Genomic DNA, 144,179 nt, shown 5'->3' with positions numbered 1-144,179 from the left:
TAACTGCCCGACTTATGTCAACAGCTATGCCTTAACATCCGCGCTGTGTTGACGGATACACTGATATTATCAGGGAAAATCAACAACGTTTACGTTATGGTTACTCAGGGGCTGTAGTTAAGAACGTTGTCCAAACGAACCAGTCCTCATGATGGCTAAAATCTATATAAATCAGTCTATTCCTTCACCAGGGTTTTGTCTCAGAGTCATTTATACTTTTACGATTTTAACAACGTAGCAACATCACAGGAAATAGCTCTTTTTCCAAAAACTACATTTCACGTCAAATAATAATTTCTGTGAGCAATTTACGCTTTGATGATTGCAAGGAAAAAATTCAATCGACAACAGACAAAAACCCACATATTTTGCAGGGTGTTATTGAGATACATAACTCAGAGTTATTTTAAAAAATATATTTTTATTAATATTGTTGGTAATTTTGACGGTCGGTAAATGTGGGTTCTCTCTCTGTGGGTCAACAGTAAGTATAAGAACTTACAACCACAAAGATTTGCAATGATAAACAGTAACAAACAACATTCAAAAGCCACGTGATTAAACTAGCTCTAGAAAATGTAAAATATGAAGCGATGTTTATTTTCTAAACTTATATCTAGCTTCTTGATCACGAGAAACCCACTTGAAATAAAAATGTATCTCAGGACGCTGGTATGGGTATTAATACTTTTATTGATAAGGAGAGAACAACGTTTCGACCTTCCTAGGTCATCTTAAAGGCGAAACGTTGTTCTCTTCTTATGAATAAAAGTGTTAATACCGATACCAGCCGTTCTGAGATACATTTTTATATCTGACTTACTGTAAAAATCACTTAAGGGTACCAACTACTGTCTCACAATCGTATTAAAACCAATCAAAGCAAGTTTGAGTTTTCTCGTGTAAAATACTTCATAAATAGTTTATAAATACTTCATAAATAGTTTATAAATACTTCATAAATATTTTATAAATACTTCATAAATAGTTTATAAATACTTCATAAATAGTTTATAAATACTTCATAAATACTTTATAAATAGTTTATAAATAGTGTACAAAATTTCAAAATGTATTCCTTAATTCCAATATGCACCTCATATTATTACTATTACTATTATTATTGTTATACATCTGACTTGGTTTTCTCAACTTAGCATTGATTGTACGGTATATTAGTTACACATTTATTTTGGCATGTTCAACGTGTCACGTATACTACATATTAATATACATTTGATTTATCATATTGAACGTGTACTACATATTAATATACATTTGATTTATCATATTGAACGTGTACTACATATTAATATACATTTGATTTATCATATTGAACGTGTACTACATATTAATATACATTTGATTTATCATATTGAACGTGTACTACATATTAATATACATTTGATTTATCATATTGAACGTGTACTACATATTAATATACATTTGATTTATCATATTGAACGTATACTACATATTAATATACATTTGATTTATCATATTGAACGTGTACTACATATTAATATACATTTGATTTATCATATTGAACGTGTACTACATATTAATATACATTTGATTTATCATATTGAACGTGTACTACATATTAATATACATTTGATTTATCATAATGAACGTGTACTACATATTAATATACATTTGATTTATCATATTCAACGTGTACTACATATTAATATACATTTGATTTATCATATTGAACGTGTACTACATATTAATATACATTTGATTTATCATATTCAGCGTATACTACATATTAATATACATTTGATTTATCATATTGAACGTGTACTACATATTAATATACATTTGATTTATCATATTCAACGTGTACTACATATTAATATACATTTGATTTATCATATTCAGCGTATACTACATATTAATATACATTTGATTTATCATATTGAACGTGTACTACATATTAATATACATTTGATTTATCATAATGAACGTGTACTACATATTAATATACATTTGATTTATCATATTGAACGTGTACTACATATTAATATACATTTGATTTATCATATTCAACGTGTACTACATATTAATATACATTTGATTTATCATATTCAACGTGTACTACATATTAATATACATTTGATTTATCATATTGAACGTGTACTACATATTAATATACATTTGATTTATCATATTGAACGTGTACTACATATTAATATACATTTGATTTATCATATTGAACGTGTACTACATATTAATATACATTTGATTTATCATATTCAACGTGTACTACATATTAATATACATTTTTCTTTTAAACTTTGTGTCATAACGTGGCAAACTTTCGTTTATTGTTTAAGAAATTTTCGCCCAAAAAGAGTTTTGTTTGTTTTTGAATTCCACGCAAAACTACACAAAGGCTATCTTCGCTTGTCGTCTCTAATTTAGCAGTGTAAAACTAAAAGGAAAGTATCTAGTCGTCATCACCCATAGCCAACTCTTGGGCTACACTTTTATCAACGAATAATGGGATTGACGGTCACATTATAATGCACTTCCGACTGAAAGGGGAACACGTTTGGTGGGACGGGATTCGAACCCGCGACCCTCACGTTGCGCGTTAAGTGTTTAAACCACCTAGTAATTCCAGGCAAAGACTTATAATCATAAGCCTTCATAATTTTTATTGATAGAATAGGGGAAAGCAGTTAGTAAACACCAGGCACCGCCAACTTATGTCTATTTGTCTGTTCCAATAGAAGAATACTATCACTCTCACAGTGCACCCAAAGATCTGAAGTTTGAAACGCTTTTTATGGTCAAAGAGGCTACAAGAGTTACCATATAGCTACGCTGAGAACTAGGCCACATCCGAGCCTTTGTTTTGTCTTTGTATTAATCTTCAGCTATTGTCTTAGAATGGCATAATCTTAAAACTATTATCCTGTAGAAATCGATTAACCAATCATTTCCAGAATCGCATAATCACGAGTATATATGCTAGCACGTAGTTGCCGAAAAGAAATGATATAGCTTTCGACATGCGCGGTTATTTTACTTTTGAATAACTAAATCTGACAGTTAGCAACATATTAAACGTAAAATCCATGCTTGTTACTAAGCGACTTAACTTGGAACAACCCTGTCACCTAGCAACGTAATTGTGGAAAAATGACTCTTTCTTATGTTGTGTATTGAAAGACTAGAAAATTGTTTGCAAAATTGGATTAAAATTCCCGGATGTTGACTTTTTTTAATGAGAAACAGTCTTAATTAGCCAATAAAAGCTTTTAATTATGCGACTAGAAATTAATTAGTTGTACAATTCGATCACTTTTTTGAGCGGCAAATTATATACCTAGCTTGTTGAGAGCCCGACAGATTCAGTGAACGTCTGAAAGGAAAAGTGAACTTTCTATGGACCATAATGGTTTAAAAAAAAACCTATCGTAATACACTTTTAATGTTTAATGTCTTAATTTAAAAGTTTCGCAGGCAATTTTAAATAGGCTTCATTCATCTGGTTGTTTTTTTTCTTTTGAAAACGGCGAAAACTCACACACGTTGGTTCTAAAGAAGCAAAATGTTTTTGTGGATCCTCAGTTGTGTTCGTTTTCCACAAAAATTGTTATAAAGGAAAGAAGTGAGTAGGTTCAGCAGCCGAGACGAGAACACTTTTATATGAAATGGCAAAGAAGCTGCGTCACTTCTTGTTAAAAGCAATCCATTTCACAGTAGAGACGTGGTTAAGATTTCTACTATCTTAATTCGGGGTATGTAATGCATGAAATATAATAATAATTTAATTTAATAATAATATTCTACTTCAAGAAGTAAACAATATCCTACAAAATATTTCAACTACGAAATACCTCTCTAATTTAGGCTTAAGCACTTATTCTAACCCTAGCATAAACCAGAAGTTAAATGGCGTGAATCAGAAAAGAGCGGGAACGTAAACAGGAGCAACATGTTTGTCCTCTACATTATAACTAAACATTTTATCACTGTATGTTTGGGTTATTATAACAAAGAGGCCAAAATGCTGAAAATGTTATTCATAACACTTGACTTGTACAATTTTATTGTGGCGCGAGTTTTGTTCAAACTCACGTATTTACAATAACTACTGCAATTATAATATACATGTTACTGTATGATTAAAAAAAAATTCAATACATGGGAATAGTTAATACGAATTTAGTTTGCACTTTGACTAATACTTTAACATGTCAAGTTTGGTCTGGATCGCTCACTTTGACTAATACTTTAACATGACAAGTTTGGTCTGGATCGCTCACTTTGACTAATACTTTAACATGTCAAGTTTGGTCTTGATCGCTCACTTTGACTAATACTTTAACATGTCAAGTTTGGTCTTGATCGCTCACTTTGACTAATACTTTAACATGCCAAGTTTGGTCTGGATCGCTCAGCTTAGTTAGAAGGAGACACATCCATAGATAGACATAAATACTTCCTCAATAATTGATACTTACAGTATCGGTATGGCTTAATATGTGTAGTGCTAACAATAAGAAGGTAAATACTCAATTTTTATATAGTTAGCTTAATGAGAGAGAACTTCACAAATTAACAGTTGTATGGATTTGTCTTATTACGTTACGAAGTGTGAAATTCGTCAGTCAAACAGCAAATTAATCCATTAAACTCGTACAGAAGTTTGCCCTTTAACTAGTTTCAATAAGCGTTTTCATTAAGTTTACTGTGCAGTTTCTTCAAACGTTTAAACGTTTTATGGTTTTCAACACGATTTGTTTATTTTAGTATTAGTTTTGGGAATTGAACATTCTAACAATTTCATTCATTATTATTTTTTCTTGAAGATTATTTGCAGCAAAATGCACGGCATGTCTACAGCCGATAGCACCAAGCGAGCTGGTGATGCGGGCCCTGGACTATGTATACCACATCCCTTGTTTCACTTGTGTTGGCTGCGGACGCCAGTTACAGAAAGGCGACCAGTTTGTCATCAGAAATGGTCGACTTTATTGTAGACCGGACTTCGAGAAAGAAATAGCAATTATTCAACTTGTACAGAGAAGTAAGTTTCAGGTTTAACTGTTTATATAATAAAAAAAGTATATCAGCTGGATGGTGGGTTTCTATCATACGTAAACATTTAATACAAATACTGAATTCTTACAAACTTGTTTTCCATCATTGAATCCCAACAGAACATTCGTAATAAACAAGTTGGTCAGAAACTGGCAAACCATTTGGTCGACTCACTATTAAAATAAAAAAATAATATAGTTTAGAATCTAATTAGTGTTAAAATAATATAGTTTAGAATCTAATCAGTGTTAAAATAATATAGTTTAGAATCTAATCACTGTTAAAATAATATAGTTTAGAATCTAATTAGTGTTAAAATAATATAGTTTAAAATCTAATCAGTGTTAGAATAATATAGTTTAGAATCTAATCAGTGTTAAAATAATATAGTTTAGAATCTAATCTAATCAGTGTTAAAATAATATAGTTTAAAATCTAATCAGTGTTAAAATAATATAGTTTAGAATCTAATCAGTGTTAAAATAATATAGTTTAGAATCTAATCAGTGTTAAAATAATATAGTTTAGAATCTAATCAGTGTTAAAATAATATAGTTTAGAATCTAATCAGTGTTAAAATAATATAGTTTAAAATCTAATCAGTGTTAAAATAATATAGTTTAGAATCTAATCAGTGTTAAAATAATATAGTTTAGAATCTAATCAGTGTTAAAATAATATAGTTTAGAATCTAATCAGTGTTAAAATAATATAGTTTAGAATCTAATCAGTGTTAAAATAATATAGTTTAGAATCTAATCAGTGTTAAAATAATATAGTTTAGAATCCAATCAGTGTTAAAATAATATAGTTTAGAATCTAAAGAGTGTTAAAATAATATAGTTTAAAATCTAATCAGTGTTAAAATAATATAGTTTAGAATCTAATCAGTGTTAAAATAATATAGTTTAGAATCTAATCATTGTTAAAATAATATAGTTTAGAATCCAATCAGTGTTAAAATAATATAGTTTAGAATCTAATTAGTGTTAAAATAATATAGTTTAAAATCTAATCAGTGTTAAAATAATATAGCTTAGAATCTAATCAGTGTTAAAATAATATAGTTTAGAATCTAATCATTGTTAAAATAATATAGTTTAGAATCCAATCAGTGTTAAAAGAATATAGTTTAGAATCTAATTAGTGTTAAAATAATATAGTTTAGAATCTAATCAGTGTTAAAATAATATAGTTTAGAATCTAATCAGTGTTAAAATCTATTCTAAAGTCGTTTGTTCTTTCATGTTTAAGTCTTCATGACTATTCACTGTCATTTTTAGTATATTAGCTTGAGGTGGTTCTTTTATTTTTTGTTATACAATTAAAATATAATTAATCGAATCTTTTTATGCGTCTTATTTAATTAGTATTTTTATTTAATATATTCAACATAAGTTATAGACATTTTGAAATATTCACAAATATGACAAACCAATAATCCCAAGCCTAAGTGCGTGTAAAATTTCCGAAAAGTAAAACTCGTAATAGGGTTTACTATATTGCATGTTGCTAGTAGTGGAGCTGCTAACAATGACCCTTTACAATATGTTATTAGTAGTGGAGCTCGTAACAATAACCCTTTACAATATGTTATTAGTAGTGGAGCTGGTAACAATAACCCTTTACAATATGTTGTTAGTAGTAAAGCTGGTAACAATAACCCTTTACAAGATGTTATTAGTAGTAGAGCTGGTAACAATAACCCTTTACAATATGTTATTAGTACTAGAGCTGGTAACAATAACCCTTTACAATATGTTATTAGTAGTGGAGCTGGTAACAATAACCCTTTACAATATGTTATTAGTAGTGGAGCTGGTAACAATAACCCTTTACAATATGTTATTAGTAGTGGAGCTGGTAACAATGACCCTTTACAATATGTTATTAGTAGTGGAGCTGGTAACAATAACCCTTTACAATATGTTGTTAGTAGTGGAGCTGGTAACAATAACCCTTTACAATATGTTATTAGCAGTGGAGCTGGTAACAATAACCCTTTACAATATGTTATTAGTAGTGGAGCTGGTAACAATAACCCTTTACAATATGTTATTAGTAGTGGAGCTGGTAACAATAACCCTTTACAATATGTTATTAGTAGTGGAGCTGGTAACAATAACCCTTTACAATATGTTATTAGTAGTGGAGCTGGTAACAATAACCCTTTACAATATGTTATTAGTAGTGGTGCTGGTAACAATAACCCTTTACAATATGTTATTAGTAGTGGAGCTGGTAACAATAACCCTCTACAATATGTTATTAGTAGTGGAGCTGGTAACAATAACCCTTTACAATATGTTATTAGTAGTGGAGCTGGTAACAATAACCCTTTACAATATGTTATTAGTAGTGGAGCTGGTAACAATAACCCTTTACAATATGTTATTAGTAGTGGAGCTGGTAACAATAACCCTTTACAATATGTTATTAGTAGTGGAGCTGGTAACAATAACCCTTTACAATATGTTATTAGTAGTGGAGCTGGTAACAATAACCCCTTTACAATAACCCTTTACAATATGTTATTAGTAGTGGAGCTGGTAACAATAACCCTTTACAATATGTTATTAGTAGTGGAGCTGGTAACAATAACCCTTTACAATATGTTATTAGTTATTAGTGGAGCTGGTAACAATAACCCTTTACAATATGTTATTAGTAGTGGAGCTGGTAACAATAACCCTTTACAATATGTTATTAGTAGTGGAGCTGGTAACAATAACCCTTTACAATATGTTATTAGTAGTGGAGCTGGTAACAATAACCCTTTACAATATGTTATTAGTAGTGGAGCTGGTAACAATAACCCTTTACAATATGTTATTAGTAGTGGAGCTGGTAACAATGACCCTTTACAATATGTTATTAGCAGTGGAGCTGGTAACAATAACCCTTTACAATATGTTATTAGTAGTGGAGCTGGTAACAATAACCCTTTACAATATGTTATTAGTAGTGGAGCTGGTAACAATAACCCTTTACAATATGTTATTAGTAGTGGAGCTGGTAACAATAACCCTTTACAATATGTTATTAGTAGTGGAGCTGGTAACAATAACCCTTTGCAGCATGTTGTTAGTAGTGGAGCTGGTAACAATAACCCTTTACAATATGTTATTAGCAGTGGAGCTGGTAACAATAACCCTTTACAATATGTTATTAGTAGTGGAGCTGGTAACAATAACCCTTTACAATATGTTATTAGTAGTGGAGCTGGTAACAATAACCCTTTACAATATGTTATTAGTAGTGGAGCTGGTAACAATAACCCTTTACAATATGTTATTAGTAGTGGAGCTGGTAACAATAACCCTTTACAATATGTTATTAGTAGTGGAGCTGGTAACAATAACCCTTTGCAGCATGTTGTTAGTAGTGGAGCTGGTAACAATAACCCTTTACAATATGTTATTAGCAGTGGAGCTGGTAACAATAACCCTTTACAATATGTTATTAGTAGTGGAGCTGGTAACAATAACCCTTTACAATATGTTATTAGTAGTGGAGCTGGTAACAATAACCCTTTACAATATGTTATTAGTAGTGGAGCTGGTAACAATAACCCTTTACAATATGTTATTAGCAGTGGAGCTGGTAACAATAACCCTTTACAATATGTTATTAGTAGTGGAGCTGGTAACAATGACCCTTTACAATATGTTATTAGCAGTGGAGCTGGTAACAATAACCCTTTACAATATGTTATTAGTAGTGGAGCTGGTAACAATAACCCTTTACAATATGTTGTTAGTAGTGGAGCTGGTAACAATGACCCTTTACAATATGTTATTAGCAGTGGAGCTGGTAACAATAACCCTTTACAATATGTTATTAGTAGTGGAGCTGGTAACAATAACCCTTTGCAGCATGTTGTTAGTAGTGGAGCTGGTAACAATAACCCTTTACAATATGTTATTAGCAGTGGAGCTGGTAACAATAACCCTTTACAATATGTTATTAGTAGTGGAGCTGGTAACAATGACCCTTTACAATATGTTATTAGCAGTGGAGCTGGTAACAATAACCCTTTACAATATGTTATTAGTAGTGGAGCTGGTAACAATAACCCTTTACAATATGTTATTAGTAGTGGAGCTGGTAACAATAACCCTTTACAATATGTTGTTAGTAGTGGAGCTGGTAACAATAACCCTTTACAATATGTTGTTAGTAGTGGAGCTGGTAACAATAACCCTTTACAATATGTTGTTAGTAGTGGAGCTGGTAACAATAACCCTTTACAATATGTTATTAGTAGTGGAGCTGGTAACAATAACCCTTTACAATATGTTATTAGTAGTGGAGCTGGTAACAATAACCCTTTACAATATGTTATTAGCAGTGGAGCTGGTAACAATAACCCTTTACAATATGTTATTAGCAGTGGAGCTGGTAACAATAACCCTTTACAATATGTTATTAGTAGTGGAGCTGGTAACAATAACCCTTTACAATATGTTATTAGTAGTGGAGCTGCTAACAATGACCCTTTACAATATGTTATTAGTAGTGGAGCTGCTAACAATAACCCTTTACAATATGTTGTTAGTAGTGGAGCTGGTAACAATGACCCTTTACAATATGTTATTAGTAGTGGAGCTGGTAACAATAACCCTTTACAATATGTTATTAGTAGTGGAGCTGGTAACAATAACCCTTTGCAGCATGTTGTTAGTAGTGGAGCTGGTAACAATAACCCTTTGCAGCATGTTGTTAGTAGTGGAGCTGCTAACAATGACCCTTTACAATATGTTATTAGTAGTGGAGCTGGTAATAATAACCCTTTGCAGCATGTTGTTAGTAGTGGAGCTGGTAATAATAACCCTTTGCAGCATGTTGTTAGTAGTGGAGCTGGTAATATATATTTTTCTTTGCAATATGGCAGAATTGAATTTGAGTTTTTTAAAAACACATAATGCGTTTTCTATAGAAATGCTGACACTTCTTTCGTACTAAAACCTGTCTCCTCTGTGGTTAATATCTCTCCAAAGTTGTCTAAGGGCCAAGTAGGAAGTCTCCAACAATAACGTGCTGTCACAGTAATACAAATATCGATAATCTTGACATCGAACCAGTAGCGAAACCAAACATAATTCGAGAGAGAGGAACAGAATACAAGTGTACATTTTTTATCAAAAGTACAAACTTACATGTAGCATGGTAATATATTATATCCTTATTAGGCCTAGCTGTCGAGATTTGTAAACTAAAAGTGAGAAAAGTTTTGAATTATACTTATTGAAGGAGATCGTTGAAACCTGACGTACCTTATAAACTGTAAAGGTTATGGCATTGAACAAGTAAAGCATTTTATTTTATGTTTTAGATATACAATATACTCTATACTAAATACGGTGCAATACAGCGAGTTTCGGAGTTTCTAAAGAACACTCTAACTTTACACAGACGACAATTACAAGAACGTTATAAGCTACTCCATTCCCCATGTTATATCTGAAGCTTCCATCCCTTCGCTCTGATTTCTCTGAGTTTTTGATATATAAACGACTTTCTAATGTTTTCATCTTGAGATTTTCTTTATGAGCTGTTTTACTTCGTGGAAACTTTTCAGGTAACGAAAACAAAATATATTCATATACTGAGGAAATTTCTTTAATATTAGAAACCCATTTGAAGTAAAAATGCATCTCAAGACGGCTGGTATGGGTATTAAAACTTTATTTAAAATAAAGTACAGAACAAAGTTTCGACACTTACTTAGGCCATCTTCAGGTTAACAAAAAGGGTTTGCAACTGACCGTCCCTAAGACACGTGTTTCAATACCAGTCGTCTTGAGAATACTTATTGAATGAAACCTGCATAATTATTCTTTCTGCACTGTTGAAACGTGTTCCAAAATCTAAATATAAGCTATTATAACAGAGTTTAGAAAGTTAATCCGAAACTCGTTCGGTTAGGAACAGATCATCGAAGGTTGAATACGGCGGAGATCCTGAACGTAGTTAATGTGAGATTAAACTTTCAGCAATAGTTATATCACTCATAGACCTTTTGTACAAGGGATGTTGTAAGGTTACATCAAATAAAGAATAAAATGGTTCATCCATTAACTTGTGAAATTTTACCCATTCACAGTTTCTATAGGAAAGGTTGTAAGGTCAAACGAAAAGAGTGAGGTACTAGACCATCCCTAAATTCGACAGTTTTATATACTGAAATGGTTCTACAAAAGAAGTTGTAAGGTCAAACGAAAAGAGTGAGGCACTAGACCATCCCTTAATTCGACAGTTTTATATACTGAAATGGTTCTACAAAAGAGGTTGTAAGGTCAAACGAAAAGAGTGAGGTACTAGACCATCCCTTAATTCGACAGTTTTATATACTGAAATGGTTCTACAAAAGAAGTTGTAAGGTCAAACGAAAAGAGTGAGGTACTAGACCATCCCTTAATTCGACAGTTTTATATACTGAAATGGTTCTACAAAAGAGGTTGTAAGGTCAAACGAAAAGAGTGAGGTACTAGACCATCCCTTAATTCGACAGTTTTATATACTGAAATGGTTCTACAAAAGAAGTTGTAAGGTCAAACGAAAAGAGTGAGGTAGTAGACCATCCCTTAATTCGACAGTTTTATATACTGAAATGGTTCTACAAAAGAGGTTGTAAGGTCAAACGAAAAGAGTGAGGTAGTAGACCATCCCTTAATTCGACAGTTTTATATACTGAAATGGTTCTACAAAAGAGGTTGTAAGGTCAAACGAAAAGAGTGAGATAGTAGACCATTCCTTAATTCGACAGTTTTATATACTGAAATGGTTCTACAAAAGAGGTTGTAAGGTCAAACGAAAGCTGGCTCACTCGTCATCTTCAGCAACTAACCACACTGAAATGGTTCTACAAAAGAGGTTGTAAGAGTCACACACAAAAAAGGCAGTCTTAACGTATTTTACATTAAAACGGTTTCAAGAAACCGGTTTTTAATTTATGATTAGACCATAAATGCCATCAAAATGACACGGTTGCGCAGAAACGTAAACGTAAAGTGTTTCACGTGCTAATTTTAAAAGAAAGTAATACACGCTGTAAGTGGGACCGTAGTCTCCATAAGTTTAACAGTTTGTTTGTAGACTATAATTTATTGTGGTGTTTGTAGCTTCGTTGTTTTTAAGGTCTTACGAAAACTATTTATACACAGATGAAACCGCCCAGCTTCAAGAGCAGCATCAAAACGGTCAGCAGCGTCAAGACGGACGACGAGGTCCCAAACGACCTAGGACCATCCTGACCACAGCTCAAAGAAGGGCCTTTAAGGCTTCGTTTGAAATCAGCCAGAAACCTTGTCGAAAGGTACTGAAACGTTTAATTACATACGTTAATATAATTGTTGTGTCAGGAATAACCCCGACGTCTTCTGAGGTTGTTGCTGATTTTGACATTCAATAGAAGCTGGTTTAACCTAGTGGTTGACGTGTCGTGCTGTGCTAGGGAAGTTCTTTGCTCCTTTTAGGTTGACAGCCAATCCCGTTGTTCGATGTATGGTTTGGTCTGTCTAGTGAGACGGTAGGTGTTGCTAACTCGCTTTCTTCTCTCTGACCATTAATTAAAAACGTAGACGGCTATGCCTGTATACTAAAGGTTTGTTTGTTTTGAATTTCGCGCAAATCTACACGAGGGCTATCTGTGCTAGCCGTTCCTAATTTAGCAGTGTAAGACTAGAGGGAAGGCAGCCAGTCATCAGTACCCGCCTCCAACTCTTGGGCTACTCTTTTATCAACAAATAGTGGGATTGACCGTCACATTATAACGCCCCCACGGCTGAGAGGGCGAGCATGTTTGGTGTGGCCGGTACTCGAACATTGCACTTAGAAGTCAAGTACTAACTCTTCCCTATATCATAGAAAACACTAAGTTTAGTGAAAGTCCTGTTTATTATTTGATGTTATCAATGTTTCAACTTTGTTTATATTAGGCGGATTTATCTGACCAAAAGCAGGAGTGAAATTCCACTGCTCTTCCCGACCCAGAACAGGAGTATATCAGTCAGATTCCACTGCTCTTCCCGACCCAGAGCAGGAGTATATCAGTCAAATTCTACTGCTTTTCCATATTTCTATTGCTCTGGACAGTAATATAGATCTTTATTTTTGTGATAAAAAATATTTTTATAGTAAAAAAAAGTCGATACTCGGGTCCGTAGGCGTGGTAATTTTTGGGTTTTAGTATAATGTATCTCACAACGACTGGTATGGGTATTAACACTTTTATTGACAAGGAGAGAGCAACGTTTCGACCTTCCTAGGTCATCTTCAGGTTTTATATTCTTATTGTTCAAGTCACCAACTGAGGGTTTGGAGCACGGATACCTAATGCCTAGTGACACCTCTAAGTGTAAAACACAGTAATGGAAACACTTAAGACTGTGCCGGCTGATATTAAAGGACACGTATTGATTTCATTCGCTGTTGATTTCACAGTAATATTCAGACCCTAAACACAAAATATTCTGTATCATATGATACAGTATTCACTTCCGTTTTGTGCAAGTAATAATAAATTAATATCTACTTTCAGTAAGGTTGCGTAGTAATGTGTTCACGATTTCTAAATAAATTACGTCCACCACATAGACGCTGTTGTGAATTTTCTGTTATGAGGTTATGTTATATTTTTATAAAGATTTTCAAAGTTTCTGGTATGAGCAGCATTATTCTTATAAAAACCACGTGTCAGTGATGTTAATTATAAAACAGCTAAAGATTTCTGTTTGTGATTTAAAAAACTGATTTTGTGTGAATTGTCAGAGAAGAAAACCGTTTGTCTTTATTCTGTGTTAACTTGGTAAGAGATACTGAGTATATTTGTTAATTAAATTCACAGATATATATGTGTATATATATAATGCCACAGTTGACGATATGTGGATTTACTTAGGGTGTAAAGCGTTATTTGTTTGCTTTTATGTGTATCCACGTGACTTATTCGTCTATATTCTCGTTAGGTCCGAGAATCACTTGCCAAAGAGACCGGTTTGAGTGTGCGAATTGTGCAGGTGTGGTTCCAAAATCAACGGGCAAAGGTACTTTTGTCAAATATTGTTTTCTACTTGAAGTTTTATGGTGAAATTTTGGATACTAATGGACACTGAATTTTGTCTTTTGTATCGAATATAACTGTGTAAAGTTCTCAGACACTTTTCTGTGTAATAATATTTAGATTGATTGAATCAACAGTGAATCATAAAGAAAACGTTTGACTAACAACTCTCAACACGAAGTTAGAGCAAATTGATTTAGATTATTAGTAGGAAAACAAAATAAATCATTTCGGTTAATAACTGTTTTATTGCTGAGTTACTTGTGTAAAGAAAGACCGATCGTATATTAATAAGCTGTGTCAAAGACAAATCTGAATTATATGCTTATACCACAACTTTATATTTCCCCATCACATTGTACTGTTATCTTATAACACAACTTTTTATTTCCCCATCACATTGTACTGTTATCTTATCCCATCACATTGTACTGTTATCTTATAACACAAATTTTTATTTCCCCATCACATTGTACTGTTATTTTATAACACAACTTTTTATTTCCCCATCACATTGTACTGTTATCTTATAACACAACTTTATATTTCCCCATCACATTGTACTGTTATCTTATAACACAAATTTTTATTTCCCCATCACATTGTACTGTTATCTTATAACACAAATTTTTATTTCCCCATCACATTGTACTGTTATTTTATAACACAACTTTTTATTTCCCCATCACATTGTACTGTTATCTTATAACACAACTTTTTATTTCCCCATCACATTGTACTGTTATCTTATAACACAACTTTTTATTTCCCCATCACATTGTACTGTTATCTTATAACACAACTTTTTATTTCCCCATCACATTGTACTGTTATCTTATAACACAACTTTTTATTTCCCCATCACATTGTACTGTTATCTTATAACACAACTTTTTATCTCCCCATCACATTGTACTGTTATCTTATAACACAACTTTTTATCTCCCCATCACATTGTACTGTTATCTTATAACACAACTTTTTATTTCCCCATCACATTGTACTGTTATCTTATAACACAACTTTTTATTTCCCCATCACATTATACTGTTACCTTATACCACAAATTTTTACTTCCATTGGTACTGTTACCTTATAACACAAATTTTTCCTTCCATTTGTACTGTTAACTTATAACACAGATTTTTACTTCCACTGGTTCTGTAACGTTGGAAAACAATCTTTTTTTCTACTTATGTTCTGTAACTTTATAGACACAATAAGTTTTTACAGCGTACTACTGCAAAAACAAAAGTACTGTAAATGTCTGTCATATTTATAATGATCTATCTGTAAAAATATTAGTCTGTTAAACTATTATAAGTTGGCACTTGCTGTTGATTAGGCTGAACGATCAATAAAACACTGTGATATGATGTATCAGTATAAGTACATTTGGCCGGACATGGCCGAAGGTCACGGGTTCTAATCCCAGTCGCACCAAACATGCTCGCCCTTTCAGCAGTGGGGGGTGTTATAATGTGACGGTCAATCCCACTATTCGTTGGTAAAAGAGTAGCTCAAGAGTTGGCGGTGGGTGGTGATGACTAGTTGCCTTCCCTCTAGTCTTACACTACGAAATTAGGGACGGCTAGCGCAGATAGCCTTCGGATAGCTTTGCGCGAGATTTAAAAAAAAGAAAAACAATATAGGTACATTTACCTATATGTCGAATACAACAGGCGTGGTAATGTATTTTATACATTAGAACTGGTACTCGCTGGTTTTATACTTTTACACCACTTTTGGAAACCCGTTATGAAATACAGTTGATGTGACACAAAACAAAGCTGTGTTTTTCCTTTAGAGATAACGCGATTTAGAGAACATGCCACACAGTACTCCATAGTTCATTCTGTTCATGTCTCCTAGTTGCACAGTGGCATGACTGAGGAATTGCAACTCTGATAAACCTGGTGGGCAAAATACAGCCACACGTACAGTATTGTACTTCACTACAAGCGAAGAAACAAAATCAATATTACGAGTTACAAAGTACTGCTATACAAACACTTAAAGCTCAACAGATATATTATTAATATGATGTTGTAACTATTACAGTCAAGTAGAACACTTCAAGTGACCTTAATACGTGTATTATTAATACAACCTGTGTGGTACTGTTACAGTCACGTAGAACACTTCAAGTGACCTTAATACGTGTATTATTAATACAACCTGTGAGGAACTGTTACAATCAAGTAGAACACCTTAAGTGACCTTAATACGTGTATTATTAATACAACCTGTGTGGAACTGTTACAGTAAAGTAAAACACTTCAAGTGACCTTAATACGTGTATTATTAATACAACCTGTGTGGAACTGTTACAGTCAAGTAGAACACTTCAAGTGACCTTAATACGTGTATTATTAATACAACCTGTGAGAAACTGTTACAGTCAAGTAGAACACTTCAAGTGCCTTAATACGTGTATTATTAATACAACCTGTGTGGTACAGTTACAGTCAAGTAGAACAATTCAAGTGACCTTAATACGTGTATTATTAATACAACCTGTGTGGTACAGTTACAGTCAAGTAGAACAATTCAAGTGACCTTAATACGTGTATTATTAATACAACCTGTGTGGTACAGTTACAGTCACGTAGAACACTTCAAGTGACCTTAATACGTGTATTATTAATACAACCTGTGTGGTACAGTTACAGTCACGTAGAACACCTAAAGTGACCTTAATACGTGTATTATTAATACAACCTGTGAGGAACTGTTACAGTCAAGTAGAACACTTCAAGTGACCTTAATACGTGTATTATTAATACAACCTGTGTGGTACAGTTACAGTCACGTAGAACACTTCAAGTGACCTTAATACGTGTATTATTAATACAACCTGTGTGGTACTGTTACAGTCAAGTAGAACACTTCAAGTGACCTTAATACGTGTATTATTAATACAACCTGTGTGGAACTGTTACAGTCAAGTAGAACACTTCAAGTGACCTTAATACGTGTATTATTAATACAACCTGTGAGGAACTGTTACAGTCAAGTAGAACACTTCAAGTGACCTTAATACGTGTATTATTAATACAACCTGTGAGGAACTGTTACAGTCAAGTAGAACACTTCAAGTGACCTTAATACGTGTATTATTAATACAACCTGTGTGGAACTGTTACAGTCACGTAGAACACTTCAAGTGACCTTAATACGTGTATTATTAATACAACCTGTGTGGTACTGTTACAGTCACGTAGAACACTTCAAGTGACCTTAATACGTGTATTATTAATACAACCTGTGTGGAACTGTTACAGTCAAGTAGAACACTTCAAGTGACCTTAATACGTGTATTATTAATACAACCTGTGTGGAACTGTTACAGTCACGTAGAACACTTAAAGTGACCTTAATACGTGTATTATTAATACAACCTGTGTGGTACTGTTACAGTCACGTAGAACACTTCAAGTGACCTTAATACGTGTATTATTAATACAACCTGTGTGGAACTGTTACAGTCAAGTAGAACACTTCAAGTGACCTTAATACGTGTATTATTAATACAACCTGTGAGGAACTGTTACAGTCAAGTAGAACACTTCAAGTGACCTTAATACTTGTATTATTAATACAACCTGTGTGGTACTGTTACAGTCACGTAGAACACTTCAAGTGACCTTAATACGTGTATTATTAATACAACCTATGTGGTACTGTTACAGTCACGTAGAACACTTCAAGTGACCTTAATACGTGTACTATTAATACAACCTGTGTGAAACTGTTACAGTCAAGTAGAATAATTAAAATCAAAAGTTTCATACCTACTTCTACTCTCTAACGTAGATAACTCTCTCTCTCTCTCGGTGTTTGGGTATGATATGTTCATACCCTGGAGGGTCAGTTTCCCTTTGACCTCTTCCTCCTCCCCGTGGTCTTGCAGTATAGATACTTGTAATTATTTTATTTTTAGGTCAGAGTAAGCTGAATATTATTCTGATCCTTTTCAGGACAATATCCATGTATTGTAATAGATATATAATTGTTATTTTTCAAGACAATGTCCATGTATTGTGGTACATATATCGTTGTTATTTTTCAAGACAATGTCCATGTATTGTGGTACATATATGGTTGTTATTTTTCAGGGCAATGTCCATGTATTGTGGTACATAGATGGTTGTTATTTTTCAAGACAATGTACATGTATTGTGGTACATATATAGTTGTTATTTTGTTATATCATCAGAATGTCAAGTTTGTTGATGATACAATTTTTAAAATTAATTTTTATTATTTTTATTTGTTTTTATGTTTAAAATATAAGTTGATTGGGGAGAGATATCTAGTCCTAGCTTTATCATGTATGAGGTACCTATCTAATTCGCATAGTAATTCGTTTTTCATCCAATTTTTATCGAAGTACATTATTGTACTATGTAAGAGTCTATCTGGTACGGTTAGTATTTTCGAATATTTGTGTATGAAGTGAGATGATATAGTTCTTGGAACTCTGTATGCTGTTGTGAGGAGTGTGTTTTGAATTGTTAGTAGTTTGGTTGTAATTATTTTATTGCTTACAGTATTTCTGACGTAGATCGGTTGTCAATGGTGCCAGATTGAAATTTGCACTTTACACTGTGTGGCCGTAATACCTTATGACCATGACGTTCAAATCCGTCCTTTTCGGTCTAAGAGTCGGCATTGGGTGGTGTTCAGTAGTCGCCTTCCCTTTCACATATTAGTTTTTTCGCAATATTCAATAAAGAAACAGACAAACAAAGAAATTTCCTGAGAGCGAGAGTATTCGAATCACAGATGAACACGTTTTATTTTACGTCGACATCAAATCACACATGATCACATGTTTTGTCTTACACAAACAGCTGAAGAAAATGCAACGTAAACAGCAACAACAGCAGCAAAAACAAGAACAGCACAATTCTCAGAAGCAACAAAGAACTAATCAGTCAAACGGTGGCGCTGTCATCGAAGCCAGTAATTCTGTGAAAGAAGGTAAGTTCTAGTAATTCTGTGAAAGAAGGTAAGTTCCAGTAATACTGTGGAAGTAGGTAAGTTCCAGTAATTCTGTGGAAGTAGGTAAATTCCAGTAATTCTGTGGAAGTAGGTATGTTCCAGTAATTCTGTGAAAGAAGGTAAGTTCCAGTAATTCTGTGAAAGAAGGTAAGTTCCAGTAATTCTGTGAAAGAAGGTAAGTTCCAGTAATTCTGTGAAAGTAGGTAAGTTCCAGTAATTCTGTGAAAGTAGGTAAGTTCCAGTAATTCTGTGAAAGAAGGTAAGTTCCAGTAATTCTGTGAAAGTAGGTAAGTTCCAGTAATTCTGTGAAAGAAGGTAAGTTCCAGTAATTCTGTGAAAGAAGGTATGTTCCAGTAATCCTGTGAAAGTAGGTATGTTCCAGTAATTCTGTGAAAGAAGATAAGTTCCAGTAATTCTGTGAAAGAAGGTAAGTTCCAGTAATTCTGTGAAAGTAGGTAAGTTCCAGTAATTCTGTGAAAATAGGTAAGTTCCAGTAATTCTGTGAAAGTAGGTAAGTTCCAGTAATTCTGTGAAAGTAGGTATGTTCCAGTAATTCTGTGAAAGAAGGTAAGTTCCAGTAATTCTGTGGAAGTAGGTAAGTTCCAGTAATTCTGTGGAAGTAGGTATGTTCCAGTAATTCTGTGAAAGAAGGTAAGTTCCAGTAATTCTGTGAAAGAAGGTAAGTTCCAGTAATTCTGTGAAAGAAGGTAAGTTACAGTAATTCTGTGAAAGTAGGTAAGTTCCAGTAATTCTGTGAAAGAAGATAAGTTCCAGTAATTCTGTGAAAGAAGGTAAGTTCCAGTAATTCTGTGAAAGAAGATAAGTTCCAGTAATTCTGTGAAAGAAGATAAGTTCCAGTAATTCTGTGAGAAGAAGGTAAGTTCCAGTAATTCTGTGAAAGAAGGTAAGTTCCAGTAATTCTGTGAAAGAAGATAAGTTCCAGTAATTCTGTGAAAGAAGATAAGTTCCAGTAATTCTGTGAAAGAAGATAAGTTCCAGTAATTCTGTGAAAGAAGATAAGTTCCAGTAATTCTGTGAAAGAAGGTAAGTTCCAGTAATTCTGTGAAAGAAGGTAAGTTCCAGTAATTCTGTGAAAGAAGATAAGTTCCAGTAATTCTGTGAAAGAAGATAAGTTCAGTAATTCTGTGAAAGAAGGTAAGTTCCAGTAATTCTGTGAAAGAAGATAAGTTCCAGTAATTCTGTGAAAGAAGATAAGTTCCAGTAATTCTGTGAAAGAAGATAAGTTCCAGTAATTCTGTGAAAGAAGGTAAGTTCCAGTAATTCTGTGAAAGAAGGTAAGTTCCAGTAATTCTGTGAAAGAAGGTAAGTTCCAGTAATTCTGTGAAAGAAGGTAAGTTCCAGTAATTCTGTGAAAGAAGGTAAGTTCCAGTAATTCTGTGAAAGAAGATAAGTTCCAGTAATTCTGTGAAAGAAGGTAAGTTCCAGTAATTCTGTGAAAGAAGGTAAGTTCCAGTAATTCTGTGAAAGAAGGTAAGTTCCAGTAATTCTGTGAAAGAAGATAAGTTCCAGTAATTCTGTGAAAGAAGGTAAGTTCCAGTAATTCTGTGAAAGAAGATAAGTTCCAGTAATTCTGTGAAAGAAAGAAGGTAAGTTCCAGTAATTCTGTGAAAGAAGGTAAGTTCCAGTAATTCTGTGAAAGAAGTCCAGTAAGTTCCAGTAATTCTGTGAAAGAAGATAAGTTCCAGTAATTCTGTGAAAGAAGGTAAGTTCCAGTAATTCTGTGAAAGAAGATAAGTTCCAGTAATTCTGTGAAAGAAGATAAGTTCCAGTAATTCTGTGAAAGAAGATAAGTTCCAGTAATTCTGTGAAAGAAGGTAAGTTCCAGTAATTCTGTGAAAGAAGGTAAGTTCCAGTAATTCTGTGAAAGAAGGTAAGTTCAGTAATTCTGTGAAAGAAGGTAAGTTCCAGTAATTCTGTGAAAGAAGATAAGTTCCAGTAATTCTGTGAAAGAAGATAAGTTCCAGTAATTCTGTGAAAGAAGATAAGTTCCAGTAATTCTGTGAAAGAAGGTAAGTTCCAGTAATTCTGTGAAAGAAGGTAAGTTCCAGTAATTCTGTGAAAGAAGGTAAGTTCCAGTAATTCTGTGAAAGAAGATAAGTTCCAGTAATTCTGTGAGAAGTGTAAGTTCCAGTAATTCTGTGAAAGAAGGTAAGTTCCAGTAATTCTGTGAAAGAAGATAAGTTCCAGTAATTCTGTGAAAGAAGGTAAGTTCCAGTAATTCTGTGAAAGAAGGTAAGTTCCAGTAATTCTGTGAAAGAAGGTAAGTTCCAGTAATTCCTGTGAAAGAAGATAAGTTCAGTTCCAGTAATTCTGTGAAAGAAGGTAAGTTCCAGTAATTCTGTGAAAGAAGGTAAGTTCCAGTAATTCTGTGAAAGAAGGTAAGTTCCAGTAATTCTGTGAAAGGTAAGGTAAGTTCCAGTAATTCTGTGAAAGAAGGTAAGTTCCAGTAATTCTGTGAAAGAAGGTAAGTTCCAGTAATTCTGTGAAAGAAGGTAAGTTCCAGTAATTCTGTGAAAGAAGGTAAGTTCCAGTAATTCTGTGAAAGAAGGTAAGTTCCAGTAATTCTGTGAAAGAAGGTAAGTTCCAGTAATTCTGTGAAAGAAGGTAAGTTCCAGTAATTCTGTGAAAGAAGGTAAGTTCCAGTAATTCTGTGAAAGAAGGTAAGTTCCAGTAATTCTGTGAAAGAAGGTAAGTTCCAGTAATTCTGTGAAAGAAGATAAGTTCCAGTAATTCTGTGAAAGAAGGTAAGTTCCAGTAATTCTGTGAAAGATAAGTTCCAGTAATTCTGTGAGAAGAAGGTAAGTTCCAGTAATTCTGTGAAAGAAGAAGTTCAAGTTAATAAGTTCCAGTAATTCTGTGAAAGAAGGTAAGTAATCCAGAATTCTGCAAGTCCAGTAAAAGAAAGTAAGTTCCAGTAATTCTGTGAGAAGAAGGTAAGTTCCAGTAATTCTGTGAAAGAAGGTAAGTTCCAGTAATTCTGTGAAAGTAGGTAAGTTCCAGTAATTCTGTGAAAGTAGGTAAGTTCCAGTAATTCTGTGAAAGATAAGTTCCAGTAATTCTGTGAAAGAAGGTAAGTTCAGTAATTCTGTGAAAGAAGATAAGTTCCAGTAATTCTGTGAAAGAAGATAAGTTCCAGTAATTCTGTGAAAGTAGGTAAGTTCCAGTAATTCTGTGAAAGTAGGTAAGTTCCAGTAATTCTGTGAAAGAAGATAAGTTCCAGTAATTCTGTGAAAGAAGATAAGTTCCAGTAATTCTGTGAAAGAAGGTAAGTTCCAGTAATTCTGTGAAAGAAGGTAAGTTCCAGTAATTCTGTGAAAGAAGATAAGTTCCAGTAATTCTGTGAAAGAAGGTAAGTTCCAGTAATTCTGTGAAAGAAGATAAGTTCCAGTAATTCTGTGAAAGAAGATAAGTTCCAGTAATTCTGTGTGAAAGAAGGTAAGTTCCAGTAATTCTGTGAAAGAAGATAAGTTCCAGTAATTCTGTGAAAGAAGATAAGTTCCAGTAATTCTGTGAAAGAAGATAAGTTCCAGTAATTCTGTGAAAGAAGATAAGTTCCAGTAATTCTGTGAAAGTAGGTATGTTCCAGTAATTCTGTGAAAGAAGGTAAGTTCCAGTAATTCTGTGAAAGAAGGTAAGTTCCAGTAATTCTGTGAAAGAAGATAAGTTCCAGTAATTCTGTGAAAGAAGATAAGTTCCAGTAATTCTGTGAAAGAAGATAAGTTCCAGTAATTCTGTGAAAGAAGGTAAGTTCCAGTAATTCTGTGAAAGAAGGTAAGTTCCAGTAATTCTGTGAAAGAAGATAAGTTCCAGTAATTCTGTGAAAGAAGGTAAGTTCCAGTAATTCTGTGAAAGTAGGTAAGTTCCAGTAATTCTGTGAAAGAAGGTAAGTTCCAGTAATTCTGTGAAAGAAGGTAAGTTCCAGTAATTCTGTGAAAGAAGATAAGTTCCAGTAATTCTGTGAAAGAAGTAAGTTCCAGTAATTCTGTGAAAGAAGATAAGTTCCAGTAATTCTGTGAAAGAAGATAAGTTCCAGTAATTCTGTGAAAGAAGGTAAGTTCCAGTAATTCTGTGAAAGAAGATAAGTTCCAGTAATTCTGTGAAAGAAGATAAGTTCCAGTAATTCTGTGAAAGAAGGTAAGTTCCAATTAATTCTGCAGAAAGAAGGTAAGTTCCAGTAATTCTGTGAAAGTAGGTATGTTCCAGTAATTCTGTGAAAGAAGGTAAGTTCCAGTAATTCTGTGAAAGAAGGTAAGTTCCAGTAATTCTGTGGAAGTAGGTAAGTTCCAGTAATTCTGTGAAAGTAGGTAAGTTCCAGTAATTCTGTGAAAGAAGGTAAGTTCCAGTAATTCTGTGAAAGTAGGTAAGTTCCAGTAATTCTGTGAAAGAAGATAAGTTCCAGTAATTCTGTGAAAGAAGATAAGTTCCAGTAATTCTGTGAAAGAAGATAAGTTCCAGTAATTCTGTGAAAGAAGGTAAGTTCCAGTAATTCTGTGAAAGAAGATAAGTTCCAGTAATTCTGTGAAAGAAGGTAAGTTCCAGTAATTCTGTGAAAGAAGATATGTTCCAGTAATTCTGTGAAAGAAGATAAGTTCCAGTAATTCTGTGAAAGAAGGTAAGTTCCAGTAATTCTGTTAAAGAAGATAAGTTCCAGTAATTCTGTGAAAGAAGGTAAGTTCCAGTAATTCTGTGAAAGAAGGTAAGTTCCAGTAATTCTGTGAAAGAAGGTAAGTTCCAGTAATTCTGTGAAAGAAGATAAGTTCCAGTAATTCTGTGAAAGAAGATAAGTTCCAGTAATTCTGTGAAAGAAGGTAAGTTCCAGTAATTCTGTGAAAGAAGATAAGTTCCAGTAATTCTGTGAAAGTAGGTATGTTCCAGTAATTCTGTGAAAGAAGGTAAGTTCCAGTAATTCTGTGAAAGAAGATAAGTTCCAGTAATTCTGTGAAAGAAGATAAGTTCCAGTAATTCTGTGAAAGAAGATAAGTTCCAGTAATTCTGTGAAAGAAGGTAAGTTCCAGTAATTCTGTGAAAGAAGGTAAGTTCCAGTAATTCTGTGAAAGAAGGTAAGTTCCTGACCGCATTGTTTACGTCAATCAATTAGGAGACACGTTTCGTTTTCCTGGAGTCGTTCAGCTGGTAATGAAACATTATTGAGCTGTGTTTAATGAAATATATGGGGTTAAATATCTACTTCTTATCACAGGATTTCGGGACATTTTATAAACAGTTTTAAAAAACGTAGAGTTCCGAAAGTAAAAAAAATTCTCATGAATTAGCATAAATAATTTTTCGTTTAGTTAACGTTGCTATGGTGTCGGCAATCAATGCTGCCTTGAACTGAAATAAAATGTTGTTTATGTTGAATTCAAGTTGCGTAAAAATGTCTTGTTTTTTTTTTCTGGATTTAATCCATAGAGGTTTATAAGTACTTTGATTTAAAAATATCTCGTATAGTTGAATAGCGTCTTATGAATATCCAGCTTCGTTGATAGCTTGTTTATGCAGAGTATTCATGATGAAACTTTGTAAAATGGACGGCAAAAGTCTTCCGCTTTTCATATTTAGGTCAGTGGAAGATTTAGAAACGTCGTCCTCTACACTTGTGTCTCCACAATAGGCAGTTGCCGTTCATTCTACAAAGTTTCATCAATACCCAATTTGTTAATAATGAATACACATTTTTGAAAACATTGTTTGTCTTTATATCTTTGTTACTTTTCTTTTAAATAATTTTTTTTTCTACCAGAACGACTAATGAAGAATTTTTTTTCAATTTTTAGTAAAGGTACAACATTTGCCTTGTTTACATAGGTTCTCCATATTCTCGTCTTGGCTCTCTAACTGACTCTCCGCCAGATGGCTCTCAGTTTTCACTTCCTCCAGTAGGCTATCATGCCACAGGAAATGAAGGTACGTTGCTAGTGGATTTGAAAGAAAAAAAACTTTATTTTGTATCTACATTTGGAGTCTCAGTTTTGTTCATTGAATACATTCAGATGAAGGGCGAATACAGGATTGAATAAGGATAAATGTTTAGTTTGAACTACTGAAACTAAATGTTCCTATTTTAAACCAAATAATTAATAACTAACAACTTGTCCATGAAGTAGTTAAACTGGTTGGTAATATTCTGTGGTATATTATAACGACTGGACTTTAGAAACTATCTTTTAAACCATAGTCCGGTTTAGGATTTACGGATTGAGTTTCTCTGCTTTTATTTCTAGGTCAGTATTTTCAAGGCACAGCTGAAACGTACATGAAATCTGAAATAAGTTTAGAGAACGAGGCTAGTCTCAGCGGGCTGGAAGAGGTCCTCATTGGTCAAAACCAGCCGCCATCTTTGAACGATTCATCCCAACTTTACCCTGCCTCCATTAATCCAATTGATAAATTATATTCCATGCATTCCTCATATTTCAGCGCCACTGACTGTGAGTGCCTTGGAACGAACAGCTAAATCGTTCAGTATCGCAAAGAACAAAGCAGAAAACAGGAATTATTTTAAATCCCTCAGAGTCCTTGCTGTCTATTCAAGATTACAGATCGAGCAACACCGCCCTCTATCGAGCTTTCGAGATTTTTTGACCATAAGTTAATCAAACAACAGAACTGTTTCAATTCTGTCTAAACAGAAAAAAACACGAGAAGACAAAGTGAGAGAAATATCTGGACCAAATTAAAATCCATTCAGAACTAGTAGATTTTTATAAGGCTAAAGTTCGTGACTCGATCCCCACGACGGACACAGTGCAGATAGTCTATTGTGTTGAAGGTTACGTCAGTTTTTTACTCTTTTTTTCGCCTGAGAAGATGTCGTTTCTCCATTCGATATCTCTTTCACGTCAAATATAAAAATAAATTTTTACAGCGTCACGTTTCGGTATTTATGTCGGATATCTTTGAAATGTTTCTCTTTCTGTTTTATTTTTCTCTAAAAATAATGCTATTTATTTAAACATACTGTTCACTTTGCTATATTTTTACTATGTTTGTAAAATGTTATTCTAGTCATGGGAGTTGTTTTTATGACTTTTCTATTGAAAGTGCTTGCATTCCTTTTTTTGTCACTGTTGTAGTTTATTTTGTTTTTAAACAATACTTGCAAAATGATCTGTTTACGTATGTTTTAATTTTGATTCTTAGGAAAATCTACAATCTCAGTTCTGGTGAATCAATAACAAGTAACAAGAATATATTTTGACACAAATTTGAACGTCTATCAAGAACTTATTAACAAAATGATAAACGCAGGTTACACATAAGTGCTAACGCTGAGTACTGTTGGCTGTCTGTTTTACTAGTTCAAAATAATGTTTGATGTTTTAACACCGTAACAAAATGCCCGGCATGGAAAGGTTGTTATAGTGCTCGACAAGTAATCTAGTATCGCGGGTTCGAATCCTCGTCACACCAACCATGCTCTCTCTTTCTAATGTGGGGCGTTGCAATGTTACTGTCAATCGTACTATTTGGTAGTAAAAGAGTAATCCAAGAGTTGGCGGTGGGTAGTGGTGACTAGCTGCTAAATTAGGGACGGCTAGCGCAGATAGCCTTCGTGTAGCTTTACGCGAAATTAAAAACAAACAAACAAATCTTAACAACACAGACTCCAGTGCAGATGATACATTTTTCATACCAAAACCTTAGCCGTGAAATCATAGTTAAAAGAATAGTACTCCGCTCTTTAACAAACTAATGACCAGAAAAACTGAGTCGGTTAAGAAATTGCACGTGGTACTTTGTGTCGGAGAAAAGCGAGCAGCAATAACTTGAGGATAACTCGTTAAATTGTCACTAAGGAATAGAAAAGCATCCGGGTCCTGTACAAATAAGTAGTTTCCATCAAAGTACTCATAACACAACAGAAGTGACTTCCATCAAAGTACTCATAACACAACAGAAGTGATTTCCATCAAGGTACCCATTACACAACAGAAGTGATTTCCATCAAAGTATTCATTACCCAACAGAAGTGATTTCCATCAAGGTATTCATTACCCAACAGAAGTGATTTCCATCAAGGTATTCATTACCCAACAGAAGTGACTTCCATCAAAGTACCCATTACACAACAGAAGTGATTTCATCAAAGTACCCATTACACAACAGAAGTGATTTCCATCAAAGTACCCATTACACAACAGAAGTGATTTCCATCAAAGTACCCATTACACAACAGAAGTGATTTCCATCAAGGTATTCATTACACAACAGAAGTGATTTCCATCAAAGTATTCATTACCCAACAGAAGTGATTTCCATCAAGGTACCCATTACACAACAGAAGTGATTTCCATCAAAGTATTCATTACCCAACAGAAGTGATTTCCATCAAGGTATTCATTACCCAACAGAAGTGATTTCCATCAAAGTAACCATTACACAACAGAATTGACTTCCATCAAAGTACCCATTACCCAACAGAAGTGACTTCCATCAAAGTACCCATTACCCAACAGAAGTGATTTCCATCAAAGTACCCATTACACAACAGAAGTGATTTCCATCAAAGTACCCATTACCCAACAGAAGTGATTCCCATCAAAGTACACCTTACACAACAGAAGTGATTTCCATCAAAGTACCCATTGCCCAACAGAAGTGATTTCCATCAAGGTACCCATTACACAACAGAAGTGACTTCCATCAAAGTACCCATTACACAACAGAAGTGATTTCCATCAAAGTACCCATTACACAACAGAAGTGACTTCCATCAAAGTACCCATTACACAACAGAAGTGATTTCCATCAAAGTACCCATGACCCAAAGAAAGAAAAATAAATAACGTTTGTTACGCTTACTAATTAAACCCTAACAAATTGCGTGCGCCTGTAATTTATATCTTAAAGAATACATGTTCACCTTAAGATTGATCTGAACATTTATCAGTTCACGAAATATAAACATTTCCAAACTTCTTTGCGCTAATCGACTTGTTTTGTACTACATACCGTAGCTCACGAGTGAATATTGTTCCCCCTATTTATAATTATCGGTGCTACTAATACGGTCTCGCCTCACCTTCATGTGTGCCTCAGAAAGTTCAGAATTTAAATTAAAGCGACATTAAAAACACGTTAAATTAGCATGCTCCGTGGTCGAGGGTTATGTTGCCCGCTGACTGACGACACGTGGTACTGTATATACTCTCGTTCTCTTTACCAGATGTTTAGTGAACTCATACACTCTGGCCACAATGCTGTATTCTATAAAGATATTTTAAAAAGTGCACCTTTATAATTCCGTGTTAAACACCAAAGGGAACTAAAAAGTGTAAAGACAGTGGTTGTCATTAACATTTATCACAATAAAGCTGACTTCTGTCTTTTGTCAGAATAAAATCGTACAAAGCACATAACGCAATGTTTTCGACATTACAAATGTTTCTAAGTTAATAGTCATAACCCGAAGACTAATAATAACTAATAACAAATGTTTTGAAAAAGGTTTAGAAATGAAAGCTGTTAGCAACACAATATTATACACCAATAAACTGGTCACAGTCTAGAAGTGAAGGTTGTTTAGCAACACAATATTACACCCTAATAAACTGGATAAAGTTTAGAATTGAGGGGTGTTAGCAACACAATATTAAACACCAATAAACTGGACAAAGTGTAGAAGTGAAGGTTGTTAGCAACACAATATTATACACTAAAAAGTGTACAAAGTCTAATAATGAAGGGTGTTAGCAACACAATATTACACCCCAATAAACTGAACAAAGTCTAGACGTGAAGGTTGTTGGCAACACAATATTACAGACTAATAAACTGGATAAAGTTTAGAATTGAGGGGTGTTAGCAACACAATATTAAACACCAATAAACTGGACAAAGTGTAGAAGTGAAGGTTGTTAGCAAAACAATATTACACACCAATAAACTGGACAAAGTCTAGAAATGAAGATTGTTAGCAACACAATACTACACACTAATAAACTGGAGAAAGTCTAGTAGTGAAGGATCTTAGCAACACAATATTACACACCAATAAACTGGACAAAGTCTAGAAGTGAGGTTGTTAGCAACACAATATTACACACTAATAAACTGGATAAAGTCTAGAAATGAAGGTTGTTAGCAACACAATATTATACACAAAAAGTGTACAAAGTCTAATAATGAAGGGTGTTAGCAACACAATATTACACCCCAATAAACTGAACAAAGTCTAGAAGTGAAGGTTCAGCAACACAATAATACACACTAATAAAGTAAACAAAGTCTACAATTGAAGGGTGTTAGCAACACAATATTATACATTAATAAACTAAACAAAATGTAGAAATGAAGGGTGTAAGCAACACAATATTACACCCCAATAAACTGGACAAAGTCTAGAAATGAAGGGTGATAGCAACAAAATATTACACACTAATTAACTGGATAAAGTCTAGACGTGAAGGTTGTTGGCAACACAATATTACAGACTAATAAACTGGATAAAGTTTAGAATTGAGGGGTGTTAGCAACACAATATTACACACCAATAAACTGGACAAAGTGTAGAAGTGAAGGTTGTTAGCAACACAATATTACACAATAATAAACTTAAAAAAGTCTAGGTGACAAAGTCTAGAAGTGAAGAGTGTTAGCAACACAATATTACACACCAATAAACTGGACAAAGTCTAGAAGTGAAGGTTGTTAGCAACACAATATTACACACTAATAAACTGGTCAAAGTCTAGAAGTGAAGGTTTAGCAACACAATATTACACACTAATAAAGTAAACAAAATCTAGAATTGAAGGGTGTTAGCAACACAATATTATACACAAATAAACTGGACAAAGACTAAAAATGAAGGTTGTTAGCAACACAATATTACACACTAATAAACTGGATAAAGTCTAGATGTGAAGGGTGTTAGCAACACAATATTACACACTAATAAACTTGACAAAGTCTAGGTGTGAAGAATGTTAACAACAAAATATTATATACCAATAAACTGGAGAGAGACTCGAAATGAAGGCTGTTAGTAACACAATATTACACCCCAATAAACTGAACAAATTCTAGAAGTGAAGGTTTAGCAACACAATAATACACACTAATAAAGTAAACAAAGTCTACAATTGAAGGGTGTTAGCAACACAATATTACACCCCAATAAACTGGACAAAGTCTAGAAATGAAGGGTGATAGCAACAAAATATTACACACTAATTAACTGGATAAAGTCTAGACGTGAAGGTTGTTGGCAACACAATATTACAGACTAATAAACTGGATAAAGTTTACAATTGAGGGGTGTTAGCAACACAATATTACACACCAATAAACTGGACAAAGTGTAGAAGTGAAGAGTGTTAGCAACACAATATTACACACCAATAAACTGGACAAAGTCTAGAAGTGAGGTTGTTAGCAACACAATATTACACACTAATAAACTGGATAAAGTCTAGAAATCAAAGATGATAGCAATACAATATTACACAATAATTAACTTAACAAAGTCTAGAAGTGAAGGTTGTTACCAACACAATATTATACACAAAAAGTGTACAAAATCTAATAATGAAGGGTGTTAGCAAGACAATATTACACCCCAATAAACTGAACAAAGTCTAGAAGTGAAGGTCTAGCAACACAATATTATACATTAATAAACTGGACAAAGTGTAGAAATGATAAGTGTTAGCAGCACAATATTACACACTAATAAACTGGACAAAGTCTAGAAATGAAGGCAGTTATTAACACAATATTACACATTAATAAACTGGACAAAGACTAGAAGTGAAGGTTTAGCAACACAATATTACACATTAATAAACTGGACAAAGACTAAAAGTGAAGGTTTAGCAACACAATATTACACCCCAATAAACTGAACAAAGTCTAGACGTGAAGGTTGTTGGCAACACAATATTACAGACTAATAAACTGGATAAAGTTTAGAATTGAGGGGTGTTAGCAACACAATATTACACACTAATAAACTGGACAAAGTGTAGAAGTGAGGTTGTTAGCAACACAATATTACACACTAATAAACTGGATAAAGTCTAGAAATGAAAGATGATAGCAATACAATATTACACAATAATAAACTTAAAAAAGTCTAGAAGTGAAGGTTGTTAGCAACACAATATTATACACAAAAAGTGTACAAAGCCTAATAATGAAGGGTGTTAGCAACACAATAATACACACTAATAAAGTAAACAAAGTCTACAATTGAAGGGTGTTAGCAACACAATATTATACATTAATAAACTGGACAAAATGTACAAATGAAGAATGTAAGCAACACAATATTACACCCCAATAAACTGGACAAAGTCTAGAAATGAAGGGTGATAGCAACAAAATATTACACACTAATTAACTGGATAAAGTCTAGACGTGAAGGTTGTTGGCAACAAAATATTACAGACTAATAAACTGGATAAAGTTTAGAATTGAGGGGTGTTAGCAACACAATATTACACACCAATAAACTGGACAAAGTGTAGAAGTGAAGGTTGTTAGCAAAACAATATTACACACCAATAAACTGGACAAAATCTAGAAGTGAAGGTTGTTAGCAACACAATATTACACAATAATAAACTTAAAAAAGTCTACGTGACAAAGTCTAGAAGTGAAGAGTGTTAGCAACACAATATTACACACCAATAAACTGGACAAAGTCTAGAAATGAAGGTTGTTAGCAACACAATATTACACAATAATAAACTTAAAAAAGTCTACGTGACAAAGTCTAGAAGTGAAGAGTGTTAGCAACACAATATTACACACCAATAAACTGGACAAAGTCTAGAAATGAAGGTTGTTAGCAACACAATACTACACACTAATAAACTGGAGAAAGTCTAGTAGTGAAGGATCTTAGCAACACAATATTACACACCAATAAACTGGACAAAGTCTAGAAGTGAAGGATGTTAGCAACACAATATTACACACTAATAAACTGGACAAAGTCTAGAAGTGAGGTTGTTAGCAACACAATATTACACACTAATAAACTGGACAAAGTCTAGAAGTGAGGTTGTTAGCAACACAATATTACACACTAATAAACTGGATAAAGTCTAGAAATCAAAGATGATAGCAATACAATATTACACAATAATTAACTTAACAAAGTCTAGAAGTGAAGGTTGTTACCAACACAATATTATACACAAAAAGCGTACAAAGTCTAATAATGAAGGGTGTTAGCAAGACAATATTACACCCCAATAAACTGAACAAAGTCTAGAAGTGAAGGTTTAGCAACACAATAATACACACTAATAAAGTAAACAAAGTCTACAATTGAAGGTTGTTAGCAACACAATATTACACACTAATTAACTGGATAAAGTCTAGACGTGAAGGGTGTTAGCAACACAATATTACACACTAATAAACTGGACATAGTCTAGATGTGAAGAATGTTAGCAACACAATAATACACACTAATAAAGTAAACAAAGTCTACAATTGAAGGTTGTTAGCAACACAATATTACACACTAATTAACTGGATAAAGTCTAGACGTGAAGGGTGTTAGCAACACAATATTACACACTAATAAACTGGACAAAGTCTAGAAATGAAGGCAGTTATTAACACAATATTACACATTAATAAACTGGACAAAGACTAGAAGTGAAGGTTTAGCAACACAATATTACACATTAATAAACTGGACAAAGTCTAGAAATGAAGGTTTAGCAACACAATATTACACACTAATAAAGTAAACAAAGTCTAGAAATGAAGGCAGTTATTAACACAATATTACACATTAATAAACTGGACAAAGACTAGAAGTGAAGGTTTAGCAACACAATATTACACATTAATAAACTGGACAAAGTCTAATAATGAAGGGTGTTAGCAAGACAATATTACACCCCAATAAACTGAACAAAGTCTAGAAGTGAAGGTTTAGCAACACAATAATACACACTAATAAAGTAAACAAAGTCTACAATTGAAGGTTGTTAGCAACACAATATTACACACTAATTAACTGGATAAAGTCTAGACGTGAAGGGTGTTAGCAACACAATATTACACACTAATAAACTGGAGAAAGTCTAGTAGTGAAGGATCTTAGCAACACAATATTACACACCAATAAACTGGACACAGACTAGAAGTGAAGGTTTAGCAACACAATATTACACATTAATAAACTGGACAAAGACTAAAAGTGAAGGTTTAGCAACACAATATTACACACTAATAAAGTAAACAAAATCTAGAATTGAAGGGTGTTAGCAACACAATATTATACACAAATAAACTGGACAAAGACTAAAATGAAGGTTGTTAGCAACACAATATTACACACTAATAAACTGGATAAAGTCTAGACGTGAAGGTTTAGCAAAACAATAATACAAACTAATAAAGTAAACAAAGCTAGAATTGAAGGATGTTAGCAGCACAATATTACACAAAAATATACTGGACAAAGTCTAGAAATGAAGGGTGTTTGCAACACAATATTACACACTAATAAACTGGACATAGTCTAGATGTGAAGAATGTTAGCAACACAATAATACACACTAATAAAGTAAACAAAGTCTAGAATTGAAGGGTGTTAGCAACACAATATTATACATTAATAAACTGGACAAAGTGTAGAAATGATAAGTGTTAGCAGCACAATATTACACACTAATAAACTGGACAAAGTCTAGAAATGAAGGCAGTTATTAACACAATATTACACATTAATAAACTGGACAAAGACTAGAAGTGAAGGTTTAGCAACACAATATTACACATTAATAAACTGGACAAAGTCTAGAAATGAAGGCTGTTATTAACACAATATTACACATTAATAAACTGGACAAAGACTAAAAGTGAAGGTTTAGCAACACAATATTACACACTAATAAAGTAAACAAAGTCTAGAATTGAAGGGTATTAGCAACACAATATTACACCCCAATAAACTGGACAAAATCTAGAAGTGAAGAGTGTTTGCAACACAACATTACACACTAATAAACTGGACAAAGTTTAGAAGTGAAGAGTGTTAGCAACACAATATTACACCCCAATAAACTGGACAAAATCTAGAAGTGAAGAGTGTTTGCAACACAACATTACACACTAATAAAGTAAACAAAGTCTAGAATTGAAGGGTGTTATTAACACAATATTACACATTAATAAACTGGACAAAGACTAAAAGTGAAGGTTTAGCAACACAATATTACACACTAATAAACTGGTCAAAGTCTAGAAGTGAAGGGTGTTAGCAACACAATATTACACACTAATAAACTTGACAAAGTCTAGGTGTGAAGAATGTTAACAACACAATATTATATACCAATAAACTGGAGAGAGACTCAGAAATGAAGGCTGTTAGTAACACAATATTACACCCCAATAAACTGAACAAAGTCTAGAAGTGAAGGTTTAGCAACACAATAATACACACTAATAAAGTAAACAAAGTCTACAATTGAAGGGTGTTAGCAACACAATATTATACATTAATAAACTGGACAAAATGTACAAATGAAGGGTGTAAGCAACACAATATTACACCCCAATAAACTGGACAAAGTCTAGAAATGAAGGGTGATAGCAACAAAATATTACACACTAATTAACTGGATAAAGTCTAGACGTGAAGGTTGTTGGCAACACAATATTACAGACTAATAAACTGGATAAAGTTTACAATTGAGGGGTGTTAGCAACACAACATTACACACCAATAAACTGGACAAAGTGTAGAAGTGAAGAGTGTTAGCAACACAATATTACACACCAATAAACTGGACAAAGTCTAGAAATGAAGGTTGTTAGCAACACAATACTACACACTAATAAACTGGAGAAAGTCTAGTAGTGAAGGATCTTAGCAACACAATATTACACACCAATAAACTGGACAAAGTCTAGAAGTGAGGTTGTTAGCAACACAATATTACACACTAATAAACTGGATAAAGTCTAGAAATCAAAGATGATAGCAATACAATATTACACAATAATTAACTTAACAAAGTCTAGAAGTGAAGGTTGTTACCAACACAATATTATACACAAAAAGTGTACAAAATCTAATAATGAAGGGTGTTAGCAAGACAATATTACACCCCAATAAACTGAACAAAGTCTAGAAGTGAAGGTCTAGCAACACAATATTATACATTAATAAACTGGACAAAGTGTAGAAATGATAAGTGTTAGCAGCACAATATTACACACTAATAAACTGGACAAAGTCTAGAAATGAAGGCAGTTATTAACACAATATTACACATTAATAAACTGGACAAAGACTAGAAGTGAAGGTTTAGCAACACAATATTACACATTAATAAACTGGACAAAGACTAAAAGTGAAGGTTTAGCAACACAATATTACACCCCAATAAACTGAACAAAGTCTAGACGTGAAGGTTGTTGGCAACACAATATTACAGACTAATAAACTGGATAAAGTTTAGAATTGAGGGGTGTTAGCAACACAATATTACACACCAATAAACTGGACAAAGTGTAGAAGTGAAGGTTGTTAGCAAAACAATATTACACAATAATAAACATAAAAAAGTCTAGGTGACAAAGTCTAGAAGTGAAGAGTGTTAGCAACACAATATTACACACTAATAAACTGGACAAAGTCTAGAAGTGAGGTTGTTAGCAACACAATATTACACACTAATAAACTGGATAAAGTCTAGAAATGAAAGATGATAGCAACACAATATTACACATTAATAAACTGGACAAAGTCTAGAAATGAAGGTTTAGCAACACAATATTACACACTAATAAAGTAAACAAAGTCTAGAAATGAAGGCAGTTATTAACACAATATTATACATTAATAAACTGGACAAAGACTAGAAGTGAAGGTTTAGCAACACAATATTACACATTAATAAACTGGACAAAGTCTAATAATGAAGGGTGTTAGCAAGACAATATTACACCCCAATAAACTGAACAAAGTCTAGAAGTGAAGGTTTAGCAACACAATAATACACACTAATAAAGTAAACAAAGTCTACAATTGAAGGTTGTTAGCAACACAATATTACACACTAATTAACTGGATAAAGTCTAGACGTGAAGGGTGTTAGCAACACAATATTACACACTAATAAACTGGAGAAAGTCTAGTAGTGAAGGATCTTAGCAACACAATATTACACACCAATAAACTGGACACAGACTAGAAGTGAAGGTTTAGCAACACAATATTACACATTAATAAACTGGACAAAGACTAAAGTGAAGGTTTAGCAACACAATATTACACACTAATAAAGTAAACAAAATCTAGAATTGAAGGGTGTTAGCAACACAATATTATACACAAATAAACTGGACAAAGACTAAAAATGAAGGTTGTTAGCAACACAATATTACACACTAATAAACTGGATAAAGTCTAGACGTGAAGGTTTAGCAAAACAATAATACAAACTAATAAAGTAAACAAAGCTAGAATTGAAGGATGTTAGCAGCACAATATTACACAAAAATATACTGGACAAAGTCTAGAAATGAAGGGTGTTTGCAACACAATATTACACACTAATAAACTGGACATAGTCTAGATGTGAAGAATGTTAGCAACACAATAATACACACTAATAAAGTAAACAAAGTCTAGAATTGAAGGGTGTTAGCAACACAATATTATACATTAATAAACTGGACAAAGTGTAGAAATGATAAGTGTTAGCAGCACAATATTGCACACTAATAAACTGGACAAAGTCTAGAAATGAAGGCAGTTATTAACACAATATTACACATTAATAAACTGGACAAAGACTAGAAGTGAAGGTTTAGCAACACAATATTACACATTAATAAACTGGACAAAGTCTAGAAATGAAGGCTGTTATTAACACAATATTACACATTAATAAACTGGACAAAGACTAAAAGTGAAGGTTTAGCAACACAATATTACACACTAATAAAGTAAACAAATTCTAGAATTGAAGGGTATTAGCAACACAATATTACACCCCAATAAACTGGACAAAATCTAGAAGTGAAGAGTGTTTGCAACACAACATTACACACTAATAAACTGGACAAAGTTTAGAAGTGAAGAGTGTTAGCAACACAATATTACACCCCAATAAACTGGACAAAATCTAGAAGTGAAGAGTGTTTGCAACACAACATTACACACTAATAAAGTAAACAAAGTCTAGAATTGAAGGGTGTTATTAACACAATATTACACATTAATAAACTGGACAAAGACTAAAAGTGAAGGTTTAGCAACACAATATTACACACTAATAAACTGGTCAAAGTCTAGAAGTGAAGGGTGTTAGCAACACAATATTACACACTAATAAACTTGACAAAGTCTAGGTGTGAAGAATGTTAACAACACAATATTATATACCAATAAACTGGAGAGAGACTCGAAATGAAGGCTGTTAGTAACACAATATTACACCCCAATAAACTGAACAAAGTCTAGAAGTGAAGGTTTAGCAACACAATAATACACACTAATAAAGTAAACAAAGTCTACAATTGAAGGGTGTTAGCAACACAATATTATACATTAATAAACTGGACAAAATGTACAAATGAAGGGTGTAAGCAACACAATATTACACCCCAATAAACTGGACAAAGTCTAGAAATGAAGGGTGATAGCAACAAAATATTACACACTAATTAACTGGATAAAGTCTAGACGTGAAGGTTGTTGGCAACACAATATTACAGACTAATAAACTGGATAAAGTTTACAATTGAGGGGTGTTAGCAACACAACATTACACACCAATAAACTGGACAAAGTGTAGAAGTGAAGAGTGTTAGCAACACAATATTACACACCAATAAACTGGACAAAGTCTAGAAATGAAGGTTGTTAGCAACACAATACTACACACTAATAAACTGGAGAAAGTCTAGTAGTGAAGGATCTTAGCAACACAATATTACACACCAATAAACTGGACAAAGTCTAGAAGTGAGGTTGTTAGCAACACAATATTACACACTAATAAACTGGATAAAGTCTAGAAATCAAAGATGATAGCAATACAATATTACACAATAATTAACTTAACAAAGTCTAGAAGTGAAGGTTGTTACCAACACAATATTATACACAAAAAGTGTACAAAATCTAATAATGAAGGGTGTTAGCAAGACAATATTACACCCCAATAAACTGAACAAAGTCTAGAAGTGAAGGTCTAGCAACACAATATTATACATTAATAAACTGGACAAAGTGTAGAAATGATAAGTGTTAGCAGCACAATATTACACACTAATAAACTGGACAAAGTCTAGAAATGAAGGCAGTTATTAACACAATATTACACATTAATAAACTGGACAAAGACTAGAAGTGAAGGTTTAGCAACACAATATTACACATTAATAAACTGGACAAAGACTAAAAGTGAAGGTTTAGCAACACAATATTACACACCAATAAACTGGACAAAGTGTAGAAGTGAAGGTTGTTAGCAAAACAATATTACACAATAATAAACATAAAAAAGTCTAGGTGACAAAGTCTAGAAGTGAAGAGTGTTAGCAACACAATATTACACACTAATAAACTGGACAAAGTCTAGAAGTGAGGTTGTTAGCAACACAATATTACACACTAATAAACTGGATAAAGTCTAGAAATGAAAGATGATAGCAATACAATATTACACAATAATAAACTTAAAAAAGTCTAGAAGTGAAGGTTGTTAGCAACACAATATTATACACAAAAAGTGTACAAAGCCTAATAATGAAGGGTGTTAGCAACACAATATTACACCCCAATAAACTGAACAAAGTCTACAATTGAAGGGTGTTAGCAACACAATATTATACATTAATAAACTGGACAAAATGTACAAATGAAGGGTGTTAGCAACACAATATTATACATTAATAAACTGGACAAAATGTACAAATGAAGGGTGTAAGCAACACAATATTACACCCCAATAAACTGAACAAAGTCTAGAAGTGAAGGTTTAGCAACACAATAATACACACTAATAAAGTAAACAAAGTCTACAATTGAAGGGTGTTAGCAACACAATATTATACATTAATAAACTGGACAAAATGTACAAATGAAGAATGTAAGCAACACAATATTACACCCCAATAAACTGGACAAAGTCTAGAAATGAAGGGTGATAGCAACAAAATATTACACACTAATTAACTGGATAAAGTCTAGACGTGAAGGTTGTTGGCAACAAAATATTACAGACTAATAAACTGGATAAAGTTTAGAATTGAGGGGTGTTAGCAACACAATATTACACACCAATAAACTGGACAAAGTGTAGAAGTGAAGGTTGTTAGCAAAACAATATTACACACCAATAAACTGGACAAAATCTAGAAGTGAAGGTTGTTAGCAACACAATATTACACAATAATAAACTTAAAAAAGTCTACGTGACACAGTCTAGAAGTGAAGGATCTTAGCAACACAATATTACACACCAATAAACTGGACAAAGTCTAGAAGTGAAGGATGTTAGCAACACAATATTACACACTAATAAACTGGACAAAGTCTAGAAGTGAGGTTGTTAGCAACACAATATTACACACTAATAAACTGGACAAAGTCTAGAAGTGAGGTTGTTAGCAACACAATATTACACACTAATAAACTGGATAAAGTCTAGAAATCAAAGATGATAGCAATACAATATTACACAATAATTAACTTAACAAAGTCTAGAAGTGAAGGTTGTTACCAACACAATATTATACACAAAAAGCGTACAAAGTCTAATAATGAAGGGTGTTAGCAAGACAATATTACACCCCAATAAACTGAACAAAGTCTAGAAGTGAAGGTTTAGCAACACAATAATACACACTAATAAAGTAAACAAAGTCTACAATTGAAGGTTGTTAGCAACACAATATTACACACTAAATAACTGGATAAAGTCTAGACGTGAAGGGTGTTAGCAACACAATATTACACACTAATAAACTGGACATAGTCTAGAAGTGAAGGTTTAGCAACACAATAATACACACTAATAAAGTAAACAAAGTCTACAATTGAAGGGTGTTAGCAACACAATATTATACATTAATAAACTGGACAAAATGTACAAATGAAGGGTGTAAGCAACACAATATTACACCCTTATAAACTGGACAAAGTCTAGAAATGAAGGGTGATAGCAACACAATATTACACACTAATAAACTGGACAAAGTCTAGAAGTGAGGTTGTTAGCAACACAATATTACACACTAATAAACTGGACAAAGTCTAGAAGTGAGGTTGTTAGCAACACAATATTACACACTAATAAACTGGATAAAGTCTAGAAATCAAAGATGATAGCAATACAATATTACACAATAATTAACTTAACAAAGTCTAGAAGTGAAGGTTGTTACCAACACAATATTATACACAAAAAGCGTACAAAGTCTAATAATGAAGGGTGTTAGCAAGACAATATTACACCCCAATAAACTGAACAAAGTCTAGAAGTGAAGGTTTAGCAACACAATAATACACACTAATAAAGTAAACAAAGTCTACAATTGAAGGTTGTTAGCAACACAATATTACACACTAAATAACTGGATAAAGTCTAGACGTGAAGGGTGTTAGCAACACAATATTACACACTAATAAACTGGACATAGTCTAGATGTGAAGAATGTTAGCAACACAATAATACACACTAATAAAGTAAACAAAGTCTAGAATTGAAGGGTGTTAGCAACACAATATTACACACTAATAAACTGGACAAAGTCTAGAAATGAAGGCAGTTATTAACACAATATTACACATTAATAAACTGGACAAAGACTAGAAGTGAAGGTTTAGCAACACAATATTACACATTAATAAACTGGACAAAGTCTAGAAATGAAGGTTTAGCAACACAATATTACACACTAATAAAGTAAACAAAGTCTAGAAATGAAGGCAGTTATTAACACAATATTACACATTAATAAACTGGACAAAGACTAGAAGTGAAGGTTTAGCAACACAATATTACACATTAATAAACTGGACAAAGTCTAATAATGAAGGGTGTTAGCAAGACAATATTACACCCCAATAAACTGAACAAAGTCTAGAAGTGAAGGTTTAGCAACACAATAATACACACTAATAAAGTAAACAAAGTCTACAATTGAAGGTTGTTAGCAACACAATATTACACACTAATTAACTGGATAAAGTCTAGACGTGAAGGGTGTTAGCAACACAATATTACACACTAATAAACTGGAGAAAGTCTAGTAGTGAAGGATCTTAGCAACACAATATTACACACCAATAAACTGGACACAGACTAGAAGTGAAGGTTTAGCAACACAATATTACACATTAATAAACTGGACAAAGACTAAAAGTGAAGGTTTAGCAACACAATATTACACACTAATAAAGTAAACAAAATCTAGAATTGAAGGGTGTTAGCAACACAATATTATACACAAATAAACTGGACAAAGACTAAAATGAAGGTTGTTAGCAACACAATATTACACACTAATAAACTGGATAAAGTCTAGACGTGAAGGTTTAGCAAAACAATAATACAAACTAATAAAGTAAACAAAGCTAGAATTGAAGGATGTTAGCAGCACAATATTACACAAAAATATACTGGACAAAGTCTAGAAATGAAGGGTGTTTGCAACACAATATTACACACTAATAAACTGGACATAGTCTAGATGTGAAGAATGTTAGCAACACAATAATACACACTAATAAAGTAAACAAAGTCTAGAATTGGAGGGTGTTAGCAACACAATATTATACATTAATAAACTGGACAAAGTGTAGAAATGATAAGTGTTAGCAGCACAATATTACACACTAATAAACTGGACAAAGTCTAGAAATGAAGGCAGTTATTAACACAATATTACACATTAATAAACTGGACAAAGACTAGAAGTGAAGGTTTAGCAACACAATATTACACATTAATAAACTGGACAAAGTCTAGAAATGAAGGCTGTTATTAACACAATATTACACATTAATAAACTGGACAAAGACTAAAAGTGAAGGTTTAGCAACACAATATTACACACTAATAAAGTAAACAAAGTCTACAATTGAAGGGTGTTAGCAACACAATATTATACATTAATAAACTGGACAAAATGTACAAATGAAGAATGTAAGCAACACAATATTACACCCCAATAAACTGGACAAAATCTAGAAATGAAGGGTGATAGCAACAAAATATTACACACTAATTAACTGGATAAAGTCTAGACGTGAAGGTTGTTGGCAACAAAATATTACAGACTAGTAAACTGGATAAAGTTTAGAATTGAGGGGTGTTAGCAACACAATATTACACACCAATAAACTGGACAAAGTGTAGAAGTGAAGGTTGTTAGCAAAACAATATTACACACCAATAAACTGGACAAAATCTAGAAGTGAAGGTTGTTAGCAACACAATATTACACAATAATAAACTTAAAAAAGTCTACGTGACAAAGTCTAGAAGTGAAGAGTGTTAGCAACACAATATTACACACCAATAAACTGGACAAAGTCTAGAAATGAAGGTTGTTAGCAACACAATACTACACACTAATAAACTGGAGAAAGTCTAGTAGTGAAGGATCTTAGCAACACAATATTACACACCAATAAGCTGGACAAAGTCTAGAAGTGAAGGATGTTAGCAACACAATATTACACACTAATAAACTGGACAAAGTCTAGAAGTGAGGTTGTTAGCAACACAATATTACACACTAATAAACTGGACAAAGTCTAGAAGTGAGGTTGTTAGCAACACAATATTACACACTAATAAACTGGATAAAGTCTAGAAATCAAAGATGATAGCAATACAATATTACACAATAATTAACTTAACAAAGTCTAGAAGTGAAGGTTGTTACCAACACAATATTATACACAAAAAGCGTACAAAGTCTAATAATGAAGGGTGTTAGCAAGACAATATTACACCCCAATAAACTGAACAAAGTCTAGAAGTGAAGGTTTAGCAACACAATAATACACACTAATAAAGTAAACAAAGTCTACAATTGAAGGTTGTTAGCAACACAATATTACACACTAATTAACTGGATAAAGTCTAGACGTGAAGGGTGTTAGCAACACAATATTACACACTAATAAACTGGACATAGTCTAGATGTGAAGAATGTTAGCAACACAATAATACACACTAATAAAGTAAACAAAGTCTAGAATTGAAGGGTGTTAGCAACACAATATTATACATTAATAAACTGGACAAAGTGTAGAAATGATAAGTGTTAGTAGCACAATATTACACACTAATAAACTGGACAAAGTCTAGAAATGAAGGCAGTTATTAACACAATATTACACATTAATAAACTGGACAAAGACTAGAAGTGAAGGTTTAGCAACACAATATTACACATTAATAAACTGGACAAAGTCTAGAAATGAAGGCTGTTATTAACACAATATTACACATTAATTAACTGGACAAAGACTAAAAGTGAAGGTTTAGCAACACAATATTACACACTAATAAAGTAAACAAAGTCTAGAAATGAAGGCAGTTATTAACACAATATTACACATTAATAAACTGGACAAAGACTAGAAGTGAAGGTTTAGCAACACAATATTACACATTAATAAACTGGACAAAGTCTAATAATGAAGGGTGTTAGCAAGACAATATTACACCCCAATAAACTGAACAAAGTCTAGAAGTGAAGGTTTAGCAACACAATAATACACACTAATAAAGTAAACAAAGTCTACAATTGAAGGTTGTTAGCAACACAATATTACACACTAATTAACTGGATAAAGTCTAGACGTGAAGGGTGTTAGCAACACAATATTACACACTAATAAACTGGAGAAAGTCTAGTAGTGAAGGATCTTAGCAACACAATATTACACACCAATAAACTGGACACAGACTAGAAGTGAAGGTTTAGCAACACAATATTACACATTAATAAACTGGACAAAGACTAAAAATGAAGGTTGTTAGCAACACAATATTACACACTAATAAACTGGATAAAGTCTAGACGTGAAGGTTTAGCAAAACAATAATACAAACTAATAAAGTAAACAAAGCTAGAATTGAAGGATGTTAGCAGCACAATATTACACAAAAATATACTGGACAAAGTCTAGAAATGAAGGGTGTTTGCAACACAATAATACACACTAATAAAGTAAACAAAGTCTAGAATTGAAGGGTGTTAGCAACACAATATTATACATTAATAAACTGGACAAAGTGTAGAAATGATAAGTGTTAGCAGCACAATATTACACACTAATAAACTGGACAAAGTCTAGAAATGAAGGCAGTTATTAACACAATATTACACATTAATAAACTGGACAAAGACTAGAAGTGAAGGTTTAGCAACACAATATTACACATTAATAAACTGGACAAAGTCTAGAAATGAAGGCTGTTATTAACACAATATTACACATTAATAAACTGGACAAAGACTAAAAGTGAAGGTTTAGCAACACAATATTACACACTAATAAAGTAAACAAAGTCTAGAATTGAAGGGTATTAGCAACACAATATTACACCCCAATAAACTGGACAAAATCTAGAAGTGAAGAGTGTTTGCAACACAACATTACACACTAATAAACTGGATAAAGTTTAGAAGTGAAGAGTGTTAGCAACACAATATTACACCCCAATAAACTGGACAAAATCTAGAAGTGAAGAGTGTTTGCAACACAACATTACACACTAATAAAGTAAACAAAGTCTAGAATTGAAGGGTGTTATTAACACAATATTACACATTAATAAACTGGACAAAGACTAAAAGTGAAGGTTTAGCAACACAATATTACACACTAATAAACTGGTCAAAGTCTAGAAGTGAAGGGTGTTAGCAGCACAATATTACACACTAATAAACTGGACAAAGTTTAGAAATGAAGGCAGTTATTAACACAATATTACACATTAATAAACTGGACAAAGACTAGAAGTGAAGGTTTAGCAACACAATATTACACATTAATAAACTGGACAAAGTCTAGAAATGAAGGCTGTTATTAGCACAATATTACACATTAATAAACTGGACAAAGACTAAAAGTGAAGGTTTAGCAACACAATATTACACACTAATAAAGTAAACAAAGTCTAGAAATGAAGGCAGTTATTAACCCAATATTACACATTAATAAACTGGACAAAGACTAGAAGTGAAGGTTTAGCAACACAATATTACACATTAATAAACTGGACAAAGTCTAATAATGAAGGGTGTTAGCAAGACAATATTACACCCCAATAAACTGAACAAAGTCTAGAAGTGAAGGTTTAGCAACACAATAATACACACTAATAAAGTAAACAAAGTCTACAATTGAAGGTTGTTAGCAACACAATATTACACACTAATTAACTGGATAAAGTCTAGACGTGAAGGGTGTTAGCAACACAATATTACACACTAATAAACTGGAGAAAGTCTAGTAGTGAAGGATCTTAGCAACACAATATTACACACCAATAAACTGGACACAGACTAGAAGTGAAGGTTTAGCAACACAATATTACACATTAATAAACTGGACAAAGACTAAAAGTGAAGGTTTAGCAACACAATATTACACACTAATAAAGTAAACAAAATCTAGAATTGAAGGGTGTTAGCAACACAATATTATACACAAATAAACTGGACAAAGACTAAAATGAAGGTTGTTAGCAACACAATATTACACACTAATAAACTGGATAAAGTCTAGACGTGAAGGTTTAGCAAAACAATAATACAAACTAATAAAGTAAACAAAGCTAGAATTGAAGGATGTTAGCAGCACAATATTACACAAAAATATACTGGACAAAGTCTAGAAATGAAGGGTGTTTGCAACACAATATTACACACTAATAAACTGGACATAGTCTAGATGTGAAGAATGTTAGCAACACAATAATACACACTAATAAAGTAAACAAAGTCTAGAATTGAAGGGTGTTAGCAACACAATATTATACATTAATAAACTGGACAAAGTGTAGAAATGATAAGTGTTAGCAGCACAATATTACACACTAATAAACTGGACAAAGTCTAGAAATGAAGGCAGTTATTAACACAATATTACACATTAATAAACTGGACAAAGACTAGAAGTGAAGGTTTAGCAACACAATATTACACATTAATAAACTGGACAAAGTCTAGAAATGAAGGCTGTTATTAACACAATATTACACATTAATAAACTGGACAAAGACTAAAAGTGAAGGTTTAGCAACACAATATTACACACTAATAAAGTAAACAAAGTCTAGAATTGAAGGGTATTAGCAACACAATATTACACCCCAATAAACTGGACAAAATCTAGAAGTGAAGAGTGTTTGCAACACAACATTACACACTAATAAACTGGATAAAGTTTAGAAGTGAAGAGTGTTAGCAACACAATATTACACCCCAATAAACTGGACAAAATCTAGAAGTGAAGAGTGTTTGCAACACAACATTACACACTAATAAAGTAAACAAAGTCTAGAATTGAAGGGTGTTATTAACACAATATTACACATTAATAAACTGGACAAAGACTAAAAGTGAAGGTTTAGCAACACAATATTACACACTAATAAACTGGTCAAAGTCTAGAAGTGAAGGGTGTTAGCAGCACAATATTACACACTAATAAACTGGACAAAGTTTAGAAATGAAGGCAGTTATTAACACAATATTACACATTAATAAACTGGACAAAGACTAGAAGTGAAGGTTTAGCAACACAATATTACACATTAATAAACTGGACAAAGTCTAGAAATGAAGGCTGTTATTAGCACAATATTACACATTAATAAACTGGACAAAGACTAAAAGTGAAGGTTTAGCAACACAATATTACACACTAATAAAGTAAACAAAGTCTAGAAATGAAGGCAGTTATTAACCCAATATTACACATTAATAAACTGGACAAAGACTAGAAGTGAAGGTTTAGCAACACAATATTACACATTAATAAACTGGACAAAGTCTAATAATGAAGGGTGTTAGCAAGACAATATTACACCCCAATAAACTGAACAAAGTCTAGAAGTGAAGGTTTAGCAACACAATAATACACACTAATAAAGTAAACAAAGTCTACAATTGAAGGTTGTTAGCAACACAATATTACACACTAATTAACTGGATAAAGTCTAGACGTGAAGGGTGTTAGCAACACAATATTACACACTAATAAACTGGAGAAAGTCTAGTAGTGAAGGATCTTAGCAACACAATATTACACACCAATAAACTGGACACAGACTAGAAGTGAAGGTTTAGCAACACAATATTACACATTAATAAACTGGACAAAGACTAAAAGTGAAGGTTTAGCAACACAATATTACACACTAATAAAGTAAACAAAATCTAGAATTGAAGGGTGTTAGCAACACAATATTATACACAAATAAACTGGACAAAGACTAAAAATGAAGGTTGTTAGCAACACAATATTACACACTAATAAACTGGATAAAGTCTAGACGTGAAGGTTTAGCAAAACAATAATACAAACTAATAAAGTAAACAAAGCTAGAATTGAAGGATGTTAGCAGCACAATATTACACAAAAATATACTGGACAAAGTCTAGAAATGAAGGGTGTTTGCAACACAATATTACACACTAATAAACTGGACATAGTCTAGATGTGAAGAATGTTAGCAACACAATAATACACACTAATAAAGTAAACAAAGTCTAGAATTGAAGGGTGTTAGCAACACAATATTATACATTAATAAACTGGACAAAGTGTAGAAATGATAAGTGTTAGCAGCACAATATTACACACTAATAAACTGGACAAAGTCTAGAAATGAAGGCAGTTATTAACACAATATTACACATTAATAAACTGGACAAAGACTAGAAGTGAAGGTTTAGCAACACAATATTACACATTAATAAACTGGACAAAGTCTAGAAATGAAGGCTGTTATTAACACAATATTACACATTAATAAACTGGACAAAGACTAAAAGTGAAGGTTTAGCAACACAATATTACACACTAATAAAGTAAACAAAGTCTAGAATTGAAGGGTATTAGCAACACAATATTACACCCCAATAAACTGGAAAAAATCTAGAAGTGAAGAGTGTTTGCAACACAACATTACACACTAATAAACTGGATAAAGTTTAGAAGTGAAGAGTGTTAGCAACACAATATTACACCCCAATAAACTGGACAAAATCTAGAAGTGAAGAGTGTTTGCAACACAACATTACACACTAATAAAGTAAACAAAGTCTAGAATTGAAGGGTGTTATTAACACAATATTACACATTAATAAACTGGACAAAGACTAAAAGTGAAGGTTTAGCAACACAATATTACACACTAATAAACTGGTCAAAGTCTAGAAGTGAAGGGTGTTAGCAACACAATATTACACACTAATAAACTTGACAAAGTCTAGGTGTGAAGAATGTTAACAACACAATATTATATACCAATAAACTGGAGAGAGACTCGAAATGAAGGCTGTTAGTAACACAATATTACACCCCAATAAACTGAACAAAGTCTAGAAGTGAAGGTTTAGCAACACAATAATACACACTAATAAAGTAAACAAAGTCTACAATTGAAGGGTGTTAGCAACACAATATTATACATTAATAAACTGGACAAAATGTACAAATGAAGGGTGTAAGCAACACAATATTACACCCTAATAAACTGGACAAAGTCTAGAAATGAAGGGTGATAGCAACAAAATATTACACACTAATTAACTGGATAAAGTCTAGACGTGAAGGTTGTTGGCAACACAATATTACAGACTAATAAACTGGATAAAGTTTAGAATTGAGGGGTGTTAGCAACACAATATTACACACCAATAAACTGGACAAAGTGTAGAAGTGAAGAGTGTTAGCAACACAATATTACACACCAATAAACTGGACAAAGTTTGCATCAAATATCAGTTAATTCACACCATGTCAAGTATTACCTAATTCACATTGTATCAAATATCAGTTAATTGTCACCATGTGATGCATAACCTAATTCACATTGTATCAATTATCAATAAATATCACATCATGTCAAGTATTTTCTGATTCACATTGTATCAAATAACATTTAATTCACACCATGTCAAGTATTACCTAATTCACATTAAATCAAATATCATTTAATATCACACAATGTCAAGTATTATTTAATTCACAAGGTATTAAATATTGGTAAATATACACCACGTAAAATATTACCTAATTCACATTGAATCAAATATCAATAAATATCACATTATGTCAAGGATTTCTTAATTCACAATGTATTAAATATCCGTTAAATCACACCATATAAAGTATTACATAATTCACAATGACTCAAATATCAGTTAATATATCACCATGTCAAGTGTTACTTTATTCACTTTGTATCAAATATCAGATAATTGACACCATATCAAGTATAACCTAATTCAAATTATACCGAATATCAGTTAATTCACATCATGTCAAGTGTTAACTAATTCACATTGAATCAAATGTTAGTTAATCCACTCCATGTCAAGTATTACCTAATTCACATTGTATCAAATATCAGTTAATTCACACCATGTCAAGTGTTACCGAATTTATATTGTATGAAATATCAGTTGATTCACACCATGTCAAGTATTATCTAATTCACATTGTATCGAATACCATTTTATTCACACCATGTCAATTATTATTTAATTCACATTAAATGAAATATCAGATAATTACAACCATGTCAAGTATTACTTAATTCTATTGTACTAAATATCAGTTAATTCACACTATGTCAAGTACTACATAATTCACATTGTACCAAATACCATATAGTTCACACCATTTCAAGAATAACAAAATTCACATTGTATCAAATATCAGTTAATTCACATCATTTCAAACATAACGTAATTCACATTGTATCAAATTTCATTTAATTCTCAGTATATCAAGTATTATCTTATTCACAATGTATCAAATATCAGTTAATTCACAACATGTCAAGTATTATCTAATTCACAATGTATCAAATATCAGTTACTATCAAATAATGTCAAGTATTACCTAATTCACATTGTGTCAATTATCAGTTAGTACACACTATATCAAGTATTACCTGATACACATTTTTTGAAATATCAAATAATTCACACCATATCAAGTATTACCTAATTCACATTGTATCAAATATCACATCATGTCAAGTATTTCTTAATACATATTGTATCAAATATATCTGTTAATTCACACCATGTAAAGTATTACCTAATTCACATTGTATCAAATACCATATAATTCACACCATTTTAAGAATAACAAAATTGACATTGTATCAAATATCAGTTAATTCACACCATGTCAAGCATAACCCAATTCACTATGTATCAAATATCAGTTAATTCACATTATGTCAAGTATTTCCTTATTCACATTGTGTCAAACATATCAGTTAATTCACATGATGTCATGTATTACCTAATTCACATGGTAACAAATATAATTTAATATCACACCATAATAACTATTATCTAATTCACATTTTATCAAATACAATTTAATTCACACCATTTCAAGTATTACAAAATTCACACTGTATCAAATATCAGTTAATTCACTGCATATCAAGCATTACCTAATTCACATTGTGTCAATTATCAGTTAATTCACACTATGTCAAGTATAATCTAATTCACATTGTGTCAAATATCAGTTACTATGACATCATGCCAAGTATTACCTAATTCACATTGCATTAAATACCAGTTAATGCACACTATGCCAAGTATTGCCTATTTCACATTGTATCAAATAACCTTTAATTTCACACCATGTCAAGCATAACCTAATTCACATTCTATCAAATATCAATAAATATCACATCATATCAAGTATTTCCTAATTCACATTGTATCAAATAACAGTTAATTCACCCCATGTCAAATATTAAATAATTCACATTGTATCAAATATCAGTTAATTCACACCATATCAAGCATAACCTAATTCACATTGTGTCAAATATCAATAAATATCACATCATGTCAAGTATTACCTGATTCACATTGTATCAAATATCAGTTACTATCACATCATGTCAAGTATTACCTGATTCACATTGTATCAATTATCAGTTAATTCACACCATGTCAAGCATAATTTAATTCACATTGTATCAAATATCAGTTAATTATCTACACGTCAAGTGTTACCATATTCACATTATATCAAATATCTGTTAATTCATACCATTTCAAGCATAACCTAATTCATATTGTATCAAATATCAGTAAATATCACATCATGCAAAGTATTTCCTAATTCAAATATTATCAAATAAGAGTTAATTCAAACCATGTCAAGTATTATCTAATTCACATTGTATCAAATATCAGTTATTATCACACCATGTTAAGTGGTGTATCAGCTGTATACCTGATCCACATTGTATCAAATATCAGTTAATATCACACCATGTTAAGTGGTGTATCAGCTGTATACCTGATCCACATTGTATCAAATATCAGTTAGTTCACACCGTGTGAAGTATTAATTAATAATTAACACTGTACTAAATATCAGTTATTTCACATTTTGTTTATTATCAGTTATTTCACAATGTATTAAGTATTTGTTGGTTAACACTGTGTTAAATAAGTTAGTTCACACTGTGATAAATAAGTTAGTTCACATTGTATGTTAATTATTAATGTTTTCACTTTGTGTTAAACAATACTTATTTCACATTGTGTTAAGTGTGAGGTATTTTATGCTGTGTTAAATATATCAGTTGCGATCCAGTTCCTTGTATTCTAGTGAACTAATTAATGTCCAACGATTTATTACAACCTGTGTATGATTTTTTTTCAGCTGTTTGTGCTTTATGTGAATCAATAGTTTTAATCTGTTTTGTTATCGGTTTGTTTCCATAAAGACAGCTGTTCAATGAACGAATATTCAGCAGTGAAATCAAACATTTTGTTCAGTGGAAACCTATCCCGATATCTTATAGAAAAAAATCAAACATAAAGTTTTTAAAAATCGACCCATTTTCAGTAACCTTTTTGTTTCACTCCAGCTAAACCTTCTTAGTTTATTATATTATTTTGTATCCTACCGTTTATTTGAAGAGATATTGCAACTGTCACTTTACCAGTGTTTGTCAAGCTAGAGTATTCACCTCTCCGTCTACAAGTTCCAGGGCTTTGAACAGCGGCAACTGTCCACCCAGACAAGTTAGACAGTGCCAACAGCAATATCTTACCAACGGAGCCGGAGCCCTTCACAAGTGAAAAAGCAATATCCATTGAAGCGATATGGCTTATTGCCTTGCACGTGTTGCCCGCGAGCAGTCAGCTTGGTGGCTTGTGATTGGTCGAAATGCAGATGCTGAGCGCGAGATGAAGGCAACAGCTTTGAACACGAGGAAATAGATGAAGTGGAAGCAGTAGTGGCGGGAAGGCCACGAATAAAACGTGTTTTGAATCTTTCCGTTTCACGGCATAGACTCAGACACCGTCAGTAACTCAGTATTATGATTTATAAAATATTCAAGCTTATATTCACTTCCCTCCAGTTGCATGTCTCCATTTTGAAGACATATCTACCTGAGGTCAATTTCCCTAAAACTTGCGATGTCACAACAAACCGAATGACTACTGAAATATATCCTTACCCATAATTCGTCAATTAGTTTTTTCGTATAAATTATTTATTTGGATGTATACACTTAAAGTAAAATATTCGAGTTTCTTATTTCTGGAATGTTTTACCTCAATACGTTCCTTCACTAACAACAAGACAAAGTAATAATTGACAACTGATATATTATACAAACGGACGCTGCTAACAGTACGTATTCTAGTATCAAAAGGTTTAAAACAATACATGGTTTAGTACACACAAACAGCTGCACACTAGATGAGTGAACAAAAAAAATATTTTAACCAACATTCAAAACAGACGCACCAGTTGTTATCATAAACTGAATCTAAAGCAGTTATCAGGAAAGGAAACAAATTTTTATTAACTGATAATCTAGCACCACGAATTGTTTGAAAATCTTTAGTTTCTTAAATCGCTCATAATATTTGTTGCAAAAATACAGAATAATACTACAATAAGAACACGAATATTTGATTTTCTTTTGTTTTTGAATTTATCGCAAAGCTACACGAGGGCTATCTGCGTTAGCTGTCCCTAATTTAACAGTGTAACACTAGAGGGACAGTAGCTAGTCATCACCATACACTGCCAGCTTTTAGGCTACTCTTTCACCAATGAATAGTGGGATTGACCGTCCCATTATAACGCCTCCACACGGCTGAAAGGGCCAGCACGTTTGGTGCGACGGGTATTCGAACAAGCGACCCTCAGATTACGAGTCGAGCGCCCTAACCGAAAACCGACCTAGACTGTATGTTTGAGCATAATTAGAAAGCAAAGTAACAAGTGACATTTATTTGAATAATTAACAGTAGAAATTAAAAAGTACTTCTGGTGGTTTTAGCTGTAAGTCTATGGGTGTATAACTCGGGGTTTTGATACCTGTCGTGGGCTAAGCACAGATAGTCCTCTGTGTAACTTTGTGCTTAACGACAAAGAAGAAATAAAATAAAAGTTGCAAAAAATAGGAACTTGATATAACTCACAGTATGGTGAGAGTTGTAAGAAGTGAAAATGGCTGAAAAGCAAACTTGTAAGTTATACGAAACCTAAACGGTGCACAGTTATGATACGAATAATAAACTTCTAAAGTTATAGTGGTAATAAATGACTATAAAAAGGTTTAAAGCATTTTAGAAGCTTGAGTCATGAAATGTTGTCACAAAATATTCATAACCGAAATATTAATTAATTGGAAGTGAAGAGAAGATCGACGTTTTATCATATAATTATGTTAATTAATTAATTATACATTTTAACTACTTACATCAGTTGTTTAGTGGATATTCTATATTTGATTTTATTATATGTTGAGACTATCAACCGCCGGGGGCCACGGCATGGCCCGGTGGGTTAAGGCGTGCGACTCGTAATCTGAGGGTCGCGGGTTCGCATTCCCGTCGCACCAAACATGCTCGCCCTTTCAGCCGTGGGGGCGTTATAATGTGACGCTCAATCTCACTATTCTTTGGTAAAAGAGTAGCCCAAGAGTTGGCGATGGGCGGTGATGACTATCTGCCTTCCCTCTAGTCTTACATTGCTAACTTAGAGACGGCTAGCGCAGATAGCCCTCGAGTAGCTTTGCGCGAAATTAAAAAAACAAACAAAAAAACCGCTGGGAATTGAACCATGGATTCTAACGTTACCTGTCTGTAATCCTGCCGCTGACCCATGGGGTATTATTCTTCTATTTTAATCTATTTCTAGGAGCTGTCATTTAATCTTGCAAACGACTGTACGTACTGCCTCGAATAAGTTTCTATCTCTCCCCTCTTCCCCCTGGGACTCAGAAGACAGGAAATTAAAGTTGAAAGTTCTGTGGAGAATAAGTCGTATTTCAAGTCCCTGTTTCATTTCAACTTTATTCAGCAGTTAGTTAAGAAAGAAAATTGAAGAAGCGCAGATAGTCCTCATGTAGCTTTGTGAGAAATTCAAATCAAACTAAAATTGAAGAAAAGAGAGGTAAGGACGTTAGAATTAAAACTTAAATAAAGAAAACTAAAGTAATATTATATTATAAAGTAATATTAAACTAAAGTAATATTTTTATAAAGTAACATTATATTATATAGTAATTTTAAACTAAAGTAATATTATATTATATAGTAATATTATATTATAAAGTAATATTAAAGTAGAGTAATATTATATTATATAGTAATATTAAACTAAAGTAATATTATATTATAAAGTAATATTAAATTAAAGTAATATTATATTATAAAATATTAAAGTAAAGTGAAATTAAACTAAAGTAATATTATATTATATAGTAATTTTAAACTAAAGTAATATTATATTATAAAGTAATATTATATTATAAAGTAATATTAAACTAAAGTAATATTATATTATATAGTAATATTTAAACTAAAGTAATATTATATTATAAAGTAATATTAAAGTAAAGTAATATTTTATAAAGTAATATTATATTATATAGTAATATTAAACTAAAGTAATATTATATTATATAGTAATATTAAACCAAAGTAATATTATATTATATAGTAATATTTTATAAAGTAATATTATATTATATAGTAATATTTTATAAAGTAATATTATATTATATAGTAATATTTTTATAAAGTAATATTATATTATATAGTAATATTTTTATAAAGTAATATTATATTATATAGTAATATTTTTTATAAAGTAATATTATATTATATAGTAATATTAAACTAAAGTAATATTATATTATAAAGTAATATTAAATTAAAGTAATATTATATTATAAAGTAATTTTAAAGTAAAGTAATATTATATTATATAGTAATATTAAACTAAAGTAATATTATATTATTAAGTAATATTAAAGTAAAGTAATATTATATTATAAAGTCATATTAAACTGAAGTAATATTATATTATATAGTAATTTTAAACTAAAGTAATATTAAAGTAAATTAATTTTAAACTAAAGTAATATTATATTATAAAGTAATATTAAAGTAGAGTAATATTATATTATATAGTAATATTAAACTAAAGTAATATTATATTATAAAGTAATATTAAATTAAAGTAATATTATATTATAAAGTAATATTAAAGTAAAGTAATATTAAACTAAAGTAATATTATATTATATAGTAATATTAAACTAAAGTAATATTATATTATATAGTAATTTTAAACTAAAGTAATATTTTTATAAAGTAACATTATATTATATAGTAATTTTAAACTAAAGTAATATTATATTATAAAGTAATATTAAAGTAGAGTAATATTATATTATATAGTAATATTAAACTAAAGTAATATTATATTATAAAGTAATATTAAATTAAAGTAATATTATATTATAAAATAATATTAAAGTAAAGTGAAATTAAACTAAAGTAATATTATATTATATAGTAATTTTAAACTAAAGTAATATTATATTATAAAGTAATATTAAAGTAAAGTAATATTTTTATAAAGTAATATTATATTATATAGTAATATTAAACTAAAGTAATATTATATTATATAGTAATTTTACTATATAATATATAGTAAACTTCTTACTTCTTCTTACTTCAAACGTGGATGTGGTGAATTCAACAAGGATTTATGTGTAACATTGAGTAGTAGCTCAATGTGTATGTTAATAACTTAGTCCAAACAAAACTATTGAATCATAATAGTTTCTAATGAACACATTGTAGTGCCATCTGTCGACAGTAATTTAACAATTCTAGTTTTCAAAACACTTAACATTTCAAGCAGTCTTTGGTAAGCACAAGAGTTATCAGTGTTTTCTCCTAATAATATTTGTTATACTTTTAACAAAGTAAATACCAATATTGTCAATGCTTCTCATTTTAAAATTTAGTTTTTCAAAATGCACCAGGGATATTTCTTATCACTTTAAATGCATATTGCATGGTAACAAACTAAAATGTTTACACTGACATACTTTTAGGAAGCCGTAAACTACATCTTCAATCACTCATTAATTATCGTGTTAAACCCATTTGCTTGAAACATACTTGTCGCAATCATTCAACAGCGAGTTATTTTTATTGTTCGTTTTAATTTCGCGCAAAGTTACACGAGGGCTATCTGCGCTAGCCGTCCCTAAATTAGCAGTGTAAGACTAGAGAGAAGGCAGCTAGTCATCAGCACCCAACGCCAACCATTGGGCTACTCTTTTAGCCACAAATAGTGGGATTGATCGTCACATTATAACGCCTCACAACTGAAAGGGCGAAACATCTTTAGTGTGACAGAAATTCGAACCCAGGACCATCAGATTGCGAGTCGAGCGTTCTAACCACCTGACCATTCTAGGCCTATAACGTCTTGTATGATTTGATGCTAAACGTATAGTTTTGCTGGTATCTACTTTAATTTCTACAGGTTTATTTTAACCACAATACTTTCAAACAGTTCTCGTACACGGATGGGTACGTACATAATACAGTGTAAAATAATATTTAAAAAAATGTTTGATCAAAAGCAACTTGAAACACGTCCTCACCTCCAGGTAGAGAGTAGGATGTATGTATAGTTCCTTGTCCAGGTAGAGAGTAGGATGTATCTATAGTTCCTTGTCCAGGTAGAGAGTAGGATGTATCTATAGTTCCTTGTCCAGGTAGAGAGTAGGATGTATCTATAGTTCCTTGTCCAGGTAGAGAGTAGGATGTGTCTATAGTTCCTTGTCCAGGTAGAGAGTAGGATGTATGTATAGTTCCTTGTCCAGGTAGAGAGTAGGATGTATCTATAGTTCCTTGTCCAGGTAGAGAGTAGGATGTATGTATAGTTCCTTGTCCAGGTAGAGAGTAGGATGTATGTATAGTTCCTTGTCCAGGTAGAGAGTAGGATGTATGTATAGTTCCTTGTCCAGGTAGAGAGTAGGATGTATGTATAGTTCCTTGTCCAGGTAGAGAGTAGGATGTATGTATAGTTCCTTGTCCAGGTAGAGAGTAGGATGTATCTATAGTTCCTTGTCCAGGTAGAGAGTAGGATGTATCTATAGTTCCTTGTCCAGGTAGAGAGTAGGATGTATCTATAGTTCCTTGTCCAGGTAGAGTGTAGGATGTATGTATAGTTCCTTCTCCAGGTAGAGAGTAGGATGTATCTATAGTTCCTTGTCCAGGTAGAGAGTAGGATGTATCTATAGTTCCTTGTCCAGGTAGAGAGTAGGATGTATGTATAGTTCCTTGTCCAGGTAGAGAGTAGGATGTATCTATAGTTCCTTGTCCAGGTAGAGAGTAGGATGTATGTATAGTTCCTTGTCCAGGTAGAGAGTAGGATGTATCTATAGTTCCTTGTCCAGGTAGAGAGTAGGATGTATCTATAGTTCCTTGTCCAGGTAGAGAGTAGGATGTATCTATAGTTCCTTGTCCAGGTAGAGAGTAGGATGTATGTATAGTTCCTTGTCCAGGTAGAGAGTAGGATGTATCTATAGTTCCTTGTCCAGGTAGAGAGTAGGATGTATCTATAGTTCCTTCTCCAGGTAGAGAGTAGGATGTATCTATAGTTCCTTGTCCAGGTAGAGAGTAGGATGTATCTATAGTTCCTTGTCCAGGTAGAGAGTAGGATGTATCTATAGTTCCTTGTCCAGGTAGAGAGTAGGATGTATGTATAGTTCCTTGTCCAGGTAGAGAGTAGGATGTATCTATAGTTCCTTGTCCAGGTAGAGAGTAGGATGTATCTATAGTTCCTTGTCCAGGTAGAGAGTAGGATGTATCTATAGTTCCTTGTCCAGGTAGAGAGTAGGATGTATCTATAGTTCCTTGTCCAGGTAGAGAGTAGGATGTATGTATAGTTCCTTGTCCAGGTAGAGAGTGGGATGTATGTATAGTTCCTTGTCCAGGTAGAGAGTAGGATGTATCTATAGTTCCTTGTCCAGGTAGAGAGTAGGATGTATCTATAGTTCCTTGTCCAGGTAGAGAGTAGGATGTATCTATAGTTCCTTGTCCAGGTAGAGAGTAGGATGTATGTATAGTTCCTTGTCCAGGTAGAGAGTAGGATGTATCTATAGTTCCTTGTTAATCCTGAGAGAATGTATGCGTTGGTGAAGCGGTAATAAATTTAGATACGAGACTCGCAAAATATAAAAAGAATTTTTAAAAAATGGTCTAACAAATAAAACTGTTTTTCTACGAATGGGGAACTTATTCAATAACAAAAACTGGAAATTAGTTAAAATATTACGTAAAACTGAAAGTAATGTGAAAAGAAGAATATTGGAAAGTTTGTCAAACTTCAACACTTTCGAAGGTCACTTTAAGTTGAACTCTTTAAGAAGATATTTGTCGTCAAGAGACTTAGAGCTTTCGTTATATATTACCAAGCTACATGTTCCTCTCGAGAACCGATCGTCGGACACATGAGGACTTGTGAATTTCTTGAATTTGAATTTCGCGTAAAGCTATTCGAGGGCTAGAAGAAAGACAGCACCCCTCACCGCCAACTTTTGGGTTACTTTTTTGAAAATGAATTATGGAATTGACGGTTACATTGTAACGCTCCACGGCTGGAAAGTCAAGTTTGTTTGGTGGGATAGCGATTCGAAACCAAGACCCTCAGACTGCTAGTTAAGCACTAAGTGTACTAAGTTCCTAACACTTGAACAGTTGGCTAACAAAGTTAAACTCCAAACAGTCTACTTATACGACATCTAGAGTAGTTATGGCTTAAATTGTGTATGAGATGAACTTGGATGTTTTTGTTTACTTTTGTGTCCAATTTTTATTCATAATCCTCACAGTATCTGCATCGTTGTTAAATATGAGTGGACCTTCTATAATATATCACGAGAGGAAACTGTTCTTGTTGTCCACTTAATACGTAACACTTCAAACTTTCTGCAGATCTATGTAATCTATGAACGGGTGTTTCTGCCCTGATGTCTTCCGTACGATTCACTGAACGGGTAAAAAACAAAAGGCAGCTTAGTGCTACAAGCTTTCGCTCTAATCACATCGCGTGTATCGAACCAGGAGAAAGATTCTCAAGAAATATTAGGTCTGTCGGAAACACTTTGAACTCAGTACATTTTGTATCTATCTGTTGTTACACCACTTCAGTGAAGTGAAATTAACATGGACGCATATATCTCTTAAAAACATTACAACTTTGTTCGAACAACCTAATGAAATGTCTATTGTGACAGCTGGATTGCAGATACTTGATATGAGGTCATAAGACCATTATTGATACTTGTATCCATAAACTTGTACCTGAAAGAAAATCTTATGGAATAACTAAACAACATAAAACACATTTATCTGTATTGTGTTATAGTAATAAGTGTAAACACCACAAGTGTTATGTATGATAAATAACCTTATGGCAGAATGAAATACAAAGGGTAACAATGTTAACATCAGAAGATCTGTCAGAATAAAGAGTGACAGGTTACTTTGAATAATGGAGTTGGGTTACTTTCAATAAAATAGAGACAGGTTACTTTCAATAATAGAGTTAGGTTACTTTCAATAATGGAGTAAGGTTACTTTGAATAAAGTAGAGACAGGTTACTTTCAATAATGGAGTTGGGTTACTTTCAATAATGGAGTTGGGTTACTTTCAATAATAGAGTTGGGTTACTTTCAATAATAGAGTTGGGTTACTTTCAATAATAGAGTTGGGTTACTTTCAATAAAGTAGAGATAGGTTACTTTCATTAATGGAGTCGGGTTACTTTCAATAATAGAGTTGGGTTACTTTCAATAATGGAGTTAGGTTACTTTCAATAAAGTAGAGATAGGTTACTTTCAATAAAGTAGAGATAGATTACTTTCAATAATGGAGTTGGGTTACTTTCAATAATAGAGTTGGGTTGCTTTCAATAATAGAGTTAGGTTACTTTCAATAAAGTAGAGATAGGTTACTTTCAATAATGAAGTTAGGTTACTTTCAATAGATGGAATAGTTAAACAACTATTTTTAAGTAGAGATGACGCAACAGTTGTCTAGGATATACAATAAAAGAACTGCTACTTATTTAGGAAAAATACAAATATCAGAACCATGGGTTTTGCGATATTTATCTTGGATAAAGTATATGGAGCTAAAACTATTAGTCCACAAACAGGCCGCTGTGGGGAAGAGCTGGCTGTTAAAGTCCGTCACAATGCTCATAACCCAAACATTAAGATGCCTTTCACATGAAACTATGCTCATAATCTAAACACTAAGATATTCATTACGTGAAACTATGCACATATCCTGAAAACTAAGATATATATAAGTTAAACTTATGATTATGATCTACAAACACCCATTACCTGAAACTTGTAATCCTTGGGCACTATCATGATTCATATTCAAATAAAAAAAACAAACAATCCAGGTGGATATTGCAACTATAGTAGCAGAGAAATAGTTAAACCTTATTAGCTTATACGTAGCTATCGGCGGAAAATTGATACATCTGGGTTCTGGTGATAAGGGTACTCGACTGGTAACCTGTGGGTCAAGAGGTAGAATCCCGGCACCAAATATTTTTTGCCCTTTTAGCCGAGAGGGTGTTATAACCACACGAGCAGTCCCATTATTCGTTGGTAAAAAGTAGCACAAATGTTGGCGGTATGTGGCGTTAACTGCCTTCCCTCTAATTTAACACTTCTAAATTATGGGACGGATAACGCAGATAGCCCTCGACTTGCTGTGCGCGAAATTCAAAAAACAAACAATTACTACTTTTTCAGGGGGCCCGTCATGGCTAAGCGTGTTAAGGCGCGCGACTCGTAATTTAGGGGTCGCGGGTTTGCATCCCCTTCATGCCAAACATGCTCGCCCTTTCAGCCGTGGGGGGCATTATAATGTGACGGTCAATCCCATTATTCGTTGGTAAAAGAGTAGCCCAAGAGTTGGCGGTGGGTAGTGATGACTAGCTGCCTTCCCTCTAGCCTTACACTGCTAAATTAGAGACGGCTAGTACAGATAGCCCTCAAGTAGCTTTGTGCGAAATTCAGAAAACAAACAAACAAACAAACTTTTTGTTTGTTTCACGTATTGATTGTATGGAACAGTGTCAATACATTATTGAATTTAATAACGAGGTTACAAACTGAGTGATCTACTGAAATGGTTCTGAAAGCTGAATGTTTTGGTGGTTCTTGTTTGAACTTCGAAGTTAATTTAAATGAAACATTATTGTCTGTCTGCACACTTTGGAACATATTAATAAGACAGTACTAGATAGAGCATTCTTATATGCACTTGGAAGTCAGTTAGCACTATTCTAAAACCCAGAGATCAACAGAAGCAAACAAAAAGGCCTGGCTTACATGCCACGATGGATCTGGCCGAGCTATTCTTCGTATTAAGAAACATTGATCCAAACAGGCACGAGCTACAAAGCGATATTCCACGTGGTATCGTAACCGAACAAGTTTTGAAGAGGCACTGTCTTATTTACCAAACACTTGGCTCGCTCCATTAGTTTGGCTATAATATTGAAAACTGGCTTCACTGATCCGAAAGATACGAGTTTTTTGTAAATAAGGATGATATATCCAGGGTGCAGGTATAAGAATTATTCATATGTGACTTATAACTCTACTAATCGATGTGCGAAATATATTGAATCAGAAATACCACAGTCTTCACGTCCATGGTAGTTAATATCAAGTAAAGCAAATAAGGTGTCCACTCATTCAGCCACAGACTCCACAAGTCTCATGTATACAACTTAACATCAAACAAAATGTCTGCTCATTCAGTCAGACACATTATCTCTCACAGGTATTTAACCGTATCTGACAATAAGTATCTAACTGTTGGTGGCTGACCCACATCACTGTTTTCTACCAGCTACAAACAGTGCAGATATAACCGTATCTGATAATAAGTATCTAAGTGTTCGTGGCTGACCCACATCACTGTTTTCTACCAGCTACAAACAGTGCAGATGTAACCGTATCTGATAATAAGTATCTAACTGTTCGTGGCTGACCCACATCACTGTTTTCTACCAGCTACAAACAGTGCAGATATAACCGTATTTGATAATAAGTATCTAACTGTTCGTGGCTGACCCACATCACTGTTTTCTACCAACTACAAACAGTGCAGATGTAACCGTATCTCATAATAAGTATCTAATTGTTCGTGGCTGACCCACATCACTGTTTTCTACCAGCTACAAACAGTGCAGATATAACCGTATCTGATAATAAGTATCTAAGTGTTCGTGGCTGACCCACATCACTGTTTTCTACCAGCTACAAACAGTGCAGATGTAACCGTATCTGATAATAAGTATCTAACTGTTCGTGGCTGACCCACATCACTGTTTTCTACCAGCTACAAACAGTGCAGATGTAACCGTATCTGACAATAAGTATCTAACTGTTGGTGGCTGACCCACATCACTGTTTTCTACCAGCTACAAACAGTGCAGATGTAACCGTATCTGATAATAAGTATCTAACTGTTCGTGGCTGACCCACATCACTGTTTTCTACCAACTACAAACAGTGCAGATGTAACCGTATCTGATAATAAGTATCTAACTGTTCGTGGCTGACCCACATCACTGTTTTCTACCAACTACAAACAGTGCAGATGTAACCGTATCTGATAATAAGTATCTAACTGTTCGTGGCTGACCCACATCACTGTTTTCTACCAGCTACAAACAGTGCAGATGTAACCGTATCTGATAATAAGTATCTAACTGTTCGTGGCTGACCCACATCACTGTTTTCTACCAACTACAAACAGTGCAGATGTAACCGTATCTGATAATAAGTATCTAACTGTTCGTGGCTGACCCACATCACTGTTTTCTACCAGCTACAAACAGTGCAGATGTAACCGTATCTGATAATAAGTATCTAACTGTTCGTGGCTGACCCACATCACTGTTTTCTACCAGCTACAAACAGTGCAGATGTAACCGTATCTGACAATAAGTATCTAACTGTTCGTGGCTGACCCACATCACTGTTTTCTACCAACTACAAACAGTGCAGATATAACCGTATCTGATAATAAGTATCTAACTGTTCGTGGCTGACCCACATCACTGTTTTCTACCAGCTACAAACAGTGCAGATGTAACCGTATCTGATAATAAGTATCTAACTGTTCGTGGCTGACCCACATCACTGTTTTCTACCAGCTACAAACAGTGCAGATGTAACCGTATCTCATAATAAGTATCTAACTGTTCGTGGCTGACCCACATCACTGTTTTCTACCAGCAACAAACAGTGCAGATGTAACCGTATCTGATAATAAGTATCTAACTGTTCGTGGCTGACCCACATCACTGTTTTCTACCAGCTACAAACAGTGCAGATGTAACAGTATCTGATAATAAGTATCTAACTGTTCGTAGCTGACCCACATCACTGTTTTCTACCAGCTACAAACAGTGCAGATATAACCGTATCTGATAATAAGTATCTAACTGTTCGTGGCTGTCCCACATCACTGTTTTCTACCAACTACAAACAGTGCAGATGTAACCGTATCTGATAATAAGTATCTAACTGTTCGTGGCTGACCCACATCACTGTTTTCTACCAGCTACAAACAGTGCAGATATAACCGTATCTGATAATAAGTATCTAACTGTTCGTGGCTGACCCACATCACTGTTTTCTACCAGCTACAAACAGTGCAGATATAACCGTATCTGATAATAAGTATCTAACTGTTCGTGGCTGACCCACATCACTGTTTTCTACCAGCTACAAACAGTGCAGATATAACCGTATCTGATAATAAGTATCTAACTGTTGGTGGCTGACCCACATCACTGTTTTCTACAACTACAAACAGTGCAGATGTAACCGTATCTGATAATAAGTATCTAACTGTTCGTGGCTGACCCACATCACCGTTTTCTACCAACTACAAACAGTGCAGATGTAACCGTATCTGATAATAAGTATCTAACTGTTCGTGGCTGACCCACATCACTGTTTTCTACCAACTACAAACAGTGCAGATGTAACCGTATCTGATAATAAGTATCTAACTGTTCGTGGCTGACCCACATCACTGTTTTCTACAACTACAAACAGTGCAGATGTAACCGTATCTGATAATAAGTATCTAACTGTTCGTGGCTGACCCACATCACTGTTTTCTACCAGCTACAAACAGTGCAGATGTAACCGTATCTGATAATAAGTATCTAACTGTTCGTGGCTGACCCACATCACTGTTTTCTACCAGCAACAAACAGTGCAGATGTAACCGTATCTGATAATAAGTATCTAACTGTTCGTGGCTGACCCACATCACTGTTTTCTACAACTACAAACAGTGCAGATGTAACCGTATCTGATAATAAGTATCTAACTGTTCGTGGCTGACCCACATCACTGTTTCTACCAGCAACAAACAGTGCAGATGTAACCGTATCTGATAATAAGTATCTAACTGTTCGTGGCTGACCCACATCACTGTTTTCTACCAGCTACAAACAGTGCAGATGTAACCGTATCTGATAATAAGTATCTAACTGTTCGTGGCTGACCCACATCACTGTTTTCTACCAGCTACAAACAGTGCAGATATAACCGTATCTGATAATAAGTATCTAACTGTTGGTGGCTGACCCACATCACTGTTTTCTACAACTACAAACAGTGCAGATGTAACCGTATCTGATAATAAGTATCTAACTGTTCGTGGCTGACCCACATCACTGTTTTCTACAACTACAAACAGTGCAGATGTAACCGTATCTGATAATAAGTATCTAACTGTTCGTGGCTGACCCACATCACTGTTTTCTACAACTACAAACAGTGCAGATGTAACCGTATCTGATAATAAGTATCTAACTGTTCGTGGCTGACCCACATCACTGTTTTCTACAACTACAAACAGTGCAGATGTAACCGTATCTGATAATAAGTATCTAACTGTTCGTGGCTGACCCACATCACTGTTTTCTACCAGCTACAAACAGTGCAGATGTAACCGTATCTCATAATAAGTATCTAACTGTTCGTGGCTGACCCACATCACTGTTTTCTACCAGCAACAAACAGTGCAGATGTAACCGTATCTGATAATAAGTATCTAACTGTTCGTGGCTGACCCACATCACTGTTTTCTACCAACTACAAACAGTGCAGATGTAACCGTATCTGATAATAAGTATCTAACTGTTCGTGGCTGACCCACATCACTGTTTTCTACCAGCTACAAACAGTGCAGATGTAACCGTATCTGATAATAAGTATCTAACTGTTCGTGGCTGACCCACATCACTGTTTTCTACCAGCTACAAACAGTGCAGATGTAACCGTATCTGATAATAAGTATCTAACTGTTCGTGGCTGACCCTCATCACTGTTTTCTACCAGCTACAAACAGTGCAGATGTAACCGTATCTGATAATAAGTATCTAACTGTTCGTGGCTGACCCACATCACTGTTTTCTACCAGCTACAAACAGTGCAGATGTAACCGTATCTGATAATAAGTATCTAACTGTTCGTGGCTGACCCTCATCACTGTTTTCTACCAGCTACAAACAGTGCAGATGTAACCGTATCTGATAATAAGTATCTAACTGTTCGTGGATGACCCACATCACTGTTTTCTACTAACTAATAACAGTGTAGATGTCACTCTCTGACAATAGTTCTACCTGTTTGTGATTGATCTTTGTGTTACAATAGTTCTACCTGTTCGTGATTGATCTTAGTGTTACAATAGTTCTACCTGTTCGTGATTGATCTTAGTGTTACGTTATAGCTAAAGCCTTTACTGGTATAAATCTGAAATCTATTATCCAGCAGTTTACAAATAATGTCAGTTGTTGCTTTTCTAACTGTGTAGGTTTAACCTTGAAGCTAAATATAATAAATAGATATAAACATACAATACAATCACAAAATGACTGTAGTAACAAATATAACAAACTTGTTTAAACCTCTGTAATTTTTCGTTGGACTTCAAGGAACACATTATAAAATTAAGTTTTCAAGTTTACGTAATGAAAGGATTTGAAGCAAGAAATAAGATTTGATTTACTGTAGATCAAAAATAAACCGTAAGAACCAATAGAATACGCTCTAGTTGTTATCACCAATCAAAAACACTTCTCAGTAACTTTCTGTTAAGTAAGATTCCTTTACTTTCCATTTTCTTGTCTAAGATTCGTCGTATTAGTTGGGCAAAATGAAGGATGATGTGACTATTGTAAGCTGCTTTAGAAATATCACTGCTTTAGAAGTTAATCACCTTTCAAAACGTCTACTTTAACTCATGTATTGATATTTCTACTGTCTATAAAAGTATACAGTAGTTTAAAACGTCTACACTAGCATTACGGTATCAGTAACGCACCGTATTTTCAGTTTAACACTTGTATGTGTTTTACAGTTCACTGCAAGTAACATCATAAAATATGTTCATATCAATCATCATTTTTCTTTAAAAGTCTGAGCGACACACAGCTTGTGGAAACCTAGTTCTGTCTTGAATAAACAACAATAGCAAAGAAAAAAACAAAGGCCTAAAGAAATTAAATGAAGACCTGAAAGATCTAAGTGCTCACGAGACAGAACATTACGTAGTCGAGTACACGAGAAAGTTTAATTTAAAATATTTGATCTCCGTCAACCAATGTAAATTTAGAAAAACTTGTTTAGCTCTTTGTAAATACGGGAAGAATTTATTTGATTAGCCTTTTCAAAGAGTCTCTTTGTACTACAGCCATGGTGGACTAAACACAGTTAGTCCATTGTGTACTCAACAACAATCAAACTAAAAACTCGTAGTCTATCAACCCTGTGGTGCATCTCAGGTTTGAAAAGCAGAGCTTCAGTTCATAAGGATTCTTGAAATCACTTGTTGAGGTTCCTTTTGTTCCGATGCACAACCAAGGCAATCAAGACTAACCTTAATATGAACTTAATAGAGCCAGATATAATATTTCCCTGATGCAGGGGTAAACGATATGTACAGTAATATCAGGTAAAGGTAATGGAGAAGGCTTCTTCTGATAAAACAAAAGGCAGCATGCACACACACTAATCATAAAGTGATTTAAAAGTAACTATAACTGACAGACCTGTTGTTTCTCGGTTATTCCACCTTTTAATATTACAAAATAGCCTATCCTTGTCATTTTTTTTAATCATAAGGACCATAAGTGCATTACAAGAGTAACAGTAAAACCTCATTTATCTCTCAAATAAGTGTACCACAATGTTTGGCAGTTTGTACTGATCAACTACCTGCTTTCACTTTAGGCTAGCAGTTCAAAATTAAATACAGCTATGTTCACACAGTCTTTTGTGCACCTATTTACGAACATTTTTAAACAAAAAACTTTATCGTATAGAGAAATTCAACACATCATTGCGTTCCGATAACGATTACAGCTCTCGAGCATTTAAAAACCTTTAACCAAGTAGGAAAAGGGCATATCATCTTAGTAGCGCCCTCTATTGATTGACATCATAATTGCAATTTTTCTCGAAATTCAGATTAAATTACTTTTTATTATTTTCAGTCTGAGCACTATAATAATCCATCGTTTGAATCATAATTAATTTTATTAACAAGCAAAATCGTTGTTTAAGCCATCATTTAATTTCGTAGTAAAACGTTTTATACAAAAAAAAAACATTATTAATGTAACTCACCAGTGACAAGCTTCAAATTTTATTTCACAGTTGGGTATTTCACAAATTGTACAACATTAGTTAAGCAGTGGTTAATTTGTTATGTTACTTTGTATTTGATATTTATGTTAAAAGAAATAGGGACATCATGTAGTAAGCAATATTAATCTTCCTTTACTAAATTATTAAATATTTTAGGAAAAATACTTTATTACAAATTCTGATTTTCTCTGTACAAAAAAAAGGCTTATAATATTTACTGAAAGACTGCCCAGTTTCGTAACGATACATAAATCGTGTCGTATCGTTCTATCGCCACATCTTTGGTAAATACTAACCCTAAGATTTCATTAGGGATAGCCGTTATCCTGTAAGTTAACTTCTTTTAATCCAAGGTACATGGTCATTGAATCCATACTTAATACAAATGTCGGTTTCGTTAATGTACTTTCTACTTTGTATAACTACTGGTCCCAAACGGTTTCACCAACAGTCTCATTATTGAATAAATACTGTTCTTATACTTTTAACTGATTGGATAATATATATTTACATGTATATTGACGTGAGGCCTTTAGGAATGTGGCGATACATCTCATATTGTATTTAACAATTAACCTCTCGCCAGTTATTAAACCAGAAACTGAGATTACATTTGGGTTAACATGTGAATACTCACAAATCCTGCGTAACTAATTTACATAAATAACAAGTTTTATGTTCCTAATAAAATAGCAGAAAGCTGAAACATAGTGTTGGTGTGAAAGTGTTTTGTTTATAAAAACATATAAAAATTATGGAAACAGCTATGATCAATTTGTGTTCTGACGTTACCAAAAGTGTGTAAACATCATGGTGACTGTCAGGATAAAGTTTAGTTGTACTGTTTATAAAGGTGTGTGAATATTATAGTGAAAGTCAGAATCAAGTATAGTTGTACTGTTTATAAAGATGTCAAACATCATGGAGACTGCCAGGATCAAGTTTAGTTGTACTGTTTATAAAGGTGTGTAAACATCATGGTGACTGTCAGGATCAAGTTTAGTTGTAGTGTTTATAAAGATGTGTAAACATCATGGTGACTGCCAGAATCAAGTTTAGTTGTACTGTTTATAAAGGTGTGTAAACATCATGGTGACTGCCAGGATCAAGTTTAGTTGTACTGTTTATAAAGGTGTGTAAACATCATGGTGACTGCCAGGATCAAGTTTAGTTGTACTGTTTATAAAGGTGTGTAAACATCATGGTGACTGTCAGGATCAAGTTTAGTTGTACTGTTTATAAAGGTGTGTAAACATCATGGTGACTGTCAGGATCAAGTTTAGTTGTAGTGTTTATAAAGATGTGTAAACATTATGGTGACTGTCAGGATTACGTTTAGTTGTAGTGTTTATAAAGATGTGTAAACATCATGGAGACTGCCAGGATCAAGTTTAGTTGTACTGTTTATAAAGGTGTGAAATATCATGGTGACTGCCAGAATCAAGTTTAGTTGTACTGTTTATAAAGATGTCAAACATCACGATGACTGCCAGGATCAAGTTTAGTTTACTGTTTATTAAGGTGTGAAATATCATGGTGACTGCCAGAATCAAGTTTAGTTGTACTGTTTATAAAGGTGTGTAAACATCATGGAGACTGCCAGGATCAAGTTTAGTTGTACTGTTTATAAAGGTGTGTAAACATCATGGAGACTGCCAGGATCAAGTTTAGTTGTACTGTTTATAAAGGTGCGAAATATCATGGTGACTGCCAGGATCAAGTTTAGTTGTACTGTTTATAAAGGTGTGAAATATCATGGTGATTGTCAGGATCAAGTTTAGTTGTACTGTTTATAAAGGTGTGTAAACATCATGATGACTGCCAGGATCAAGTTTAGTTGTACTGTTTATAAAGGTGTGTAAACATCATGGTGACTGCCAGGATTACGTTTAGTTGTACTGTTTATAAAGATGTGTAAACATCATGATGACTGTCAGGATAAAGTTTAGTTGAACTGTTTATAAAGATGTGTAAACATCATGGTGACTGCCAGGATCAAGTTTAGTTGTACTGTTTATAAAGGTGTGAAATATCATGGTGACTGCCAGGATCAAGTTTAGTTGTACTGTTTATAAAGGTGTGTAAACATCATGGTGACTGTCAGGATCAAGTTTAGTTGTAGTGTTTATAAAGATGTGTAAACATTATGATGACTGTCAGGATTACGTTTAGTTGTAGTGTTTATAAAGATGTGTAAACATCATGGAGACTGCCAGGATCAAGTTTAGTTGTACTGTTTATAAAGGTGTGAAATATCATGGTGACTGCCAGAATCAAGTTTAGTTGTACTGTTTATAAAGATGTCAAACATCACGATGACTGCCAGGATCAAGTTTAGTTTACTGTTTATTAAGGTGTGAAATATCATGGTGACTGCCAGAATCAAGTTTAGTTGTACTGTTTATAAAGGTGTGTAAACATCATGGAGACTGCCAGGATCAAGTTTAGTTGTACTGTTTATAAAGGTGTGTAAACATCATGGAGACTGCCAGGATCAAGTTTAGTTGTACTGTTTATAAAGGTGCGAAATATCATGGTGACTGCCAGGATCAAGTTTAGTTGTACTGTTTATAAAGGTGTGAAATATCATGGTGATTGTCAGGATCAAGTTTAGTTGTACTGTTTATAAAGGTGTGTAAACATCATGATGACTGCCAGGATCAAGTTTAGTTGTACTGTTTATAAAGGTGTGTAAACATCATGGTGACTGCCAGGATTACGTTTAGTTGTAGTGTTTATAAAGATGTGTAAACATTATGATGACTGTCAGGATTACGTTTAGTTGTAGTGTTTATAAAGATGTGTAAACATCATGGAGACTGCCAGGATCAAGTTTAGTTGTACTGTTTATAAAGATGTGTAAACATCATGGTGACTGCCAGGATCAAGTTTAGTTGTACTGTTTATAAAGGTGTGAAATATCATGGTGACTGCCAGGATCAAGTTTAGTTGTACTGTTTATAAAGGTGTGTAAACATCATGGTGACTGTCAGGATCAAGTTTAGTTGTAGTGTTTATAAAGATGTGTAAACATCATGGTGACTGCCAGGATCAAGTTTAGTTGTACTGTTTATAAAGGTGTGAAATATCATGGTGACTGCCAGGATCAAGTTTAGTTGTACTGTTTATAAAGGTGTGTAAACATCATGGTGACTGTCAGGATCAAGTTTAGTTGTAGTGTTTATAAAGGTGTGTAAACATCATGGTGACTGCCAGGATTACGTTTAGTTGTACTGTTTATAAAGGTGTGTAAACATCATGGTGACTGCCAGAATCAAGTTTAGTTGTACTGTTTATAAAGATGTCAAACATCACGGTGACTGCCAGGATCAAGTTTAGTTGTTCCGTTAATAAAAATGTGTAAACATCATGGTGACTGTCAGGATCAAGTTTAGTTGTACTGTTTATAAAGGTGTTTAAACATCATGATGACTGTCAGGATCAAGTTTAGTTGTACTGTTTATAAAGGTGTGAAACATTATGGTGACTGTCAGGATCAAGTTTAGTTGTACTGTTTATAAAGGTGTTTAAACATCATGATGACTGTCAGGATCAAGTTTAGTTGTACTGTTTATAAAGGTGTTTAAACATCATGATGACTGTCAGGATCAAGTTTAGTTGTACTGTTTATTAAGGTGTGAAACATCATGGTGACTGTCAGGATCAAGTTTAGTTGTACTGTTTATAAAGATGTGAAACATCATGGTGACTGCCAGAATCAAGTTTAGTTGTACTGTTTATAAAGATGTCAAACATCATGGTGACTGCCAGGATCAAGTTTAGTTGTTCTGTTAATAAAAATGTGTAAACATCATGGTGACTGTCAGGATCAAGTTTAGTTGTACTGTTTATAAAGGTGTTTAAACATCATGATGACTGTCAGGATCAAGTTTAGTTGTACTGTTTATAAAGGTGTGTAAACATCATGGTGACTGCCAGGATCAAGTTTAGTTGTACTGTTTATAAAGGTGTTTAAACATCATGATGACTGTCAGGATCAAGTTTAATTGTTCTGTTAATAAAGATGTGTAAACATCATGGTGACTGTCAGGATCAAGTTTAGTTGTTCTGTTTATAAAGATGTCAAACATCATGATGACTGTCAGGATAAAATTTAGTTGTACTGTTTATAAAGATGTGTAAACATCATGGTGACTGTCAGGATCAAGTTTAGTTGTTCTGTTTATAAAGGTGTGTAAGCATCATGATGACTGTCAGGATCAAGTTTAATTGTTCTGTTTATAAAGGTGTTTAAACATCATGGTGACTGTCAGGATTAAGTTTAGTTGTACTGTTTATAAAGATGTGTAAACATCATGGTGACTGTCAGGATAAAGTTTAGTTGTACTGTTTATAAAGGTGTTTAAACATCGAGGTGACTGTCAGGATCAAGTTTAGTTGTTCTGTTTTTAAAGGTGTCTAATAAACCTATTTGTTTTCCTTTGGCAAATAAAATGCCAACGTACTGTGACTGTAAATGAACATTTCTAATAAACTCTACATAATTGGATGTGTTTTAATATCACTTTATAATGTATTCTACGATTTAAAGCTGCAATTTACATCCTTAATTTTCTGATTGAACATAAATATACATTTAACAAATGTAAATCCAAACAACACTTGACTCGCAATATGTTTCTACTACTGAGAAAGTAGATAGCTTAAACAAGTAGAAAGAAAAACGGTGAAGCTGACAAGGCAAGAAATTATAATAACTTATTTCACCAGCACGCCTTGTCACGTGTACAACACGTGAACTAATGATATCCTACCGTAACAACCTACCTTAACACGTGCATAGCATGAGAAGCTGTCACCATAGCAACACACTCGAACACCTGTATAGCACGAGAAGTTGTCACCATAGCAACACACCCTATCACCTGCCGTAGCACGAGAAATATCACAAGCTGTTTTTGTTTGTTTGTTTTGGAATTTCGCACAAAGCTACTCGAGGGCTATCTGTGCTAGCCGTCCCTAATTTAGCAGTGTAAGACTAGAGGGAAGGCAGCTATTCATCACCACCCACCGCCAACTCTTGGGCTATTCTTTTACAAACGAATAGTGGGATTGACCGTCACATGATAACGCCCCCACGGCTGCTGGGGGCGAGCATGTTTGGCGCGACGGGGATGCGAACCCGCGACCCTCAGATTACGAGTCGCTATCACAAGCTACCCTAGCAACACACCTTATCACCCGCGTATCACAAGAAGTTGTCACCATAGCAACACACCTGATCACATGTTTGCACAAGTAATGCTGCACATATGAAACTGTCATTCATAGAAACAGATTTATGAAAATAGAAGCAAGAGAATGTAATTATGACATCTGTATGACAGTTCGTATAACTGTTAACTCGTTGCTATAAATACGTGGAACATTTAGAAAAAGTAAATTTCTCTCTTGGACAGTCAAAACTGTCATTGAAGATATTAATGAAAGAAGGTATAAAGACTGGGACCCGTCTAATGGTTAGCGTACCATGCTACAGCGTGGTCGGAGATTCAACCTTCGATATGCCGTTAAACATGAACATTATCAGCTGTGTTGACGTTTTAACTCCACTGCTCAGTTAAAAATAGTCACGTAGGGCGGTGTTGATTAATTACTATCCCTCTGGTCGGCAGCTACAAATCGAGGATGGTTATGTTTGGCTCATGTGTCGCAAAGGGTATCGTTCAGATAAAAAATAGCAAATGCTAGAAATTACCAGACCTCTTGCATTATATGTCTAAATAGTCACTGCAGAGGTCACTAGTGTCTAGCAATCAACTGCATCTAAAATAATGTGTAATAAAGTTAATATTAAATGTATGTCAGTATAATATCAGTGGATATCGGAAAATGTTTATACGAAGAATAAAAACAAAGGAAAAGTTAAATAACACTTAAGGCCATAGTTGTATTCGCATTTATATGTCAAGGGATTATTGTATTTCGAGTGTTTGTTTTGAATTTTGCACAAAGCTACACAAGGGTTATCTGCGCTAGCCGTCCTTAATTTAGCAGTGTAAGACTAGAGGAAGGCAGCTGGTCACCTCCACTCACCGCCAACTCTTGGGCTACTCTTTAATCAACGAATAGCGGCATTGACCGTCACTGTATAATGACTCCACGGCTGAGAGGACGATGATGTTTAATATGACAGGGATTCGAACCCGAGGTCCTCGTATTATGAGATAAACGCCTCAACCACATGGTCATGCCAGGCCTACTTCGAGTGAAGCAGTGAAACATGGGGTTGCATAGTTATCAGATAAGGTTTAGGCAAGCAGACGTTCCTTGGTTAGAATGGGTGTTGTTTAAATCATGTAACTATTTACATTTTTGATACTAATAGTTGAAACAAGCGCTGAAGATTTTCTACGGTTTTATTTCTTACAGTTACTAGCCTATTTATTACAGAACATATAAAAATGTCCTCGTCTGGTTAACCAAACATTTTTCCCCGTCCTCTTTGGTAGTTAAACTGGGACATATAAGGATATATGTTGCTAAAATTCAAGATTCGGGCTCAGTGATGAAGTTTGTTGTGTAGGTTTGCCCCTAACGACAAATTACGCAAACAAACATGAAGTTCAAGTACTAAAACCGGTAATATTCATTTTATATTAAAAATCTGCGTGAGAAACAGTATCCGTGTGTGGCTAGTAATTAACGTGCTTGACTCGTAGCTTCGTTGTTGCAAAAGCACGCTCCGCCATTAGAGTGACAGACAAGCCCCACTATTCGCTCACCCATAAGATTAGCTTAAGAATTATAAGTAATTGCTGGCTAACTACTTCCTAGTAGAATACCAGTTCAAAAGTAGTGGTCTCTTCACTCATGGGTAGCTTGATACAGAAATTCGATATAGGAAAGAAACCTCTGTCAAAATTTTTCAATCACACTAGAAGAGTTTGAAACGTGAGGAACTTAACCAGTTTTACCAACATAAAACGTGCGGGACTTAACCAGTTTTCCAACATTGCACTCAATCGATCTAGACTGGAGTTTTATGACAGCGGTTGGTGGCCAGTTAACTAAACCACAGAGACAACCAGGCTATGTCAAGAGATTATCACGCACGTGCTACTACGTTTCAGGTGTGCTTAGTTAATCGATTCCTGACCACTGTTGCTAGTAAGTTAATAGATCTCCAGGTGGAGTATCAGGGAAGTACAGAGTTGTACAAGAGCTTACGTTGTCAACTACATTCTACAGTTTCCCTTGCTCCATTTCCCTATGAAACAAACAATTTTGTTTTATCTTAATTCTCTTTAGGAGTGTTAAGATTTAAAGAAAATCTGAAGCTTTGCTTCTGTTACGTGTAAGATACTTACGAAATTCAAAGGGGGTAAAAAAAACAACCTTCAATTATTCCAAAGTTACGACCAACGGTGGGGTAAGTAATACGAGATACTGTACTTTATGACTTGACACTTGTTTTTCACTTAATTTATGTTCACACACACTCCCAACACGTTCTTGTTAGTTGCAATTTTGTACAACTTGTAGTTTTGTGTTGTGATATGTGTCACTTGCCAAATAATTTTGAAGTTACTATTTTTTAATTTTATTTCTGGTAACCACAACACTTCATCATGTGCACGTATCACAAAATATGTGCATGTGGTAACTAAAATGTTAAGGAAGGGACAACAATAATAGGAAACATTATTATTATTACTTAAATGTTAAGAAAGGGACAGCAGTTATAAGAAACATTATTATTATTACTTAAATGTTAAGGAAGGGACAGCAGTTATAAGAAACATTATTATTATTACTTAAATGTTAAGAAAGGGACAGCAGTTATAAGAAGCATTATTGTTATTACTTAAATCTTAAGGAAGGGACAGCAGTTATAAGAAGCATTATTGTTATTACTTAAATGTTAAGGAAGGGACAGCAGTTGTAAGAAACATTATTATTATTACTTAAATGTTAAGAAAGGGACAGCAGTTATAACAAACATTATTATTATTACTTAAATGTTAAGGAAGGGACAGCAGTTATAAGAAGCATTATTATTATTACTTAAATGTTAAGGAAGGGACAGCAGTTATAAGAAGCATTATTGTTATTACTTAAATGTTAAGGAAGAGACAGCAGTTATAAGAAGCATTATTGTTATTACTTAAATCTTAAGGAAGGGACAGCAGTTATAAGAAACATTATTATTATTACTTAAATGTTAAGAAAGGGACAGCAGTTATAAGAAACATTATTATTATTACTTAATGTTAAGGAAGGGACAGCAGTTATAAAAAGCATTATTATTATTACTTAAATGTTAAGGAAGGGACAGCAGTTATAAGAAGCATTATTATTATTACTTAAATGTTAAGGAAGGGACAGCAGTTATAAGAAGCATTATTGTTATTACTTAAATCTTAAGGAAGGGACAGCAGTTATAAAAAGCATTATTATTATTACTTAAATGTTAAGGAAGGGACAGCAGTTATAAGAAGCATTATTGTTATTACTTAAATGTTAAGGAAGGGACAGCAGTTATAAGAAGCATTATTGTTATTACTTAAATCTTAAGGAAGGGACAGTAGTTATAAGAAACATTATTATTATTACTTAAATGTTAAGGAAGGGACAGCAGTTATAAGAAACATTATTATTACTTAAATGTTAAGGAAGGGACAGCAGTTATAAGAAGCATTATTGTTATTACTTAAATCTTAAGGAAGGGACAGCAGTTATAAGAAACATTATTATTATTACTTAAATGTTAAGGAAGGGACAGCAGTTATAAGAAACATTATTATTACTTAAATGTTAAGGAAGGGACAGCAGTTATAAGAAGCATTATTGTTATTACTTAAATCTTAAGGAAGGGACAGCAGTTATAAGAAGCATTATTATTATTACTTAAATGTTAAGGAAGGGACAGCAGTTATAAGAAGCATTATTATTATTACTTAAATCTTAAGGAAGGGACAGCAGTTATAAGAAGCATTATTGTTATTACTTAAATGTTAAGGAAGGGACAACAGTTATAAGAACATTATTATTATTACTTAAATCTTAAGGAAGGGACAGCAGTTATAAGAAGCATTATTGTTATTACTTAAATGTTAAGGAAGGGACAGCAGTTATAAGAAACATTATTATTATTACTAAAATGTTAAGGAAGGGACAGCAGTTATAAGAAACATTATTATTATTACTTAAATCTTAAGGAAGGGACAGCAGTTATAAGAAGCATTATTGTTATTACTTAAATGTTAAGGAAGGGACAACAGTTATAAGAAGCATTATTATTATTACTTAAATCTTAAGGAAGGGACAGCAGTTATAAGAAGCATTATTGTTATTACTTAAATGTTAAGGAAGGGACAGCAGTTATAAGAAACATTATTATTATTACTAAAATGTTAAGGAAGGGACAGCAGTTATAAGAAGCATTATTATTATTATTTTATGTACATATATCAGAAGGTTACCAAAAGGGTGTCAAAGGAAAGTGAAAATGGATCGTATAAAATACACAAAATACTGTTAATATACTCAATATGTACATATTGATGAGGTCCTCAGTCAGGATATGAGATGTCCTGGGAGAGGATTAGTTCTGAGGAACGTAGGGAACTCCTGATACATATCTCTTACATGTATACAGACATGTTTTGGCAACCAAGAAGCTTAGGGTTATAAAACTGCCAGAGTTTCACAAAAGGTTAATTTAAAGTTTGATTTTTCTACTACACGATTTAGATATTATCCTAACACTTTACTGTAAAAACTGGTCCGGTGATTACTGTTCACAGAATATTCTAACTTTTTTAGCAGACTGGTCCTTGATTTCAGATCAGATATTACACGTTTTTGACAGAGTGGTCCTTTACTATAGATCGGCTATTACCTCAGACCTTATTTATAGCCTGGTCCTTGACTATTGTGTATAAAATATCTTAACTTTTTTTACTAGATTGTTTTCGTTTTTCTACTGTAATGAAAATGTTATCCTAGTATTTCCATCAAGTTGGCTCATTGTCGCCATGTTGAATATCTTCATAAGCTTTCCGCTAAATTGTTTATTTTACTAAAACTTATGTTTGGTAGTAACACCTCTTCGCCAAACTGTTCTTTGACTACAGTTCAGACATTATCCTAACCTTCTCATCCCTTTGATTCTTTGACTACAGTTCAGACATCATCGTAACCTTCTCATCCCTTTGATTCTTTGACTACAGTTCAGACATCATCGTAACCTTTTCATCCCTTTGATTCTTTGACTACAGTTCTCTGAGTGTCGCGGGTTCGAAGTCTCTTCGCCCCAAACATACACGCTCTTTCAGCCGTGGGGGCATTATAATGTTACAGTCAATCCCACTATTCGCTGGGAAAAGAGTACCCCAAGAGTTGGCGGTGGATGATGATGACTAGTTGCCTTCCCTCTAGTCTTACACAGCTAAATTACGGGCGGGTAGAGCAGATAGTCCTTGTGTATCTTTGCGCGACATTCAAAACAAACAAAGCAATAATATTTATTTTATTATTCAAGGTCAAAATGTCAAACTATAAACTTCTATGAAAATATTTTAACACCAATTGCACGGTATTGAGATAGAATATCATTACAATATTACATTGCAAATAGAAATGGATTTAATAGAGAAAAACGTGGATGATGTTTGTTTTTGAATTTCGCACAAAGCTACTCGAGGGCTATCTGTGCTAAACGTGGATGAACTTTTGCATTGAGAAACCTGAATTAAGTATATTTTCATATCAATAATTCTGGTATACAACGGTCCGGCATGGCCAGGTGGTTAAGGCACTTGACTCGTAATCTAAGGGTCACGGGTTCGAATTCCAGTCACACCAAACTTGCTCGCCCTTTCAGCCGTGAGTGCGTTATAATGTTACGGATGATTCCACTATTCGTTGGTAAAATAGTAGCCCAAGAGTTGACTGTGGGTGGTGATGACTAGCTGCTTTCTCTGTAGTCTTACACTGCAAAATTAAGAACTGCTGACGCAGTTAACCCTTCTGTAGCTTTGCGCGAAATTCAAAAAACAAACAAAGTGGAATATAAGAAGTGAAATATAAGAAATCCAAATACTTAACTTTCTTACTAATTAATAAAATAATCAAATTGTGTTTATCAAAGATTCATTTGGTTTTTTTATTATTGTTTTAATTTAGGGTTAAAGGTTACATAAGGAACTTTTGGTCACATCGAAGAAATATATTATTTCCAAAAAAATTTTCACTTCTGCTTTGGGTTGCTGAAGCTGTATGAATGTCAAACTCCGGCAATGATGATTGGTCGAATACTGGCAGCAAAATTACTTCGTTCAAGAATCTTAGGCTTAGACAAATCGCTTTGGGTGTCCTACCAACAGTCAAGAAGGAACCAGAAGAAGATGAAATGCTGAATTCACTCAGAAGGAATCTCTCTAAGGTTCTGGCTCTTTCGGAACAGGAAGCGTGCAAAACAGCAGATGAAAGTAATAGCTGCGAAAGTGACAACTCTGAAAAAACTTCACCTCAAAAACTGAAGAAAGCTCGAACTAAAAAGTCAAGACGTGCATCTGTATCGAAACGCGGTGAACAGGAGGTTTGCAGCAAAACTGAGTTAAACCATTTGACAAATCAATCAAAACTCGCTTCAGCAAAATCCAGAAGTTGCAAGAAGGCAAATCGTCAAACATCAAATGCTTCTTCGAAAACAGACCCGAGAGAAAACACTTTAAAAACAAATCAAAATTCCGTAAAATTAAAAAACGAGAAACGTAAACGTGGACACAAACAGTCTGTCAAGGAAACGAGTTACAATGGAAAAGAAAGGTAAGTTTTGAAATTATTTCAGAAACGTTTTATTAGATCAAAATTAATTCTTTCACAATGGGGGAAGGGGTCTTAAATATGTTAATTTATCGTTCAAGAGTTAATTAAAATTCGCTCGTCTACCCCACCCCCTCACCACCCCTTGTTATCTTAAAAAAATATTATTCATTTTTAACAGTGAGACAGACAAAATGTATTCTCAACACGACTGGTACGAATGTTAAAACTTTATTTAAATAAAGTACAGCAAAACGTTTCAAACTTCTTAGGTTATCTTCAGGTTAACAAAAAGCGTTTGCAACTGACCTATACCAGACACATGTTTTAGGAATGGTCAGTTACAAACTCTATTTTTTAACCTGAAGATGACCAAAGAGGGTCGAAATGTTTTTCTGTACTGTATTTTAAATAAAGTTTTAATATCCACACCAGCCGTGTTTAGAATACATTTTGACTTCAAGTGGATTTCTAGTCATCACGAAAGTGAAACAGTCAGTTTCCGGTCGCTATGAATTATGAGTTAACTTACAGTTACATTTGGCCACATGAGATTGTAATTCATTGCACTTTAATAATTTAACGGAAATATAAAACTTGAATTTGGTGGATTAGTTATTTAATTAAATAATTTGTTTTACTTGTTTCAAATGTAGTCTTTGGCTTGCATGAAATGATTGGCGTGACAGTCATATCACGTGACAAAAGTTGGTGAAAGTGTCAAGAAACAACAAAATATAGCGTTATATATGCAGTATTAATATGCCTTGTGGGGCATGCGCAGTGCATTTCTGAAAAAGAAAATAATATAGAACATCATATTATCATATGATTAAAAACTCAACATAGTTGACTGTAATTATTTGTATATTTCAACGTCCAAACATTATAAATTTCCTAGAATGTATTATCGATTTAAATTTGTAAGTGCATGTTATAGCAGTTTTTTATTTGCATATCAGCCCAAACAGAAAGATCTCGGCTACGTTATATATTCTGCAGAATAGCTTCGAAGCAGAATTACCAGAGAAATAAGTAAAAGGCTCTGTTTCTCTGTAGAATTTCGCACAAAACTCATGGGAAGCTGTCTGTACCAGTTGCCCATAATTTTGAAGTGAAAGACAAGAGAAAAGGCATTCAACATCGCTCGCCGCCAATTCTTAAGCTGCTATTTTCAGTTCTAATTGTGGGATTTGAGCATCAAGCTTATAATGCAGAGTACAGATTTAGGGAAGGTTGAGAAGTATCGTGGCATGTACCACGAAGCTTCAAACCCGAGATTTAGGGAAGGTTGAGAAGTATCGTGGCATGTACCACGAAGCTTCAAACCGAGATTTAGGGAAGGTTGAGAAGTATCGTGGCATATACCACGAAGCTTCAAACCCGAGATTTAGGGAAGGTTTAGAAGTATTGTGGCATGTACCACAAAGCTTCAAACCCGAGATTTAGGGAAGGTTGAGAAGTATCGTAGCATGTACCACGAATCTTCAAACCCGAGATTTAGGGAAGGTTGAGAAGTATCGTAGCATGTACCACGAAGCTTCAAATCCGAGATTTAGGGAAGGTTGAGAAGTATCGTAGCATGTACCACGAATCTTCAAACCCGAGATTTAGGGAAGGTTGAGAAGTATCGTGGCATGTACCACGAAGCTTCAAACCCGAGATTTAGGGAAGGTTGAGAAGTATCGTGGCATGTACCACGAAGCTTCAAACCCGAGATTTAGGGAAGGTTGAGAAGTATCGTAGCATGTACCACGAAACTTCAAACCCGAGATTTAGGTAAGGTTTAAAAGTATCGTGGCATATACCACGAAGCTTCAAACCCGAGATTTAGGGAAGGTTTAGAAGTATCGTGGCATGTACCACGAAGCTTCAAACCGAGATTTAGGGAAGGTTTAGAAGTATCGTGGCATGTACCACGAAGCTTCAAACTCTAGATTTAGGGAAGGTTTAGAAGTATCGTGGCATGTACCACAAAGCTTCAAACCCGAGATTTAGGGAAGGTTGAGAAGTATCGTGGCATGTACCACGAAGCTTCAAACCCGAGATTTAGGGAAGGTTGAGAATTATCGTGGCATGTACCACAAAGCTTCAAACCCGAGATTTAGGGAAGGTAGAGAAGTATCGTGGCATGTACCACGAAGCTTCAAACCTGAGATTTAGGGAAGGTAGAGAATTATCGTGGCATGTACCACGAAGCTTCAAACCCCAGATTTAGGGAAGGTTGAGAATTATCGTAGCATGTACCACGAAACTTCAAACCCGAGATTTAGGTAAGGTTTAAAAGTATCGTGGCATATACCACGAAGCTTCAAACCCGAGATTTAGGGAAGGTTTAGAAGTATTGTGGCATGTACCACGAAGCTTCAAACTCGAGATTTAGGGAAGGTTGAGAAGTATCGTGGCATGTACCACGAAGCTTCAAACTCGAGATTTAGGGAAGGTTGAGAAGTATCGCGGCATGTACCACGAAGCTTCAAACCCGAGATTTAGGGAAGGTTGAGAAGTATCGTGGCATGTACCACGAAGCTTCAAACCCGAGATTTAGGGAAGGTTGAGAAGTATCGTGGCATGTACCACGAAGCTTCAAGCCCGAGATTCAGGGAAGGTTGAGAATTATCGTGGCATGTACCACGAAGCTTCAAGCCCGAGATTCAGGGAAGGTTGAGAATTATCGTGGCATGTACCACGAAGCTTCAAACCCGAGATTTAAAGAAGATTGAGAAGTATCGTGGCATGTACCACGAAGCTTCAAACCCGAGATTTAGGGAAGGTTGAGAAGTATCGTGGCATGTACCACGAAGCTTCAAACCCGAGATTTAGGGAAGGTTGAGAAGTATCGTGGCATGTACCATGAAGCTTCAAACCCGAGATTTAGGGAAGGTTTAAAAGTATCGTGTCATGTACCACGAAGCTTCAAACCCACTGTCCAGAGTGGACCTTTTCTTGAATATAATAATTCTACTTTTATTTTTCATGTTTATCATTTTTAACAAAATTAAGTTTAAAATATTAAAGATTAAGACACTTCATTAAAACTAAATGTTTAAAAAATTACCAAACGATTCGACCCCGCCTAGTGTATTTCTCAGTGATAAAATGATAGATTTTCCATCACAACAAATTGCCATTAAAGCATATATTCTCAAGACATCTGGTATGGGAATAGGTCGTCTACAGCTTAATCAAAGAAGATCGAAACGTTGTTCTGTACTTAACTTTAATTAAAGTTTCGATACTCATACCAGACGTCTTGAGATATATTTTTACTTCATCATTAAAACAATCTTGTTACTTTAGTGTTTATAGTTTCTCCACATTTGAAGGATACGGTGACCTTCTATAGTTCTGGATTACCTGGTAGGACTGCGGTAAGTCCTCAGATTCACAGTGTTAAAATCAGCGACCCAATTCCTATTGGTCGACAAGCAGATAACCTGATGTGATTTTGCTATAACAACATAAGCTATATAGTTCTGGATTACCAATACGTAAATTTCAAGATGAAAATTCACAGCTGTATAATGAACTTGTTTGTTTGTGGCATTTGTTGTAGAAATGTATTTAGTTTGAAATTTTGTTGTTATTCAGGGTAATTACTGAAACAAGGTAAATTATAATTATGTTGCAATATCTCACTGCGAAATATCTTCAAAATATGATACATTTCTTAAAGATCACTTATACATCAAACACAACACGACTTACAAAATTCTCCCCAAGACAATTTACGTAGTTGGCTACACTATAACATGGCTGATGTTAACAAGTTTATTTAATTTTATTAAACTTCTTGGAGAGCCATTTAACTACGTTGTCCCATTGATCTTCTAATCAAATAGAAGGTAACTAATAATCCACCATCTTGCCCCAATTAGGGTCTAAACAATAATATATATGTATGGCTCAATATGTACGTAGACAAGATGAGTTTGTAAGAAATGGTTTACATAACTTCAACAATGTAGATGTTTATCCAAACAAAGACAACAACAAATAGTTATTCATCCAAACAAAGACACCAACAAATAGTTATTCATCCAAACAAAGACACCAACAAATAGTTATTAATCCAAACAATGACAACAACAAATAGTTATTCATCCAAACAATGACAACAACAAATAGTTATTCATCCAAACAAAGAAAACAACAAGTAATTATTCATCCAAACAAAGACAACAACAAATAGTTATTCATCCAAACAAAGACACCAACAAATAGTTATTCATCCAAACAAAAACAACAACAAATAATTATTCATCCAAACAATGACAACAACAAATAGTTATTCATCCAAACAAAGAAAACAACAAGTAATTATTCATCCAAACAAAGACAACAACAAATAGTTATTCATCCAAACAAAGACACCAACAAATAGTTATTCATCCAAACAAAGAAAACAACAAATAATTATTCATCCAAACAAAGACAACAACAAATAGTTATTCATCCAAACAAAGACACCAACAAATAGTTATTCATCCAAACAAAACAACAACAAATAGTTATTCATCCAAACCAAGACACCAACAAATAGTTATTCATCCAAACAAAAACAACAACAAATAGTTATTCATCCAAACAATGACAACAAATAGTTATTCATCCAAACAATGACAACAACAAGTAATTATTCATCCAAACAAAGACAACAACAAATAGTTATTCATCCAAACAAAGACACCAACAAATAGTTATTCATCCAAACAAAGAAAACAACAAATAATTATTCATCCAAACAAAGACAACAACAAATAGTTATTCATCCAAACAAAGACACCAACAAATAGTTATTCATCCAAACAAAAACAACAACAAATAGTTATTCATCCAAACCAAGACACCAACAAATAGTTATTCATCCAAACAAAAACAACAACAAATAGTTATTCATCCAAACAATGACAACAAATAGTTATTCATCCAAACAATGACAACAACAAATAGTTATTCATCCAAACAATGACAACAACAAATAGTTATTCATCCAAACAAAAACAACAACAAATAGTTATTCATCCAAACAATGACAACAACAAATAGTTATTCATCCAAACAATGACAACAACAAATAGTTATTCATCCAAACAATGACAACAACAAATAGTTATTCATCCAAACAAAGACAACAACAAATAGTTATTCATCCAAACAAAAACAACAACAAATAGTTATTCATCCAAACAAAAACAACAACAAATACGTATTCATCCAAAAAATGACACCAACAAATAGTTATTCATCCAAACAATGACACCAACAAATAGTTATTCATCCAAACAAAGACACCAACAAATAGTTATTCATCTAAACATCTTTGGATAACAAATAGTTATTCATCCAAACAAAGACACCAACAAATAGTTATTCATCCAAACATCTTTGGATAACAAATAGTTATTCATCCAAACAAAGACAATAACAAATAGAGCATCATGGCGAGATGAAACATTTGTTTGGAGTTGCATCAGTTTTTCTAAACGATGGTTAAAACACTGTTCCAATAACAACAACAAAGATCAATGGCGCTGATGTAATGTTATTTGTAACAGAGAGATCTGTGGTAATTAATCTAAGGTAATTTATCAGATCCCAAGGTGTTCTAATTTAAATATGGTATATGCATATGTCATTCCCATTCGCGTTTTATTATCATCCTCTTGAGGCTAATTACAAGAGCATCATGTTTCTAACAGTCTTATTTGTATTTTGGCAGTTAAATCAGATAATTTGAACCAGCATTACATAAAATAATTTATGCTCTTTGTAATTTATGCGAATAAAACTCAAAGAAAACAAGATCAAACATGAATTTTCATCGCAAACCAATCCGATCTCTCGTTATACAATGAACAGTTAATTATAAAATCAATCATTTCATAATATGGTTGCCTCAAACTAGATAACTTATTCTAACCTTTGGAATGTAAGTAGACTTACAAGGTATTTATTTTTCTTATGTAGCTTTTGCATTGTTAACATTTCTTTGTGAAAGCCACTTCATGTGCTCGTGCAGTGAACGATGCGGCGCTACAAGCAACAAGCTACAATGAATTCTCCCCAATGAATATTAAAAGTGTTTCATATATTGGTCACTTTAGAATATCACCTGAAACTACACGAGGGCCATCTCCGCTAGACGTCCCTAATTTAGCAGTGTAAGGTTACAGCAAAGGCAGCTGGTCGATATCACCCACCGCCACCTCGAGGGATACTCTTTTACAAAAGAATAGTGGATATGACCGTCACATTATAACACCCCTAGGCTAAAAGGGATAGCATGTTCGTTGCGACGGGGATTCGAACCAGCAACCCCACAGATTTCGAACTGAACACCCTAATCATCAGGCCATGCCAGATACTGTACACAGCAACGAGGCTCAAAACCTCACTTCAAGTCAGTTTGGAAGAACACTCTTGTCTTCAAAAGGAATGCCGTAGTTACCAAAGAAAATATTTGAGTCAAACAGACGTTGTAACTAGGCTGAAGAAACCTCTTTATATAGTCAAATGTGTACCAACATCCAGCAACACCTTGAACTTAATGAAAGACATTTACTGCAAAGATGGCCGAAAAAATTGAAATCGTTGTAATCACAGTTTACCACACATTAAGAAGGGTTATCTGTGCTCTGCGCACATCGGGTATCGAAACCCGGTTTCTAACGTTGTAAGTCCACAGACATATGGCTATGCCACATTTATACCAGCTTGGTGGTTCAGTGCAGCTTCAATGAACTTTTGTGTCCTTTTAGTCTTCTTTAATGTGACCATGGAAGATGGATTTTTCCAAATTTTAACATCGTCTTCTTTAATTGAAAGACCCTGCACGGCCAGATGGTTAAGGCACTCGACTTGCAATATGAGGGATGTGAGTTCTAATCCGCGTCACAAGAAACATGTTCGTCCTTTCAGCCGTGAGGACGTTATAATGTGACAGGCATTCCCACTATTCGTTGGTAAAAGAGTAGTCCAAGAGTTGGCGGTGGGTGGTGATGACTAGCTGCCTTCTATCTAGTCTTACATTACTAAATCAAGGACGGCTAACGCAGATAGCCCTCGTTAAACTTTGCGCGAAATTCTGAAACAAATCCTTTAGCAGAAGCTTGTAACAATAACATTAGCAGTATCTGAGAATAATGCGTGATCAAACGTTAGGCTTCGAGGAAATAGTTTCAAGGGCAGCCAGCATGGGACCTGAAGCAACACATTTTATAAAGTGAAACTAGCTCTCAGTAAAATTCGTCAAAGTAAGCCGCTAGGATTACAATCCATACATAGCCCAACAATCAACTGAGCGTCTACTGACTGTTAAAACTACAAAATGAAATTAAATGATACTGTAGCTAAATTATGTTGCACTCGATTTTAAGTGCTATGTCTCTGTTACATTTTGTATGATTAAAAAAAAACTCATAAAGTCCTTAAACATATCCAGTCCTCCATGTATAAAGAGTAATTATGTACCAAATCTTAATATGCAAGTAATCGCTTAGAAGTCAACCAAACAATGCTCATCTGTGTTCCCATATTTTCTACGAATAATAACCAGCTTTCCATTCTTTCTAGGAACCTCCCTGCATATAACGAGCTACCGCAGTTTGACGTGGTAACCATGGTTTCACAAGTTTCGGTCAGTGACAATGAAGCAGAAGGGGGAAAATCTGTCAATATCGTGGCTTGTCATAACTCGAATCCTCTACCTTCCAATCTGGTTGGGCCTTTGTCACCATGGCAACTTGAAGAAAATATCTCAAAACAATTTAAAATTCGGAGTAAGTGATATTTGTAATGCATTACGAATAATTTTTATGAAGGGATATTTGGTGAATATTAAAACGACAGCTTGTGGAAAAGTTAAACAGAGCGACTGACAAAAGTTTTCAGTTTAAATGGATGAAGAGAAAGAGAAAATAAGTATTTTAAAATTATTTCATGCACGAGAACTGATACTGAATCCATTTTATCAGTTAAATTATTGTAGTTTGTTTGTTTGTTTTGGAATTTCGCACAAAGCTACTCGAGGGCTATCTGTGCTAGCCGTCCCTAATTTAGCAGTGTAAGACTAGAGGGAAGGCAGCTAGTCATCACCACCCACCGCCAACTCTTGGACTACTCTGTTACCAACGAATAGTGGGATTGACCGTCACATTATAACGCCCCCACGGCTGAAAGGATGCGAACCCGCGACCCTCAGATTACGAGTCGCACGCCTTAACACGCTTGGCCATGCCGGGCCCAGTTGAATTATTTCATGCACGAGAACTGAATCCATTTTATCAGTTATATTATTTCATGGACGAGAACTGAATCCCTTTTATCAGCTAAATTATTTCATGCACGAGAACTGATACTGAATCCATTTTATCAGCTAAATTTGATTAATTTATGAATTAATAAATAAAATGATTTGTACGTTAGAGAATTTTTTTTAAAAATACCATTTTAATTTGTATTAAAAACTACTATCTACCTGTATATATTATGTGTGTGAAGAACGACTGTACCAGTTTTGATGAACAGTGATAGAGACACTCGGATAAACCACCCAAACCTAAAATTTAATTGAATAAACAATCTGTTGATCGGTTCATGTTTGAAAATCATCCGACATTCACAATTTTAATGTCGCAAATGAGGGTTACACCGTGTAAGGAAATGAGTAACAAAATACGTGCAAAACGCAACTGACACGCTTAAATTCGGGTACCTTTACATCGAACGGGCGGGTTGTGTGATACGGCTCTAAATAATGGAAAGGGCTGCCCATTCCCTCATCTGTAGCAGTGCGCTTGAAGTCAGACATCAAGGAATACGTATATATATATATATACATGAATTCGTTTGTTAGCCGACGTGTAAAATATCTCAAAAATTGTACAGATTCTTTTAAAACAATAAATCTTATTAATAAATCATCTCATGTGGTTCATGCCACCCTGAAGATAAAATTGGACATTATGTTGAAAACAGGAAATAAAACTGTAAAATAACATAGTTAAAAAGTGTTCTTGGGAAAAATAAAACAATCCAAAGTATGTTGTTAGTGATAAGTGCTAAAACCGGTATTTGTTATTAATACTGAATGTTTAAAGTTAAAAGGGGAACTATAATACAGTGTTAAAAATTAAATAAAGACTTTCTACTTCATGTTAAATACAAATATTAGTGTTAAAATAATGAATGCTGCAGAGAAGACTTGCATCATATTTATACTTAGTGTTTAAAAAATACAAGTGTGTAAGGTTAATGGAAAGTCTAGTTGTTAAAAATGTTTAAAGTAATATTCATACTCGGTGTTAAAACAAGATACAAAATGTTGAGAATAAGACGTGTTATTAATACGTAGTGTTAAAAATAAGACGTATTATGAATACTGAGTGTTAGAAACAAAATGTGTTGTTAGCGCTGAGTGTTAAAGGTGGGGTGTGGTATTTATATGACTGTTTAAAGCAAGACTTCAAAGCAAATTTTACAACGACAATATTAATATGTAAACACTGTAATAAAATCGTACCAGAATTTTTGTCACGTGCACAAAACAAATATAATCATAACTCAGATATGTATTTGTTCTGTTATTTCAAGTAAGAATTTAATTATTAAGGAGTTCCTTGCAATAATAGCAAACTTATTTCTAGTTCTTGAAAGACAATTGGTGAAACTCTCATGACAATATGTACGTAGCAAGGTAGCCAGTTGTTGCACGTAACCCTAACTCTATAATGTTTTCATTATAGGCCTTAAAATGTGCCAGTAATTAAGTTTTTGACACGAAGGCGTGTTTTGTTTGTTTGTTTGTTTTGGAATTTCGCACAAAGCTACTCGAGGGCTATCTGTGCTAGCCGTCCCTAATTTAGCAGTGTAAGACTAGAGGGAAGGCAGCTAGTCATCACCACTCACCGCCAACTCTTGGGCTACTCTTTTACCAACGAAAAGTGGGATTGGCCGTCACATTATAACGCCCCCACGGCTGGGAGGGCGAGCATGTTTAGCGCGACTCGGGCGCGAACCCGCGACCCTCAGATTACGAAGCGCACGCCTTAACGCGCTAGGCCATGCCAGGCCCTGAAGGCGTGTCAGTCAAACCGATGTTTGTACATTGAATTTCAGAGAAATGTCGTTGATGCATTTCAAAACGAAATTTGCAAACGAGTTTTGTGAACTTAGACGTTTCACGCTAGTTTATTCAAATTTTAATTTAATAGTAAGGTGTTTAGAAGCGCTGTATGTATAGATCAAACCCAGTAATAAAACTGTTAAAATACAAATGGTGTGTATACTGAAGGAAAGAAGACGTTTGTTTCGAAACTTAGATAACAATAGCCTAACGGTAATTCTGAGTGGAGGAAGTGGAAAACGCTGCCTTAGTTTCAGTGATGAATACTGAATTCTTTAGCACATCCTACATAATAAACTGATTTTATTGGTTTAAAAATCTGGCTTTTCGTACAAGGCAAAAATTCGAAACTTATTCATTATCCAAACTTCTTTAATAGTTCATTAAAATGGTAAACACTAAATGTTAAAGGGTTTTGAAGTTAGCAACGGAAACAGTTCTAGAATCCCAGAGATACAACGCCTAACAATAAACCAAGAAACACGAAACACCCACAATAAGTCACGTAGACGAAACAAACTAAAATATTCTGTCATTTTAGAGATGCAATCCACTAAACAATAAGTCACTTAAATAAAAAAAAAGTAAAATATTGTGGAATCCAATGAGATACGAACCACCCAGCAACAAGAAATCGAATTACTTCAAGGAACTTTGTTGAAACATTACGTGAGAGAACAGTTTTAAAAATCCGTCAAGTGCTGGATAAAGCTGGATAACTCACCGTTACAGCTGCAAAACGTCAGCTGAACAACAAGACAACTAAGGAATATGTTAAAATTACAGCTGTGTTTGAATATGTGCATTATGTCTTCACCACAATAAATAAAGTTCTTATAAGAAGATAACTTAGTAACAGCAAAATTCCGAATAGTTATTATGTAAATAAACATCCGTGCTAATTCAGTACGAATAAACAAGCTAATATACAGTTTTATCTTAGTTTTTACAGCCCAAGATAGATTATTACATTTTTCAAACGTAAACTTATATTTAAAAAGAACATTTATTTTGATTTATCATTGTCATTGTATACTCCCAATTGTTTACGAAAATTTATATTTGCATAAACTCTTCACTTCTGTTATCGAGCCTAATACTTTCAACTAACCTTTAACCTTCAAAATAAAGTTGTAGTTATTTTTTTGTACGCCTAAAATAACAATTCATTGATTATTTTGTATTCATAAGTGTGTTAAATGGTTTTACAGAAACTCAAAGAAAATGTAGTTGTTTTTCCTTGGTTTTGAGAAGATAAAAGCCTAACAAAAGTAAACTAGAATCTTCCTCCTGATTTCAGAAACAAAGAAAAAAAAATTGTCTATAGACAGCGAACAACACGTTAAACACAAATGGGAAGAAACCGAAAGCCAAGATGAAAAGTTAACCTCCAGAACTTCCATGTGCGTGTCACTGAATAAAAGTGGCTCACGCCAGGTAAGTCACTGCTGGTAGTCTAGCCAAACACAACAATAATTAAATTACACTGGGGTAATGTAAAGTATTCTAACGTATACTCGTAGCATACTGGTATGGTATAAAATAATCAGAGGTTACAGTGTAGCGTATAGATATATACATATATATATATCATATAGAAACATGTAACCAGATATCTGTAATGTTTACCTTTTATTTTTACACTCTCTTGTATTTTTATGACGCGCCTTATGATTATAGAGACTATTTTATGTTACCATAATATTGTATGTTAGCATGTGTTCAACAGACCTGTTATAACAATGTGACCACAGTATTGTATGTTAGCATGTGTTCAACAGACCTATTGTAACAATATTACCATAATATTGTATGTTAGCATGTGTTCAACAGACCTATTGTAACAATATTACCATAGTGTTGTATGTTAGCATGGGTTCAACAGACCTATTGTAACAATCTTACCATATTATTGTATGTTAGCATGGGTTCAACAGACCTATTGTAACAATATTACCATATTATTGTATGTTAGCATGTGTTCAACAGACCTGTTATAACAATATTACCATAGTGTTGTATGTTAGCATGTGTTCAACAGACCTGTTGTAACAATATTACCATATTATTGTATGTTAGCATGTGTTCAACAGACCTGTTATAACAATATTACCATAGTGTTGTATGTTAGCATGCGTTCAACAGACCTGTTGTAACAATGTGATCATAGTGTTGTATGTTAGCATGTGTTCAACAGACCAGTTGTAACAATGTGACCATAGTGTTGTATGTTAGCATGCGTTCAACAGACCTGTTGTAACAATGTGATCATAGTGTTGTATGTTAGCATGTGTTCAACAGACCAGTTGTAACAATGTGACCATAGTGTTGTATGTTAGCATGTGTTCAACAGACCTGTTATAACAATGTGACCACAGTATTGTATGTTAGCATGTGTTCAACAGACCTGTTGTAACAATGTGACTATAGTATTGTATGTTAGCATGTGTTCAACAGACCTGTTGTAACAATATTACCATAGTATTGTATGTTAGCATGTGTTCAACAGACCTGTTGTAACAATGTGACCATAGTATTGTATGTTACATGTGTTTAACAGACCTATTGTAACAATATTACCATAATATTGTATGTTAGCATGTGTTCAACAGACCTGTTATAACAATGTTTCCATAGTATTGTATGTTAGCATGTGTTCAACAGACCTGTTGTAACAATGTGACCATAGTGTTGTGACTTAGCATGCGTTCAACAAACCTGTTGTAAAGATGTTTCATTGTTTTGCGATTCCTGAAGTACACTATATTTTTTGCATAGCAAGTGTAAAATAGTGTTATATATTAAACTTTGCATAGTATTTACTACAAATACTAATGTTATATTATTGTTAAATGTTATGTAACAAACGTCAGCTTTTAGAAAGTAGTGTTTTTAATTAACATTACAATACTTTAGGATCTGCTCACCGATAAAATATCTTCTCAAACACATGTTAATAAAACTCCATTACAGTTTCCCCTGTCAGAGAAACCTAACGTCTCCAAGACTTTGAGGTAAAATAGGTTTATATCTCACTACATGTGTTTTTATGAGGTAGCACAGATTACTAGCTCACTACGTATATTCTTATAATATATATATCTGTTTCCAAATATTTAAACAAGACTTCACAAAAGGTGCAGGCCAGATGGCAAACAACAACACATTTTATTAACAGGCCAGATGGCAAACAACAACACATTTTACTAACAGGCCAGATGGCAAACAACAACACATTTTATTAACAGGCCAGATGGCAAACAACAACACATTTTATTAACAGGCCAGATGGCTAACAACAACACATTTTATTAACAGGCCAGATGGCAAACAACAACACATTTTATTAACAGGCCAGATGGCTAACAACAACACATTTTATTAACAGGCCAGATGGCAAACAACAACACATTTTATTAACAGGCCAGATGGCTAACAACAACACATTTTATTAACAGGCCAGATGGCAAACAACAGCACATTTTATTGACAGCGTATCTTATGAAACCCTATTCCTTACTCAAAATACGTAATACGTTTTGATTACATGTAGTGAATAACCCGTGTTCCGTAATTTATTTGGAGTACGCGACCAAGTTGACAACGTTCACAGAAACCCTTGTGATGCACACTGGTTGAAAGATATCTTAAAGTTTCGATCACAGAGGTCTTGACGAAACTGCACTACAGAAAGTGATTTTATAAATATAAGAACAATACAGGGTGATTTTATAATTATAAGAACAATACAGGGTGATTTTATAATTATAAGAACTCTGAAGCATATGATATGATAGAGTTATGATAGTTATAATATGATAGAGTTATAACACAGATCGACCGTAAGATATGAAAAAAAAATCACCTCATGTGTTATTAATTTCAACTATTTTAGTTCCCCCTTCACAGGTAGGTGGCGCTGTGATTCGGTTTCATGTTTGTTTTACTCGTGACAATAAATAGTTGTGTTCTAGCAGAAATCATGTCGATGAAAGAGGCTAAGTGCTAATTTTGAAATAACGTTGAAACTCAGTGACAAATACGACTATTCCTCTCCTAATGAGAGGCTAACAAATGACGTGGATCGCACAATACAACACAAATATCTATTTGCAGGCTAGTCTAGTAGCATAATTACAGCACAATATTAATTTATTTATGAAGTTGAATGCTATATTAATTACGAAAAACCTTTCTACTACAAAATAACTTCATTTATACAACCAGTGTTTTCGGCTATTCTGGTATATAAGGTAAACTTTGAACTCGTGTGTATTTCTATGAATACATATATATTTATACAGACATGTTTATTTGTATTTTTCCTTTCATCAAAGTAATTACTTTTTAACAAATAATGTAATCGGGAAAAGCCATTATTTAATTATTGTTCTAAAAATTGCAATAACACAACTGAATTTTTTTTCCAACTAAACAGTATATTTTACTAGTAGAAACGCCTGTTCTTTATACATTCGAATTATTTCGTTAAATATCTGATGGCTGAATTATCTAAGTGTGTTTAGTTCCACAGAAGTGCTGTATCACAGTCATATATTATATTCAGTTTAATTTTAGTGGCAAAATATTTAAAAGGAGAATTACAGTTAGTTTTGTCAAAGTCCGTCAGTGGTGCAGGGGTGCGTCTCCGGAATTATACTTCAAGACATCGGTTTTCGATGCCCGTGGTGGGCAGGGCACAGATAGCCTTTTGTGTAGCGTTGTGCAAAATCAGCAAACAAAGCTTACCTTCAGAATTAATATCAAATCAAAATACTGGATATCTGGAGAATACTATATATCAACAGATTATTTTTTGTATTCGTAAACATAAACATAACATTTTTGTAATGATTTGAACCTTAACTTGAAGCCCTTCATAAGTAGATTAACAAATAACAACCGCATTTTTGGTTAGTTCACAGTTTGTTATTTAAACACATATTTAAAAGCATAAACAGATTAAATTTAACGTAACATTTTTGCGTACAATCTATTAGTAAAAATATAGCTAAAACTCCTTGGTAGGCCTGGCATGGCCTAGCGCGTTAAGGCGTGCGCTTCGTAATCTGAGGGTCGCGGGTTCACGCCCGAGTCGCGCCAAAACATGCTCGCCCTCCCAGCCGTGGGGGTGTTATAATGTGACGGTCAATCCCACTTTTCGTTGGTAAAAGAGTAGCCCAAGAGTTGGCGGTGGGTGGTTGTGACTAGCTGCCTTCCCTCTAGTCTTACACTGCTAAATTAGGGACGGCTAGCACAGATAGCCCTCGAGTTGCTTTGTGCGAAATTCCAAAAAACAAATAAACAACTCCTTGGATTCATCTTAGGTGTTTTTTTTTTCTGAGAAACCTGAAATAAAATTCTGATATTCATACGCTAACCTTCGGGTTTCAATACTTGAGTTGGACACAGCACAGACCCAGCTTACACTCACCAACAAAAAAAAAAAAAACTCTTCATAAATAATAAATTAAATAATAAATAAAAAGCAGGAGTCTTATCTAACGAAAGTTATCTACCCAGATCAAGGATAAAATTCAACCCAGTATTCAATATAACAATGCAAAAAAAAGTAAAAATTATTCGATAAAAATTAAACAGCAACAACAAACGTTTAACCAATGTTGTTAATGAAAACAAAATCAAATAATAAACTAAAACTTACGAAACTCATAATAAAACTAGCTGATTCTTGTTCTGTTAACTATTCTTAAATATCTTGAAAAGTCTGTCACCAGGTGTACATAAAACTTTATATAAGTCTACATATTTGTTATTAATAATAAATTAGGTAGGCCACTGATATTCAACAGCGTATCCGAGTCTGTGTCTATTATATATTAGTAATAATCAAAGAAGCTTTACGAGTATAGTAGAAGATACGTAAGTTAAAACATTCTGTTGTTGTAAAACCAGTCACGTTTTTCACTTTTTTCCCGCTAATTTGCATTCTGTTTGTGGCACAAGCCTGATGGTTTCAGTTTTGGTATTTATATGTTATGTATTTACAGTCTATTAACTAACATTAGTGTTCCCACAACATCAAATGTATTTAATACGTTTCTGTAGTCAGATAGTGAATTAATGATAAACCTTTATTAAATGTTCTGTACGTTAACGTATATAAAGAGTCTTGTTTGTATGGAAATGTTAATAATTTATTAAATAATTCGATAATCTTTGCAAATTACCATCACTAACTTCCAACAGAGGATTCACAATATCGCAATGTGTAAAAAGCAATATATATACACGTGTATGTTGCCGATGAAGCCTTTCGCTTTATACCAGGGTTCATCCGGCTAGCTTGGATGCGCCAGATATGTCAACAGTCGACGTGTTGTTTATATCATTAATTTTACGAGCAACTGTTATGTTCTGAATCAGCTTAATTAAGTGAAACCTAATTAATATCTGTTTTGCTTAACTAATTTATAAATCAAATTTTGAATATATATTATTACAACAGTGTTGTGTTTCTATATATTATTACAACAGTGTTGTGTTTCTATATATTATTACAACAGTGTTGTATTTCTATATTTTAACCTCGATTATTATATTTGTTTTGAACCAAAAACACTATAATATACAAGAACTTGGAACCAGCTATCTTAGATATACAAACATAGAACAGTGCTAATATAAACCGATACTGGGGAACCAGCTATCTTAGATATACGAACATAGAACAGTAATAACATAAACCGATAGCGTGGAACCAGCTATCTTAGATATACGAACATAGAACAGTGCTAATATAAACCGATAGCGTGGAACCAGCTATCTTAGATATACGAACATAGAACAGTGCTATTATAAACCGATACCGTGGAACCAGCTATCTTAGATATACGAACATAGAACAGTAATAACATAAACCGATACCGTGGAACCAGCTATCTTAGATATACGAACATAGAACAATAATAACATAAACCGATACCGTGGAACCAGCTATCTTAGATATACGAACATAGAACAGTAATAACATAAACCGATAGCGTGAAACCAGCTATCTTAGATATACGAACATAGAACAGTAATAACATAAACCGGTAGCGTGGAACCAGCTATCTTAGATATACGAACATAGAACAGTATTACATAAACCGATATCGTGGAACCAGCTATCTTAGATATACAAACATAGAACAGTAATAACATAAACCGATATCGTGGAACCAGCTATCTTAGATATACAAACATAGAACAGTAATAACATAAACCGATACCGTGGAACCAGCTATCTTAGATATACGAACATAGAACAGTAATAACATAAACCGATAGCGTGGAACCAGCTATCTTAGATATACGAACATAGAACAGTGCTAATATAAACCGATAGCGTGGAACCAGCTATCTTAGATATACGAACATAGAACAGTGCTAATATAAACCGATAGCGTGGAACCAGCTATCTTAGATATACGAACATAGAACAGTGCTAATATAAACCGATAGCGTGGAACCACCTATCTTAGATATACGAACATAGAACAGTGCTAATATAAACCGATACCGTGGAACCACCTATCTTAGATATACGAACATAGAACAGTAATAACACAAACCGATACCGTGGAACCAGCTATCTTAGATATACGAACATAAAACAATAATAACATAAACCGATACCGTGGAACCAGCTATCTTAGATATACGAACATAGAACAGTAATAACATAAACCGATAGCGTGGAACCAGCTATCTTAGATATACGAACATAGAACAGTGCTATTATAAACCGATACCGTGGAACCAGCTATCTTAGATATACGAACATAGAACAGTAATAACATAAACCGATACCGTGGAACCAGCTATCTTAGATATACGAACATAGAACAATAATAACATAAACCGATACCGTGGAACCAGCTATCTTAGATATACGAACATAGAACAGTAATAACATAAACCGATAGCGTGAAACCAGCTATCTTAGATATACGAACATAGAACAGTAATAACATAAACCGGTAGCGTGGAACCAGCTATCTTAGATATACGAACATAGAACAGTATTACATAAACCGATATCGTGGAACCAGCTATCTTAGATATACAAACATAGAACAGTAATAACATAAACCGATATCGTGGAACCAGCTATCTTAGATATACAAACATAGAACAGTAATAACATAAACCGATACCGTGGAACCAGCTATCTTAGATATACGAACATAGAACAGTAATAACATAAACCGATAGCGTGGAACCAGCTATCTTAGATATACGAACATAGAACAGTGCTAATATAAACCGATAGCGTGGAACCAGCTATCTTAGATATACGAACATAGAACAGTGCTAATATAAACCGATAGCGTGGAACCAGCTATCTTAGATATACGAACATAGAACAGTGCTAATATAAACCGATAGCGTGGAACCAGCTATCTTAGATATACGAACATAGAACAGTGCTAATATAAACCGATAGCGTGGAACCACCTATCTTAGATATACGAACATAGAACAGTGCTAATATAAACCGATACCGTGGAACCACCTATCTTAGATATACGAACATAGAACAGTAATAACACAAACCGATACCGTGGAACCAGCTATCTTAGATATACGAACATAAAACAATAATAACATAAACCGATACCGTGGAACCAGCTATCTTAGATATACAAACATAGAACAGTAATAACATAAACCGATAGCGTGAAACCAACTATCTTAGATATACGAACATAGAACAGTTATAACATAAACCGGTAGCGTGGAACCAGCTATAATAGATATACGAACATAGAACAGTATTACATAAACCGATATCGTGGAACCAGCTATCTTAGATATACAAACATAGAACAGTAATAACATAAACCGATATCGTGGAACCAGCTATCTTAGATATACAAACATAGAACAGTAATAACATAAACCGATACCGTGGAACCAGCTATCTTAGATATACGAACATAGAACAGTAATAACATAAACCGATAGCGTGGAACCAGCTATCTTAGATATACGAACATAGAACAGTGCTAATATAAACCGATAGCGTGGAACCAGCTATCTTAGATATACGAACATAGAACAATGCTAATATAAACCGATAGCGTGGAACCAGCTATCTTAGATATACAAACATGGAACAGTGCTAATATAAACCGATAGCGTGGAACCAGCTATCTTAGACGTACCAATACAGAGCATTTTTAAGCAAATAGAATGCCTTTTTTTACCAAAATATAGTATGTGAACCTTACACACATTTGCGCTAGTCGTTATTAATTTATAAGTGATATATTAGAGGGAAGACAACCAATCAGCACTTATTCCCCAATAGTTCTTGTGTACCTCTAATGGAATTGTGGATTGGCCCCACTAATAATAGAGCCAGAATATTCGGTGTGGAGATTCGAACTTGCGACCAACCGATTGAGAGTTCAGCGTTCTGACTACCAGGCCATGTCAGACCCTTTACGATCTGTATGTAATATTGGCCTTTTGTTTTAAATATCTATGTTTTTTAAAGTTAAAAGAACAAACGAAATAAGTGAAAAATACAGTTCATGGAGTGCGTTTCAAACTAGTGATATTCATATTGTTTGTTTCTTTTTATAATATCTTCAAAAGAAAGATAGAGAGCTCGCATATTTTATTTTAGGCAGTTTCTGTTTTTCAACAGTTTCTATTTGAAAATTTCTCAAAAAAAAACAACAGTCAGAGCCTTTCTATGAGCCGTTATGACATAGCTGAAAAACGTCCGATAGATGATTCTAATTAATCCTGCCTAAACTAATTTCACGTGCAGCGGCTTTAGAGGATTTATTTTTGCTTTTCCACAAATGTAATGAACTCTGAGCAGAAAAGATTAAGGTCTTATCTTATACGTTCAATATTATGCACGTTGTTTAAGTTGTGGGTATTTATTTGTAAATTTCAGCGCTTACAACACAAAAAATCGGAGTTCAGTCACTGCGGTGGGCATAGCGCAGTTAGCCCATTATGCAAATTTGTGTTTAAAACAGACGTATTAAGATTAAATCTCCAAACTGAAAAATAATGGCATTTTTTTAAAATTCCAGTCCTAGTGTACTTACTTCAATTTTAATAACAGAAGTGTAGGTTTTGTTCCAGAACGTGATGATAAATGTATCCATTTGTGTCACAATAACAGAAGTGTAGGTTTTGTTCCAGAACGTGATGATAAATGTATCCATTTGTGTCACAATAACAGAAGTGTAGGTTTTGTTCCAGAACGTGATGATAAATGTATCTATTTGTGTCACAATAACAGAAGTGTAGGTTTTGTTCCAGAACGTGATGATAAATGTATCTATTTGTGTCACAATAACAGAAGTGTAGGTTTTGTTCCAGAACGTGATGATAAATGTATCTATTTGTGTCACCTTTATGTCGCACTCGAACTAAATTACTTCACACAGGTATTTAGGCAGGATGTCTTTAAAATAAAATTCCGCAAAACATTGTGTGAAGTTACTGTTCTCAGTTAGAGCTAAATTTAAAACATTTGATTCTGTCACAACCTCTGCTGCTCATTGAAAACATTTACCATTTTACTTTTAAAGTTTAATTTCCATATGCCTCAAAAAGTGTCGGAGGAGGGAGTTTCTATTCAGAATCTGAACAGATAAAGCGCACACCTGAAAATTTACCTTTTACCTTCACGTTTAAAACACTCATTCAGTTTAGTAAATAAAGCGAAGAATTCTTGTATTTGAAGAATCCAGATGCAGGTCATAAGATGCTCCAATTTCTTCTTCTATGGACATTTAATAACACAGGAACTGTTCTCGTGCGTGTCGTCTCTGGTCGCTGTCCGACTCTATTCTATGTTACAACTAATGGATTTTAATGATTTTTTTCTTTGGTCACCGTCCTACACTAATCTTTGTTACAACTTATGAGTTCTGATAATTTTCGTCTTTGGTCGCTATGCCACGCTAATCTATGTTACAACTAATACGTTTTAATTATTTTCGTCTTTGGTCGCTGTCCCACGCTAATTTATGTCACAACTCAAAGTTCTAATAATTTTCGTCATTGGTTACTGTCCCACGCAAATCGTTCGTTCCAACTAATAAGACCAAAATATTAAATAATAGTATTTTTAATAGTAGAGTAATATAAAATAAAATTAGTATCCACTATAACAAAACATTATTTTATAGTAGACCATAACCTTACTTACAGAGTATTTTTGTTGTAGTTAAGCACAATCCAAACATGACTGTAATATCTTGTCATTCAGTCATCAGTATTAATGTCTTACAAAAACAAACGTTTCTCTAGTAAATATAGACTTAGAAATACAAATTATGTCAATATTGAATATGGACAATTTCGTACACACAGATTCTATGACATAAAATCAAAATCAGCTGGTAAACGTGATAAATTTATCAGAATTCTTATTTTTTCCGATTCGTTAGAGAAAAGCTTACATATACAGAGTTTTCTAAATTTCATATTTTACTTTTTATTTCTCTACACAATGGCCATGTGTTAAAAAACAAACAGTCAATCCACCTGTAGTTTATCCAGAGACAAGTTCATTGCACCACAGTGCGCCAGTTTCTTACACTAATATAATTCTAAACAGATCGATGTCAACCTAGTACCTTAAACTTCACTAACACTCCAGTTAAAATGTCAACCTAGTTCGTTAGACTCCACTGACAAATGTTCAGTTGACACTGTCAACCTAGTTCCTCAGACTTCACTAACAAATGTTCAGTTAACAATGCCAACCTAGTACCTTAAACTTCACTAACAAATGTTCAGTTGACAATATCAACCTAATTCCTTAGACTCTACTAACAAATGTCCAGTTATCACTGTCAACCTAGTACCTTAGCCTTCACTAACAAATGTTCAGTTAACAATGCCAACCTAGTTCCTTAGTCTTCGCTAACAAATGTCCAGTTAACACTGTCAACCTAGTACCTTAAACTTCACTAACAAATATCCAGTTAAAATGTCAACCTAGTTCGTTAGACTCCACTGACAAATGTTCAGTTAACACTGTCAACCTAGTTCCTCAGACTTCACTAACAAATGTTCAGTTAACAATGCCAACCTAGTTCCTTAAACTTCACTAACAAATATCCAGTTAAAATGTCAACCTAGTTCGTTAGACTCCACTAACAAATGTTCAGTTAACACTGTCAACCTAGTTCCTCAGACTTCACTAACAAATGTTCAGTTAACAATGCCAACCTAGTTCCGTAGACTCCACTAACAAATGTTCAGTTGACAATATCAACCTAATTCCTTAGACTCTACTAACAAATGTCCAGTTAACAATGTCAACCGGTTCCTCAGACTTCACTAACAAATGTTCAGTTGACAATGTCAACCTAGTTCCTCAGACTTCACTAACAAATGTCCAGTTGACAATGTCACTCTAGTTCTTTAGATCCTACTAACAAATGTCCAGTTAACCATGCCAACCTAGCTCCTTAGCCTTCACTAACAAATGTTCAGTTAACACTGTCAACCTAGTTTCTTAGACTCCTCTAAAAGAGTCCAATTCATACTAACATGAGTAATCCGCTCCTAGGTTTCATACTAACATGAGTAATCCGCTCCTAAGTTTCATACTAACATGAGTAATCCGCTCCTAAGTTTCATACTAACATGAGTAATCCGCTCCTATATTTCATACTAACATGAGTAATCCGCTCCTAAGTTTCATACTAACATGAGAAATCCGCTCCTAGGTTTCATACGAACATGAGTAATCCGCTCCTAAGTTTCATACTAACATGAGTAATCCGCTCCTAAGTTTCATACTAACATGAGAAATCCGCTCCTAAGTTTCATACTAACATGAGAAATACGCTCCTAGGTTTCATACTAACAAGAGTAATCCGCTCCTAGGTTTCATACTAACATGAGTAATCCGCTCCTAGGTTTCATATTAACCTCATTGACATCAATGATAAGGTCACTGTTTCTCCAAAAGTCAAGTTGTTTTTACCCATTTTATCAAATAACTTTTTTTTTATTAACAATTGTATCGTGCGATTCTCTTTATCATGTAATATATAACTGTTCAAATAATTTTTGTTCCTTTTATTTTTTCACTGTTTATTCAGTCTGCCTGTTTTTATCTGAGTGGTTTATCTTATATTTGTATCTTCTTCGTATATTTTAAAAAAACATATACTTATACCTGCGGTCCATTAAGTAGCACTAAAATATGTTTTACTTATTGTTTCTCCTTAGGTCTAGTTTCTCATATTGAACAGTAAAAATTTTTGTTTACTCGTTCATTAACTCACTGTAATCTCTTATTAAGATCTGTGTCCTATTGCAATTTTTAAATAATTTCACCTTGTTTACCTTCCTCGAGGACCCGGCATGGCCAGGTGATTAAGGCACTCGACTCGTAATCCGAGGGTCGCGGGTACGAATTCCCGTCACACCAAACATGCTCGCCCTTTCAGCCGTGGGATTGTTATAATGTTACCAACAATCCCACTATTCGTTGGTAAAAGAGTAGCTCAAGAGTTGGCGGTGGGTGGTTATGACTAGCTGCCTTCCATCTAGTCTTACACTGCTAAATTAGGGACAGCTAGCGCAGATAGCCCACGTGTAGCTTTGCGCAATATTCAAACCGAACAGAACCTTTCTCAATTCCACTGTCTGTTTTTATTATTCATCACATGTCTTTATATTTAATTTCTATTTGCTAACCTCCTTCCCTCCATTCCAGATACGACTCGAATCCATCCAGAAATTAGTATCCCAACCTGGATGCAGAGCTGAGGTTCCTTGGTTTGCATTCATTACAGTAAAAATAACTAAATAATAAAATTAGTCCAAGATCTGACGATGTACAGTATGGACTAATTGCTTTCCCTCTAGTCTATCAGTTCAAAATTAGCGACGTTAGCGCAGATAGCCTTAGGAAAATTCTGTACGACGTTGAACAAAAAAATACTTCATTCGATCGGCTGGTATGGGTACTAACACTTTTACCGACAAGGAGAGGACAACGTTTCGACCTTCCCAAGTCATCTTCAGGTTAAGAAGATGACCTAGGAAGGTCAAAACGCTGTTCTATCCTTATCAATAAAAGTGTTAATACAATACCAGCCGATCTGAGATACATTTTTAATTTAAGTGGGTTTCTCATCATCAAGAAATCCTTCATCCTGGATTTGAAGATGAAAATTAATCCACAAACCAGAGAATCTCCAGTAAAATGATCAAAGTCCTGGTTACTTGAAAGATGAGAAAGGCCAAGCTAGCTGGTGTTAAATCAGTAAAAACTTTGTTCAGGAATAAAACCACAGTCGGGTTTGTGTCTTTCAGTGTGAAGACAGTAACGTCAGACTGTGGTTTTGCTGGAAAGATAGTTTAAATATGTCAACACTTACTAGTATCCTGATTTAAAGCTTTCGACTCGTGATAGGTCCTCAGCTAGTACAGCGGTAAGTCTACGGATTTGCAACGCTAAAACCAGGAGTTCAATTCCCCTGGGTGGGCTCAGCAGATAGCCCGATGTGGCTTTGCTATAAGAAAAACACACAAACTTGCGATAAGCGTTTCGTCATTCAAAGCCTCTCACCAAACATGCTCGTCTTTTAAGTCGTGGGGGAATTATAATGTTACAGTGAAAAGAGTAGCCCAAGAGTTGGCGGTTGGTGGTGTGTTGGCTATATGCCTTCCCTCTAGTCTTTCGCTTCAAAATTAGAAAGTGATGATGTAGAAAGTCCTATAAAAAAGTATCTCACTTGTAATCACTGTGTGTAAAGCTAAAAAGGACGTCTTTGATGTAAATACGTTTACGTGAACTTAACACCTAATTGTTTCACATTGAATACAGTTTTACGTAATGTTTTTCATATAAATAATCATTAAGCTATCCTTTACCACTAAAGTGTGTATGTTGGTAATTAATGTTCTAGAATGGCATAAAACATGTTATTAAATTGTGTTAATGCGTAATGTAACGTGAAGTGGTGATAGAATATTGTTGGGAAATAATGTGAAGTGAGGAGAAAATATTGTTTGAAAATAACGTGAAGTGGTGAGAAAATATTGTTTGAAAATAACGTGAAGTGGTGAGAAAATATTGTTTGAAAATAACGTGAAGTGGTGAGAAAATACTGTTGGAAAATAACGTGAAGTGGTGAGAAAATATTGTTAGTAAATAACGTGAAGTGGTGAGAACATATTGCTGGAAAGTAACGTGAAATGGTGAGAAAGTGCAATACATTTGATTGGTGCATCAAAAAATATTGTTAATTTGCAGAAAACATTATTTTCCCCTACAGCGTGAAGTCAAATCCACTGATTATTTAGAGTATCCCAATATTTGGTTATGGATACCGTTGACTAGCTGCTTTATTTTAGTTTATCAGTTCGTAATTAGTGACGGTGAAGACAGATGATTCGTATACACGAATATTCCGAATCAACAAGTAAAAGTTTTGTGTCTCCGTCTATCGGGAGCTATACAAAACAAAATTAAATCAAGGTTTCATTTTTTATCCTGATCATCATATTCTGAGTCTTAACAAAAATGGTTGTTTAGGTGTGATCTAAATATGACAGTCTTAATAAATATGGTTGTTTAGGTGTGATCAAAATATGACAGTCTTAATAAATATGGTTGTTTAGGTGTGATCAAAATATGACAGCCTCAATAAATATGGTTGTTTAGGTGTGATCAAAATATGACAGTCTTAATAAATATGGTTGTTTAGGTGTGATCTAAATATGACAGCCTTAATAAATATGGTTGTTTAGGTGTGATCTAAATATGACAGCCTCAATAAATATGGTTGTTTAGGTGTGATCAAAATATGACAGTCTTAATAAATATGGTTGTTTAGGTGTGATCAAAATATGACAGTCTTAATAAATATGGTTGTTTAGGTGTGATCTAAATATGACAGCCTCAATAAATATGGTTGTTTAGGTGTGATCAAAATATGACAGCCTCAATAAATATGGTTGTTTAGGTGTGATCAAAATATGACAGTCTTAATAAATATGGTTGTTTAGGTGTGATCAAAATATGACAGCCTCAATAAATATGGTTGTTTAGGTGTGATCAAAATATGACAGTCTTAATAAATATGGTTGTTTAGGTGTGATCTAAATATGACAGCCTTAATAAATATGGTTGTTTAGGTGTGATCTAAATATGACAGCCTCAATAAATATGGTTGTTTAGGTGTGATCAAAATATGACAGTCTTAATAAATATGGTTGTTTAGGTGTGATCAAAATATGACAGTCTTAATAAATATGGTTGTTTAGGTGTGATCTAAATATGACAGCCTCAATAAATATGGTTGTTTAGGTGTGATCAAAATATGACAGCCTCAATAAATATGGTTGTTTAGGTGTGATCAAAATATGACAGTCTTAATAAATATGGTTGTTTAGGTGTGATCAAAATATGACAGCCTCAATAAATATGGTTGTTTAGGTGTGATCAAAATATGACAGTCTTAATAAATATGGTTGTTTAGGTGTGATCAAAATATGACAGCCTCAATAAATATGGTTGTTTAGGTGTGATCAAAATATGACAGTCTCAATAAATATGGTTGTTTAGGTGTGATCAAAATATGACAGCCTCAATAAATATGGTTGTTTAGGTGTGATCTAAATATGACAGCCTCAATAAATATGGTTGTTTAGGTGTGATCAAAATATGACAGTCTCAATAAATATGGCTGTTTAGGTGTGATCAAAATATGACAGCCTCAATAAATATGGTTGTTTAGGTGTGATCAAAATATGACAGTCTCAATAAATATGGTTGTTTAGGTGTGATCTAAATATGACAGCCTCAATAAATATGGTTGTTTAGGTGTGATCAAAATATGACAGTCTTAATAAATATGGTTGTTTAGGTGTGATAAAAATATGACAGTCTTAATAAATATGGTTGTTTAGGTACGATCAAAATATGACAGTCTTAATAAATATGGTTGTTTAGGTGTGATCAAAATATGACAGTCTTAATAAATATGGTTGTTTAGGTGTGATCAAAATGTGACAGTCTTAATAAATATGGTTGTTTAGATGTGATTAAAATATGACAGTCTTAATAAATATGGTTGTTTAGGTACGATCAAAATATGACAGTCTCAATAAATATGGTTGTTTAGGTGTGATCAAAATATGACAATCTTAATAAATATGGTTGTTTAGGTGTGATCTAAATATGACAGTCTTAATAAATATGGTTGTTTAGGTGTGATAAAAATATGACAGCCTTAATAAATATGGTTGTTTAGGTGTGATAAAAATATGACAGTCTTAATAAATATGGTTGTTTAGGTACGATCAAAATATGACAGTCTCAATAAATATGGTTGTTTAGATGTGATCAAAATATGACAGTTTTAATAAATATGGTTGTTTAGGTACGATCAAAATATGACAGTCTCAATAAATATGGTTGTTTAGGTGTTATAAAAATATGACAGACTTAATAAATATGGTTGTTTAGGTACGATCAAAATATGACAGTCTCAATAAATATGGTTGTTTAGGTGTGATAAAAATATGACAGTCTTAATAAATATGGTTGTTTAGATGTTACTGAGGGACACCGAAAGAAAATAAATAATTTTGCCACCGGTTCGGCATGGCCAGGTGGTTAAGGCACTCGACTCGTAATCTGAGGGTTACGGTTTCGAATCCCCGTCCCACCAAATGTGATCGCCCTTTTAACCGTGGAGCCGTTATAATATTTGTTTACTCTCACTGTTTGTTGGTAAACGAGTAGCCCAGGAGTTCGGGGATAGGTAGTGATGACTAGCTGCCTTCCCTCTAGTCTTACACTGCTAATTTAGGGACGGCTAGCACAGATAGCTCTCCTGTAGCTTTGAGCGAAGTATAAAACTAGTAAGCATGTAATGTTGCCATCTACCGACGGAAGGGAACCAGGCGACAACTCTCACCTTCAGGGCTCCACTGATATAGAGGTTTTTTATTTGATAATTTTTAAAAATATATTTTCAAACTTTTTCTTTCTTTTTGCATTTTCTTAATTTTGGTTTGTAAACCTCTTATGGGGTAAAAAGAAACCTTGACAGGGGTTAGTTTAGAGAGAGGGAAGTCTGATGAATTCCTTCTCCAACAGGGGTGTTCAGGAACGTTGTGGTTCATCTCCGTCCCCCGTTCATGGAAGTTTATTTACCTTTACTTGGGAGTTTTCCTAAATTTTAATTTGGCTTGTTTGAGGTGGTGAAGTGAGGTCGGGCAGTATGAAAATGTCGGGTGAGAATTCTGAGTGAGACCAAGGCGGCACAAGAGAAGTAGGCCAGGCCGAAGCCTGTACTCAAAAAAGCCGAACGGCAGACGAGACGAAACATCAAGTCAAACGGCACATTTCTGGGCCGGGCAAGGATGTTGTCTTGGCTGGGATCTAAAGAACCAGTGCCTGAGAATTAGTTGTGAGGAGGAAACGGGAGTACCCCGAGTAAACCCACTTTCATGGCGCCGAATAATCTACCCTGATCGTGCCCGGAAGTAGCTGGAAAAGGAAAACATGGTTATAAATTCAAATTGTAATAGAACACGTGTGGCTTATGGTAAGAATGTGAAGGTAGCTGTTCAAATGGTGACTTGGAGAACTGTGATCTTGTAATGAGAACTGACATATCCCAGTAGGTGTCTCGTAAATCCTGTTATTGAAGCGAAAAGGCTTAACCGGCAGATCTAGGGTGGTTGGTTTTCATGACATAATATTCTTCAATTTCGTTCGTGAGTGTATCATGTTCATCAGTGTCGTTATGGGGGGGATCCCCACAACGTGCTTAAATGGCGCTACGCCCTTGCTAATGAATAATAAATCCGATAAACTTATTGTTTTTAGTTAACATGTTAACATGACGATAAACTTATTATTTTTAGTTAACATAACGGTAAACTTATTGTTTCATGTTAACATAACGGTAAACTTATTGTTTCATGTTAACATAACTGTTAGTAGCATGTTAACATAACTGTTAGTTAACATGTTAACATTACGGAAAATTAGTTGCTTACACATTTGCTTGAATTGGTCTCTGTATTTGTTTTATTGGTCAGTTATGTGTGTGTGATCTAATCATTAATGTGGTTTTATATTTGTGATCTAATCATTCATGTGGTTTTATATTTGTAATCTAATCATTAATGTGGTTTTATATTAGTGATCTAATCATTAATGTGGTTTTATATTGGTGATCTAATCATGAATGTGGTTTTATATTTGTGATCTAATCATGAATGTGGTTTTATATTTGTGATCTAATCATTAATGTGGTTTTATATTTGCGATCTAATCATTAATGTGGTTTTATATTTGCGAACTAATCATTAATGTGGTTTTATATTTGTGATCTAATCATTAATGTGATTTTATATTTGCGATCTAATCATTAATGTGATTTTATATTTGCGATCTAATCATTAATTTGGTTTTATATTTGCGATCTAATCATTAATGTGGTTTTATATTTGTGATCTAATCATTAATTTGGTTTTATATTTGCGATCTAATCATTAATGTGGTTTTATATTTGTGATCTAATCATTAATTTGGTTTTATATTTGCGATCTAATCATTAATGTGGTTTTATATTTGTGATTTAATCATTAATTTGGTTTTATATTTGTTCTCAGCCCATTATTTTAAATGTTCATTGTACTTGAGGTATTTTCCAATTTTTTTCTATTCGCTTACATTTTCTTGCATTTTTCAAATATTTTCCAATACGTTCTCTTGTCCACCATTATTGTTATTTGCTTACAATTATTCCACAACACATTTCTTTACGTAAGTTATCCGTCACTCCTAATTCACTTCTTATTTTCAAGTATAATTATTTGTTTCAGTTATCATTATGTTTTTGTTATGTAACAATTTCCCAACAGGTTTCTTTGCGTGAATTATCCGTCATTTTGGTTACATTTTTACTCTGTTCTTCAGCGGTTTTGTTCGTATCTAATAATATCTCATCACTCCACTGTTTAAGTCTTCTCGGTATGCTGATTTTGTCAATACATCCCACTGATAATTGGTGTTACCAGTTCTTTCTTCAGTCTGCTAGTGATACTGGTTATTTTCCAACTTTTACTGTCTTTAGATTTATGGATACTGCTATTCTTTAGGTCAATTTGCTTGTGTAATTAATAGAATTTTCAGTTAGACATTCCCAATTTGTCTGTTTGTTTTGGAATTTCGCACAAAGCTACTCGAGGGCTATCTGCGCTAGCCGTCCCCAATTTAGCAGTGTAAGACTAGAGGGAAGGCAGCTAGTCATCACCACCCACCGCCAACTCTTGGGCTACTCCTTCACCAACGAATAGTGGGATTGACCGTCACATTATACGCCCTCACGGCTGGGAGGGCGAGCATGTTTAGCGCGACGCGGGCGCGAACCCGCGACCCTCGGATTACGAGTCGCACGCCTTACGCGCTTGGTCATGCCAGGCCAGACCTTCCCAAACAATTCGTGATTGTACAGTTTTAAAAACATACTTTAAATTTAGCCAGCCGGATTAGAATTGAGGTGGATAGTAAATGTGTACGAGGCTTGTGATTAGGAAACAGCGTTGATTATTATTAGATCATCTTATCCATTCTTTTATTATTGTATTTTTATGAGGGATTTATTTTAATAAGTGTGTTATTGATTAATGTTTTCTTATATCAAAGTCGATGAAGCGTCGCTGTCGATGTTACTAACCTATATGATTTTTTTAACCTAATTATTAATTAATTTTTACTGTTTCGTTTATTATTATTTTATAGCCACTATCTGCCCATTTGTTTTACTCTATTCGTTCTTATAACGTTAAAAATTGTGTTTCGATACCTGCTAATAGCATACATAGCCTTTTGTGTGGCTTTATGTTTAAGAGAAAAAAAAACCCAAACAATGTTATTCTGTTTCCAAAGTGCTGCCATCTTCAGGGAAGTCTTAAAAAAGGGATTGTATTTGATTACTGTAGCTTTCTGAACAAAAAAAAAATCTCGAGTTCAAACTCTTAGTACCCTAACAATCTGTCCCGAAAGAATTATAAAAGTATTTTTCTGTGTTCGTATCATGAGTTTACTAATCATTTTTTTCTGTATTATCTTCAAACAAATTTGTAATTTTTTCCCAGTTAAATATTTTCGAAAACATGACAGAAGAAAGACGAGAAGACGAGTTCTCACAAAACCGTGAATTGATCGAGATAAAAGAACCTAAGAATGTCGAACATACAGTGGAGAAGAAGTGTCGTAAGTTATTTGAAATTTCCAATCAAACCGACCAAGAAAAAAGCTTTTCAAAGATAAAAACATCTTCGCTGAACCACGTAGAGAAACAACTAGCGACACCTTTAGACGAACTTACAGGCTCGGCAAAAGAATGTTGGTCAATCCATCAACGACTGAAGGCAGAAGAACTATACATACCATTGACTGTCTTACAGAGGTAAGCAAAATATTCTGATGGACATTGATTTATGACTGACTGGAACAAGTAAACATATGTGCAGCTAATACTTCGTTTAAGATATGTTATCAGTTTTTGCCGGATTGATTTTAAAATGCAAACCTGCCTAATGGAAACAGTGTGTAGATTTTAAGCATTAAATTACTGCAGCGTTATCTGACAGAAATACATCAAAGATTTGATAAATGAAGACGTGATCGTATTACACAAACCTTGATATCTATAATTACTTTAAAATCCATCGACTATTTCAACTGTTCCAGCTTCAATTTAAACCCACTCCGTTTTCTTTTCTCAAAGAGGGAAAATATTATAAGGAATGTTTTTTTCTCATAAGTTTTGTAAAATTATTTTACAGAAATAAGTACGTTATATTAAAACGATTATGAATAATTGCCGATTATCTGTGGCGCCACATCTACATCCTGAGAATGGAGAAAATAAAGTTTTCCTAAACGAGAAACTGACGCGATACGGGAAAATCGTGATCCCTATTGCAAATCTACATGTAAACAGGATAAAAATTTCGCGAAGTTGAGGGTTGCACATCGCGTAATAAAAAAGTTTTCTCAGTATCATATAAGCAATAGTTTCATTATAGTATGATGATGATGAAGGGTATGTAACAGCCCTTTTTGACGCAAAATCGTCATTCACTAAAATCATAGCAGGTGAAGAAGAAGGTATTCCTTGTACTTAAAGGCACTAGAAAACAAAGGAATATGGATCAACTCGGGTACTAGGACCATTCAGAAAGAGACCTGCAACAAGTGTATCCAAGGCAAGGCAAGTAAAATGCGATATACTGTAATAGGGAAAAGCCATTCGAGTTCCCCGGGCAACTGTATGCAACGTAATCAAGAAGGGTTTTGGTCTGGAAACGAGGTCGACAGGGTATTGGTTCACCAATGAAAGACTTCCATTTATACTTTTCATTCGACCTTCTCATACCTTAAGCAGCTGGAGAATGAACTTGGTATTTATCCTATTACAATCGAAGATTATGCACTCGAAATGTTGAAACGGACCCTGGGAAACAGTGGTTCTTGTACACTAGGAATCATTACCGGAGGAGTGGTGTGCTTTGAACTGAACATCCTTATGACAGAGCTTATATTGAAAATAGAAACCACTCTAAAGGATTACCGTAAAATTACAGTTGTCAGATAGAATACGACTGAACTTAGCGACACGAACTGTAACGAAGAGACGAGGTTCCGAAATGTTTTAACATAACGTACCCAACCCTGTGAAAACTTCTGTTGTCACTATCCGCACGAGATGTCTACCGATTTTTGTCACTAGTTCCATCATCTTGAAACGACAATAGCGGATATCAGGTAGTACAGACATACGAGTACGTGCTTTGTATTTACGTTGGGAAAAACCTTTACGCTAGATAAGTGAAGTGAACAAAAACAGTCATTGGCCACAATTTAATTTTTCAAGTTATACAGCCACACAAAAGTGGTTGTAATAAATAAACCTTGTATTCTGAAAATTGTGTGATATCGAAGCTAAAGTTCACTGTCATATAAGCCCAGTTTATCCCTCGTTGGTTAACCCGTGTTCAGGGTTACCAGTGAGAAATAGAATTCTCCTAAACCAGTATAACATAATGACACACGTTGATCAAAACGAAGATAGAAGTGGACCTACCTCGAACTTAGATTTCGAGATTCAACAATTTTCGGAATACTATGTTTATTAGTAATATAGTATAAATAATATAAAACACAGAAGAAATATGTTTCTCGGGCAACGAGAAACAAACAAAACTCGTAGCACGTGCATGAAATAGTGTTCACACTAACAACTATTTATAGGGACACGTAAATACAGCCGAATTCTTTTCCTTTAAAGAAGTTACTAGACGTTATAGTTGGCTGTCAAAATGATGTAAGTTATTGTATCATAAACAGTGCGTAACGGTAAGAAGTGGTCATACAGGCAACTGTTTAAGTGACAATTGTAAAGCCGTAAAGCATGATGGGAATAAAAAAATTTGTTTTACCTTATTGTTTATTGTAACTTGATTAATGAATATGCTTACTTATTTGAAAATAATTTAATACATTACACTGTAAACCGATATATATGTGTATACAGGAGAGATGCCTGTCAATGTTTGATTGTATATATATGTGTATACAGGAGAGATGCCTGTCAATGTTTGATTGTATATATATGTGTATACAGGAGAGATGCCTGTCAATGTTTGATTGTATATATATGTGTATACAGGAGAGATGTCTGTCAATGTTTGATTGTATAAATGTATGTATACAGGAGAGATGTCTGCTAATGTTTGATTGTATATATATATATGTATGTATACAGGAGAGATGTCTGCTAATGTCTGCTAATGATTTGTATATATATATATATGTGTATACAGGAGAGATGTCTGCTAATGTTTGATTGTATATATATATATATATACAGGAGAGATGTCTGCTAATGTTTGATTGTGTCTGCTAATGTTTGATTGTATATATATATATACAGGAGAGATGTCTGCTAATGTTTGATTGTATATATATATATATATATATGTGTGTATACAGGAGAGATGTCTGCTATGAGAGATGCTAATATGATTGTATATATATGTGTGTACAGGAGAGATGTCCGCTAATATTGATATATATATATGTTTGTGTATACAGGAGAGATGTCTGCTAATGTTTGATTGTATATATATATATGTGTATACAGGAGAGATGTCTGCTAATGTTTGATTGTGTGTATACAGGAGAGATGTCTGCTAATGTTTGATTGTATATATATATATGTGTATACAGGAGAGATGTGTTTGATTGTATATATATATATGTGGTATACAGGAGAGATGTCTGTTTGATGTGCATACAGGAGAGATGTCTGCTAATGATTATATATATGTGCATACAGGAGAGATGTGTGTATACAGGAGAGATGTCTGCTAATGTTTGATTGTATATATATATATATATATATGTGTATACAGGAGAGATGTCTGCTAATGTTTGATTGTATATATATATATACAGGAGAGATGTCTGCTAATGTTTGATTGTATATGTGTATACAGGAGAGATGTCTGCTAATGTTTGATTATATATATATATACAGGAGAGATATATATATATGTATACAGGAGAGATGTCTGACTAATGTTTGATTGTATGATACAGGAGAGATGTTTGATATATATATATGTGTGTATACAGGAGAGATGTCTGCTAATGCCTGATCATTGTATATATATACGTGCATACAGGAGAGATGCTAATGATTGTATATATATATACAGGAGAGATGTCTGCCAATGCCTGATTGCATATATATGTGTATACAGGAGAGATGTCTGCTAATGTTTGATTGTATATATGTGTATACAGGAGAGATGTCTGCTAATGTTTGATTGATTGTATATATATATATATGTGTGTGTATACAGGAGAGATGTCTGCTAATGTTTGATTGTATATATATATATATGTGTATACAGGAGAGAGATGTCTGCTAATGTTTGATTGTCTGCTAATGTTTGATTGTATATATATATATATGTGTATATATATATATATGTGTGTATGTATGTGTATACAGGAGAGATGTCTGCTAATGTATACATGTGTATACAGGAGAGATGTCTGCTAATGTTTGATATATATATATGTGTGTATACAGGAGAGATGTCTGCTAATGTTTGATTGTATATATATACATATATGTGTGTATACAGGAGAGATGTCTGCTAATGTTTGATACAGGAGAGATGTATATATATATATATGTGTATACAGGAGAGATGTCTGCTAATGTTTGATTGTATATATATATATGTGTATACAGGAGAGATGTCTGCTAATGTTTGATTGTATATATATATATATATGTGTATACAGGAGAGATGTCTGCTAATGTTTGATTGTATATATATATATATGTGTATACAGGAGAGATGTCTGCTAATGTTTGATTGTATATATATATATATATATATGTGTATACAGGAGAGATGTCTGCTAATGTTTGATTGTATATATATATATGTGTATACAGGAGAGATGTCTGCTAATGTTTGATTGTATATATATATATGTGTATACAGGAGAGATGTCTGCTAATGTTTGATTGTATATATATATATGTGTATACAGGAGAGATGTCTGCTAATGTTTGATTGTATATATATATATATATGTGTATACAGGAGAGATGTCTGCTAATGTTTGATTGTATATATATATATATGTGTATACAGGAGAGATGTCTGCTAATGTTTGATTGTATATATATATATGTGTATACAGGAGAGATGTCTGCTAATGTTTGATTGTATATGTATACAGGAGAGATGTCTGCTAATATATATATATATATGTGTGTATACACAGGAGAGATGTCTGCTAATGTTTGATTGTATATATATATATATATGTGTATACAGGAGAGATGTCTGCTAATGTTTGATTGTATATATATATATATGTGTATACAGGAGAGATGTCTGCTAATGTTTGATTGTATATATATATATATGTGTATACAGGAGAGATGTCTGCTAATGTTTGATTGTATATATATATATGTGTATACAGGAGAGATGTCTGCTAATGTTTGATTGTATATATATATATATGTGTGTATACAGGAGAGATGTCTGCTAATGTTTGATTGTATATATATATATATGTGTATACAGGAGAGATGTCTGCTAATGTTTGATTGTATATATATATATATATATATGTGTGTGTATACAGGAGAGATGTCTGCTAATGTTTGATTGTATATATATATATATATATATGTGTATACAGGAGAGATGTCTGCTAATGTTTGATTGTATATATATATATATATGTGTGTATACAGGAGAGATGTCTGCTAATGTTTGATTGTATATATATATATGTGTGTATACAGGAGAGATGTCTGCTAATGTTTGATTGTATATATATATATATGTGTGTATACAGGAGAGATGTCTGCTAATGTTTGATTGTATATATATATATGTGTGTATACAGGAGAGATGTCTGCTAATGTTTGATTGTATATATATATATATATATATGTGTGTATACAGGAGAGATGTCTGCTAATGTTTGATTGTATATATATATATATATGTGTGTGTGTATACAGGAGAGATGTCTGCTAATGTTTGATTGTATATATATATATGTGTGTGTATACAGGAGAGATGTCTGCTAATGTTTGATTGTATATATATATATGTGTGTGTATACAGGAGAGATGTCTGCTAATGTTTGATTGTATATATATATATGTGTATACAGGAGAGATGTCTGCTAATGTTTGATTGTATATATATATATATATGTGTGTATACAGGAGAGATGTCTGCTAATGTTTGATTGTATATATATATATATGTGTGTATACAGGAGAGATGTCTGCTAATGTTTGATTGTATATATATATATATATATATATATATATATGTGCGTATACAGGAGAGATGTCTAATGCTAATGTTTGATTGCGTGTGTATATATATATGTCTGCTAATGTTTGATTGTATATATACATACGTGTGTGTATACAGGAGAGATGTCTGCTAATGTTTGATTGTATATATATATATATATATGTGTGTGTATACAGGAGAGATGTCTGCTAATGTTTGATTGTATATATATATATATATATGTGTATACAGGAGAGATGTCTGCTAATGTTTGATTGTATAGGAGAGATATATATATTTGATTGTATATATATACATACAGGAGAGATGTCTGCTAATGTTTGATTGTATATATATATATATATATGTATACAGGAGAGATGTCTGCTAATGTTTGATTGTATATATATATATATGTGTGTGTGTATACAGGAGAGATGTCTGCTAATGTTTGATTGTATATATATATATATGTGTGTGTGTATACAGGAGAGATGTCTGCTAATGTTTGATTGTATATATATATATATGTGTATACAGGAGAGATGTCTGCTAATGTTTGATTGTATATATATATATATATGTGTGTATACAGGAGAGATGTCTGCTAATGTTTGATTGTATATATATATATGTGTGTATACAGGAGAGATGTCTGCTAATGTTTGATTGTATATATATATATATGTGTATACAGGAGAGATGTCTGCTAATGTTTGATTGTATATATATATATATGTGTGTATACAGGAGAGATGTCTGCTAATGTTTGATTGTATATATATATATATATGTGTATACAGGAGAGATGTCTGCTAATGTTTGATTGTATATATATATATGTGTATACAGGAGAGATGTCTCCTAATGTTTGATTGTATATATATATATGTGTATACAGGAGAGATGTCTCCTAATGTTTGATTGTATATATATATATATATGTGTATACAGGAGAGATGTCTGCCAAAGTTTGATTATATATATATATATATATGTGTGTGTGTGTGTGTATACAGGAGAGATGTCTGCTAATGTTTGATTGTATATATATGTGTATACAGGAGAGATGTCTGTCAATGTTTGATTGTATATATATGTGTATACAGGAGAGATGTCTGTCAATGTTTGATTGTATATGAATATCAGCAGTGTTTGGGTAACACAATATTTTAATGGCACAGATTCATATATTGATCATATTTCATAATAAACTATACAAATAAACACTTGTTAATGGATTTAAGAAGATAACGTTTATTATTTAGTTTCGAGATCTAATCTCAACATTTTCCAGCCATTTAGAATATATACAGTTTCTAGCTGTTCAAGTTCACAAGTTCCGGTACCAAGAAAAATAACCAATGACTACAGAAGATTACTTTATGCCAAAATGTATCGTATTATATTATAAGAAAGTCTTAGAAGGTATTACTTACAAGTTAGAATGTACTATATTATAAGAAAGTCTTAGAAGATATTACTTACAAGTTAGAATGTACGATACTATAAGAAAGTCTTAGAAAATATTAATTACATGTTAGAATGTACTATATTGTAAGAAAGTCTCAAAAGATATTAATTACAAGTCAGAATGTATTCTATTATAAGAAAGTCTCAGAAGATATTAATTACAAGTCAGAATGTATTATATTATAAGAAAGTCTTAGAAGATATTAATTACAAGTTATAATGTATTATATTATAATAAAGTCTTAGAAAATATTAATTACAAGTTATAATGTATTATATTAATAAGTTATAAGTCTTAGAAGATATTAATTACAAGTTATAATATATTATATTATAAGAAAGTCTTAGAAGATATTAATTACAAGTCAGAATGTATTGCAAATTAATTTTTGTCAATAATAACACTAAAAGTTTTCTTTATTTAATATCGGTAAATTTATTTAACAGTTAATGAACAACGTGCATTTCTTATAATGTCAACATAGATGTGTCCCCCTCTTTTATAAGTACAAAGATTATGTCGTATCTTGACACATTTTTGTCAGGTTTGTTTTAATTATAGTTCACGTTATTAAACCTTAGTTATTTCTAAGGTTCCGGCCGGCCAGTTCACCGTCTTTTAGTGGCGATGTACAATTATGTTTCAGTTTCTAGTACATCTTCACATAAAGTGACTTCTTACTGCAGTTTCCGCTTGTCATCTTCATTTAAGACTCTGCATAGTGTGTAGGATATACGCAAACGTTATGGTCATGGGTAAATACAATTTATGTACTTTTGGTTTCTCTTTAGAGCGTTAATGACACCGACAGAGATAAGAGAAGTGACAAAACCTAATTCACACATCCATCATAGCATCTGAAGATAGAGATGTCTTTCGACCAACTGGATGATGCCTAAGTCTGCAATCTCTTTTTCTAAACAGACAGAACATCCTCTGTAACCTGGATTTACCTACACATTGCTGGAACCTCAGCGTACAAAAATTCTATGGATCCATCTCATGTATTTGCTTTCCAGTGTACAATATTCTGCTATCATGTGAGATACATTCCTTTAAATACTTTATAAATATTTTTTGTTTCTAAAATCCGTGCAAAGCTGCTCGAGGAGTACTTGTGCTAACCATCCCAATTTTCAAGTGATAAGCTAGAAGAAAGGAAGATAACACTCACTGCCAACTCTTAGGTAACATTTTACAAACAACTGAAATTAATCATTACATTATAATGCTCCCATGTCTGAAAATTCGACCATGTTCAATAACTGTATTCGAGCCCTTGACCCCAGATCGCCCTAACTACCAAGTTATGATAGGGCTCGTCTCTTTCTTGGAGGGACCTATTGGCTGTGAGTTTTAATAAACAAACAGGAGAATATACATTTATCTGATAAAGCATGTCATGTAAGAATAGAAACTATTTTATTAACTCGTTCAATCGGTTTGTCTTAGAAAGAAATGCCTTTAACACTGAAGTAAATCATATGAGAACAAAATATTACATTCATCTCCGAGTTTGTTGGTAACGTCAAAGATAGCTACCCTATTATATGAGATGACACCATTATTAAATGTAGTTACTATTTTGGTTTTTACAAAAAATAACAACTTGAAATCCATTCTTTTTCGCAGGACATTCAGACAACTAGTTATCGATAATTATAATATTTCTTTTTGCCAGACTGCTTTTCCAACTTATCAAATTACACAGCGCCATCTAGTCCCGAAACATAATATTACGTTAAAGTTAACGTTAATAATCTGCACGTTCTCTTCTCATTTTATGAATACAAAATTTTTATTTAGATATTCCAGGATCTAGACATTTATTATCTAACTGTAGTATGTTTATCTAACTGTACCATGTAATGACAGAATCTTATGACAACACGTTGAGATAATTATAGTTTAAAAAGAACATGACACCAGTTATTTGAAATAATTATAGGTGAGCTACCCATGAATCAACAATATCTAATTATAGTACAACAGGAATTTCCATCTTCCATTGATCTTAGGTTCACAATTGGCCCAAAAGATAACGTAATGTCCAAAGAGCTTGTCGGTACAGCTGGATCAAGACTTCTGTCTGAAATGTACACAACACTGATCTGGGTTATAGTACAGTAAGACGGAAAATCCTGTTGTATTATAGTACAATAAGACGGAAAATCCTGTTGTATTATAGTACAGTAAGACGGAAAATCCTGTTGTATTATAGTACAGTAAGACGGAAAATCCTGTTGTATTATAGTACAATAAGACGGAAAATCCTGTTGTATTATAGTACAGTAAGACGGAAAATCCTGTTGTATTATAGTACAGTAAGACGGAAAATCCTGTTGTATTATAGTACAGTAAGACGGAAAATCCTGTTGTATTATAGTACAGTAAGACGAAAAATCCTGTTGTATTATAGTACAGTAAGACGGAAAATCCTGTTGTATTATAGTACAGTAAGACGGAAAATCCTGTTGTATTATAGTACAGTAAGACAGAAAATCCTGTTGTATTATAGTACAGTAAGACGGAAAATCCTGTTGTATTATAGTACAGTAAGACGGAAAATCCTGTTGTATTATAGTGCAGTAAGACGGAAAATCCTGTTGTATTATAGTGCAGTAAGACGGAAAATCCTGTTGTATTATAGTGCAGTAAGACGGAAAATCCTGTTGTATTATAGTGCAGTAAGACGGAAAATCCTCTTGTATTATAGTGCAGTAAGACGGAAAATCCTGTTGTAACATTTATCCTACTCTGATGAATGGATCTGGCATGGCCAGAAATCCGTAAGTCTCAAGTTTGAATCTCTGTCACACCAAACATACTTGTTCTGTCAGTCGTGGAGGCATTGTAAGAGAATACCAAGGGTTAGAGATGATGGTGATAAATTGGTGATGACTAGTTGTCTGTCCTTTAGTTTTTCTCTGCTAAGTCAGAAATGGATGGTGCAACTAGACTTCGTGTAGGTTTGTAGGCAATAAAAACTAAACCCTACTTCAAAATACATTGTACAGTTTGGTTCTATAGTTGTATACAAACTGAACATAAATTATTTTTAACATCCGAGGGTTTACCTGAAATTGTTTGGGATTATTTATCACAACATAAAAAGATAAATGTTTTTATTAATAATTATCTGATGAGTAAAAGTTACGAAAATAAGCGAATATCTCAGCTTTTGAGATGTAGGAGTCAGTATTTGAATTTATACATATTTTGTATTGTACGGAAACTATTCCATCAGGATATAGAAACGTATAACTTTAAATTTAAACTCTCAGTACGTCATTTTGTTTCAGATGAATTTTTTTTAGACAAATGTTTGATGAAGCGTATCAAAATGAACTCAGCAACCATTTGAACATCTAATCGTTTACTTCAAACTTCGGACCAATTACGATAAAGAACTGGTTTATTTCTAGAAGATTGGATTGTAGTGTACGTGCCCAAGTGATACATGTCCATATATTGTTATTACTTCGGCTATAATATATATTGAATAATTTTATCCGAAGGATGGACCACATGTTATTAAAGAAGCAGCTTTCAGATGTTTAGTTATGTTTTCTTTAAACAACCGTTATCGAGGCTATTTCCTTCACATACAGACCACCACTAGTATGAATGGGTAACTCGATACCATAAAACTTTACCTTATTTTTACTAAAGGGAGTGAGAAAACTAAATTGTGGGAAAGTATGCTCCAAATTTTTTGTTAAATCTGGAGTCAACTCATTACCTCAAATGTAATTAACTTCACAAATAAACACATCTCTGTTCAGTTCAGTATCATTAAACAATTTGTAAATGGAGCGTGTGAAAGAAGTCGAATGTTATATCCAAATACAGTGTAAATGATTTTATGGATATATGTCTAAATAAATCGATTTATACATTGTTCAACAACTTTCTTTTTGTCATTTATTCATCATTACTTCTAGAGTTAACCAACACCAGGATTTGCTCTAAGCGTAAACTAAAGCTGCACGTAAACAAGTTAAAGGTGTGATTACCAAAGCTAAGAATGATTTAATAACTTGTATTTGTCAACATACTTTATATTTCAATTCTAATGTTCCCATGATTAATATAGAACATACAAAAACACAAACTTAGACGATACAAGTTATTACTGAGAGAGTTTTCACCATGACTCATAGTACCAATACTTTCATTATTTGGTAGTGTGTTTGGTGGTAATATAGAGTGCAAATCATTTTCAATTCCAGTTCACAAGAAATTGAAGAAAAATTACCCACTATCTAAATTACAAGGCAACCTCATTAAAAAATTAAATGGAACATTTATGAATCTGAATAACAATATGTTGTCAAGTCTCACAACAATGTTTATGTTGTAAAAGAAATATTACATGAACGAGGAAAAAAGCAAAAATAAATCGCATTTCCTTAAATAGATATTACATACATTACAATTTGTTTTATATAAATAGTTTGGTTTGAATTTCGCGCAAAGCTACACGAGGGTTATCTGCGTTAGCCTTCCTTAATTTAGCAGTGTAAGACTAGAGGGAAGACCATTCACCATTCACCGCCAATTCTTGGGCTCCTCTTTTACCAACAAATAGTGGGATTGACCGTAACATTATAACGACTCCATGGCTAAAAGGGCAAGCATGTTTAGTGTGACAGGGATTCAAACCTGCTACCCTCAGATTACGAGTCGAATGCCTTAACTACCCGGCCATGCTGGGCCCATATAAATAATTCTACCTCCTCATGGAGTAAAATAATTAATTTTAACCATATGTTAAAAATGAATAAAATTTGTTTTTTTGTTTTTTTTTGTTTAAACAAGGCAGTGTTTTTACTGTTTGATTTGTTATTGATAGACAGTATTTTCATATCCTGGGATATTTTCCTATCATCATTTATCATAATGAAAAGGAATAAAAATATTTAAGATTTTGCTCTTCACTGATGAGAAGCTAATGGTTAAGATGGCACTACCTCTGTAACAATGGTTACATGCAAATATTATTATTACAGTTATACACATGCATCCATTCAAAACTATTGTTACAGATATTAATGTTATATCGTTCATATTCTATTACAGAACAATTGAATGTGAAACGCTTTTTGCATAATTTGTGTAAAATCTAATTGTATTCCATTGAATAAAGGTTTTTGAAAGGTTTATCAGATTGATGTATATTAATCTCTCTACATATAATAACCTCACTTGTAGATGAAACAAGACAGATCTCGTAAGCGAAAGCTATGATTATTTTAGGTATACAAATACTGAAATCTTTAATGGACAAGAATAATTAATGCTTTAAATTGAAGATATTGTTAAGTAATTTCTGGTAAGTAAAAGGCAGTGGTCTTCTTCTATCATAATAACCTTGTTTATACGTGAAACAGCGCCACTCCAAAACGTACGAAACTAAACGTAATTACTAACTTTAAACATATCATTACTCAAACAAACGATCCTTTTTTAAAGCCTTCAAATAGAGAATCATACCTCTGTTGCTACACCTGTAACATCTTCTCTTAATAGTTATTTCGTACATTTAATTATATATTACCTATAACCAATAGAAAGCGAAGGTTTTCGTCTATCAAATGACGTATTACATAATTCTGCATTTTCAACAGATAATAATCAATTTCACTCAGAGTACAAGTAAGATACTTAATAACTATCTTAAATGTATTTGTACGGCCCATGTTACCTAGTTAGAAAGTCAAACTGTTAAAAATAGAGGACGTTGTCTGTTTTTCTGCATGTTATTGGTCTATGTTGTTTGGTTCAATATTTAATTAAATAATGTACTTTGACAGTGTAACGTGATCTGCACGTTTCCTGAGTTTTATAACTTATAATGGCGCGGATAATAGTTAGTCACGGTTCACAAAGTAGTAAAATAATACAATTTAATAATATTTAGATTTATACTGTTACGATCTTAAAACTACGAGTAGAATTATGTTTTATTTATTTTTATTTTGGTTCTTTTTTCTGTTTTTTTTATTTATTAAAATAATTATAAACCTTGATATTTATGTTGAAGCCTTACATTATAACTATTTCAATGCTTCGGTTTTCGATTTCTGTATTATCACAGTTTATTTTTTTTTTTTTTTCGGTTCTGGTTGTGGTGGTTGTTTTGTTATTTTTTTCAGACTATCAAACGTTTTTCTGCTATTGTTAAACAAAATATAAAGGTAGAACCAGCTTCGTTCAGTTTCGTTACATAAAAGTCTTCGCTTATCACTTGTTTTTTTATTGCTTGTTTGTCTCTTGTTTTATTTCATAGAATATCAATTCCCATACGAATACCATCCTATTATACCTTTCAATAATGAAGTTTTAGGACTACTACTAGTAGTCTATAGTAGGACTTTGTAATATCTGTGGCTGCTAATAGAGAGTTCTGTCCTGTCAATTTGTTATTGCTAATACACGCATGTCAAAGAGGTAAAATTTGTTAGCATATTGGACAACACATATTTTGCTATTATTGTTAGCGGGATTTATTTTATCTGATAAAAATGAGGCTGCTGGAGTTGAAAAGGGCAACTTTGAGTGGTGTAAACTAGTGTAACACGTAAAAACTTACATCTGTTTACGATAAGTACACAATACCTACGCGTTACTTTGTTTTCAAGGCATGTAATCTCACTCACGCACCGTGATGTCTAATTTTGATTCAAGAGGTGCATTTTTCCAAACCTTCACACTTTAAATATTTTGTACACACACATCTGTAAGATGTGTCAGATGCAATTACATGCGTTAGAAGTTATATACATAGTTTGTTTATAAAATCAAACACTTGTATTCTTATGCCCTTTGAAGATATATTGCACTAAATTTTGAAGCATTACATATTACAAGGTATCTTATTTTAATGCTTTTTAAACTCATTAATAGGTGTCATATGGGGAACAAAGAGTTAATCATGATAAGAAAATCGTGCGTCAATTTTAACCCCTGCATTCTAAAATTTACCAGTGGTCCCACGCCTGCTGAGACAACTGTTGATCATTAGACAGTATAAATGTAGTACTAGAAATGACAGATGTGAAGTGGTCCACTTCAGTATATGATTGAGGGCAGTCTGTAGTTGCTGCTCAATAACCTCATGTTTGACGACTGACAGGAGATGTGGAAGTCATTGACAAAGAGTCCATTTACAATAGCAAGAAGAAGATATGCCATTATATTTGGCAGTTTAAGTCTTTCACTTGTGAGATAATACTTGAAAATATGGCTAATAGATGTGGGTTTAAACACAAGAAAAACAACCATTATGTTAGTCAGTGTTATTTCGTATTATATTTGTATATAATTATAACCCATTATTTGCACTCATATAGAGCATATGTTCAATTAAACCACACTACCTGACCTAGCTAGCTACTCACGTAAAGTGTAAGTTGTGTTTTCTCGTGCAGAAAGGTGTAGGAAAATGCATATGAAGACAATAAAGTGTGAATTGCTTGCATTATATAAATGTAATTTTGAATAAAAAAGTTACATTGGTTGTTTTGGGGTTTAATAGTCAGTTTGATTTTCTGTGTTAAAAAATATCTACCATAATAGAAAACTTAGCATGTCAGTCTATACCCCCCCCCCTCGGTGTGAATTCCTGTATGTGGTGAGGGGACCTCCCAGAGAAGGTTCTGTTCTTTCAGTTTATCTCCTCTAGGATCTAAACATCCACCCACGTGTTTGCCGTGTGTGGCGACCCGTGAAAGGGAGGAGAGAATCCTGGTGGTTGAGGGGTCCAACCCCAACACACCACTTTGATGGTGAATTCCTGTAGACCGACGGCCTTGAGGTGGACCCTAGAGTCAATAGGTTGGTCCACTTGAGCTAGGGTCAATTCACTACCAGTGTTAAACGTTCTCTACGGGTGTTGTGGATCTTGTGTCTGATACTGGTGTTTGGGTATAGTGCTCACGAAACCCAAGAGGCGGAAGAAAGGACACAGAGGATGTTTTTTATTGCTCTTGTACGCTTGACTCGTAGCTGCTTGATGTATGATATAACGGCTAGCTTACAGTTAAAGATAAGCCTCAAGAATTTTGCTTCAGAGACCACGGGAATCACAACTTCACTGACATGGAATTCAGGATCGGGAGGAATACCTAACTGACGGAAAAGGTCAATACAACTAGCTTTAGAGAGAGAAAAGTTAAAAGTTCTCTGTGGTCCACTTCAGTAAATGATTGAGGGCAGTCTGTAGTTGCTGCTCAATAACCTCATGTTTGACGACTGACAGGAGATGTGGAAGTCATTGACAAAGAGTCCATTTACAATAGCAAGAAGAAGTTGTCCAGTGATTGCATTAATTTTTATACTGAAAAGTGTGACACTCAAGACACATCCCTGAGAGACTTCAAGTTCTTGTAGGAAAGAAAGGAAAGTATCGATCATACACAATCTTGGAATCACCTGCAGTCAAGAACATTGCAACACGTCTCCTGGTAGAGCTTCATGGGGGTGGGGTCAATGAGCACTGAAATGTATTCCCTTTATTATGGGTACCTCCATACTTGAAAAAATAAAAATGAAAAATTTGAGAAGAAACAGATTATCGGAAAACGAGCACGCATGGACGACTCTGTTGCACAGTTCTCCTGAATTCAAGGAGCATTAAGGATTCACCCATCGAGGTTACTCTTCATGCAACTTTGAATTATTCCAGAGGAGATATAGTTGAGAAAGGTTTAAAGAATGTTCCCAAGTCGGAGATCCTCGCTGGTTTCTCCAGCCAAGGCGTTTCTGCAGTTTCTACTCATGTAATTATTTTGACGTTCACATCGCCACGGACATCTTCTATTATCAAAGCAGGATATTTAAATTGTAAGGTGAGGCCATATGTTTCAAACCCTCTCCAATGCTTTCAGTACCAGAGATTCGGACATTCAAAGACCTCTTGTCGTGGATCTTTAACGTGCGCTCGTTGAGGTGGCAAAGACAACTACGCCTACGAATGCAAACTTGAACCACACTGTGTCAACTGTAGTGGTTCACACCCCTTGTACTTTCGTTCTTGCCCTAAGTGGGTGGAAGAGAAAGAGGTACAAAGGTTGTTGACTGTAAATAATGTCTCTTATCTTGAGGCTCGGAAATTAATGTCTTCTACTCTATCTTGGACATATGCTGCTGCACTCCATTCAACTACTACATTGGGAGAGTAGACAGATGTCTCTGTGTCTCCAACATAGTCATTTTCAAATCACCTCAAGAGTATTTTGCCCTCCATGATTAAGAGAGTAGACGAGTCAACATCTACTCCCATTTCTGTTCGCATTACTTCTTCCAGTGGCTCCCCAGATCCATTTTCTATGGCTCCAGACTTTGGCATGTCCTCGGGTCCGTCTTCTTCTCCAGCCCCTATATGCAGAATGATCATTCGTTCATGGCCTCAGTGACTGGATTCTTCTTTCAACAACAGAGACCTGCCCAATCGACACAGGGCAGAATCCATGGAAATCAAAAGACCTCCTTCTAATAAAGAGAATAAAAAAAAGACGTGGTCGAAAACCGAAGGGTTCTATGCCGAATTCGCCTATACATAAGTAAAAATAGCCACTTTGATACAGTAAAACTGTTGAGGTTTCGGTTCTGATTTGAGTGACATGAAAGCACTGGACATGGATCAAAATTAGGTAGTGACTGAAGCCTTTAATTTAGAAATGATGAGGGAAATCACTTCTTTGATTAATGATAATAAAAAAGAATTATTTTTACTGTATGTTTGTTTTCACTTTGAGTTAACACTTCTCGCTTTGATGTTAACAAATTCACACTTTGAAGTTAACAAAAATGAAAAATTTACTCAAAACCCTTTTATTCAAAAAATTCTCACTTTGATGTTAACAATTTTTACTTTGACTTAAAACCTATAAGCAAATTATTTACTTATACCTTAATATTTTTTTTTAAATTTTAAAAAGTTTTCTTCTAAGACTTTTTAATTGCAAAGTCTTTGACCAAGTCATCAAAACTCATTTGGCGTAACAAATCTGCTTCAATACTAAGCAAAGACAAGGCATCCAGCTTGTCTTGTTGCACAGTTGTTCTGTTGAGAAAATGAACGCTCAGCTGTGCAATTTATGACCATCAATGTTAAAAATATACACAATTCAATGTCTACGTTTGGAAACACAAACTCAATTTTGTCTTCTGAAATAATTTTATAAAGTGCAGCATGACTGAATCTAGTTTTTACAGTTTTTGTTGCACTGAACTTATGGCGCACATATGAGTGAAACTGCTGAAGCTCGGCAGACAGATTAGTGTCCCAGTCCTCTGGATAAGCATCAGTAAGCTCTTGGGAACACTAAAAGTACCTTTCAGTTTCAGCAGATGAAGTGACATCATTTGTCACATCAGTTGGGAAAAGAAATCTGTTTGTTGTTTCTTTGTTCACCTCTCCTCTTCTTCTCATCTGGGTTTCTAGTTTGTCAACAATTGTGTAGAAGATAATGATATGAAATTTATCTCTATCATTTAGATCAACTTCTTGTGCTTCTCTATCATTGAGTACCTTCTTTCTGACACGTTTGTGAGTTTGTGCTGCATTGTAATCAACATCTGGTAGTATTTACTTTACAACTGCTTCAAATCTTTCAAAGTCATCCCTTAAAGTACGTAGTTGGTCAGCTAATGACCTGTACAGATCTGCATGTTTTTAAGTTTACATCCTCATTTTGAAGAACTAGACATGCTTTATGAAACTTTTACAAAATCTCATCCCGCATAATCAACATAAAAACAAATTATAGCTCAGGCATCTTATTTCTAATATTGTCTGCTTCTTTTCTAGTGTCTCCCTTTTGTGACTGGTCTTCAACTAGACGTTTTAAAGCTTCCAAAATCTTAACTTCAAAATTGCTGTTGTTGCCATAGCACGTCCCTCCCATTTGGTATCAGTGAGGAATTTTAACACACTTTCATTTCCAAAACAAGTTTTAAGAATTTTCCACTGACTGATTGAGGCTGAAAAAATATAGAGAGAGCAAATGCATTGTAGAGAAAAAGTTATTTGCCATTTGACGGCAGTCAACAGCACTTCGGCCTACCAGCTTTAGTAAATGAGCTGCACAGGGCACATATATGGTAAATTTATTTTCTTCTAAAATCTTTTTTGCATCCCTTTATAACGCCCTGACATGCTAGCAGCATTGTCCTAAGACTGACCCCTACATTTTGAAAGTTTAAGTTTGCAAACTTCACGTAAGTACTGAAATACCTTGTTTGCCATTTCCTCACTGGTATGGCTTTTCAGTTCCAGAAAAGTTTAAAAGCGTTCAATAGGCTGCTCATCTTCTAAGTATCGAAGTACAACACTTAACTAATCTGTATGTGATAGATCTGGCGTCGAGTCAACTGACAAGCTGAAATAACCTGAAGAATTTACTTCATCGACAATGAACTCATGGACCTTCTGAGCCATTGGTTCAATGAGTTCTTCACAGGTGGTTTTGGACAAGTAAGAAGGATTTCCTTTTCCCGAATTTCATATTTCGAAATGTGCCCTGCTAAAAATGGATCAAACTGACTTATGAGCTCAAACAGCCCTAAAAATTCTCATTCTGCAATGAACCAAATTTTTCATCTGTTCCTCGAAAAGCCAGGCCACATTTAGCTACTGTACGAATAATAGTTATTACACGCTCCAAGACATGTTCCCAGTAAGTGCACTCTTCTTTAATTTGTTTTCCAACTCTTGTCGCAAGCCTAAACCTTGTCTGCGAGTTACGTATGTTAGCATAGAGTCTCGGTGAGTAGTGCTTCTTTCATGATGATCAATTACAATAGTATTTCACCAGTCACTGAAGCCTTCTCTTTCAACAAAATGCGAGGAAATTTTAGGGTAAAAAAGTTTAAAACAAAGCAATAAATCGAACCTGTTGATGGTGAATACAATAACCACTCTCTTGTATTGCTCACCATTGGTTTTTACCCCAAATAGAAGTTTTTGCGAACAATATCTCGTTGGTTTGCCGGTATTGAAAGTCCGGCAAGATTTGTCAAATGTCATATGTGGTGTTGACAGTCAATGGGTCCACAAGCAATCCAATAAGCCACATCATCAGCAGAGATATCGAGACACAACCCTAGATCTTTTGCTTTAGTTTCTTCATCTTTTAAAGACTGAAGAATTTTATCATAGTACAGTAGATTTTGATTTTTAGCTATTATTTCAACTTCAGACTGTCTTGTAGAGCAACTTGCATCAACATTAACACTAAAGATATCATAAGAATTTACAGGTAAAGTGAGACCAGTTGTGAAACTTGTCAGTTGAGCCAGCCTGTGACACCTCAACGTCATCATGAGGTTCTGACCTTGAAATGGCCAAAATGGTATTTGTAGGTGTGGAATTTGGTTAAACTTCAATCTTATGAAAGTCAGATGCAGTACAAATGACTTCTGATGGCGAAGATGGGTTTTGACTTGGAAGATTGTGTTGTGTAAGTTGAATGAAATATTAGTCAGTTTTTTGGTCTTGGCCACTGAATACAAAGCCTTTTGTTGGTTCTTTTTTGGCAGTTTTCTCTTTTGTGCACCACTTAGTTGAACACGTTACATCTTGCAGCCTGAAAAATACAGAAACAAAACTACAAATACACAAAGCAATATAGATCATATATAGTTATATTGATTAGAAAAACACTGAAAATCATTAAGAAAAACGTTGGTAAGACAGTCAAATATACATATAATCAGTTACACATACATAACATATAATCAGTTGTAAACTGTACTGCACATCGTACTACTAAATATTGGGTTAGGCCTAGGCTAGAGTACCTTAATCCCAATCAAATATGTGAAAAATGAGTTGTAACCTCAACTTTGGGCTACGTTTTGACCTGGTGACTTTAGATTAGCCAACAAATCATACATCAACAAAATATGCATGTCTGAAACTTTATCTGTGCGGCTGGATACGAAGACAAATTCAAAACGACGGCCTTCAGTTGGTAATAGTCCACTTCATTCTTCCAGGCTACAGTAGCGTTTCCAATGTACTTACACTAAACTAGTTACTGTATTTAAGCCTAACGTTAGGCCTAATGCTACTACAGCTGAGCCCACTAACCTTAAGCCTAGTGCTCAGAACTAACCTTGCTCACATGAACTTGTTCAATTCATGCACTTTTTCAGACAATTTGATTTTGTTGATTTGTCGGTTCTCTACTGTATCTTTGTATGACCATGGTGCCACAGTACTGTACTACTACTAGTAGTATAATGTATACATAACAACTTTAAGAATTATGTTGTCGTACATGTCGAACCCTTACGCAATTTGACCTAAAAGGTCGAATTATAACCTTCAGACTGCTCCGATCAGTCATTTGTTTTCCCAGCTTTTCAGAAGTGTAACAGAACACATCTGATCTGAATTTATAGTCGAAAAGTAGTTGTATTATACCTAAAAGTTTGTCGTCTTTATCTCTGTTTCTGTCTCGGTTTGTTCGTTCGTCTCACAAAAAATATCACCAGAGGCTTGGGCGGAGTAGGGGCATTATGACGTCAAGATAGGATCGAGGAAGTAAGGAGAATATAATTGCGATCTCCATTTTTGGGTATAAAAATGGCATATTTGACAAAATTTTATTAGCTGTTTAAATGTCATTCAAGACGAGGCACCCTTGTATTTATTACATAATCGCAAGAGAATACATACATGCCCAAATACTCTTATAGTTACATGTAATCTATGAACGGTGGCATTACTACAGTGGCATTGCTTTCTACATTTTTTCTTGATATGATAAATTTCAAAACATGTACTCACACACAAAGAAGGTTTTTATACAGGAAGTTGTCGAAGACAAAACAATTACGGCCCAGAAAAGCTTCAGTGAGAAACACACTTATAAAAATATTACAAAAACACACATAAATAACGCAATACTAACGCAAATAAAACTAAAACAAACGAGACAATAACCTAAATATAACGTACGAAAACAGAAGCAGAAAAAATAAAACAAGCCACGTCTCTGTACACATCTGTCACCATTTCGTTTGACTTATGTTTCTGTGGTATTATACTCTTATTCTTCTGTAGATGTGACTGAATAACGAAGTAAAAGATAAAACAGTTCCACTGCCTATAATTTCTTACAAACAGCCACAACAGAAGGAATAATTGAGAAAAATATTACATCTTCAAGGTTAGACATCATAACATACGATCATCTATTACCTGAAGTTTTATCAACATTTTGTGCTGCTCTTTACAGTAATTTTTCGCAAATCAATGATTTCTTACTTCAGATACATAGTTTAGTAGTTTTTCGTAACTTCAGTTAATCACCAAGCCAAAGAAAACGTTTTTATAACAATGCAAAGTAACGTTGAACACGGGTAGATGAGGGCAATTACAAAAAAAAAAAATCGACTAAAGCTGAGTGTGGTAGTGAAAGAGTTAAGGGCATGATAGCTAGGAAAAAAACTCTGTGGTGTCCCTCTTTCTTTTGTGCCCTCAGCACGTGCTTATTTTGCTTAATGGTTACTCCAGGGCTGGTCACAGTGTTTAACTCATTGTTTTCTTTTATCTGTGACTGACGCACCAATGTGTAGTCTTTGTGACACTCAAGTCACAATAATCCACACTTTACTATCGTGGCGTCGTTACGATTCTGAACGGTGTTATCATTTTAGGCATGTTTTATCCACAGATTTACCCCTGACTCTGAACAAAGTCATGTCATTGGTCATGGTGACACTATTCACTTTACAAATTTTTTTTAAATTTTTTAAAGGCCATAGGCCTTTTTAACGCTATTTAAGTTGTTAATTCAAAAACTGAAATTTGTGTTGTTTTGACATGATTCATTCTTACGATGTTTAATAATTTTACTTTATTTTTAATTTTTTATCGGTTGTTTGGCAAAGCTAGCCTAATTGCTTTGCGCCGTAAAACGTCAAACAAACAAACAACCAGTCTATACCAAATTAACTTGTGTTGAGGCCCGGCATACCCAGTTGGGTTAAGACACTCGACTCGTAATCTAAGGGTCGCGGGTTCGAATCTCGGTTGCACCAAACATGCTCGCCCTTTTAACCGTGGAGCCGTTATAATATTTGTTTACTCTCACTGTTCGTTGGTAAAAGAGTAGCCCAAGAGTTGGCGGTGGGTGGTGATGATTAGCTGCCTTCCCTCTAGTCTTACACTGCTAAATTAGGGACGGCTAGCACAGATAGCCCTCGAGTAGCTTTGCGCAAAATTTAAAAAACAAACAAACTTATGTTGAACATGACTACGAAAAAAAAGTGACTTTGATGTTATTTTTTTTAGTTAGGTTTGGAATGTTCTATATTTTTTTATTCAACAAATTCTGTTACAAAAGTTAGTGGTAAGTAACTTATTAACTTTTATTAACTTGCACTTAGTTAAAGAAATTGCCAAGTTTGTCTGTTCCTCCTATAATAAAATACCTGATATTAAAATTGGTAAATTTGTGACTGTCGAGAGCAAATTGACACTCAAGTTCTATCAAGATATTGACACTCAAGGCCTGTTGGTGCTTGTACGATACATTTAAAATTATCTTTACATTTGATCTAAGCAACATTGGTAAGTGTTTAATATTTTCTTGTTGTTGTTTTATTTCCCTTGTAATTGAAAATTTAGATTTTTTTTTCGGTTTAATCTGAAGAGCATAATCTTACATTACTTTTTCATTTGATATGAGGTCCAACATAAAATTAAACAAGTTGTGCAATTCTAAAGGAAATAATCAGGCTGAAATATAAATATTTTAAAGTATTATTTTCTGTCATTGAGTGTAAAATTATTCATTGACATTTGTTTGTACCTAAATGTGTATTGTTTTTTAATTGGCATAACGTTTTGGGACAACACGGAACATATTTGCCCATTTCAGCTGTTCCATCCTCTTAAAATAATCTTGTTAATAAATTACAAAATATAAAAGCCAGTCCTTGTTATTCATATGTTCATCAAACAAACCCACTTACATTTATTGTCTCCACAAACCTGAAGGCAGCATATTCCAAAGGCCAACTGCTCTGTTAGAAAAATAAATCTATGGTTGCTGAGGTAAAGTAAGGATCCCAAGACTGAACAGAGTACAATACTAAGGTTGTTTTCATCCAAATTATGCTCATATAATTCAAATTATGATAACTTGTATGCATTATCTTGCATTTATTGTAACTAAAACCTACCCACCATTTATTTGTCAAACTCACTAAATTATCTAAATTTTTCTCTAAATCAGCAGCGTCCTCTTCACGGCCACCAACACCCAAAACCTTAACATCATCAGTAAATGTAAGTAATTTATTGACCGTTCTTTCATGTATGTCACAAATGAAAATCAAACAGAATAAGAGATTTAAACTTAAATGTGACATTACTCTAGTTTGACTGAACTCCTGTTGTAACAACCCTCTGTTTCCTTCCATCCAGCCACACTTGTGTCCAGTTTGTTAATGTATCTCCCACACCTACAGAGATAAATTTTACAAGTATTTTATGTGACACCTTGTCATATACTTTATGAAAATCCAGATACACCAAATCTACACCCTAACCCTCATCTACTTAGAATGCCAAAAAATATGCAAGACAAGATTTTTCCAGTGTGAAACCATGTTGACTATCCAATAAAACTCTAAACTTTGTTAAATGCTTTGGCAAAGCTTTTTTTATCAGACTTTTTAAAACTTATCCCACGACAGATGTAAGGCTAATGGATCTATAACTATCAGGACAATTTATATCACCTCTCTTGGAGTTACATCAGCTAACTTCCAGACCTCTGGTATCTGCCGATTATTAACACTCCTACGAAAAGTGGGGCCTAATAGGCCCCAGAGCAACTTGAATGGTTATTTACTAGAAACGTATTTTCGTAGGAGTGTTAAAGAGCTGATAAAAATAATAGGTAGTAATGTGATATTGTATGTTCTTGGCATGAGTGATGTTTTATTTCAACTGTCATCTTATTATTTCATTACGACCCAGCCTCACTTGCACTGTGATTGTGATCACGATGTCAGTAACAACAATGAACTACAGTTTCCATGACAAATATATGTGACATCACATACTTCTTTTGACTTCATCATATAAATTTGTTACAATATTTTTATGTTATGCTTTCATCTGAAGTTACTGACAATGCTAACAAGGGTTTTAATAGTTTCAGTTGATAAACAATATATTTGCATGTTAACAGTAACATATGATCAAAATTCATATCCTAAATGTATTTATTGTCACTGTAAAAGATATTTATAATATCACAAGAACATGTAGTTTCAATAAGTCTTGACACAAAATGTTGAAAACCCTATAACCAAAGTGCTTTTATAAGGTCCATCTTTCGAAACCATTTGGATTATAGGGTTTGATCATGATATATATTTATTGTTTTTGTGATATGAGGTTAATTCCTAACTTAAGAGAATATATCCTTTACCTAGATATTAAGAAATATAAGAAGCTGTATATTTGTTTCTGTTGTTGTTTTTGTTTGAAGTAACTAAAGGTATCAGTATTTCTTGGTTCAGCTCAAGTCACAAACTGGTTCAAAATTTTCCTAACTTCTAATTGAATTTTTTTATTTTTATCAAGTTTCATTTGTGCCAGTGCACATGTGATGCTTCAAAATTGGTTTAGCTGAAGTTCACTTGTTTGGCTTTGCTATGTTATAGTTAATACAAAAGTTTAGGACTTGGACATTTTGCAGAACATAAAGTAAATAACAAGAGCATACAAGAGAGTTTCTTGTTATAAACATCTGTGGAGGCAGTAGTTTTACTATAGTGGTTCATCTGAATTGTATCTTTTGCTCTGTAACAAAAGATTGCTATGAAACTCAACACAATAGAAAATATGGGTTTAATGAATCCTTTGACCTCTGTCAGCTCCATAATGTAACAGTTATTCATAACCTTTGTTCAGTCTTGACAAGTAATCAGAAAATTTGTATATCTTGATACTTATTAGAGGTGACACTATACCTAATGTGCCTCCCAGAACATAATTCTTTATGGAGCATGAAGGTAAAAAAAAAATTACTTTTTATATATAATAGAAACTTGCAACTAAACAGGTTGACTTAGTCTAATACAATTAGAAATACATCTTTTTTGAACTATTTCCATTTAATCTTCCTTATTTAAAACAACTTGATAAAGGATTTAAACATGGTATAAAATATATCAACCATAACTACAACTGATTGTTCTTTTTGTAAACACTTTATAGAAATTTGGATCAGTAAGAAATGTTAAATGATCACAAAAAATTCCTCAATATTTGAGAAATTTCAGAAATTCAAGTATTGAGGTAGATATACCTTTTTCAAGAAATGAAACCAAGGAAACTCTAAGGTATTTGGTTTTTTTTATCCTGCAATATGCAAATACTTTCTGTATTCGTATACACATAATTCTAAAGGTATGTGGGTATTTTTCACAGTGGTTAAGTGTACTATACATGGATCACGTTTTTATGCTTAACAAATTACTGAGATGTCTTCAGAAAAAGCAATTGCATGTTAAAAGATATTTTCCATAACTGTTTATCAAATTTTGTACACATTATGCATCCACAGGTTTGCAATGCAAGACACTTACTCAGATGGTGGGTCTCCAAACATGAAGACTTTGATCTTTATGGACCTAGAAGCCACTGGAATACCAACAGAAATAATGAAGAAAAATGTTCAAATCACAGAAATTGCACTTGTTGCTATTAGCAGGGACCATTTTGATAGTCCATCAGACAAATATAGAATCCTAAATAAATTGTGTCTTTGTGTCCAGCCGAAGACCAGGGTTTCTCCTTCTGCAGTGGCCATCTCAGGTTTGTTAGTATATTAGGTTCTCATATATTCTTGGAATCAGAAAATTTCTTTTAATAAATTCCTGGTCCATAACTCTTTTGGAGTGTTTTGAAAATGTCTGAAAATCTAGATTATCATTTGAAAAGATAGTTTCTTTGTTATAATCTAAGAACCTGCAGCTTTCTCATTTGAAAAGATAGTTTCTTTGTTATAATCTAAGAACCTTTCTATTCCTTTACATATCAAGATTACTTTGTCTTCTCATTGGTTGCTTGGGTGTTATTTAGATTAGGTTGCAGCATTTTGTATCATTGACAGATGTCATGATGTATGTCATCGACCAATCAGCAGCTTTATACGATCAAAAAGAACTATAATACAATAATAAAATCACATTTATAGATTTTTTGTGCATGTTCACAAGTAGTCGCCCACACTGAAGAAGTGTTAACTTTGCACAAGCAGTGTTTTACTAGTACACAAATTAAAATTAACTGTTCTCAGTGTGTCTGAAAACAAATTTACAAACTGATATTATAATCTAATATGGGGAACATCTCAAAATGTAATGCCATAAATATACCCCTAAAGAAAGTTTTTACAGGTTTGCCTTACTTGTCAGTTATATTTTGTCACTGACTGAGAAAAGTTTATGACTAAAGCTTTTACAGTTGATGAAGCTATAACTAGAACTTAGTGAGATAAAATCATGTCAAAGTAAGTGAATCAACACCAGAGATCCAGAACTGCAAAATAATTTGTACTTGAACTCGTAAGGACGTACTTAACTAGACAATTAAAGTACAAATCAGTTGGTCTTGAAAAGTTTGAAAATGTTAAATTCATAAAAGTTTTCATCCTTTTCTCAAATTAATATCTGCTAATGAACATATGTTAATAGCAGTGCTTGACAATACCTGTCAGAATCTGGGTGAAAACATAGGGTGGGGAGTCAGAAAATCATTGGCTTAAATATCGTATTTTTATAGAAAAATAGTCCTATATCTGTGACTGCAAATATTTTGCAGAGAGTCATTCATAATTCTTTACAAATAACTTGGTTATATTATTAATGGTGATCATTGGTATTGATTCAGAACTGAAATCAGGTGTTGTTATTCAGAGAGAAGTCTCAGCAGTTTTAAGGTAATATGGATTCCTCTCCCACATTCCAGCATCGTACAGCCAAAATTGAAAAATATATTTTTATATTTGCCAAATAATTTACAATATATCTCGGGTAAAATTGTAGAAGTCCAGTTATTGTCAAAGGGCTCAGATAGAATCTTTGTCAGCTAGAAACAAAGAAATTGTACAGTGACATAAGAGAGAGAAAACATGAAATAGTTCAGATGTTATGTATTTTGCTTCAGGGATGGATAGTTTGAAACTGTGAAAATTACTGGAATTCATGGAAATAACTGTGCAGTCAGTTTCTTGAATTTTCTTACATTAAAAATGGTGGAATCTTGTCTTTCAATCTGCTCTTACTGAGTCTGAAGTTTCTATTCAATACTAAAGAAAATAGTGTGAGAAAAAGTTAAGTACGAAGAATGTAAAACATACAAGCATTAAGATAAAAACAAAACATGATTAATCTTGGCTTGTGTTACACGTTACTTTATATAAGTCACAAACTTTATGTTATACAAATAGAAACCACTTTTATCTTTCTTAGATATTTAGTTTTCTACTCATAAATGAAGACATACCTATGAATGGTAAGTCTAAAGGAATATAATGTGGAAAATAACTGGTTTTGATACCTCTGGTAGACACAGCACATATAACTTTTATGTATCTAGTTGCTTAAATAGAAACAAAAATGAACAGTTTTGTTATAATTGGTTACCCGTGAGCATGTCTTTTATGTATATTTCTATAATACATCTTTTGATGTAATATCTGGTCATGTATGTTCATAAGGAGGTTTGGCAATGATTCGTTTCAATTCTGTTTTAGCAAAACTTCTGATATTATGTAAATACACTGGTATAAAGTATATGTACTAGTAGCAGCTGATGATATAAGAAATACTAAAACTACAGCAGTGAGAAAATATCTTTGATTACCGACTTTTTGAAATTGTTTTTTAATTTCTTCGTGGGCTTGAAAAACTAAAAATAGTAACTTCCCAAGTGTGAAAACATCAGTTTTTATAACAAGAAGTTTTTGATACAAGCAAATGTTTAGGAAGAAGATATTAAATTGATTAATATATATGTGTGTGTGTGTTCACAGGATTTGTAGAGTGTACTGGAGGCACTTGGACATTTTGACAATAAAGTTAGAGAAAGACCTTTTTACTCTGAAGACATTAATAATATCTTAACTCATGTTTTTCTAATACTGCTTCATCACATCTGCTATTTAATTTTTAATGATTTTTCTCTCTTAGGTCTTTGTAATGTGTATTTATCTACTGAATGCTATTTTGAAAATGGTCCAGCTCAGCAAGTGAAATCCTTCCTGGAATTTCTCCCTCAGCCTATATGTCTGATAGCTCATAATGGCCACAACTTTGATTTCCCTCTTCTGAAGGCTGAATTGAGGAAGGCAGATGTATCTCTCTTGGATCCCATCTTTTGTGTTGACACTTTGACAGCATTTAAAAGTGACACCCACCTGAAACCTTCTTGGAACAGTTCAGTCAAGCCAGATGAAAGAAATGATTATTCAACATCCATCACTAACCAGAATCGTTGCAGCTCGTGTGGGACAAGTCTAGAAGGTCTTACTTTACCCTTGTAGGCTTTAGTAACCAGTCAAGTATAAAAATACCTTCCACAGTTAAACTACAAACAACTGATTGGCTCTCTCGCAATGAACAGTTACAAAAGCAGGGTTGCCCTGATTTAAATGTATTATCTAAATTGGGACAGACAAAAAAAAATGTTTCACTTATCAATCCAAAAAGTTTGCAAAACGTGCATGATGCTGATGTTCAAAATTTGCTGAATAAAGGAACAGACGTACTCTTAAAAGCTATTGATCAGAAATCAGTATTTTTTCCAGAGATTAAAGAACATAAATTAAAAGGTTTATTAGATGATGGTCATTATATTTTATGTCCAGGAAATGAAGAAACTTTATTGAGGATGCACAGAGATTTTCTTACTCCTGAAAAGATGACTACCATCCAGACAAATTCCTCTGAGAACTACAATGTTCAGAAAGGAATAAAAAGAAAAAGCATTTTAATTCATAATAAGAAACATGCAGTTCCAGCTAGAAAAAAATTATTTTCTAATGATGATATAAATTCTGTTTCTACAAAAATGTCTCAAGATATTACAAATATTTCTGGAAAACACAGTACTCAAGTTTCAAAGATCTCAAATCAAAAACTCAGTTTGTCTAAATTGCATGAGGAATTTTTTGGAGACGTTCCTTCAGTGGGTCATGTAGCAGAAGCTGATTGTTACACACTAATGAAAATATGCCATAAAGTGCAGAAAAACTTCTTGTGCTGGATGGATGAGAATGCTGTCTGTTTTGGAAAGGTTTCACCAATGTGGTAACAAGTTACTATTTAGTTTTCATAATTTTATGTAGGTTTTCACCTAAGGATAACATGAGGCAAAGACTTAACTAGCACAACTAAGTGAAGATACCTCATTAAACAGTAAAACACTTTCTGCTGCATGGATGAAATTGTAATGTGCTTTGAGTGTGACCACTGTTGAGATAATATAAGGAAGCTAATTATGAAAGTTTGATAATTTGAATATATAATTTTATCCCCTTATACACTTGTGTACACGTGGTTGTATTTATTTTTAATTGGTTCTTTAATTGAGGTGTATTAATCAGTGGCGGGAGAGAGAAATATACTTAATTTAGAAAGTTTTTGATCATTTATCTAAGTTATGATAAGTTGGCTTGTTAAGGTTCCTTACTGGAGCTCTGGGCTTTAACATGTAGTGTGTATATATAAACTTAATCTAGGCTTTCTTCTGAAGGAAAACTTAGTATTTTTAATTTTGTTTTATATACATTTACAAATATTTTTTATAATGGTTGATTTCATTACTTCAATGAACTATCTGAAACTTGGAACTTTTATATTTAATAAAATGTCATGATTAAAGGAGAATGTTTTTAATGAACTTTTTGAATATTTACATTAAAATAAAAATTGTTAGATATGCTATAGAGATACTTGTGTACAACTTTCTGGTCTGATCTGCTGTAGAGATGTTCTACTTGTGTACAAGTTTCTGGTCTCACCAAGATCAAGACTAGCCATAACATTTTATAGGCATTCATTTATTAATCATGGTGGAAGTTTGTTTTTAACAATGTAAACTTACTGTTTTCAATTTTTAAAATATTTGTATATTGGAGGTTTATGACGAATGTAATGTTGCTACAAAAATTTTCCTGTTTTCAACCTGAATTGTTTAAGGTAAAATTAAGCATGTTACTAAGAATGGCTTGCTGAAACCATATTTCATTTAGTACATACATAGATAAATATAATTATTGTTCTATGTTGTTAAATTATGTGCTACATTGATAATTTTGTATACAGTGGCATTAAAAGATTTTGTATGTATAATAAGCAGTTGGCATTCTGTAATTGGTTGTTATTAGGGTATATTGGAAAATAAAATATTTTAATAAATCATATCCATCCACTGAGATGATCAGTACAATTGGTAAACATTTTTTTTCTTTCCTATTATGTTTTATTTTGACAAACTGTAGAACTTTGAAGTATGGCTTTTGTTTTCCTGGATGTATTTTCAGAGTTACTTAGGTTGTTTTCCTTTGTTTATTTGAAAGAAAAACAGAAACTTAATGAACATCTCAACTGGCTATAACTGTTTTATAAAACAAAGATAATTTAGGGTGCAACTTAACTGAACAATAGATAGTTAATTGTAGCAGGAACAGATAATGAATGTTAGCAGAATTGCTATCTAAACTAAGCTAATGGGGCTGTTTGGGGAAGGACTGGTTTGTTTTTTGAATTTCGTGCAAAGCTACATGAGGGCTATCTGCATCAGCTGTCCCTAATTTTGCAATGTAAGACCAGAGGGAAGGCAGCTAGTTATCATTACCCACTGCCAACTCTTGGGCTACTTTTTTACCAACAAATAATGGAATCGTCCGTAACATTATAACGCAGTCACGGTTGAAAGGGGGAGCAAGTTTGGTGTGACTGGGATTCGAACCCATGACCCTCAGATTACGAGTAAAGTGCCTTAACCACCTGGCCATACCCGACTGGTGTATACCAGAATTATTAATACGAAAATATACTGAATTCAGGTTTCTCACTGCAAAAGTTCATCCATGTTTCTCTCTATTAAATCCATTTCTATTTTCAATGTAATAATAATATTCTATCTCAATACCATGAAAATGGCCTTAACCACCAGGCCATAAGTTCTGTATATTCTTCCCAAGTGCATATATGATGGGGCAGAAACAAAAGAATATAGGTGGAAAATATCATGTAAAAAATTTTGTTTGTAAAAATTTAATGATAAGAACTACATCCCAGGTTATCCAATTTAAAGAGAATTGCCTTTAAATAAGGTTATCTTCGTGAGTTGTTTTATGAACATGAATAACCAAAATGTCAGGTCTCGTAATCACACCATTAAAGATGAGATATACAAGTACCATAACACGCTCAAATAGTTTACGTTTCACCAGCTAAAGAAATGTAAACTACAAAAAAATATCTTGAATATCCAAGTAATTTACTGTCATTATGTTTTATCACTCAGTACTAGATAGCTGGTGGTGACGTGCTAATATAATCTGTGAAATTTCTGGTAGAACGTTCTGAAATGTACAGTTTTTGAAAACATTCTTAAGAACCAACAGCAAATGCCTCGTAATATATTAGGTTGATATGAGCTGCTGCAGTACCATTACTATGAGAAACCTTAACTTATAACTGACAAACAATAATATTGTGAAATACAAGATTTCTATGATTGCAGTCTTTAAACATATTGTATCACTGTTATCAGTCTAGGTCGTCAACTGTCGTAATGAAAAATGTCTATTGTAACAGCATCCAGGTGTGGTGGGGATATCCCACCAATCAGAGAAAATCAAAACACTGATGTTAACCTTGTCAGCTTTCATGGATAATAATAAGAGTACAAAGATGATTGCTTACAGCCACAATGTCTCATGCCATACTGTCTGTTAACGTTACATTTCTTGAAGTAGAAACGAAGCCACCCTAGTTTCTGCTGATTACACTCTTAACCTCTGCCCGTATAAAAAGATATTATATAGAACTATAAGATATTATATAAAGTATATAGTTGTTACTTCCTACCTCTTCCTATTCTCTTAAAGATTTATTCAAGTATGACATAGGAATGTCAAAACAAACCCAGCTAGTTGAAATTAGTTTTCCATTTGGATAAATTGAAGTAACTAACGCCCTCTTTATTTCTATAAGGTATTTTTCTAAATTGATAATTTATGTTAAAAATATATTTATTTATTAAAAACGTAATGTAAAGATATTTCTTTCATTGCTTGTTTTTATAGCTGTTATCCTTATTTTATAACAGTAGGACATTATCCATGAAAGAATTAAAGTTATTACAGAGTGTATGTCTTCTCATAGCCAAACCACATCAGGTT

At 33.5% G+C, this 144,179-nt stretch overlaps 3 protein-coding genes across 3 annotated transcripts; all 3 read left to right on the top strand.

The window, feature by feature from the left end:
• The first annotated feature begins 4,832 nt into the window (after nucleotides 1-4,832).
• LOC143236745 (LIM homeobox transcription factor 1-beta-like) lies at nucleotides 4,833-26,216 on the top strand. Its single transcript, XM_076475231.1, has 6 exons — nucleotides 4,833-5,044; nucleotides 12,225-12,376; nucleotides 14,028-14,105; nucleotides 18,979-19,108; nucleotides 24,959-25,057; nucleotides 25,375-26,216. The coding sequence occupies exons 1-6, from the start codon at nucleotides 4,885-4,887 to the stop codon at nucleotides 25,605-25,607; spliced, it is 852 nt and encodes a 283-aa protein (XP_076331346.1). The 5' UTR covers nucleotides 4,833-4,884; the 3' UTR covers nucleotides 25,608-26,216.
• A 53,385-nt stretch (nucleotides 26,217-79,601) lies between these two features.
• LOC143245356 (uncharacterized) lies at nucleotides 79,602-123,506 on the top strand. Its single transcript, XM_076491602.1, has 5 exons — nucleotides 79,602-80,239; nucleotides 87,812-88,017; nucleotides 91,663-91,799; nucleotides 111,492-111,805; nucleotides 119,517-123,506. The coding sequence occupies exons 1-5, from the start codon at nucleotides 79,692-79,694 to the stop codon at nucleotides 119,584-119,586; spliced, it is 1,275 nt and encodes a 424-aa protein (XP_076347717.1). The 5' UTR covers nucleotides 79,602-79,691; the 3' UTR covers nucleotides 119,587-123,506.
• Nucleotides 123,507-134,188: 10,682 nt separating this feature from the next.
• Nucleotides 134,189-142,178, top strand: LOC143245355 (uncharacterized). The gene is given in 5 exon segments (XM_076491600.1): nucleotides 134,189-134,314; nucleotides 134,982-135,034; nucleotides 137,328-137,578; nucleotides 139,957-140,301; nucleotides 140,304-142,178. Coding segments are annotated over 3 exon segments (1,365 nt in total). The 5' UTR covers nucleotides 134,189-134,314; nucleotides 134,982-135,034; nucleotides 137,328-137,334; the 3' UTR covers nucleotides 141,080-142,178.
• The last annotated feature ends 2,001 nt before the right edge of the window (nucleotides 142,179-144,179 follow it).

The sequence above is a fragment of the Tachypleus tridentatus genome, chromosome 2 (assembly GCF_004210375.1).
Source record: "Tachypleus tridentatus isolate NWPU-2018 chromosome 2, ASM421037v1, whole genome shotgun sequence".
Taxonomy (NCBI): Eukaryota; Metazoa; Arthropoda; class Merostomata; order Xiphosura; family Limulidae; genus Tachypleus; species Tachypleus tridentatus.
Note: the sequence above shows the minus strand (reverse complement) of the source record. Positions and strands in the feature narration are given on the sequence as shown.

Bases quoted from the DNA above. Each gene is read 5' to 3' on its own strand.
- LOC143236745 (XM_076475231.1), top strand. From the start codon at position 4,885: ATGCGGGCCCTGGACTATGTATACCACATCCCTTGTTTCACTTGTGTT. The intron at 14,106-18,978 runs GTACTTTTGTCA...TTACACAAACAG, and splicing joins TCCAAAATCAACGGGCAAAG to CTGAAGAAAATGCAACGTAA. The intron at 25,058-25,374 runs GTACGTTGCTAG...TTTTATTTCTAG, and splicing joins TCATGCCACAGGAAATGAAG to GTCAGTATTTTCAAGGCACA.
- LOC143245356 (XM_076491602.1), top strand. From the start codon at position 79,692: ATGTCAAACTCCGGCAATGATGATTGGTCGAATACTGGCAGCAAAATT. The intron at 91,800-111,491 runs GTAAGTCACTGC...ATTTTTTCCCAG, and splicing joins ATAAAAGTGGCTCACGCCAG to TTAAATATTTTCGAAAACAT. The intron at 111,806-119,516 runs GTAAGCAAAATA...GTTTCTCTTTAG, and splicing joins CCATTGACTGTCTTACAGAG to AGCGTTAATGACACCGACAG.